The sequence below is a fragment of the Rhinoderma darwinii genome, chromosome 1, assembly GCF_050947455.1.
Source record: "Rhinoderma darwinii isolate aRhiDar2 chromosome 1, aRhiDar2.hap1, whole genome shotgun sequence".
NCBI classification, from domain to species: Eukaryota; Metazoa; Chordata; class Amphibia; order Anura; family Rhinodermatidae; genus Rhinoderma; species Rhinoderma darwinii.
Genome location: NC_134687.1, coordinates 488945052 through 489089230, shown reverse-complemented (window position 1 = coordinate 489089230; position 144179 = coordinate 488945052). Strand labels below are relative to the sequence as shown.

At 43.2% G+C, this 144179-nt stretch overlaps 1 protein-coding gene across 1 annotated transcript; it reads left to right on the top strand.

Moving 5' to 3' along the window:
* The first annotated feature begins 61273 nt into the window (after positions 1-61273).
* TESC (tescalcin) lies at positions 61274-143897 on the top strand. Its single transcript, XM_075835222.1, has 8 exons — positions 61274-62591; positions 110172-110241; positions 113637-113717; positions 114639-114778; positions 126442-126503; positions 126597-126704; positions 138691-138738; positions 141898-143897. The coding sequence occupies exons 1-8, from the start codon at positions 62534-62536 to the stop codon at positions 141973-141975; spliced, it is 645 nt and encodes a 214-aa protein (XP_075691337.1). The 5' UTR covers positions 61274-62533; the 3' UTR covers positions 141976-143897.
* The last annotated feature ends 282 nt before the right edge of the window (positions 143898-144179 follow it).

The window sequence follows — 144179 nt, the reverse complement described above, 5'->3', positions numbered from 1 at the left end:
TTTTACTGTTTTAATGCAATTTTATCATGATTTTTGTGTTTGTCGCAAAATCACAGTGCATGAACACGGTCTATTACGTCCTGCAGCCTGATTCATTAACACATAAATACTTAAAGGGGTTGTCTAGTTTCATCAAATCAAGGTTATTTTTTTTGTATAATTAAAAGTAATAAAATTTTCCAATATACTTTCTGTATTGATGCCTCATGGTTTTCATGATCTCTGCTTGCTGTTTTTCCATAGGAACATTTATTGTTTACTTCCAGTGGATAAAATTGTATCCATGGTCATGTGATATGCACACAGGTGCACGGCTTGTTACAGTATGTGTGTCAGAGCTGTGTCTTCTAACGATCCCTGCACCGGACCCCAACCGATCAGCTACTGATGGCCTATCCTAAGGATAGGCCATCAATTTTTACTTGCTGGAAAACTCCTTTAACCCCTTCCCGACATTTGCCGTACATGTACGTCATGGAAAGTACTGACTTCCCGCATCTTGCCGTACATGTACGCCAAATGTTTGGGACCGGCTCAGAAGCTGAGCCGGTCCCATCATCACCGGATCTCAGCTGTATCTTACAGCTGACATCCGGCTGTAACGGCGGGGACCGAAATTAGCTTCGATCCCCGCCATTAACCCCTTAAGTGCAGCGCTCAAACGCGATCGCTGCACTTAAGGTGTTTGCAGCTCATCGGAACCTCAGTAATGAAATTGCCGGGGTTCCGGTGGCTGCAATGGCAACCGGAGGCCTAATACTGGTCTCCCGGTCTGCCTAGCACCGAAGCCGGTCAAGATCCGCCCGGCGGCGGAGCCTGATCGGCTTCCGTAGCTGTCGGCAAGATGGCGCCGGGTCAGGAGCTGATCCGGCGTCATCAGCGGTGGAAGTCAGCTGTACTGTACAGCTGACATCCACCTGTAACGGCAGGAACCGGAGCTAGCTCCGATCCCTGCCATTAACCCCTTCGATGCAGCAATCGAAAGTGATTGCTGCATCGTAGCGGTTACTAGCAGATCGCCAGCCCTGACAGGCAATCGGGACTGGCGACTGCTGTTATGGCAACAGGAGACACAATGGTCTCCTGCTCTGCCATTACGGAAGCCGATTTAGGCCCCGCCGGGAGGCAAAGCCTAATCGGCTTGCTGTCAGTGAATGACTGACAGATCTAATACATTGCACTACATAGGTAGTGCAATGTATTAGAAAAAAAAAAATCTGACCGTTGGAACTTCAAGTCCCCTAGTGGGACTTGAGAAAAAGTGTAAAAAAAGTATAAAAAAGTGTAAAAAAAAGTGCACAAAATAAAAGTTTGAAAACAGTAAAAGTTTCAAGTAATCAAATAAAACACAATCCCCCTTTTACTCTTATCAAGTCCTTTATTATTGAAAAATAATAATAAACCATATGTATTTGGTATCGCCACGACCGTAACGACCGGAGGTATCAAAATATTATATTATTTATTGCACGCGGTGAACAGCGTAAAAAACGTTACCAGAGTTTCTGTTTTTTGGTCACTTTGCCCTACAAATATTAGAATAAAAAGTGATCAAAAAGTCGCACGTATCCAAAAATGGTACCTATAAAAACTATAGCTCGTCCCGCAAAAAACAAGCCCTCATACAACTCCGTCGACAAAAAAATTAAAAAGTTATGGTTCTCACAACTTGGCGACAGAAAAAATACATTCTTTTTACAAAAGTAATTTTATTGTGCAAAAAGTTGTAAAACATGAAAAAGTTCTATAAATTCGGTATCGCCGGAATCGTACTGACCCGCAGAATAAAGTTAACATGTAGTTTATAACGCATGGTGAACGCTGTATAAAAAAAAAACGAAAAAAGCTGTGCCAGAATTGCGTTTTTTTGTTTACCTGGCATCCCAAAAAATAGGATAAAAGGTGATCAAAAAGTCGCATGTACCCCAAAATGGTACCAATAATAACTACAGCTCGTCCCGCAACAAACCAGCCCTCATACCGCTACGTCTATGAAAAATAAAATTAGTTATGGCTCCAATAAGTCAGGAAATAAAAAAATATGCAGTTGTGCCCGAGGGGAACATTTCTTCTGTTTGAAGAGGCGATTTTTCAAGGACCTAAAATTAGGGAACCAGGAAAGGGAGGGCCCAAACATATCCGCTGGAAGCGACGGTGCCCGTATTATACCAGGACAACACTTTCCCAGCAAAATTCCCTAAACTACAAAGGCGCGGAGTGTGGACCAAAAGGGGGATAAGAAATGACACCATTTATCAGTGCGACACCGGCCTGTGCGGAAAGGATTGCCTCACAGCGTAACACACATCTATGGATTATTTTATTGGTTTTTTTTACCCCGTTATTATACCACCTGACTATGCCCCTTATATACTCCGCCCGGCTTACATATGCCCTACATTATAAACGGAAACACCAGTAAGACTCCAAACAAAACTACAACCAAGCAAAATCCACGCTCCAAAAGCCAAATGGCATTTCCTCCCATCTGAACCCTACAGCGTGCCCAAACAGCAGTTTCCTTCCACATATATGGCATCGTCATACCCAGGAGAACCCTTTTAGCAATTTTTGGGGTGTGTGTCTCCAGTGGCATAAGCTGGGCACGACATATTTGCCACTGAATGGCATATCTAGGGAAAAATAAATTTTTTTAATTTGCACCATCCACAGCGCATTCATTTATGGAAAAGATCTGTGGGGTGAAAATGCTCACTACACCCCTTAATAAATGCCTTGAGGGGTGCAGTTTCCATAGTGGGGTCACTTCCCAGGGGTTTATTTTTATTATTTCACATCTGAGCCTCTGCAGTTGTGAACCAATACTTTGTAAATCGCCAAATTAGGCCTCAATTTTACATGGTACCCTTTCACTCCTGAGCCTGGTCGACTGTCCAGGCAAGAGATTAGGGCCACATGTAGGGTGTTTCTAAAACCAGGAAACCCAGCATAATAATTAGAGAGCTGTCTCGTTATGGTGGCACAAGCTGGGCACCACATATTGTCCACATATCTGTGGAAAAAATCCCATTTTCACTCTGCAACATCGAGTTCACACTAATTTCTACAAAACACCTGCAGGGTTAACATGCTCACTACACCCGTAGGTAAAAGCATTGAGGGGTGTAGTTTCCAAAATGGGGTCACTTCTGGGGGGTTTCCACTGTTTTGGGCCCACAGGCGCCCAGAAACCAATCCAGAAACATCTGCACTCCAAATGGCGGTCCTTCCCTTCTGAGCCCTGCCGTGTGCCCAAACAGCAGTTTATGACCACATATGGGGTATTGCCGTACTCGGTAGAAATTGCTTTACAAATGTTGGGTTCTTTTTTTCCTTTATTTGTTGCGAAAATGAAAAAATTTGCGCTAAAGCTACGTCTTATTGAAGAAAAAGGATTGTTTTTATTTTCACTGCCCAATTCTAATAAATTCTATGAAACATCTGTGGGGTCAAAATGCTCACTACGCCCCTAGATGAATTCCTCAAGAGGTGTAGTTTCCTAAATGGTGTCACTTTTTGGGCGTTTTCATTGTTTTTTCCCCTCAGGGGCTTTGCAAATGTGACATGGCCGCCGCAAACCATTCCTGCTCAATGTGATCTCCAAAAGCCAAATAGCGCTCTTTCCCTTCTAAGCCAAGCCGTGTCTCCAAACAGCCGTTTATTACCACATGTGGGGCATTGTTTTACTCGGGAGAAATTGCTTTACAAATTTTGTGGTGCTTTTTCTCCTTCAGTCCTTGTGGAAATGAGTAAAAATAAGCTAAACCTACATTTTCTTTGAAAAAATGTTGATTTTTATTTTCAGGGCCTACTTCCAATAATTTCTGCAAAAAACCTGTTGGGTCAAAACGCTCACTATACCCCTAGATAATTTCCTCAATGGGCGTAGTTTCCGAAATGGGGTCACTTGTGGGGGGTTTCCACTGTTTTGTCCCCTCAGGGGCTTTGTAAATGTGACATGGCCTCCACAAACCATTCCTGCTAAACTTGAGCTCCAAAAGCCAAATAGCGCTCTTTCCCTTCTCAGCCTCGCCATGTCTCCAAACAACCGGTTATTACCACATGTGGGGTATTGTTTTACTCGGGAGAAATTGCTTTACAAATTTTACGGTGCTTTTTCTCCTTTAGTCTTTGTGAAAATGAGAAAAAAAATCGCTAAACCTACATTTTCTTTGAAGAAATGTTGATTTTAATTTTCACGGCCTACTTCTAATAATTTCTGTAAAAAAGCTGTGCGGTCAAAATGCTCACTGTACCCCTAGATAATTTCCTTGAGGTGTGTAGTTTCCCAGATGGGGTCACTTTTGGGGGATTTTGACTGTTTTGGCACCGCAAGAGCCCTTCAAACCTGACATGGTGCCTAAAATTTATTCTAACAAAAATAAGGCCCCAAAATCCACCAGGTGCTCCTTTGCTTCTGAGGCCGGTGCTTCATTCCAGTAGCACGCTACGGCCACATGTGGGATATTTCCTAAAACTGCAGAAACTGTGCAACAAATATTGAGTTGCATTTCTCTGGTAAAACCTTCTGTGTTATAAAAAAAATTGTACTAAAAATTTATTTCTGCAAAAAAATATGAAATTTGTAAAATTCACCTCTACATTGCTTTAATTCCTGTGACATGTGTAAAGGGTTAAGACATTTTCTAAATGCTGTTTTGAATACTTTGAGGGGTGAAGTTTTTAAAATGGGGTGACTTTTTGGGGGTTTCTAATATATAAGGCCCTCAAAGCCACTTCACAACTGAACTGGCCCCTGTAAAAATGGCCTTTTGAAATTTTCTTGAAAATGTGAGAAATTGCTGCTAAAGTTCTAAGCCTTGTGAGGTCATAGAAAAATAAAAGGATGTTCAAAAAACGATGCCAATCTAAAGTAGACATATGGGTGATGTTAATTAGAAACAATTTTGGGTGGTATAACTGCCTGTCTTACAAGCAGATACATTTAAATTGAGAAAAATGCTAATTTTTGCAATTTTTCGCTAAATTTTGGTGTTTTTCACAATTAAATACTGAACATATCGAGCAAATTTTGCCAGTAACATAAAGTCCAATGTGTCACGAGAAAACAATCTCAGAATCGCCCGGATAGGTGAAAGCATTCCGGAGTTATTACCACATAAAGTGACACATGTCAGATTTGAAAAATGAGGCTCGGTCAGGAAGGTCAAAAGTGGCTAAAGAGGGAAGGGGTTAATAAGCTGCATTCTAATGTTTATTCACACAAACCATGATTAGAATAAAAATAAAGATCTGACATCAGCAGCTACTTTACTTGTTGATGGTTTCCAAGTAGTACAACTGATTAGTAAGGCTCTGTTCACATCTGCGTTGGGATCCCATTTCTGACGTCAGATGTGAACAGAGCCTAAATATTAATTGAATACCGAAAAAGGACGATGAATGTGTAGAAAGATGCTACGTTTGATGAAAAAATGTTAATCAATGGTAATTCCAATATATGGATTTCATGGGATTACATGTGCCACTAATAATATAAAACCAAAATGATAATAATAATAATAATAATAAACATAAACAAATAAAGACACAGGAGATCATTTGGAATAAATAAGGCCACAGTATTTATTAAGAGTTACAGATTAACAAACATAAATAGCAAATAATTAAACTCATAAAGTACCAAAGGGCTTAGGCCCCATGCACACGACTGTAAAAAATCTCCGTAATTGCGCACCGTAATACGGATCCACTCGGTTCTATTGGCCTCGGACACCTTTCTGTATCACTACGGATAGAAGTCTGTGCCGTAGAACCGTGCCAGGAATTATGGAGCATGTCCTACTTTTCGTTTTTTTATGGGCCGTGCTCCCATACTTTGTATGGGAGCCTGGCCCGAAAATGCGGCCCGCGTCCGTGATTATGGGCACGACCATGTGCATGAGGCCTAAGTCAGAAAACTAAAGCCAAATAGTCCAATTCAAAATGTATTTTTAGTATTAATAGATCCCACCCACCCATATTTAAATGGATGACAACCACTAAAAAATACTGCGACTTGTTGTAAGAGATGGACGGTGGGGCGCTGCTCCGGCTCCTCTTGTAGTCAGACTGACACCTCTTTAGCCGAAGCTCATTTTTATATAGAAGAAACCTTCCCACCGAAACTGCTGCTGGCTAATCAAGGTGATCCACAGCTTGCCTCGCACTGATTCCAGAAGAATCCAGCGTTCTTCCCTGGTAACAACCTAGGCCAATAAACTCAGAGAAAAGGTAAGTACAAAAAAAACAACAAAGCAGGGGAGGGGTAGAGAAGGAAACACAGGAGCATACCACTTAAATAACAAGGGCGCATTGATCCAATGTGGCCCCTAGGCTTGAGGCCCCGTTGCCTTACATTTTATGTGCACTCTTCATTTTATTTTCACTCTATGTGCACCCACAGAATAAAAAGATCTCACTGATTCAGTCACCTCTTGTCACGGTTTCTCTCAGCAGATTCTATCCTTGAGTGAGCCATATGGCTGAAACTGCGATTAGAACATGCATGCACACTGGTGGTTAACTAAATGTAAGAAGCGGAGCAGCACCGTAATATATAACCGGGTGCAAAGTCACGAGGAACCCGAATCCAAGGTTACCATCCAATGCAGGCCAAACCAGAAGAAAGGAAGGCAGCACTCTAATAAATTAATGATAGTTAGTACGGCTGAAAAAAGACACATGTCCATCAAGTTCAACCAAGGGAAGGGAAAAGGGAAGGAAAAATTTCTACACATAGGAGCTAATATTTTTTTGTTCTAGGAAATTATCTAACCCTTTTTTAAAGCCATCTACTGTCCCTGCTGTGACCAGCTCCTGCGGTAGGCTATTCCATAAATTCACCGTTCTTACTGTAAAGAAGCCTTGTCGCCTCTGCAGCTTGAACCTTTTTTTCTCCAGACGGAGGGAGTGCCCCCTTGTTTTTTGAGGGGGTTTTACATGGAACAGGATTTCACCATATTTTTTGTATGTGCCATTAATATATTTATATAAGTTAATCATGTCCCCCCTTAGTCGTCTTTTTTCAAGGCTAAATAGGTTTAATTCTTTCAATCTTTCCTCATAACTTAAATTCTCCATGCCCCTTATTAGCTTCGTTGCTCTTCTTTGTATTTTTTCCAACTCCAGGGCATCCTTTCTATGAACTGGAGCCCAGAACTGAACTGCATATTCTAGATGAGGCCTCACTAATGCTTTGTAAAGTGGTAATATTACATCCCTGTCCCGCGAGTCCATGCCTCTTTTAATACACGACAATATCCTGCTGGCCTTTGAAGCAGCTGATTGACACTGCATGCTGTTATTGAGTTTATGATTTACAAGTACACCCAGATCCTTCTCAACAAGTGAATCCGCCAGTGTAGCGCCCCCTAGGACATATGATGCATGCAGGTTGTTGGTACCCAGATGCATAACTTTACATTTATCTACATTAAACTTCATTTGCCAAGTGGACGCCCAAACACTTAGTTTGTTTAAATCTGCCTGCAATTCACAAACATCTTCCATAGTCTGAACTATATTACATAGCTTGGTGTCATCTGCAAAACTAGAAATAGTGCTATTAATCCCTTCCTCTATATCATTAATAAATAAGTTGAATAATAGTGGTCCCAGCACTGAACCCTGGGGTACACCACTTATAACCGGTGACCATTCAGAGAAGGAATCATTGACCACAACTCTCTGGATACGGTCCTTGAGCCAATTCTCAATCCAATTACAAACTATATTTTCTAAACCTATAGTCCTTAATTTACCCATTAGGCGTCTATGGGGGACAGTGTCAAATGCCTTTGCAAAGTCCAAAAACACTAAATCCACAGCGGCCCCTCTGTCTAGACTTCTGCTCACCTCTTCATAAAAACAGATTAGGTTAGTTTGACAACTTCTGTCCTTAGTAAAACCGTGCTGGCTGTCACTTATAATGCTATTTATTGTCACATAATCCTGTATATAGTCCCTCAATAGCCCCTCAAACATTTTCCCCACGATGGATGTTAAGCTTACTGGGCTATAATTACCCGGGGAAGACCTAGAGCCCTTTTTGAAAATAGGCACCACATTTGCCCTGCGCCAGTCCCTTGGCACTATACCAGTCACTAGAGATTCTCTGAATATTATGAAAAGGGGGACAGAAATAACTGAACTAAGCTCTTTAAGAATTCTAGGGTGTAACCCATCTGGTCCCGGGGCCTTGTGCACATTTATTTTATTTTATTTAGCTTGGACCATCTCTACATTCATCCAATTCAGTATATCAACTGATATATTAACAGCACTGGCACCGGCTACATCAGCTGCTCTTTCTTCAGTTGTATATACAGAGCTAAAGAACCCATTTAGTAACTCTGCCTTCTCTTGATCCCCTGTGATCAACTCCCCATTACCATTATCTAGGGGTCCTACATGTTCAGACCTTGGCTTTTTTGCATTTATATGCTTGAAGAATTTTTTAGGATTTGTTTTACTATCCTTGGCCACCTGCCTTTCATTTTGTATTTTTGCTAATTTTATTACATTTTTACAGATTTTATTAAGCTCTTTATATTTTACAAAGGCTACAGCTGTACCCTCAGATTTGTATTTTTTAAATGCCCTTTTTTTGTCATGTATTGCCCCTTTCACAGAAGGTGTAAGCCATGTGGGGTTTAATTTGAGTCGTTTATACTTATTACCTGTAGGAATAAATTTTGCACTATAATAACTCAAAGTAGATTTGAAAATCTCCCATTTATCATTTGTTCCATTATTTGACATTAGTTCTTCCCAGTCTATATCCTGAATTGCAGCCCTCATCCTGGGGAAATTGGCTTTCTTAAAATTAAATGTTTTTGCCCTCCCAGCCTGCGTTTGTTTTTTACAGTATAGGTAAAATGTAACTATATTGTGATCACTGTTACCGAGGTTTTCACGAACATTGACATTCCCAACAAGATCTGCATTATTAGAAATGACCAGATCCAACAGAGCTTCACCTCTAGTTGGGTCTTCCACAAACTGGCCCATAAAATTTTCCTGCAACAGGTTGAGGAAATGTCTCCCCTTTGCAGTTGAAGCCGAACCATGACACCAATTAATATCCCGGAAATTAAAATCTCCCATTATCACTACAGTACCCGCCTGTGCAGCCCGCTCCATCTGTTTATATAGCTGAACTTCCATCTCCTCAGTTATATTGGGGGGTCTATAGATTACACCAAAAGTAATTTTTTCAGTGTTTACCTCCCTTTCTAGTTCCACCCACAAGGTTTCAACCTCCTCACAGTCTTCACCCACTATTGTCTCTTTCACACTCGCCTTCATATCACTTCTCACATACAGACATACACCACCACCTTTCCTATTTGTCCTGTCTTTACGAAAAAGTGTAAAACCCTGTAGATTTACAGCCCAGTCATGTGAAGAGTCCAGCCATGTTTCAGCAACACCAACTATATCTATATTTTCTTCCAGTATCAAGGCCTCCAGCTCCCCCATTTTGCTTGCTAGACTTCTGGCATTTGTGAACATACACTTTAACTTGCCTGTCAGTTTTTCACTTTTATTATCAGAAATGTGATTTGACATTAATCGGTCCTTTTTATTTACACTGATGTTTTGTAACGAAAGGATCTCCTTATCCTGTTGTCTAGTCCTCTCCCCACATTCTGTTTCTCCCCCCACCAATATAGTCTGACCCCTCTCTAACCTGGCTACCCCTTTTTTTTCTACATTGACCTCCCTCCTCAGCCCTAGTTTAAATACTCTGCCACCCCAGCTAGAATTCTCTCCCCCAGCACAGCGGACCCCCTTCCATTTAGGTGCAAATCATCTGCAGAATACAGTTTGTACCCCAATGAAAAGTCAGCCCAGTGCTCTAGGAACCCAAATCCTTCTCCTCTACACCAAGACTTCAGCCATGCATTTAACTCCCTAAGCTCCCGCTGTCTTTCCTGTGATGCGCATGGCACAGGCAGTATTCCTGAGAATACAACCTTGGAGGTCCTTCCCTTCAGCTTGTAGCCTAGTTCTTTAAAATTATTCTTAAGGCTCCTCCACCTACCATTTATTCTGTCGTTGGTACCGACATGGACCACGACAGCTGGATCATCACCAGCCCCTCCCAGCAATTTGTCCACCCGTTCCACCACATGCCGAACCCTGGCACCAGGGAGACAGCAAACCATTCGGTTGAGGTGGTCTTGGCGACAAATAATTCTATCCGTCTTCCTGATTATAGAATCCCCTACGACTATCAATTGTCTTGGCTTACCTGCATTACCATCCCGCCGACTACTAGCTGGGCTGTTCTCCCGGCTGTTAGGGAGATCAGTATCCACTAGGGCTGCCATTTCTGAGACTGACACCCTCACATCATCACCCAACTTGGCAATTTTGCCTGGAATGTCAGAAACCGGATCGGCCTTCCTTGTCTTTGACCCCTTTCTACTGCCCCTAACTACATTAACCCAGCTACTTACCTGATCCTGCTCACCCATGTCTTCACCCTCCAGTTGTAACCCACTAACTGCATGCTCTGTGAGCAGCAAGCTCCGTTCAAAATTGTCTATCCTCCTCAGTGTTGCATTCTGCTCCTCCAGATCTCTAATACGAGCTTCCAGGTGAACAATATGCTCACATCTGCCACAGAGATATTCACCCTGGAACTCCGGCTCCAGTCGTGCATACATATGGCAAACTGTGCACTGAAGAAAACCTCCAATCTTGCTGTCCATTATCCCAGTTACAAAAAACAGCGAACAGGTGTTAACCAAAAAGATGAAGTAGAAGAGCACTTACTGGGGCTTTAACTCCTCTTTTCAACTCCGGTTTTTGGAACTCCACTTGATATACAAACCACTTGTTTTTCAAGCCACAGAGCAGGCTCTACAGAGTAGTGAGGCCTGATTTATAGCACCTGGTAGCAGCTAACCCCTCCCCCTTACTCAGCTACTCAGCAGGAAGGAAACTGCAAGGGAAAAAAAAATGGTTTTAAATAATGTCACTTTTGCAAACTTTGTAGCAAGCAAGCAATCAATACATATATCACATACAATGGCCCCCCACTTTGTCACACACAACACAGTAAATCAATCCGGTTTTTGGAACTCCACTTGATATACAAACCACTTGTTTTTTTTCAAGCCACAGATGATGAAACGTCATTTATTCACCCATATCCCCAATGAAAGAATTGACATTGGCGACATGATGGTTACGTAACTTGGAGGATTGTTCTTATACACAGTAGTCAATCTGAAAGCTAAAGGAGCAAAGCTGAATACTAGCCAGGCACTGAGGGCCGGGAAATAGCGGAACAGGACTACTCCTAGTGCACATCATTTCCAGCCCCTATTGTTTGTGAATGTAGTCATATAGTAGAAAATAGATCGTACGTCCATCAATGTAACTCAGTGACTGGAATTTATGGCGTGATGTAACATAATCTATTTCTGTAAAAACTGTATATGGATTTCCTAACTGTCATCTCAACGGTAAAAATCAAGTGCTGGAAATAACATTTCTACTTAAAAATATTGAAGAAATCAAGTATCTTTTTAATAGTATCTGGCTTTCTTGAAGGTAATGATGGTTTCTAAAATACATTTTTGACCAAATAATTATTTATAGTTTAATCACTATATGGGCAAAAGTTTGTGGACATCGCTCCAAATGATTAAGTTCAGGTGTTTCAGTTATAAGGTAAAAGGGTCAGTTCACACGTTGCGTAAAAATACTGCGGATTTTCCACAATGGAATTCGTTGCGGATAATCCGCAGCAAATATAGTAGCAGCAAAGTGGATGAGATAAAACAAATCTCATCCACGCTGCGTAAATACTGAGCAGAAAAAAAGCTCAGAAATTGACCTGTGTTGTGGAGTTTTATTCCGCAGCATGTCAATTGTATTTACGTAAACGCTGCTTATTTATTGCGGGTTTTCTCCATTGAATTAGATGGAGATGTAAATCATGCATCAAAAAGCAGTTATTGCGTTTTTTGCGGAGGGTTCGAAGCGATCCCGCCGCAAAAAACGCAACTCAGGAAACAAAAAATATATTTGACTTACCTAGGAGTCTGTGTTTCATACTCCTGGGATGACGCTGCATCCCATGTGACCGCCGCTGCAGCCAATCACAGTCTGTAGCAGTGGTCACATTGATAAAACGTCATCCCAGGAGACCGGCCTGGATTATGTCAGAGGGCCGGCCTCCTGGGATGGTGCTTCATCCCATGTGACCGCCGCTGCAGCCAATCACAGGCTGCAGCGGTCTCCTGGGATGAGATGTCATCCCAGGAGGCCGGTCTGCTAAGTGCTGCAGTTTTTCGCTTCGGACACTACGGGCGAGAAACTGCACCAGAGTTTGGTGCGGTTTTTCGCTGCGGCGCACAGGACAGATACGCTGCGTGCTTTTATGCAGCCATCCCGTGTGAACTTAGCCATACCATGCTTGACTTTATGCACCTGTTTGCAATGGATATAAGTTATACCCATAACTTATACCCATTACAAACAGGTGCATATAGTCAAGCACACAGTCATGCAATCTCCATAGAAAAACATTGTTAGTAGTATGGGTTGTACTGAAGAGCTCTGTGACTTTACACATGGCACATAGGATTTGAACATTTAACTTACATAAATTGACCCTGCAGTGCGCTTTTTTAAATCCACAGTATGTTTATGCTGCAGAATCACTGGTTTTCTGTTGCTGGATTTCCTCATTGAATTTAATGGGGAGGTAAAACCCGCAACAAATCGCAGATGTTGCGACTTTTTTGGTGGAAAAGTTGCGATTACGCCGCAAAAATCGCAACGCAGAAGAAACCCCACAATACTAACCCAGATTTCTCTGTGTCCAGCCCGGCCTCCAGGGATGACATTTCATCCCTGGTGCCTGCTGCAGCCAATCACAGGCTGCAGCGGTAACATAGGATGAATCGTCATCCCCGGAGGCTGGGCTGCAGGACGCCAGAGGGACGCTTCGCAGTGGCGGATTAATTAGACCATAGGCCCTGGGCTGTTCCACAAACTTGGGCCCCCCTTCCCCACCGCCGCTCTGCCGTGTCTATAGTGAACACCACCTTTCTGTGCGAGCATTGACAAATGGGTGCTACGATTCTCCTTGTCAAAGGGCTGTGTCCCTACATACTGATCGTCTCCAACCATCGCTGACCGTATCACACTGTCTAAGGACACATCCTCTTGACAATGGGAATGGTAACACGCATTTGTCTATTAGTCCTGGTTATCCAAAGACTTTATGTGGAATACAAGGATTTCCTACAACAGACATGTCAGGAGAGGGGACAGATCCTCTATAGATCCAGTGACTCACAAGTGATGTCTTCTATGATGGGAATCGTTCTCTTTTCTTTTCCATCTGACACAGACCGTTATGGCGACTTCTCCTGATGAGACATATTTGCCCCTCGCTTCTGCAGCCATTTCCAAACTAAACGCAAAAATTCAGACACCAAGGCCCAAGCCCATACATTAACCCCTTCAGGACCCAGCCTGTTTTGGCCTTCAGGATACAGCCGATTTTTTTGAAATCTGACGTGTTACTTTATGTGGTAATAACTTTGGAATGCTTTTACCTATCCAAGCGATTCTGAGATTGTTTTTTTGAAACATATTGTACTTTATGTTAGTGAAAATATTTGGTCGATAAATTCAGTATTTATTTGTGAAAAACACCAAAATTTAGATAAAATTTGCAAAAATTAGCATTTTTCTACATTTTAACAAATCTGCTTGTAAAACAGATAGTAATACCACACAAAATAGTTACTAGTGAACATTTACCATATGTCTACTTTATGTTTACATCGTTTTTTGAACATACTTTTATTTTTCTAGGATGTTACAAGGCTTAGGACTTTAGCAGCAATTTCTCATATTTTAAAGAAAATTTCAAAAGGTTCAGTTCTAAAGTGGCTTTGAGGGCCTTATATATTAGAAAGTTCCCATAAATCACCCATTTTAAAAACTGCACCCCTCAAAGTATTCGAATCATAAAGCATTCATAAAGTGTTTTAACCCTTTAGGCGTTTCAGAGGAATTAAAGCAAAGTAGAGGGGAAATTTACACATTTCTTTTTTTTGTCGGAAAATCAATTTGAATCCATTTTTTTCTGTAACACAAAAGGTTTTACCAGAGAAACAGTGAAATTTATAATAATTTTTTTTTACAAAATTAATTTGTACCACAGAAGGTTTTACCCGAGAAATGCAACTCAATATTTTATTGCTCAGATTCTGCAGTTTTTAGAAATATCTCACATGTGGCCCTAGTGTGCTGAAGCACCGGCCTCAGAAGCAAAGGAGCACCTAGTGGATTTTGGGCCTCTTTTTTTTTGTCATTGGTCATTGGTATTAGGCAGTGAAAATAAACTTTTTTTCTGAAAAAACGTAGACATTTTAAATTTTTACAAGGAATAAAGGAAAAAAAGAACCACAACATTTGTAAAGCAATTTCTCCGGATTACAGCAATACCCCATATGTGGTAATAAACTGCTGATTGGACCCATGGCAGCGCTCAGATGGGAAGGAGCGCCATTTGGATTTTGGAGCACGGATTTTGCTGGAATGGTTTTCGGTGCCATGTCGCGTTTGCAACACCCTGGAGGGAGCAAAACAGTGGAAACCCACCAAAAGTGACCCCATTTTGGAAACAACACCCCTCGAGGAATCTATCTAGGGGCATAGTGAGCATTTAGACCGCACAGGTCTTTTGCAGAATTTATTAGAATTAGGGCGCGAAAATGAATATCAATTTTTTTTCCACTAAAATGTTGGATTTTCTCATTTTCACAAGGTATAAAGGAGAAAAAACATTTGTAAAGCAATTTTTCCCAAGTGCGGAAATACCCCACATGTGGTCATACATTTTTTTCATTAGAAATGAATTAACCCTTTCAGGACTGATCCATTTTTTGCTTTCTTATTTTCATTTTTCACTCCCAGCATTCGAAGAGTCATACCTTTTTTCTTTCTCCGTCAATAGAGTGTTGTGAGGGCTTATTTCTTGCCGGAGGAGTTGTAGCTTGTATTGACACCATTTAAAGTACCATATAATGTACTGGGAAACTGGGGAAAAAAAATGTTGTTGGCTGAAATTGGAAAAAACTGTGATTCCTCCTATTTTTTGGGGTTTCATTTTTACGGCTTTCACCGTGCGGTAAAAACAAAAACGTTACTTTATTCTGCGACTCAATACAATTACGGTGATACCAAATTGATATCGTTTTTATTTAGATTTTACTACTTTTACAAAGAAAAATATATTTGTTAACCCCTTCCCGACATTTGCCGTACATGTACGTCATGGAAAGCATTGACTTCCCGCATCTTGCCGTACATGTACGCCAAATGCAGAAGGGGTTACCGTATCAAAAATAAAAGTTTTAAAGTAAAGATGGCTGCTGTTCATAACAGCAGGACATCTGTACACGATGCCCAGGGGGGTGTCGCCTCCCCCCCGCATCGGCGATCGCCGCCATTGGCCGTTCAATTCAGACCGGCCAATTGCGGCTGTTTGCGGCTTTTGCCAATCACTGTGCCACAGGGCACAGTGATATGGTGGTGATTGGTGCTGTCTAGGACAGCACCAATGACTACCATGTTCCATATAAAAAATGGCGGTGATGCCAGCCTCCAGATCGCTATGGTTGGTCGGTCAGCACCGACCGACCAATCGCAGCCATGGCGGGTGTTTGAAACACCCTACACCAGCCCTGCCCACCTCATTCCGGTTAGGAACGGTGAGCAGAGCTGGTGTGACCGTCTGTGAAGCCAACTTACCGAATCTGAGGCCTTCTGTGCTGCGATCCTGCTGTGACGTCTTCATCCGACTGCTTCCTGCAGAAGAGTGAACCGTCATCATCATCAACTGTGCTGCTGCTGATTTTTTTTTTTTTTTAGCAGCAGCACTTGTTTTTTTTCCTAAACTTCTTATCCCTGTACCCTCCCCCCCCCATCCCACCCTCCCCCTCTTTCCCTTTTTACGTCCTGCGGCCGCCGAGTGCGGATCAGTGACCGCCATCACTGACCGCCAATTTTTGGCACAGGACTTCCTTTTTTTTTGTATTTTTGCACCTCCCTGTGTGCGCCCTGCGGCCACTGAGTGCTTATCAGTGACCGCCATCACTGATCAGCATCCGTGGTAATTTTTTTTATTTTTTGGCCTTTTTTATTACTGCACCTTTTTTTTGTGTGCGCCCTGCGGCTACTGAGTGCTGAGTCTAATAATCAGCCTCAGTGGTAATTTGTTTACGCAGGTTTTTTTTTGCCCTTTTTTTCTTCATTTTATAAAACTGTAAAAAAAAAAGACTAGCATTAGAGTAGCGGACGTTTACTGACGTCCGTTTTGTAAAAAAAGGTATATAGCAGAAGTTATAGCTATATATTTTTTTATACAGTTTGAATAAATTGACTTCTTATAGTTAGCGTCCATTTAGTGACGGACATTTAGTTCGTTCACTAAATTTTTGATAGCGTAGCGACAGTTTTAGTATAAATTTATAGCGTTATAGTCAGCGTCCGTTTAGTGACGGACATTCAGTTTTTTTTAACTGAAGTTCGTTCACTAAATTTTTGATAGCGTAGCGACAGTTAGTATAAATTTATAGCGTTATAGTCAGCGTCCGTTTAGTGACGGACATTCAGATTTTTTTAACTGAAGTTCGTTCACTAAATTTTTGATAGCGTAGCGACAGTTAGTATAAATTTATAGCGTTATAGTCAGCGTCCGTTTAGTGACGGACATTCAGTTTTTTTTAACTGAAGTTCGTTCACTAAATTTTTGATAGCGTAGCGACAGTTTTAGTATAAATTTATAGCGTTATAGTCGGCGTCCGTTTAGTGACGGACATTCAGTTTTTTTTAACTGAAGTTCGTTCACTAAATTTTTGATAGCGTAGCGACAGTTTTAGTATAAATTTACATCTTATAGTCAGCGTCCGTTTAGTGACGGACATTCAGTTTTTTTTAACTGAAGTTCGTTCACTAAATTTTTGATAGCGTAGCGACAGTTTTAGTATAAATTTACATCTTATAGTCAGCGTCCGTTTAGTGACGGACATTCAGATTTTTTTAACTGAAGTTCGTTCACTAAATTTTTGATAGCGTAGCGACAGTTAGTATAAATTTATAGCGTTATAGTCAGCGTCCGTTTAGTGACGGACATTCAGTTTTTTTTAACTGAAGTTCGTTCACTAAATTTTTGATAGCGTAGCGACAGTTTTAGTATAAATTTATAGCGTTATAGTCGGCGTCCGTTTAGTGACGGACATTCAGTTTTTTTTAACTGAAGTTCGTTCACTAAATTTTTGATAGCGTAGCGACAGTTTTAGTATAAATTTACATCTTATAGTCAGCGTCCGTTTAGTGACGGACATTCAGTTTTTTTTTAACTGAAGTTCGTTCACTAAATTTTTGATAGCGTAGCGACAGTTAGTATAAATTTATAGCGTTATAGTCAGCGTCCGTTTAGTGACGGACATTCAGTTTTTTTTAACTGAAGTTCGTTCACTAAATTTTTGATAGCGTAGCGACAGTTTTAGTATAAATTTATAGCGTTATAGTCAGCGTCCGTTTAGTGACATACATTCAGTTTTTTTTAACTGAAATTTGTTCACTAAATTTTTGATAGCGTAGCGACACAGTTGTAGCTCATTTTTTTTACAGTTCTATATTGAACGTTCAATAAATTTCTTTCTCCTAAATTTTTCTTATTCTTCTCTTCTTTTTCTTTTTTTTTTCCTATAAATTTCATATTACACGTGTAAAAGCACAACATACAAAACCACCTCTATAAAGAGTATTACACGTGTTGAAGCACTACATACCCCCCTAATAAAAATGGCCCAATCATCTCAAAGGCTCTACTCCGCTGAGGAGGCATACGCCATCCTGGCCTCTGACACTGAATCGGCCAGCGAGGGAGAAGAGGAAATTGCCCCATTCATCTTGACCTCATCATCCTCATCCAGTGATGAGGAACCCCCGCAAAGACGCCCCAGGACATCAGCTGAGGCAACCCCCCAAATGAGCGATACCCTGTGGAACCCACCCCCTGATAATTATGAGCCTCACATTCCAGATTTCACAGGGAGCTCAGGAATTCTATTTGAGACTGTAGGCCTCGCAGAAATTCACTATTTCAAGCTGTTTTTCACTGAGGATTTTGTTAATGTAATGGCGGCCCAAACAAATTTATATGCCCAACAATTTTTAGCCCAAAACCCCACGTCATCATTTGCTAGGTGGACCCCCATAGAGGCAGCGGAGATGATGAAATTTTGGGGCCTTGTCCTACATATGGGCCTAGTAAAAAAACAGAGATTAGGCAATACTGGAGTGCGGACATTTTATACAGCACCCCATTATACCGCATGGCAATGACCCGGGCACGATTTGAAATTATTCTGAAATTTTTGCATTATAATGATGATGCACAGTGCCCGCCCTGTGATGACCCCACATACGACCGCCTATTCAAAATCAGGCCAATAATTGATTATTTCTGCACCAAATTTCAGGAAGTGTACACCCCCGAAAAGAACATAGCAATAGACGAGTCCCTTGTACATTTTAAGGGGAGACTAAAATTCCGCCAATACCTGCCAAGCAAGAGGGCGAGGTATGGAATTAAAATGTACAAGCTGTGCGAGAGCAGCTCAGGGTACACCTACAGGTTTCGGGTTTATGAAGGGAAGGACACCAGGATAGAACCTCCAGAATGCCCCCCTGTCCTGGGAGTTAGTGGAAAAATAGTGTGGGACTTGATGCACCCACTGCTGGACCAGGGTTATCACCTTTACGTGGATAACTTCTATACCAGCATCCCACTATTTAAATGCCTCTCCACCAGAAGTACTGTAGCATGCGGCACCGTGCGCAAAAATCAGAGAGGCCTCTCTAAAAATCTGATTGGGCAACCCCTAAGAAAAGGAGAAAGCAGGGCACTACACAGCGATAACTTGTTGCTGGTCAAGTATAAGGACAAGAGGGACGTCCTTATGTTGACCACAATACACGGTAGTGGCATCACCCCTGTCCCTGTCCGAGGTAGCACCACAATGACCCCCAAGCCAGACTGCATCCTCGGCTACAATAAGTACATGGGAGGTGTTGATCTCTCTGATCAAGTACTGAAGCCGTACAGTGCCATGCGTAAAACAAAGGCGTGGTACAAAAAGCTAGCCGTGCACGTGGTACAGATGGCATTGTATAACGCTTACGTGCTATACCGATGTGCAGGCCGGACAGGGACATTCCTTCAGTTTCAAGAAGCGGTTATCAAGGCCCTTGTATTTGGGGACCAGGAAGGGGAGAGCCCCAGTACTTCTAGAAGCGATGGTCCACGTATTGTACCAGGGCAACACTTTCCTGGCGAAATCCTCCCCACTGGTAAAAAGGGAAGGAGCCAAAAAAGGTGTAAAGTGTGTTACAACAGAGGGAGAAGACGAGACACAACTTATCATTGTGAAACCTGTCCCGACAAACCTGGCCTGTGCATAAAAGAGTGCTTCAAAGTTTATCACACATCCATGGATTTTAATTGAAACATTTTTTTAAATGCTCACTATACCCCTAGATAATTTACTCAAGGGGTGTAGTTTCCAAAATGGGGTCACTTGTGGGGGGTTTCCACTGTTTTGACCCCTCAGGGGCTTTGCAAATGCGACATGGCCACCGCAAACCATTCCAGTTACATTTGAACTCCAAATGGTGTTCTTTCCCTTCTGAGCCCTGCCGTGTGTCCAAACAGCCGTTTATGACCACATGTGGGGTACTGTTTTACTCGGGATAAACTGCTCTACAAATGTTGTGGTGCTTTTTCTCCTTTAGTCCTTGTGGGAATGAAAAAAAAATTTGCTAAACCTACGTTTTGTTGGTTAAAATTTACATTTTCATTTTCACGGCCTACTTCCAATAAATTCTGCAAAAAACCTGTGGGGTCAAAATGCTCACTATACCCCTAGATAATTTCCTCAAGGGGTGTAGTTTCCAAAATGGGGTCACTTGTGGGGGATTTCCACTGTTTTGTGCCCTCAGGGGCTTTGCAAATGCGACATGGCATCCGCAAACCATTCCTGCTAAATTTGAGCTCCAAAAGCCAAATGGCGTTCCTTCCCTTCTAAGCCCTGCCGTGTGTCCAAACAGCAGTCTATGATCAAATGTGGGGTACTGTTTTACTCGGGACAAACTGCTCTACAAATGTTGTGGTGCTTTTTCTCTTTTAGTCCTTGTGGAAATGAAAAAAAATTAGCTAAACCTACGTTTTATTGGGAAAAATGTAGATTTTCATTTTCACATCCTACTTCCAATAATTTCTGCAAAAAACCTGTGGGGTCAAAATGCTCACTATACCCCTGGATAATTTCCTCAAGGGGTGTAGTTTCCAAAATGGGGTCACTTGTGGGGGGTTTCCACTGTTTTGTGCCCTCAGGGGCTTTGCAATTGCGACATGGCCTCCGCAAACCATTCCTGCTAAATTTGAGCTCCAAAAGCCAAATGGCGTTCCTTCCCTTCTAAGCCCTGCCGTGTGTCCAAACAGCAGTCTATGATCAAATGTGGGGTACTGTTTTACTCGGGACAAACTGCTCTACAAATGTTGTGGTGCTTTTTCTCTTTTAGTCCTTGTGGAAATGAAAAAAAATTAGCTAAACCTACGTTTTATTGGGAAAAATTTAGATTTTCATTTTCACATCCTACTTCCAATAATTTCTGCAAAAAACCTGTGGGGTCAAAATGCTCACTATACCCCTGGATAATTTCCTCAAGGGGTGTAGTTTCCAAAATGGGGTCACTTGTGGGGGGTTTCCACTGTTTTGTCCCCTCAGGGGCTTTGCAAATGCGACATGGCATCCGCAAAACATTCCTGCTAAATTTGAGCTCCAAAAGCCAAATGGGGTTCCTTCCCTTCTAAGCCCTGCCGTGTGTCCAAACAGCAGTCTATGATCAAATGTGGGGTACTGTTTTAGGCCTCATTTACACGAGCGTGTGCGTTTTGCGCGCGCAATAAACGCCGCGTTTTGCGCGCGTTTGTATTGCGTATGCACTGCGTATACGCAGCCTTGTTGCGTTTTAAACGCGCGCACGACTAGCGTTTGCATCGCGCGTAAAAAACGCAGAGGGGATTAGTGGGACGCCCGCCTACAAATAGGCCAGCTGGCCCAACCCCTGCTTGCTGGTAGAAATCTGTTTGCAAGCTTATTTCCGCCTCTGCAGAAACCACAGTGTTTGTTTTTCCCTTCAAATTGGAATCGCTTTGACACCCAACTATTATGGCTTCGCCAGCACTGGCGCGTGTGCTTCTTCTCTGGATGATCTCACGTCGGTTTGGCCAGCGCCGACACATGCTGCAGCACCACACGCCTGGAAGAAGTCGCATTTGGGTTCATCCACTTGTGGCCCAACGTACAATAAAAGGGCATTTCCATACCCTGTTTGAGGACTTACGCCGGCATCCCGACAAATTTCGATCCTTCTGCCGCATGTCTGTGGCCACATTTGACCTTCTGCTTGAGCAAACTCGCTCTGGTCTCACCTTCCAGAATACGAACATGAGACGCTGCATTTCGCCCGAGGAACGTCTGCTTGTGACCTTGAGGTATGTATGAAGCTGCTATAACTTAGTCCATGCCGCTGTCTGCTTCACCAGCCCCCCACTAACATGTGTTCATCCTTTCTTTTTCTTTCTCTTTATTTTCTAGATTTCTGGCCACAGGCAATAGTTATCATTCGTTGCATTTTGAATTTCTTTTGGGAGTGACCACCATTTCGTTCATTGTCACATCCACCTGTGTCGTGTTGTGGCAGAGTTTAAAGAGCACGGTCATGCCTCAGCCCACGACAGAACAGTGGCTAAGTATATCAGAGGGATTTCTTAGAGCTACTGAATTTCCAAATTGCATTGGTGCCCTTGACGGCAAACACATTCGTGTGAGAAAGCCCCCACGCAGTGGCTCGCAATACTATAACTACAAGCAGTATTTTTCGATGGTATTGTTAGCCTTGGCGGACACTAATTATTGTTTCACTATTGTTGACATTGGCTCGTATGGAAGCTCGGCAGATGCACGCATATTCCGTACATCAAGAATGGGGAAGCGACTCGTGAATAGGCGACTGGGGTTGCCGGAACCCTCCATCCTCCCAGGCTCCAGCGGGCCCCCAATCCCGTATGTAATCGTGGCAGATGAGGGGTTTGCACTCACAAGGCAAGTCATGCGTCCCTTTGCAAGAAGGGGCTTGGATGACCGTAGGCGCATGTTCAATCTCCGCCTGGGCAGAGCTCGGCGATGTGTGGAATGTGCCTTTGGCATTATGTCGAACAGGTGGCGTGTCTTTCTGTCAACAATGCAATTGTCCATGCATAATGTCACACGTGTTATCCAAGCGGGTGTAGTTCTGCATAACTTCTGCCGCATTAATGATGCAAACTTTGATGCTGACTATATCATAACACATGCAGACACCACTGACAATGTCCCGGTGATTCCTCTCGGGCGATCTGTCTCCTCCGGCCTTCGAGTTCGTGATACTTTGGCGGCATATTTTGAGTGCCCATCTGGACCAGCACCGTGGGGGGCTGATGACCTGTGAAGGGGTGAATGTTATTTTGACGCTTCACTACCCACCTGAGATGTGGGCATTTTTTGTTTTGGTTCTTTTGTGGGTTGGGGTTGGGGTAGGGACTCGCACAACATGAGGACCCTTGACGCGGGTTGCGAGCTTATATCTCTCGGGGTTTGAGCAGGACTTTACACAGTTGCCGACTTACTTTGCCCATATATCCTGTTGTGCGGACTCCAGTTAGGGAAGTCCAATTGCAAGTGTACTTATTTTGCTTCAGGGCCCATGGCAGGACCTAAACTTTGCAATCCCTTTCAAGCCATGTCAAACCCCGAGAGATTAACTCAAACCTCATATCACATGTCCATGCATTGGTCCAAAAGGCCAGAAGTGTGTGAGAGTGTAGGCTAAGGAAATGTGTGGCAAACCTTCTGTTGTGTGGTCTAAATGATTAATAAAACGAAATCAAACCATTAACCATATTTTTTTTTATTTAGGGATTCGGACCAATCCCAAATTTTGGGGACAAAAACTTAGACACCAACATGGTGTAACGAAATACAAAATAAAAACATGATCCCACAACATACGTGGCCAGGCCTGCACCACACACAACAGTGCCGTCCAAATATATTGGCACCAACACACTCAGAGGTGTTGGTATAGTTGGCCTGGGGAGGCATATGCCTGCATTTCAGCACCACTATGCTGGACCTGGAGCTGGGTAGGTTGTTCCTGGCCAGCATAGTGGTGCTGATGTGGTGGGTGGAATTTGGGCCCTGCGAAGTGGGGAGCCATAGGGCGCATGTATGGATGCGGACGGGCCATCTGGGGAACAGGGTGAAATTGGCCAGGCACCTGGGCCGTGGGTGGCGGCATGTAATTATTTCGCCACTGCTCTATTGCCGTGAAACACATATGGGGATTGCGTGGCGGTCTGCAAGCGTCGATCAATGTGACGATCGACGCCTGCAGACGGCCCATAAGGTCCATCGGCACCAGGCGTAGGAGGGGGACAATGCTGCGGCCGAAGGCATCATTGCCATCCTCCTCTGCGGCTCGCCTCAGATAGTCCAGTACCCGCGTATCCACCTGGGCAGATGTGGAGGGCTGTGGGGCACGAACACGCCGACTGCGGGCTCGCACGGGCCGCTCCTGGGCTGGAGAGCCAACCGGCCATTCTGACTGGCCTGGTGCGGGCTCCTGGGGTGTCGGCTCGGGGCTGGGTGGCAGGATATTGGGAGCAGGGGGTTCGGCCACAGACTCCCCCACGTCAGTCTCCTCTGCTGTGTCCTCCAAATTGTCGGTGGTTCTACAAGGAGCAAAAAAAGTATGAGTACAAAATCTAACATTGCCCACAACAACACGTTGGCAGACAGGACCTGGCCAAACACACATTACACTCATGCAACGACATAAATGCTTACGTGCGCATATCCATGATGTCCTTCAGGAACATCAGCTGCTTAGTATAAATGTAGGGCCGTTTGCGAGATGCCCCATCTCCGCTGCGTCCCTTGTCACCCATCTCTCGCCTGAATTGATCACGGCAGCTCCGCCACCGTGTCTTGATATCTTGGACTGGTGTATGTAACAAAAACATAACACGCCATCAGAACTATCACCTCTCACTACAAAATGAAGGGCCCTGCAATGGCAATGCGGTGGGACGTGGGGAAGCACCTGCTCCACCAAAGTTTCTCGTGCTCATGAGCGCAATACACATACAGGGCCCAGGTTTTCGATAGGCATGACAGGCATTGACAGAAAATGCCAGGTACTCACCCAACCGAGTGCGGTCACGGGTTCGGCCTGTCTCCCACTCTTGGCCAAAGAGGTTTTTGGCCACCAACTCCCATGCGTCCTCCTTCACCGTCCTGTTGTGATACTCCTCACATCTGTTATCCCATATCGCTGGATGCTCCTGGACAAAAAGTATGAGGCGCTCCACATCCATCCCGCGCGGCATGGCTGTAGTATATGGCTGTGAAACACTCCAAACTATCCGCACACAACTCTCCTGGCACTGGCTAGACTTGCCCCCTCGCACTTGAAAGGCAGGCACTTCCTGGTTTGGAGTAGCTTTGTGTAGCTTTATAGACTAATTAGAATGGACATAACAGCTCTTGCGTGTTTTTCGCGCATGCAACGCAGGACCGTCCGTGTGGCATGCGTTGTTTTCACGCACCCATTGAAGTCAATGGGTGCGTGTTGCGTGAAAAACGCAAGGATATAGAACATGTCGTGAGTTTTACGCAACGCACTCACGCAGCGCAAAATACACGCATCGTCTAAACAGCCCCATAGACTATTATAGGTGCGTACGACACGCGTGAAAAGCACGCGCGTCGCACGCGCGTATAATACGCTCGTGTAAATGAGGCCTTACTCGGGACAAACTGCTCTACAAATGTTGTGGTGCTTTTTCTCTTTTAGTCCTTGTGGAAATGAAAAAAAATGAGCTAAACCTACGTTTTATTGGGAAAAATGTAGATTTTCATTTTCACATCCTACTTCCAATAATTTCTGCAAAAAACCTGTGGGGTCAAAATGCTCACTATACCCCTAGATAATTTCCTCAAGGGGTGTAGTTTCCAAAATGGGGTCACTTGTGGGCGGTTTCCACTGTTTTGGCACCGCAAGAGTCCTTCAAACCGGATATGGTGCCTAAAATATATTGTAATAAAAACAAGGCCCCAAAATCCTCTAGGTGCTCCTTTGCTTCGGAGGCCTGTGTTTCAGTCCATAAGCACGCTAGGGCGACATGTGGGATATTTCTAAAAACTGCAGAATCTGGGCAATAAATATTGAGTTGCATTTTTCTGGTGAAACTTTCTGTGTTACACAAAAAATGGATTCAAAATGAATTTCTGCAAAAAAAAACGAAATTTGTAAATTTCCCCTTTATATTGCTTTCATTCCTGTGAAACGTCTAAAGGGTTAAAACACTTTCTGAATGCTGTTTTGAATACTTTGAGGGGTGCAGTTTTTAAAATGGGGTGACTTTTTGGGGGTTTCTAATATATAAGGCCCTCAAAGCCACTTCAGAACTGAACTGGCCCCTGTAAAAATAGCCTTTTGAAATTTTCTTGAAAATGTGAGAAATTGCTGCTAAAGTTCTAAGCCTTGTAACGTCCTAGAAAAATAAAAGGATGTTCAAAAAAACGATGCCAAACTAAAGTAGACACATGGGGGATGTTAATTAGCAACAATTTTGTGTGTTATAACTGCCTGTCTTACAAGCAGATACATTTAAATTGATAAAAATGCTATTTTTTGCAATTTTTCACTATATTTTGGTGTTTTTCACAATTAAATACTGAATGTATCGACCAAATTTTACCACTATCTTATAGTCCAATGTGTCACGAGAAAACAATCTCAGAATCGCTTGGATAGGTACAAGCATTCCGACGTTATTACCACATAAAGTGAAACATGTCAGATTTGAAAAATGAGGCTCGGTCAGGAAGGTCAAAAGTAGCTAAAGAGGGAAGGGGTTAAAATAAAAAATTGTTTTGTTTCGCTACATTCTGAGAGCCGTAACTTTTTTATTTTTCGGTCGATTGAGCGGTGGCAGGTCTTATTTTTTGCGGGACGAGCCGTAGTTTTTATTGGTAGCATTTTTTGCTACATAAAAAGTGATCAAAAAGTTGTATTACATTTTATTTGAGAGCTAAGGTGACCAAATCACAGCGATTTTGGCGGTTTAAATTATTTATTTAATTTTTTACGGTGTTTACCGTGCGAGTTAAATAATGGTATATTGTAAAAGTTCAGACATTTAAGGACGTAGCGATACCAATTTTGTTTATTATTTTGTCATTACTTTAGAAGAAAAATGGGAAAAGTTTTTTGTTTTTTTTAACTTTTAATTATTTTTTTTCCCACTACAAATAACGTTAATTCTTTTACACATTTTATTAGTCCCCTTAGGGGACTTGAACCAGCGATCATTGGATCGCTGATACAATACACTGCAATACTAATGTATTGCAGAATATTGTTAATTTTCCAGGCTTCTATAACAGCACGATCGCTGTTCCTGTCGGTTAGCCCTGGGTGTCAGCTGTTTTACACAGCTGACACCTGCAGCGTATGGAGAAGGCTCAGTATGTGAGCCTGCTCCATACATCAACCTACGCACCATAACGTGCTATTAAGTCATACTGTGCAAAGGAGTTAATGCACAGCGGATGGTTCAAAGTGAAAATTGCAATTTTCCACTGATATGCCATTTTAGTGCATAATATCTTGTGCCCAGTTTGTGCCACTGAAGACAAATACCTCATAAAACGTTAAGCGGGTTCTCCCGGGTATGGCGATGCCATACATGTAGGCGTAAACTGCTGTTTGGGCACGCTGCAGGGCTCAGAAGGGAGGGACGCCATTTTGCTTTTGGAGCGCAGATTTTGCTTGGTAATAGTTCTGTTTGGCGTTTTGCTGGTATTTCAGCTTATAATGTGGGGGCATATGTAAGCTGTGCGGAGTACATCAAGGTATATGTAATCTGTGCGGAGAACATCAGGGTATAATAAGAGTGTATAATAATGGGGTAAATAAATAATTCATAGATATGTGGCCGGTGTCGCACTGATAAATGGCGCCCGATCTTATCCGCTTTTGGAACACTCTGCACAACGTGCATCGCCAGAACTTTTTTTTTTCCACCGGAGCTGAATGAGGGCCTATTTGTTGCCGGACAATCTGTAGTTTTTACTGGTACCATTTTGGGGGTACATGCGATTTTTTTTTATCACTTTTTATTCAATTTTTTTGCCAGCCAGGTGACCAAAAATTAGCAATTCTAACAATGTTCTTTAGTTTATTATTTATTTAGCCTAAATACAGATCCCAGACCTGACCCTAATAATGACCCCAGACCTGACACCCTAAAGTAATACAGAACCCAGATCAGACCCCCTAAACTAATACAGACACCAGACCCCTAAATACAAACCCCTAAACTAATACAGACCCCAGACCAGACCCCTAAATACAGACCCCCTAAACTAATACAGACCCCAGACCAGACCCCTAAATATAGACCCCTTAAACTAATACAGACCTCAGACCAGACCCCTAAATATACAGACCCCAGGCCCCTTAAACTGATACAGACCCCAGACCAGAGTCCCTAAATACAGACCCCTTAAACTAATAGACACCAGACCCCCTAAATACAGACCCCAGAACAGACCCTCTAAATTCAGAACCCAGACTAGACCCCCTAAATCCAGACCCCTTAAACAAATCCATCCCCTTATATTTACCTAGCAGCTCACCTCAGTCTTCTCTCTGGAGTCTTGCTGCTGTTCAAAGACCTGCAGTTATGTGACCAGCAGGTCTCTAAACCGTAACAAGAATTGCAGAGATAAGGTCATGTGACCTTATGTGTTAAGGTTCTTTTGCAGGACATACACAATGCAGTTTTGTCGCGGTTTTTGCTAGGATTTGCGGCAAAAACACGACAAAACTGCACTGTACTTTGGGTGGCCACCCAAAACTCCCTAATAATGATCCACCATTGCGGTTAAGTATAAACTTTTTTTTTCTTTCTTTTTTTTCCCACAGTGAACACAATTTGTTACGGTTTTTGGGCCGGAAGTCCCTGCTGGGACCAGGGCGGATACGCTGTGTGCTTTTACGCAGGGTATCCACCCTGCGTGAAGATACCCTTACTCAGCCTCTACATGTTGTTAGACAGTAGGAGGAGGAAGAGGACGGACCGTGACTAATGGCACTGACTGCCAGGTTGGACAGAGAGCAATATTGATAGCAGTGGGGCCCCGAACAGATTTTTTACCCAGGGGCCTCCACGAACCTAATCCGGCGCTGCATGTTAAACCCTCTTAATTCTAATGGTCAGGTGTCCACATATTTTTAGCAATTTATTGTATTCTCTATAATTCAGAATGTATCCAATTATACTTACAAAGACTGAATGACTTAGAGTGAGGTGGTTGTCTTCATTTCCTCTTCAGTGGAAGCTAAAATTCAGAGGTGTAGCTTGAAGCTGCAGGGTCCCAATGTAAAATCTATAAAAGTGCACCCCACGGACTATGTGCCATTAATAATACTTAGCTATTTGCACCCCTTATAATTATGTGCCTGCCCAAATTGTATCTGCAACAAGAGGGAGTTGTCAATATAAACATTAGTCCTCATGCACATGGCTCTATTATATCTCCGTTTGTATGAAGCCATAAAAGGGCACCCATAGAGGTGCAAGGGGCCATACTACAACTTTGTAAGGTGGCATATAGAGGTTTTTTTTCTGTTGGAATGTCTCGGAGTCTGCTATATACACAGAGATTTTCTCCCCTAGTACCATTGTTTCTAGGGGAGAATAGCATACTTGCCAATACTCCTTATTTATTATTACTATGTGTCAACATATTCTGAAGCACTGTATACAGATTCCGATCACTCAAGATTGTAGAGGCCCCATGCAAAATATTATGGGATGACTTCAGGACCTTGTATGTGCCGGGGTCTGATGTTGCAGCCTGAGGGGATCTGGGGTGGGCCCCCTTCACCTACATGCACTTTTGCACCCCCTGCGACCGAGATTGTAACCCCACTGTATAAGTGACTAGACCTATATTCAGCCTGTACCTGCAGATGGCAGAACATTACATATCAACTTCAGGCTATGATCCAAATGATTCCAACTAGATTACTGCAAAACATTTGGATAGTTTAGAAGATCTCCTTGATGCATTATAATGCACCCAATATGGCATCTGAATATCATAGCACCTTCCACATTCTATGATTTGTTCGTAGACCCTATAGTATCAGAGATCTTTAATACAGTATGGTACTCTTGCATGACACATAATAATTGTATTTTATGTTTAATTCCAGGCAGGGGCGTAACTAGGAAAGACTGGGCCCCATAGCAAACTTTTGACTGGGGCCCCCCCTCCCCTGGGTGTCACACAACCCCCCCCCCTTGTAGATAGTGCCATTTTTACAGCCCCCGCTGTAGATGACGCCATACAGCCCCCCTGTAGGGAACACCATACAGCCCCCCCTGCAGGGAACGCCATACAGCCACCCCCCCCCTGTAGGGAACGCCATACAGCCACCCCCCCTGTAGGGAACGCCATACAGCCACCCCCCCTGTAGGGAACGCCATACAGCCACCCCCCCCCCCCCCCGTAGGGAACGCCATACAGCGTCCCCCCTCCCAACAAAAATGTGACCTACAGTGTGTCCTACAAAATACATGTATCCCCTCTCCACAGGATCTCCACAGGACAGGGGATACATGAGTGATCGCTGTCAGCGATAGGGAGAACGGGGGACTGAAAGTCCCCTGAACTTCTCCATGACTAACCTCTGACTTCCGGCGTCTGCGCAGCTCAATAAAAATGAAAGGAGCGCTGGTCACGCATGCGCACAAGCACGACCGGCGCTCCATTCATTTCTACGGAGCTGCCGACACAGACCCCGGAAGTCCGAGGTTTGTGATGGAGAACTTCAGGGGACTTTCAGTCCCCCGTTCTCCCTATCCCTGCCAGCGATCCCACATGTATCCCCTGTCCTGTGGATGTCCTGTGGAGAGGGGATACATGTCCTGTGGAGATCCTGTGGAGAGGGGATACATGTCCTGTGGAGAGGGGATACATGTCCTGTGGAGAGGGGGGGGGGGATACATGTCCTGTGGAGAGGGGGGGGGATACATGTCTTTTGCTCTATTTTGCGCCTTCAGGACCAAACACCGTTTAGCCATTTTTAGCACGTTAGTTAAATGGCTATAACGTTTTTATTTGTTGGGCTAACGACGTGATTTTTACGACGTTTTTTTCCGTAGACAATGCAGGTTTCTTTTTTTATCGTTTTTATACACACCTTTTTTGCTATTTTAGAATTTTTATTCATAAAGTTTCAAAATAATAGTAAAAAAATAAGCTTTTTTACGTTTGAGCTATTTGTTTTTGGTAATAACATAGTTTTACCCTAAAATAGACCTTTTATTTGTGATCGTCATTGTCTACCGTAAATTTTTATATATTACATGTCTATATTAGCGTAATTGGGTCAGTGCTAGCGTTACAACAATGATTGGCGGGGGGAAAGTTTTTTTTGGGGTGGGTATTTTATGTGTATTTATTATTTACATTTTTTTTGCACTTTATTATTTTTTTATTACTATGGTCTGTTCCTCAAAGGTCAAAAAAGACCTTTGGGGAACTTTATATATTTTTTTTTCTTTCTTTTACACCATGTTTTTCCACTGTAACTGGAGCTGCACAGCAGCCCCAGTTACAGGTGAAATCAGCCCTCTCATAGTGACGATTGTCACTAATAGGGCTGTGCTGGGTCTAGTAAGACCCAGCAGCAGTCTGCCACTAACGGTACCCGGTGATCATGTGACCAGTCACATGATCACCGGGAGGAATAGAGACAGCGCCGCTGCTGCTGTCTATATTCCTGTACACAGCGCGCATTCAGCGCTGTGTACAAGTCATCAGAGAAGACAGAAGCAGCGAAAGCTGCTTCTATCCTCTCCTCAGGGTCCCCGGCAGTCACTGACAGCCGGAGACCCGACATTCAGCTGCCCGATCGCGCGGGCAGCAAGTTAAAACCCGAGCCGTAGAAAGTCTATGGCTCGGGTTTTAAGGACCCGTCCCTGACCGCTGGCCGTAAAAATACAGCCAGCGGTCGGGAACCAGTTAGTGGCAGAGCGGGGAGATACCTCCCCGCTCTGCCGTAGTGATCAGTGGCGTCCCGCTGTAGCAGCCATAGCGGCTGCTAGCGGAGCCTCCGGCCATGGTGGGGGCCCGTGCTGGCGGGCGACACGGGCCCCCTCATGCCGCGGGCCCCGTAGCAGCCGCTACTGCTGCTACGGCGGTAGTTACGCCACTGATTCCAGGAAAAATGTACTATTGTGTCCTGTACTGACATCAGCGAGACAAAGTAGCAGATTGTGAAACTGCAGTTGCTGCAAGAAGTGATTTGTAATTGAGAAATGACAGCATGTAATAGAAAAGAGGATAAGAGATAAAAAGATGTTATGTATAAACGTTAGGATTAATGATTGCACTAACAAGCGGAGCAATAGGGCAGAATGTGACATTTCTAATATTTCACATATTGCGTTGTCTTTAGCATGATGCCCAAAGCAATTTTTTTTGCATTTTGACCGCACATATCCCTGATCAGGGAGTCTCATCCGTTATATTGTCATTATTATATATATTGTCATTATATTATTATCTCCACCACTGGTCTCTGGAGGCGGTCCGAGCCTTCGAGCTCCTTAAGGGGTGTTTTTTCTCAGCCCCGGTACTAATCCAACCGGATCAAACTCAACCCTTTATTGTGGAGGTGGATGGTTCCGAGGTGGGTGTGGGAGCAGTATTATCTCAGGGTCCTACTTCTCACACTCCCCTCCGACCCTGTGCCTTCTTTTCCCGTAAGTTCTCTCCCACTGAGCAAAATTATGATGTGGGTAATCGGGAACTGCTGGCCATCAAATGGGCTTTGGAGGAATGGCGCCATTTTCCCGAAGGGGCACGGTCCTCACTGACCATAAAAATTTGGTCTTTCTAGAATCAGCCAAGAGACTCAACCCTAGACAGGCTAGATGGGCTCTATTTTTTACCAGGTTCAATTTTGTTGTTACCCACAGGCCTGGTTCAAAGAATATTAAAGCGGATGCTCTGTCCCGTAGTTTTCTGGCCACCTCTCTGCCTGAGACCAAACCCGAAGGAGTATTGCTTCCTGGTGTGGTAGTGGCAACCGAAGATCCTGACCTGACCACAGAGATCACGGCCAGCAAGGACTCTGCCCCTGAAGCCCTTCCAGAGGGCATATTGTTTGTACCCCTACACCTCCGACTGAGGCTCCTCCAGGAGTGTCCTGTCAGGTCATCCAGGCATTTCTGGTACCAGGGACCTTGTCACCCATGGTTTCTGGTGGCCAGGGCTGCTACGGGATGTCCGAGCCTACGTGGTCTCATGTGAGACCTGCGCCCGGTCTAAAACTCCCAGATCCCGACCTGCAGGCTTGCTTTGTCCTTTGCCGGTGCCCCAAGGACCCTGGAACCATCTAGCCATGGATTTTATCACCGATCTCCCTTTGTCCCAGGGCAGGTCGGTGATCTGGGTAGTGGTAGACCAGTTTAGTAAAATGGCCCACTTCATTCCCCTGAAGAAATTGCCCAATGCTAAAGAGCTAGTTAACCTCTTTATTAAACATATTTTACGTTTGCACATGGTACCTGTTAAGAACGTCTCTGACAGGGGGGTCCAATTTGTATAGTTGTTTTGGAGGGCGTTCTGCAAGCAGTTAGGACTAGACTTGTCCTTTTCATCGGCTTTCCATCCAGAAACTAATGGCCAGACTGAGAGGACCAATCAGTCTCTGGAATAGTATCTCAGATTTTTCATGGACGACGCTCAGGATAAATGGTTTGGGTTTTTGGCGCTTGCGGAATTTGCCCTCAATAATCACATCAGCACATTGTCAGGAGTTTTTCCATTCTTTGCTAATTATGCTTTTAATCCCCGGTTTTCTTCATTTTCCCCATGTGTATCAGATAACCCTAAAGTGGAGCTTCTCACTGGGAATTTGAGGGTCATCTGGGACCAGGTCCAGAGTAATCTCAGAGCGGCCCAGAACCACCAGCGGCTTCAAGACAATAAAAGGCGTTTGGCTAATCCTGATTTCTCGGTGGGAGATCGGGTTTGGTTATCTTTCAAGAACCTCCGCCTGAGGATACCCTCCAGAAAGTTCGCCCCCAGGTACATTGAAGTCAAGGAGAGGATCAACCCGGTCTCCTTCCACTTAAAATTACCCCCCTCCTTCCGCATCCATAATGTGTTTCATTCCTCCCTTCTGAAGAGATTTGTTCCCCCTATCCTTCCCATTGGGAAACCTCCCGTCCCAGTATTGACACCCGAGGGACAGGAGTTCGAGGTAGCCAGGTTGCTGGACAGTAGTTCAGGGGTCTATCCAGTACTGGTCCATTGGCAATGCTATGGTCCTGAGGAGAGTACTTATGTCCCAGTCCGAGATATCCACGCTCGGACCCTTATAAAGAAAACTTTCATAAAAAGTTTCTGAATAAACCTGGTTCGGGGGTTGAGTGTCCAGTGGCCCCTCATAAAAGGGGGGGTACTGTCACGTACTCTCTGCCTGCGGCTCCCTCGGTCTCCAGGACATCGAGAGTTACTCACTCGGGCATCGCCCAGCCTGGCAGACTGAGGCAGTCTGCAGCCAATAGGAGCTCAGAAGCGTCAGACCAATCAAAGCCTGGAGCTCCTGCCCTCTTCTTATTTAGTTCAGCCTGGGATAGTTGGCCTTTGTCTGTAATTAGAGTTTCCTTTCCTGGTGCTTTCCCTTGTTTCAGACTCCCCTGAGCGACTTGCTTTTTGACTTCTTGTGACCTGACCTCGGCTGGACTCCTGACTTTTCTTTGCCTTCTGACTTTTGTTTTTTCCGCACTCTCCCATTTGACCCTGCCGGCCTGACTCCGCCTTTTGAGCCCGGACTTGTCTGCGGCGCAATTGCCATGCCTCTCCCTCTGTATACTTCCCAGGTGACCCTTTGTTATTTCGTACTATCTCTGTCTTATCTGTTTGTCAGTTTCACTTGTATAGGGAACGCCGCCCAGTTGTGCGTCGTCGTTTAGGTTGGGTTGTACAAGTAGGTAGGGACAGAGGTTTGGGAAAAACAGGGACCTCACTGTTTACTGTGTATTTGTTCGACACAAGCCCTTCTGTCTTGGGTGACAAAACATGGCATCATAAAGAGGGACCCATTTTGATCTTAGTTATGGGACCCTCTCTCTTGCAAGTATGCATGTGCCTATTGAAGTGGATGTTGATGAGTATCCTTACAATGTATCTATGCTAACAGTGAACCGTCACAGCACAGAACAGGAATTTAGCCTGTATTTTTACATCCTAATAACACAGAAAAGCTGCAAACTATTGCATTCAACTATTGAATGGGGATGAGTTGCAATACCAGACATAACAAATAGACAAGAGTGGCACTGTTTCTATAAAAAAAAAAAACAATCCTTTTTTCTTATTCTGGGTAACTCCTTTAACTGTGTTGAGAGCTCTTCTTTTTCAATCATCCAGTTTTGCTCCTGATCTCATCTTCACGTAGCTGGGACCAAGACACAACATGAAAACTGCAACATAATGTATAATGGTTACTCGAATATAAGTATAGAGCAGTGTAGCAGCAGGACCTCCGCCTCAAATTACTACGTAAGAGAAAGGTACAACTGTAACACATAGGGATGTATTGGTGAATAAAAAGAATAATTATTACTTCTGGATATTTTGAGTGCTGGAAGAAGTTATTAAAGCAGCCACTTTCTTTCTATTCATTGTCAGTAAGATAAACAGCACTTTGTTAGAGGAGAGCGGGAATCACACAATGTTTTAGTGCATTTACACAATATATTTTACACTTTTATTAAATGTATAAATGTTCGTGTCCCGAGTGTGCTTTAGAGGATTTACGTGTCCTTCAAGTTAGCTCCAAGAAAAGGATTTGTATCCCCCTCTGTAACCTTTTTAGATATACACAGTATGTCAGAAAGACAGATTTGTTTAACGTATGTGTGGGAACTGTGTTTATAAACCATGATGTATCTCAGCCGAGTTTTCTTCTAAGTACCTCAGCTGTTTCATGTTCTTAAAAAAAGTGTTCTTAGGCTGGGTTCACACGAGCACATTAACGTCCGTAATGGACGGACGTATTTCGGCTGCAAGTCCCGGACCGAACTCAGTGCAGGGAGCCGGGCTCCTAGCATCATAGTTATGTACGATGCTAGGAGTCCCTGCCTCTCTGCAGGACAACTGTCCCGTACTGTAATCATGTTTTCAGTACGGGACAGTAGTTCCACGGAGAGGCAGGGACTCCTAGCGTCGTACATAACTACGACACTAGGAGCCCGGCTCCCTGCACTGAGTTCGGTCCGGGACTTCCGGCCGAAATACGTCCGTCCATTACGGACGTTAATGTACTCGTGTGAACCCAGCCTAATAGTATCTAGATCTTTGTCTCAGGGCTCGGTGATTGATAGAGAGCAACTAAACTTAAATATGCAAGATAGAAAAAAAAACACAATACTAATACTACACATTAGGGCGTGGCAAGTAAAGCGCAACGGTTCTTCTAGCGGTCCAGATCTCTGTATGATTAATGGATTAATATTATTTCAGCTGTAGTTTAGGGATATTAGAATTGTGGCCGAGGACTATGTAGGGTACATAATCCATTGTTCTTGTGCGAGCCTATGCAGGTCATTTGCTTTGCATTTAAGTTCAGACGTCACAGATTTGTTTCAGATTTTCCAAGTGGATTTTGCCCTTTGCAATGCAACAAATCTGCGACATGTGAACTAAGCCTTACAGGCTTTCCATTCCATCTCATAGAATGGGGTCTTGAGTGGGGGATCACCCCTATGGTATTCAAATACCCCAATATGGCATACTGACAGGCGTCCATTTAAATAGTTTTCCTAAGGCCCCATGCACACGACCGTAAAAAACGGAGCCATTCACTTTCATTGAACACTGACACCTTTCCGTAGCACTACGGAAGGGTGTCCGTGTCGTGGAAATGTTCCGGGAATTATGGAACATGTCCGTTCTTTTGCATTTTGCGGGCCGTGCTCCCATACTTTGTATGGGAGCACGGCCCGAAAATGCGTCTGTCAGTCGACGGCCGGCTATGCCCGCAATCGCGGGCCGTGATTGCGGGCACGGTCGTGTGCATGGGGCCTAACATTAATACACTGAACCTTGTCTGCCTTGTCCCTATTTAGAAAACACCCTTAAAATTGATAGGGATAGAGAGTGTAAAGGTATGTTCAACACGGGCTATTTTCAGCCGTTTTTTGGGCTGTAAACGTCCCGAAAAACGGCTGAAAAATCAGAAACAGAACGCTACAATTATCTGCCCATTGATTTCAATGGGAAATACGGCGTTCTGTTCCCACAGGCGTTTTTTATGCCTCTTTTTTTTAAAAACGCAGCGTGAAAAGTGCATGTCACTGCTTGAGCCGTTTTTGGAGCAGTTTTTCCATTGACTCAATAGAAAGACCGCTCCAAAAACGTCCGTAAAAAAACGCAGCGAAAAACGCTAGTGTGATTAAAAAACGGCTTGAAAACAGCTTCATATTTTTAGAAGTTTTTTGTTAACCATGTGAACATACCCTAAGGGTATGTGCACACACAATATAAAAAAAACTTCTCAAAATACGCGTTTTTCGCAGCGTTTTTAACGTCCGTTTTTGGAGCTGGTTTTCTACAGAGTCTATGAAAAATGGCTCCAAAAATGGCTGAAGAAGTGACATGCACTTCTTTTTCGTGGCCGTTTTGAAAAATGGCAGAGTAAAAAACGCCCCATCGGAACAGAACGCCGTTTTTCCCATTGAAATTAATGGGCTGTTGTTTGGAGGCGTTCTGCTTCCGATTTTCAGCCGTTTTTCGGGACGGCAATTATGGAACCAGGAATTCATGCATCACACACGCTTTTTATTCATTATAATGTCAAGACTATTGTTATAATATGTGCCGTTCTTCTCATCCCATATATTTTAATATAATTTAAATCTCTGCCCCCAAAATATGATCTTTCATTATGTAGAAACCAAAAATCTCTCAACTCAGTCCCTATTAATTCTGATGTTACAAGTTTAACCGGTTCAGGACCGCGCTATTTTGATCCTTCAGGACCAGACACCGTTTAGCACTTTTTAGCACCTGTTCGTTAAACATCTATAACTTTTTTATTTGTTGGGCTAGCAACGTGATTTTTGAGATGTTTTTTTCCGTAGACAATGCAGGTTTCTTTTTTTTTATAATTTTTATACACATCCTTTTTGATATTTTAGAATTTTTAGTCTTAAAATTTGAAAATAATAGTAAAAAAATAAGCTTTTCTACTTTTTAGCTTTTTTTTTCCCTGGTAATAACATAGTTTTACCCTAAAATAGACCTTTCATTTGAGATTGTCATTGTCTACCATAAATTTTTATATATTACATGTCTATTTTAGGGTAATTGGCTCAGGGCTAGCGTTACGACAATGATTGGCGGGGGGGAACGTTTTTTTGACTTTTGGGGGACTTTATTTATTTTTTTCTTCTTTTACACCATGTTTTTCCACTGTAACTGGGGCTGCACAGCAGCCCCAGTTACAGGAGAAATCAGCCCTCTACTATTGTCACTAAAAGGGCTGTGCTGGGTCTAAAAAGACCCAGCAGCAGTCTGCCATTAACGGTATCCCGGCGATCATGTGACCAGTCTTCGCTGCCTCTATTCATATACACAGCGCTGTGTAGAAGAAATCAGAAGCAGCTTTCGCTTCTCCTGTCTTCTCTATCTTCTTCTCAGGGCCCCCGGCAGTCACTGACTGCCGGAGACCCGACATTCAGCTACTCGATCACTCTGGCAGCAAGCTAAAACCGGTTTTATGGACCCTGACCGCCGGCCATAAATACACAGCCAGCAGTCGGGAAGCGGTTAAAATGAGTTGGATAAAATATACTCTTAAAAACTAGGTATTTGTGCCAGCGGTTACTCCCAAAATATCAATAAATTTCTTGTGTAACCTAAAAGAACCAACCAATACATTGCGAAATTGTAGAAGGATACAATGGCCACAAGCATTAAAGCTGTTTTCCGAGTTAAAAGTTTTATGTGTCAGTGCTTTTAATCTGAAAATGTGCTTACATTTGTAATGCACTTACAGTTTCAAAATTGGCCCCGTTTCCCGATGCTGCCGTGGGGCATATGACTGGGGACGTCACTCTCTTTGCACGCTGTGTTTACGTGGTCAAACTGTTCAAAGTTTCTTCCTGGTATACGTCACGTCACTAGCGAAGTGCCGTGTATGGGCTGTTTTAACCCCTTCCCGTTATTGGTCGTTTGGATACGTAATGGAAAGCTAGTGCTTCCCGCAGTTTTTTACGCAAGCGCTTTTAAAAACATGTTGCATAAAAAAGAAACATTGGATCAGTTCTTTAGTGCATAAAATGCGACAAATGTTCCCAGAGTCTTGGGGACTCCTAACTACTCGCCCAAAAACTTGCAAAAAGCGCACACAAAAACCACAAAAAAAACCTTGCAAAACAAAAACGGAAGTGTGCATGGCCCCATAGAAATTTATGGGTCAGTGTGCTATCCGTTAAAAAAAAACGGATAGCACACTGAAGCATTTCACTGAAGTGTGCTTGAGGCCTAACTTTATTTTTTTTGCAGGTTCCGCTGGACCTATTGGACTACGTCGTAGATTTGGTGGACTACTGCGATGATCTACGGTTTGTTTTAAATAAAATGGTTAACGAGGATTGTGTGGGGGAGTTTTTATTTTAATAAAAATATTTTCTAATGTCTGTGTTTTTTTAATACTTTATTAGCGCCTTAGTAATGGCAGTTGTCTGACGACGTCCATTACTAAGGAGGGGCATAGTGTTAGCAAAAAAGGCTAGCACCAACTAACTTACTAAAGGTTAGTAAAAAAGCTAGCACTAACCCCCCATTATTACCCCTTTACCCACCGTCCCCAGGAGTATCGGGACGAGCAGGGTACGTTCCAGTGTCCGACCATCTGTAGTGGGAAGGGCCACGGCTTTTGGCCCTTCACAACCTCGTAATACCAGCCTACGACTGCCCCATTACCCGTCCATCACAACAGATGGTCGGGTACTGGATCGTACCCTACTCTTCCCAGCCCCCTGGTGGCGGTGGGTACCGGGGTAATAATGAGGTGTTCGTTGCAGCCTTATTACATGGCACAGGATGTAACAAATGTCTCCCGTTCGTTATGTCCTATGCCCTGTAGCTGCCATATTCCATCTGTATATGTGTCGTTAAGAGACACATACACAGATGAAAGAAAACATGGCAGCCACAGTAGTGTAAAAAAGTGTTAATAAAAAAACCAAAAACATTTTATGTGAAAAATAAAGTAAATATAATATTTTATTTTATTAAAACACATAAATTAATTTTTTTTAAAAGTCATGACACCTTTCCTTTAACAGCGGTACTGTGTAAAATATTTTTTTTAGTGTGTCTTGTGTATGGGGTTAAATTACAGTCATTCCATTGGTCTGAAGAAAAGGGGGAGTTCTGTGAGCAGGAAGGCTGCCTGGCTGGTGACAGTGTGAGGGAGTGGGTCTTATCTCTACACGTGTGCTGTTCTGTACTTAGTACGCAGGGTGAGTAAAATTACAAAATATGGACTTTATATTCATGTGTTATGAGATGATTTGACGTTGTAATGTTTTGAGGTTATTTCACATGAATTAAAATACAGATATTGAGAAAATCCTGACCCATCCTATAAAGTATTCTGCCATTTTGAAAATGTATGTTGGTTTCAAAAGTATGCAGCTGTGAGGTATCTAAAAGGTAAAATGCTGTTTTGTCCAGGGAAAGTCATTTTTGTTCTATTCTATTGCGTGTTACAGGGGGCCAAACTAGTGCCCCCCAGACAAAGTGCCCAACCTCACTATGTTGAGATATGTAGTTTTGAACCCTGCTACATTACTTCCGCAGAGTCTACAAAGGAGGGAGTAGCGATACGTCTCCGTAAAACAACACACAAATTTGTTTTGCATTTGTTTGAATAAACTAACTTAGAGCTAGGTCTACAAAATGTTTGAGTGTAACCCTGATTTTTGAGTTTTTCTGTGTAGATGGTTTCAAATTCTATCAGAACTGCAAATATGGCACTGGGTATGCTGTGCTGTAGTCACCACTCAACATGTGGTATTGTGTAACAGTTCACTTCCCTCCAGCAAATCTGCACAGGTGGCCGAGGTGACGTCACTCACAGATGAGTCTTTACAGAATTAGATGGGAAGGAGGTGTAAATTGCCTGAACATTGTTAGTTTAATGCCAGATTTTAGTAAAAAAAAAAAAAATGTTGTGGTGTTGATCAGGTACCTATAGGACCTTATGGGGTGGGATTCTCAAGTGTTCTGGATTATAAGATGAGTGTGGAGTAGTGTACAACATTTATTTTTTCTATTTTTGAGAGTAAATAAGAGTCCACCCTTTTGAAATAAGTTTATCTATATGCAACATGGGTTTCCAATGTAAATTTGTAATGAAGAAATACTTCATCATATACAGTATGTACAAGACAGGAAACGATGCATGAGGTAAATCATCCAGAAACCACTCTCACCTTCTTGTTCATCTCAAGGAGCAGAGCTGGATGTGCTCGCTGAGGCTTGTAACCTGGCAAAAGGTAAGAAGGCCAACTTTTACACTGACTCTAGGTATGCTTTTGGCATCGCCCACGATTATGGGCCCATTGGTTGCAGAACTTTCTTGGATGATCGGGTAAGTCAATTTAGAACGTAAGAGATGACAGACCTGACAATAAGAGTATGTGCAGCCAGGTAACAGAAAATTGGCTTGTCTCTGGATTTAATAATGCTTGTTTTTAGTAGCCTGCACAATATGCCCACGGCATGACATAGGTAAAACAGTAAAGGTACCTATGAAAAGTGCACCCAGGCCAGATTACCCGTCCCAGCAACTGCAGAACATACAACTACCCAAGGTAGGTGTGTATGTAAATGTGTTCGTATGTGTAGACCTGTTCTCAGGGTGGCCTGAAGCCTGGCCAGTATCTTCCCCACTGCAAAGAATACGGCCAAGTAAATTTTCAGCGAAGTTGTGTGTAAGTGACAGGGGAATCGTTTTTATCCCAAGTATTGAACTGGTGTTTGTACAATGATTAAGATATCAGTAGCCCTCTAAATGTTATCCCAAATATAGTTTGCATGATAACGGTATTCAAGAAGTGTTGTGGGAATATGAAATACTGAGGTTAAGTTTTATGTAAAGTTCTGGATCAGCGTGCCTTAGAATTGGACTATTGGAGGCATGTGTATTGATCGTGTAAATGATAACTTCTAAGTGGAAGTAAATTCTCATTTGAAAACGTTTTTTGTTGTAAAAGGAATATTTTAGAGCAGAAAATTCTGTGCAGTATAAATAAAAAGAAGAATCAGTTTGTATGTATCACTTTTAGTTACTGCCCAATGTGAATGTTTAACGTAAAGATGTCATTGTTAATGTTTTTCTACAACTGAATTACCTGATTAAGATCAATAAATAATTATGTGGCAAAAAGATTGTTCTCCACTGTGTCCAACTGGGAGTGGAAGGCGTGAAAACCAGATTCTAATGGAATGTGGACGGATAAAGAAAGGTAAATTGGTAGCACCCAAGGCACTCTTGCATTGATGGCATGTGGCCTCACATATGCGTGCAAGGATCGTTTTGGTAAGATCTAATTGGTATCTCCCAGGTTTTACAGCAGTTGCTGCTAAATTCTGTTATTGCTGTTTAATTTTCCTACAGAACAGTCCTGGCAGTCCGGTGCCAACCTTATAATTATACCCGCCTCCCACGGAGAGACCCAGGTAATACAAATCAGAGTAAGAAAAAATTGGTTTGAGACACTTGTCAGATAAACATATGGAATCTGTAAATATTTATGTGGGTAAGAGCTGTTACAGGTAATCAGCCCAGAACAAAGTACAAATCCTGCTGAAAAGTGTAACACCAAGTGCAAATAAAATGTACCCAGTAACTACACATTTTCTAGGTGCCCCGTCCATTGGAACAGAGAAGTTTTTCTTAGGCCGGATTCACACGAGCGTGTTCGGTCCACGATATACGGTCCATATGTCGGCAGTATTTCCCGGACCGAACACACTGCAGGGAGCTGGGCTCTTATCGTCATAGTTATGTATGATGCTAGGAGTTGCTGCCTCGCTGCGGGAAAACTTTCTTGTACTGTAATCATGTTTTCAGTACGGGACAGTTTTCCCGCAGCGAGGCAGGGACTCCTAGCGTCATAGATAACTGTGATGATAAGAGCCCAGCTCCCTGCAGTGTGTTCCGTCCGGGAAATACTGCCGACTGAACACGCTCGTGTGAATCCGGCCTTCTATAAAGGTGTTTGTTTGATTTAGTATAAGGGCCTGACATTGCTATTGTATGTATTCAGAATAACTTTTATATTATGTAGATGTGATCACCCGATGAGCATTTATTTTAACAATTGATAAGGGTTGGGTCCGCAGCAAGTCCCAGTAAACATGAACTAAAAGATTTAAACATGATGAACTCCATCACTGAGATGCGGCAGGTGCAGCCTGAGCCAATCCAATGTGCTTGTCATGAACTGATGGCAGTGTCACAATTCTAAGCAGCCGTGTAGACAAGCAACTTGCCGAAGGAAGAGGACAGATGAGAAGGACCAAACGAAGTCCTGCTGACATCAGCAATTGCCAAAGTAAAGAAGAGGCTGGACGCAGCACGAAGGGCTTCAGAGGGAAGCCTCCATGACAGACATAGGAGGGAAAGGGTTAAGAGGGTTGAGAGAAGGAGGGAGTAGAAGGGGGAGTTGGAAGAGGGGAAGGGAGGAGTTAGGGGACGTTACCAGTCTTCCCGCTGTTTTCGGCATTGAAGGCAAGGAAGAGCAAGCAAATATACAAGCTCCCTCTGCTACCGTGCTTGCCTGCACCTTACCTGCGCCATGTCTGAGGTCTGCATGTTGGAGCAGCTGCGGGCGGCAGCTGCATTCCACGGTCCCGGGTAGTTGGAGGAGACCGTGGCAGCACTGTCCAGAATGCCGGAGGCTGGCTCGTCTCCACGCCAGGCCCGGCGCTCAGGGTCAGTGGATCTGAGGGACAGGCTCCCCTCCCCCGGCCCCCTCCCTAGTGCTAGTACTGTGGCGGCGGGGGGGAGTTGGCACCCAGTGCTCCTGCTCGTATGAAGCAGAGAGCGTCGTCGGGGGCGGCGGTGGCTCAGGCCGGGTCTCCCCGTCGCTCCCGGCGGTCTCGCCCACCAGAACGCCTCAGTCCAGAGGTGGTCCCGCGGACACCGGCGTCGCAAGGGGAGCCCTTCAAAGGACGCTGCAGGCCAGGCAGCTGGGAAGGCCGCCTCTTCCCAGGCCCTGCGTCCTGGCAGGAATCCCCAGCCGCGACGAGGTCCGGTGGTCCACAGGGGGTCGCAGGCCGGGCTCCCTGTCACCCCACCTCCATCTGACGCTGTATGCAGAGATCAGCCCACGGCCGCCCCGCATGGTGATGTTCCGGCCAGGGGGCAGGCTTCCTCGAGACCGTCAGGGAGGATGCCTAGATCATCAGCGGCCACGAGGCAACAGGTCCGGTCGGAAGTCTGGGTCCCTGCGGTCGGGCGGCATGTTGCCGGCCCATCTGTCAGCATGTCGTTTTCCCCTTGTAGGAGATGTCGGTGGGATGGCCAGTCGTCGGCAAGAGAGGACCTGGAGGATGGCGAATTGGACGATTTTCAGCGAGGTCAGGATTTTCCGGCTGGCGGGAACACAGCGCCTGGGCAGCCCGGTGAGTGCGTAACTCCTTCTTTGCCGTATCCAGCGATTTTTATGTCGGGTGTCGGGGGTGGGGCAGCGAGCGCGGCATCGGCTGCAGGTAGCGGCGTCGCCGGGCGTGACGGCGTTGGCTTATCGGATTTAGTGGGTTGCTTGCGGGAGTTGGTCGGGCGCTTAGATAGGGCTGCGGCGCCTGTAGTTCCGGCGGGTAACCCGGCGGTAGTTTGGGAAGGTCCTCGTGAGGTTGGTGTGTTACAGTCGCGTCCCGTGGTTGGGGAAGTGTTGGCGGCTAGGGAAGCGGTCGCGGTGTCAGTTCAGACCGAGGTGCAAAAAGATGGAGATCGAATCCGGCTTGATGATCGTGCTCGTGGCGAGGTTTATGTATGCTTCGAGGGTCCTTTAGGGGCACACCTAAAACAGGAGGTCCGCGAGCGGATCTGGAAGGATGAGTACGTGGAGATCTTTTCTCTTCTGCCGCTTGCAAAATTCAATTGAGAGTAAGAAGGAGGAAGAGGAACGTCGGCGGTATAGGCTTATCCCGCAGACGTTCGTCAATTGGTCGCAAGCGTTTTCCATTTTAGCCAGCGTGATCGGAGAGAAGGCGCCTGAAAATTGCTCGGCGTTATTTTGCTATTTCGATGCCATCGGAGAGGCTCATAGGGCATACGGGGGTCAGGCGTGGTTGCGGTACGATGACCAATTTCGCCAGTGAAAGGCGGTTCGGCCGGCGATTCGGTGGGACCAGAAGGATATTGCGCTTTGGTTGAGGGTGACGGCTCCGGTGAAGCAGTCCTTTCCCGGGAGCGTTGGCCAAGGAGGTCAGTCTAGCCAGGCCGGGCAAGGTTAAGGGGCAAAACTTGGGTTCTGCTGGCAATTTAATGACGGCCAGTGTAAGTTCGGGGCCACATGTAAGTTCAAGCACGTGTGTTCAGAATGTAATGGATCATCACACGGGGCTGCCAAGTGTATGCGGAAGAAGCGGTCAGGGAACCAGTCCTCCTCAGCTGGTCAAGGGGTTGTCGCTGGTGAGGGTGGAAAGGATGGCCCCGTATCTAAATGAATATCCAGATAGGGTTGCGGCCAAGTTAATTTATGAAGGGTTCCGTGTTGGTTTCGTTATTCCTCCGCCTCCTTATGAGGTTCCGGTTACTCGGCGCAATCTTAAGTCGGCTTACTTGCATTCCGAGATCGTGTCGGAAAAACTGTTGAAGGAAGTTTCATTGGGGCGCATGGCGGGGCTGTTTGTTGATCCGCCAATAAATAATTTAGTGGTGTCCCCATTGGGTATTGTGCCGAAGCGGGAGCCCCGAAAATTTCGTTTAATTCAGCATTTATCTTTTCCCAAGGGCTCGTCGGTGAATGATGGGATTGATCATGAGTTCTGCTCGGTAGTGTACACATCCTTTGACAAGGCGGTGGGATTAGTTCGCGCAGCGGGGCCCTGCGCGTTGTTAGCAAAAACCGACATTGAGGCGGCTTTTCGGTTGTTGCCAGTTCATCCAGAGAGCCAGCGGCTGTTGGGTTGTTTTTGGAATGGGGCTTTTAATGTGGATAGGTGTCTTCCTATGCGGTGTTCCCTGTCTTGCGCATATTTCGAGGCATTTAGTATCTTCGTGGAATGGGTGACGAAGGGCGTAGCCGGGGTTGATTCTTTGATACATTATCTGGATGATTTTTTGTGCATCGGCCCGGGGGGTTCGCCTATTTGCGGTAATTTGTTGCATTCCTTGCAGAAAGTTGCGAAGGACTTTGGGATTCCCTTGGCGCCGTGAAAGACTGAGGGCCCGGTCTCCACCATTTGTTTTTTAGGGATTGAAATTGATTCGGTGGCAATGGAGTGTCGACTTCCGGTGGATAAATTAGGGTCATTGAGTCAGGAGGTACGGCGGGCTTGTAGGTTGAAGAAGATGACGTTGCGCGATCTCCAGTCTCTGCTGGGGAAGTTGAATTTTGCTTATCGGATTATGCAGATGGGGAGAGTTTTTAGTAGACGTTTGGCGGCAGCGACGGTGGGGGTTCGGGCGCCACATCATTTTGTGCGGTTCAGGGAGGAGCATCGGGCTGGTCTTCAGGTTTGGGATGATTTTCTTGGTCAGTATAATGGTCGCTCGCTATGGATGGCTCCAGCACAGGATACGAGTGATTTACAAATTTTTACGGATGCGGCTGGGGCAGGTGGTTTGGCGCGTACGGGGGTGGTCCATGGTGTGCAGGTAACTGGCCGGCTAGCTGGGTGGCCAGCGGACTCACGCGGAATCTGGCCCTGCTCAAGCTGTTCCCTATCGTGGTTGCGGTGACCATTTGGGGGGACAGGCTAAGGGAAAAGAAGGTCCATTTCTACTGCGACAACATGGGGGTGGTGCTGGCCATTAATAACATCTCCGCATCCTCTCCTCCGGTAGTTCAGTTGTTGCGACATTTAGTCTTGGTGTGCTTGTCTTTGAACGCGTGGGTGGTTGCGGTGCATGTGCCGGGGGTGCGGAATTGTATCGCTGATGCTCTTTCTCACTCACAGTGGGATCGACTTCGTCAATTGGCACCGGGAGCGGAGCGGTTCGGTTTGTCCGGAACATCTCTGGGATCTGGTTTCGGTCCCGTAGAACGATTGGTGGAAAGGTCATTGGCACGTATGACGTGGAGTGCTTATTCTGCTTGTTGGAAGCAGTGGGAGGAGTGGATAAGAGATTTGGGTAACGTCAGCACGGATCAAGACAGGTTGGTGGCACTTTTGTATTGGTTGGGGGACGCTTGGGAGGCGGGGTTTTCCCTGGCTAAGGTCAATCATTTCGTCTCTGCATTGGCTTTTGGTTTTAAGTTGCGGGGCTTTCGAGATGTGTCTAAGGAATTTTTAGTAGGACAAGCTTTAAAGGGTCTGCGTCGAGGTAGGGTCGAAGCAGATCGTAGACGGCCCGTGTCTTTTGCTCTCCTCGGTTCTTTTGGTTTATCGCTAGTGTCTGTCTGTCGCTCTCCTTCTGAGGTTGAGTTATTTCAGTTAGCATTTTCCTTAGCGTTTTTTGGTGCACTTCGAATTGGCGAGTTGGTTTCACCTAGTACCAAGCGGGCAGGGGGGTTGAGACTGGAGGAGGTGGGTCTATATGGGGATAGACTCGAGTTGTTGTTGTGGCGGTCAAAAACTGACCAAATGGGCAAAGGAAAGCGCATAGTTTTGTTTGCCCTCCCGGGATCGGCGATGTGTCCGGTCGCTTATATGCTTGCTTTTAAACCACGGGTGGGGTCGCCCGAGTTGCCGTTGCTACGTCACGAGAATGGGTCATTTTTGTCCAGATATCAATTTGGCGCAGTATTTAAGAAATGCTTGGCGGCGGTCGGAGTCGCTGCGGGCCCTTACTCCTCACTCCTTTAGGATTGGCGCAGCAACTGAGGTGGGGCGCTGGGGGTTGGACGACGAGGGGGTGCGGCGCATTGGCCGTTGGGAGTCCAACAGGTTTAGGTCATACGTGCGCCCTCATTTGTTATGAGTCATGTTGTTATTTGTTGTTAAAAGCGTGTGTGCTTGTCCTTTTTCGTTTCAGATCAGCTCCCTTGCCTTGTGTGGTTGTTAGGACACTCTTACGTGCATTGGGGGGCCTTGAGGGCGGATGTCCGCCCTGACGGCCGTCAGCTGCGCAATCCGCGGCAGGATGCGGTTTTGCATTGGCTGGGATTCAGAGGTATGTTGTGGAGCCGGGTTTTAGGAGAGTTTCAGACATACTCTCGGCTGGATAGGGTTCCGGAAGTCCTGGTATTGCACGTGGGGGGCAATGATTTCGGGGTTCGCCCTTTTCGGGAGTTGGTGCGGGATATCAAACACGATATGTTGTGTTTATGGGCATCTTATTCCGGCCTAGTGATAGTTTGGTCCGACATAGTTCCAAGGACGCATTGGCGGCTGGCTCGGTCTGTGGAAAGGGTTAATAAGGCTCGCATTAAAGTGTATCGGGCGGTGTCCCGTTTTGTGGACAAGAATGGGGGCATTTGTGTGCGGCACAGGGATTTGGAGTCAGGAGAAGGGAATTACTGGAGGAGTGATGGGGTGCATCTGACCGAGGTTGGGATTGATTTGTGGAGCCTGGCACTAGCAGAAGGAATTGAAAGGGCGGTGGTAGTGTGGCGGAACTCACAGGCTTAAGGTGGTCAAGGCCTGTTTCGCTGTGGCGGGGGGAGTCCTTGAGGTTGGTCAGTACGAAATGGTGGGGGGGTCGCATCGGGGGTATGCGTCCCCCAAAAAAGGTACATTGTTTGAAGACTTCATAGGGTGTTATCCCTTTGAAGTGGTCTTCTGGTGGTTGGAGCCATCTGCAGAGGTGAGCGGTGCCTCCGAGCTGGTTTACGGCTGGAGGTAAATTGTTGGTGGTGGTTGCAGATGGCTAACTCGAGGTAAAAAACATATCTAAAATGGCTTCATGGACTTCCCCTGCTCTGATTAGTGTTAATGTTAATTGTTATTTATGATTCTGACCCATGTTGGGTCATGTGAATTATAATAGGAATTCTCTGGTTGGATTCCTAATTAGTTATCCGAATGTTTCGGATCAAAATTGCATTTTATAAACAATGTAAATTAATAAACGGCTGCTGTGGCCATTTCACATCCAACCTCGGTTGTCACGTGTCTTTTTCTTAGATGAAGGGGTGATAAAAGAAAGGATAAGTAAAATGTTCAATAACACACGACTCTACTTAGGCAAGTCAAGAAGAGGCTGGACGCAGCACAAAGGGCTTCAGAGGGAAGCCTCCATGACAGACATAGGAGGGAAAGGGTTAAGAGGGTTGAGAGAACGAGGGAGTAGAAGGGCGAGTTGGAAGAGGGGAAGGGAGGAGTTAGGGGACGTTACCAGTCTTCCCGCTGTTTTCGGCATTGAGCCGGAAGCAGCGGGAGGAAGAGCAAGCAAATATACAAGCTCCCACCCTCCCGCCCTTTATTTGGGTTGTGTCCCTTGTTTTGTTCTATGTGTGTGTTTGTCTATGATTGTTTCTGTTTTGTTGTATGCTCATGTAACTTGTTGTTTTTTCATTTTTGTGCAGGTCAAGGTGTCATAGCGTCTGGCGGGGGGAGTCCTTGAGGTTGGTCAGTACGAAATGGTGGGGGGGTCGCATCGGGGGTATGCGTTCCCCAAAAAAGGTACATTGTTTGAAGACTTCATAGGGTGTTATCCCTTTGAAGTGGTCTTCTGGTGGTTGGAGCCATCTGCAGAGGTGAGCGGTGCCTCCGAGCTGGTTTACGGCTGGAGGTAAATTGTTGGTGGTGGTTGCAGATGGCTAACTCGAGGTAAAAAACATATCTAAAATGGCTTCAAGGACTTCCCCTGCTCTGATTAGTGTTAATGTTAATTGTTATTTATGATTCTGACCCATGTTGGGTCATGTGAATTATAGGAGGAATTCTCTGGTTGGATTCCTAATTAGTTATCCGAATGTTTCGGATCAAAATTGCATTTTATAAACAATATAAATTAATAAACGGCTGCTGTGGCCATTTCACATCCAACCTCGTTGTCACGTGTCTTTTTCTTAGATGAAGGGGTGATAAAAGAAAGGATAAGTAAAATGTTCAATAACACACGACTCTACTTAGGCAAGTCATGTAAAGGCCAAAGACCTGAGTGAACCTGTCAGCAGCATCCAAGTGTTTCACAGTGGAAGATAAGTGACCAGGAGGTGGGTAATAATAAATCCCCCCAATGGACACCACCGTACAGTCTGACTCCACAATTGTGTGGGTTACTCTAAGGGTGACAGTCAATGAAAAGCAGAAGACCGAAGAAGAGGATGATGATGTAGAGGACTTGACGATGGGACCCAAACCTATGGGAAGATAGCATGAGATTGGTGACAGCATTATATTATTAGTTGAGGCCCTATTGTTTATATTGTCTGAGGTTTATAATTATAATGTATGTAAATATGCCACGGTACTGCAAATTACAATATAAGGTGTTTTATTATGTGGAGTTATGAGGCGAAGGTCACAGGTTGTTGTCACTCATAATTAAGAAGTACATGGCAGCAATGAGAACCCGGAGGTTATGTTACCTGGGTGTCTTTAGGTTTGAGGAAGATGCTTGCGATAACCTGTTATATCTGCAGTGGTAAAAGTCCCATTAGGACAGTAAGTGACAGTGCAACACAATTATGACCAATACAAGTGCTGTGGCAGGACAAGTTTGGATTATTGCCAACATTAGTTAGTGGGTTTAGCAGTACCGGATGCTCATAACATAGAAAAAGTGTCTTACAGAATTGACAATGTTGCAGATTATGTGTTTGATGTTTTGAATGCTGCCCAAGGGGGGCATGTGTATGTGCCAAGTAAGTGTGTACCCTATGAGTGAAATGAGTATGGGAAGGAATTTTGTTGACATGCCCGGGGGATGGGGTGAAAAGGATAGGTAAGCCCGCAAAGGGGGGGAGGATAAGCCCTCTTTTAAGTGCCTGGCTTGGTTACAAAATGTCCTCAAATAAACAAAAGGTGGGAAATGTGAAAGTGGTTAGAATATGTTCAAAATATGACATTTTGCGTGGAGTCCATCTTGTATGGTTGGCGTCCATTTTGGATCGTTGGAATCCATCTTGTGGCCTGAAGGAGCAATTTTGAGATTAAGAAGTCATGGTTGCTTTAAAGCTAATATCTGTGAGCATTGTCTGAAACAATTCTATGTTATTTGTTCTTGATTTTAATGTTTTTTTTAATTTAGTATAGCGAATACATATGAATATTTATTTTGTGTGATAAGGAGCCACTTAACCTTGAAGCCTATGGAGAAAGATCATGTTTACTATAAGGGAGGGGGGTCAGTCTGACTCTTAGGCTTGAAGAAGAGTTTCGTACAACAACGACGTAACAGGTATACGGCTGATAAACACAGCAGGCAAAGAGAGCGACGTCACCAGTCATGTGCCCCATGACAGCATCGGGTAAAGGGGCCAATTTTGAAACTGTAAGTACATTACAAATGTAAGCACAATCCCAGGTTAAAAGCACTAACACATAAAAGTTTTAAATCGGAAAACCCCTTGAAGAAGCTATAGGATTTATGTCTACACACAAGTATGTATGACAATCCTATAAATCTCCAACCAAGCTACTCAACTGGAATGCTTCTGTGAGTTTTAATGGATATACACTCCCTAGATTTTGTGAAGCTGAAATCCATTTCCTTCGAAAACACTACTTGTCCATTTCACTATTTGTATCACTTCTAGTTAATCTATATCTACCTCGGTTTACAGTTGACTTATCAGATCTGCTGCCAAATGTTACATTACTACTTGTAAGAAGCAAAATAAATTGTGAAATAGGGTTTAAAAACAACTGTGTGTGCAGCATGATGCATCAATTTCTCTCCCAAGGCCCGTGTTCTCTTCTCATCAGGCTTTTCCACTTCAATGCAGTAACCAAGGAGAACTATGAGTTTCACAAAATGTTAGAATGGACTGACAAACCACTCAATGTCATTACAATGTGTTGTAGCTTTTCTTCTAAAACATCTTAATATTCTTTATTTATATAGTGCCACATATTCCACAGCACTTTACAATTCAGAGGGTGTAGTGTCAACAAAATCCGACATTACAGAGTGACAAGCAGTTGATAAACAAGATGAGTGGGGTGGCTGCTCGCAGGAGCTTACAATCTATGAGGAAATAGAGGTCACACAAGAGGTAGAAGTGATGGATTTGTACAACTGTCTAACCATCTTTTGTACAAAATTGTGAAAAACAAATAAGCCAGTCACCCAGCCAGTATCTGAAATTATGTGCATTCGGGTAACAATAAGAGATATTGTTGAAATAAAAGATATGATTCTGTGGAATAATATAGAAGGAAAGGAGTCGTCAGATTAGGGAATGTGATAGGTGTAGCGTCCACGGCCACGGACCATCGGGATTACTCACCCCTGACGGCCACAGCCATGGATCTGTGAGCGCTGGCCCGCATCTCCTCCCCAGGAGACGCCAGCGCTCACTTCCGCTCTGTTCTGCTGTGTCCCGTAGCATCAATTAACCCATGATCGCCCTGGACTATAAAAAGGGCTCTGCCCCTTCACTCATTGCCTGAGCGTTGTTGTGTTTACCCATGTTAGTCTTAGCAAATGCCCTTAGTGTTATCCTGTTCCCGTTGTTCCTGTGCCCTGTTACCTGTATCCCGTGCTATATTGGTTCCTGTGCCTTAACCTGTTGGAGTCGTGTTTTGCCACCGGTCATGCCTTTTGATATACACCACGTCTGGTGTCTACAAGTTCATCTGTGCCGGGCCTCCATTACTGTCTGGACTATTAAAGGTACTATTGTACTAGGACTGTTGTTTGGCCAGCTGCTACTCTGCTAGGGGGGTGTGGCCTAGTAGGCCCACATACCCACGGATCATAACAATATGACTGCCTAAAAAGATGTGTTTTCAGGGCACTATTAAAACTGTGGATGTTGGGAATTAATTTGATTGTCTGGGGTAGCGCATTCCAGAGGACGGGTGCAAAAGTATAAGCATAACACAAAAGAGGGCTAGGTAGAAGCTGATATCTTCCAGGCAGAGCTCCACATAGAGAAAAATGGCCACATATCAAAGATTTAAAGGGGTCCCTCTTCTGATGCTGGTTGATACCACCACGTCTTGCCACTTGAGTCAGGGGGACTTGATGCTTGTTTGCCACCCATCTCTTTTTAATAATCCATTCTTACTTTGAAGGGCCTGTGGAGAGGGGTTCCCTGCACAGTATCTCACCAAACATAAAAATAAGGGTTTAGGCCGGCTTGGACCCCCTCTCTTCAGGGACCCCCTAACAGCACTCCCTTGGTACCAAGCAAAAAAGGTTTGGTTCCCAAGGTGTATTGGGTCCCAGCTATATAATATATTGAGTTTACTATAATTGATCAGAATTTAGATAAACTAACCAGTAATTGATATGTATACATAGGGCCTGTGTCAGCACCAGGTAAAAAAAAAAAAACCTGGGCAGATGCCACAGCCCACTATGCTTGCGGGGGCCCAAGGTAATCAATGAAAATATTTTCTATGTTTATAGAGCATAATGGGTGGCCTAAATACAATTGTTACCAGCCCTGCAAATTTATACAGACATAAATATGTTGTGCTAGTTAGTGCAGCCTCTTATAAATTATATACACAGTCGAGTCACCTTATTATGACCACCTCCTACTTTAGATGTCAGCAACGCGTAGCCCATGAAGCAAATGATGTGTAGTGGACTGGCTTGGTGGGTATACAAGGTATACTATAGGCTGTCTGAACACATATCAGTTGTTGTTGCCGCCATGTGTATAAGGGGTGATTTATAAGAGTTGTAAAAAGGGATGATTATTGGCTTTCGGGCCAAGGGTGGCAGTATTTCTCAAACAGCGCAGTTTGTGAACTGTTGTGAGTAGACAAATGACACCATTAGGAATAACCGATGTGGAAACTGCGGAGCACCACGTGCCATTGATGTGAGAGGTGAACGTCGGCTAAGAAGGTGCGTGAGGACGGAACGACACGCTACAGTGAAGCAGCTCACCATGGAAATCAATTAGGGGGCTACCAGAGGTGTGTCTAAAACAACAGTTCAGTGAACCCTACAGTGTATGGGGTTTTCGATGCAGATGGATTGTCACTGCTCCTATGCTAACAAAGATGCATAGGGAAAAAAATGCTTCAATTTGCACGGCAGTATTGGATTTGGACCGCTGATGATTGGCAAAGTTGTGCCTTCCCCGATGAGTCACGTTTTCTGCTTCATTGAACAGATGGACGTTGGCGTTTTAGACAAGAAACATAAGAGAACAAACACCCTGCAACCATTGCTGGAAGAACACAAGCTGGTGGTGGCAGTGTTATGGTCCCACTCATCCATGTGGAAGGCACTCTGAACTGATTTGGGTATTAATCCATCATTGCAGATCATGTCTCCCATACATGCCGTTTGCCTTCCCTGGAGCAGATGGAATCTTCCAGCAAGACGATGCGACATGTCACACGACTAGAAATCTCTGACAGTGGTTGGAAGAGCACGACCAAGACTTCCAAGTACTTCCTCTGCCCCCTAATTCGCCAGACTTGAACACAATTGAGCATCTGTGGGACCACCTCGATCGTCTTCTTCGCTCTATGGATCCTCCCCCATGCACCCTCTAGCAAATGTGGGATGCAGTGCAGTCAGCATGGCTCCAGATACCGGAGACAACCTACCAACACCTTATTGAGTCACTCCCAGCCCGTCTAGCTGCTGTCCGTGCTGCACACGGCGTTTGCTCTGGATATTAGCTGGTTGTCATAATAAAGTGACTCGACTGTGTATGTATATATGTATATGATTCATACTTGTAACATAAAGTAAAATTATTGGTGTCAACATCTGCTTCAAAATAATACACTTAAAAGGTAACTAAACTTTCAAAACCTTCGGACATGTCATAGTGACACGTCAGTAGTTTTGATCGCTGGGGGTCCGAGCACCAAGACCCCCACTAATCGCTAAAATGAAGCAAAAGAGAAGCTCTCAGGTAAGCGCTCAACTGCTTAGTTTCTGATCGGCTTTTTTAGGAAAGCCGAGCAGTTGATGTACGGACTCTTAGACTTTTTATTGAGCCCGTGCATCAATTGCTTGGCTTTGGGCTTCTGCAGCTTCATTTAGCAATCGGTGAGAGTCTCAGTGCTCGGACCCCCACTGATCAAAACTTCTGACATGCCACTATGACATGTCAGAAGTTTTTAAAAAGTTTAGTTACCCTTTAAATCACAAATATGGTGTCGATTCTTTTGCAGATTTGCACCCAGGGTATGCACAGCATTAGTGTTTCTGTATATTGCTCTTCTATTTGGGGCCACAAGAACAGAAGACAATGAGAAGATATCCTGCTCTCTTCGCTATGCATTTCAGCTCTGCTCTGTCATAGTCAAATAAAAAGAATCCCTGTCCGCTAAAATAACACCTCATAAATTAAATCTTTATCATACGTACCCTTATACTTATACCTGTAATGCTGGCGTCATGACGTCAAAATGGAAACCATGATGCTGTGCTGGAACCCCTGATGGAGGCGCAGAACGCCAGTGTAAACAGAGCCTTACAGACAGCTTAGATCTATAAAGTGTAACCAAATTTTGTTTTTAAACATTGGTATTGTAAACATTTTTTAATGATAAGTTATAGTTAAATGATAGTCTTGTCTTATTTAGATAACTACCATAAGTAACTGAAATAATAATAAATAATGGAAGGTCCTTTCCTTGGCCTCATTAGTCATCAGAATAAGATTCCCTCACGCTCCTTGCACCGTACTGCATTTCATGTCCGTCGTACACGGATACTGGCTGGTGATCGGCTCATGCAGATTTATGTTATAAAAAATGTCTGGACCATTGTACTGAAAAAACACTTTTACACATTGTGTGTCCCTTATTTCCTCATAGATTGTAAGCTCTTGCGAGCAGGGTCCTCAATCCTCCTGTCTGAACTGTAAATGATCTTTGTCACTATGTAATGTCTGATATTGTTTGTTTATGTTCCCTCTAAATTGTAAAGTGCTGCGTAATAGGTTGGCGCTATATAAATAAAGATTATTATTATTAATATAGGCCATTAATATCTGATCTGTCTAAGGCCTCATGCACACGACCGTAGTGTTTTTCTGGTCCGCAAATTCCAGGACCGTGTTCCGTGAAATGTCATCCGCAGTTCATCCGTATGTCCTCCGCAGTTCATCCGTATGTAATCCGCAAAATGCGGATGAAAAATAAAAAGCCTAGGTAAAACATGATGACGACAGAACTCATTCCCGGTCGTCGCCTAGCAACACTTCCGCAAATCCGCAAAACTGCGGATGACACACGGCGGTGTATCCGCAATTTCCACGGGCCCATTGACTTCTATTGGCATGTCCGCACCGCATTTGCGGCCCATAATAGGACATGTCCGTAGTTTCTGCGGCACGGATGTGCGGACATGCGGAGAGCCGTGAAAACACGGATAGTGTGTATGGGCCCATAGAAATGAATGGGTCCGCAATTTACCCGTGGATTTGCGGTTGAATTGCGGACGCAAAAACACGGTCGTGTGCATGAGGCCTAAGTCCTCTGAAACCACCACAAATACTCAAAGAGAAGGGTCTGCAGTACTCAGTAATGTCAGGGGTACTGATGGCATAACCTACTGATTTGCTATCAATGTTACTTATCGGAATTCCCTATTAATGCCCAGTAAGAGAAAGCTGTGCTTCAGCTATGGATCCTGCATGATATCAATGGTTTTCTATATAGGGTTAGTTCTCGCTTGCTATTATGTGATGAAGGATAATTCCATGTAAATTGGAGGCATCTGTTTTACAAGACTTATGAATATATAGTCCTTGAACATTCTTAGACCAGTCCTGGCCATTAAAGCTCCACATTTTTAGTAGGAAAAGAGTACAGTATTAACCCATATAATACATGTACTCTAATGTCTGATAGCAGCAAGGAGCTAAACTGCCATCTGCCTGCAAGAAGAATCAGTAGAATTTTGAAAGTCGCTACATGTATAAAATAAATAAAAACAATAAAGAATTAACTTAAAATCAATAAAAAGACTGTAAAGCAAAGAATTTAGGTATTCTATGAATGCCTCGAAGCTTAGAAGCTCAAATTCCACAACAATCAACCTAACTATTGAACACTATGGGTTAGAGTACACTGAATGTTTGTCTGGCATGGAACCCGTTCCTCCTCTTACATTCCTCTGCTGGGTCAGATTATCAGCAACTTTTTCCTGCAGGGAAAGAACAAAGAATGTATTTCCTCCCAATAAGTAAGTTAGATAACATCTGGCATGGCAATGCTATCAGTCGTGGGCATGATTTCTCCCCCACCTCCTTCAGACTGGCACCTTTTCATCTAAAGTGATGTTCTATTTCTTCCTGGCACTCAAAAAGCCCAGTGCTGTAGATGTTATAACTGTCAATGTTGTTCACCCAAAGCACATAACTCACTGTAAAATATAAGATGGTTACTATGATTCTGCAAGTGAGTGGATCCTGGGGCCAGCTTCTACCTCCCTTTCTTGACTGTTTCCATCTGCTGGTTCTAATTCTGTATTGCTAGGAGGCTCCCGTAGAAGAGATGACTGCAGAAAATGGGATTGTTGCCTGCAAGTAAAAAGCTTAATAATTGGGAATTATTGAAAATCATATAAAAACAGCTAGCTCAGGAAGAGCTTCACTTATGGCACTGGCCCACATATTCCAATGATTGATGTAATAGATCAGTTATTACCGGGGGGAAAAGACGCCCTGGCACAGAAACTATTCATCCCATGAACTGTATAACATACTCAGAGACATGATTTAGATGTGGAGAAAAGTGAGAACGGCTTCTTAACAGTAGTCACAATTTGGAATGTCCACAAGAAGAAGTAATAGAAAAAACAATACCAGAATAAAAAGGATTAGACCTTTATCTCGTGACTAATGGTATTCAAAGTTATAATTGTTACAATGATGTTGAATTGATACAGGGAAATTATCTGTCTGTCCTTGTGGGGTGAGAGAGGAATTTTTTTTGCCACCCATAAAGCAAAACTGTCAACAATTGCCAAGGCGGTTATTATTTGCTTTCCACTAAATCAAATAGTCTTTTGAAAGTTGGTCTTGAACTGGAGCGGCATCTGGCAGCAGTTAGTAAAGCTAGTCATTTTTTTAATGACAAGCTTTAACCCCTTAATGACCGCTCGTAAGCATTTTGCGGCACTCATTAAGGGTGCTTATGACACCGCGCTGAAACAGCGGCCGTCCCACGCACCTATGTAATTCAATGTGGCCGTTCACAAAGCCGTTGTTTCAAATAGGGAAAATAGGACATGTCCTATCTTTTCACGCATCCCTCCATAGACTCTCAACTATGGGGGATGCGTGACATTGCGTCCCGCAGCGCTGAGCACGGATGCACCTCGGACGTGAAAAACTGCAGTTTTTCACGTCCAAGATGCACAGCGCTCGTGTGAATCAGGCCTAACTACCGAGATCGGAGATAATTTTGAAAAGTTGCCATGGGAGATGGGGGGGCCTAAAAAAGGCATGGCCTAATGGATTGCCTTTCATTTTGTTACTGACAGGCAACAATCCTTTAGTATAGTAAGTAAACCAAAGTATTATAGAAGCGATCAAACGTATCGTATTGTGAAGTCTCATACTAAGACTAAAAATAATTCAAGTTAATAAAGTTTTTGTTCTTTTAAAAATGCGCACAGTAAATAAAACAAACCTTTTTTCCATACGTTTTTATTTTGTTGGTGTTAAAAACACACACACACACACACACACACACACACACATACACACACACTATAGTGTCGTAGCAATTGTAACGACATGTATTATACAGTTAATACACATTATTTAAACCACATGGTGAACAAAAATGAAAAAACAAGCTCACATACGGCTACATTAACATAAAGCGTTATAGCTCTTGGATTGCGGAAAAATAAAAACTAAAAACTTTTTCCATGAAAAGTGGTATTATTGTGTAAAAGTAGAGAAAACTTCAAAAAGATATATATTTGGTATCACCGTAATTGTACCAATATGTTTTTTATGTCACATATTGCACGGTGCAAAATGTAAAGGTCAAAAAAACTATGGCGAGATTGCTGTTTTTTTCCATTTCCCGACAGAAAGAGTTAATAAAAGTTAAATAATAAGTTAAATGTACCCCAAAATGATGCAATTGAAAAATACAACTCATCCCTCATACAGCTAAGTAGTTAGGGCATTTGGGAGGTGAATGAGGAGGCGGGTGATCACCCCTTCTTGTGCATTCCTATGTGTGTCTGTATACATTTAGGTTGGGTTCCCACAATGCAGATTTGCTGCAGATTTTGAATGCGTTTTTGTAGCCAAAACCAGGAACGGAACCTAAACAGAAGAAATTGATAAAGAAAGGCCTTCTAGGTCTGCTCTCCTGGATCCAATTCTGGTTTTGGCTAAAAAAACAACAACCTGTGTGGGCGTATCTGTATCGGCACTGGTGTGTATGTTAGGGTACGTTCAGTCAAAAAACCTAAGGCCCCATGCACATGACCGTAAAAACGGCGGTAATCACGGGCCGTAATTACGGCCCCATAGACTTCTATTGGCCACGGGTACCTCCCCGTATTCTTACGGGAAGGTGCCCATGCCGTTGAAAAATATAGAACATCTCCTATTTTAGGCCGTAATTACGGCACGGGCAGGCCCATAGAAGTCTATGGGGCTCCCGTAATTACGGGTGACTACGTGTGTGCACCCGTAATTACGGGAGCGTTGCTAGGCGACGTCAGGGGATAGTCACTGTCCAGGGTGCTAAAAGAGTTAAACGATCGGCAGTAACTCTTTCAGCACCCTGGACAGTGACTTCCGATCAGAATATAGATAAAGCTGTAAAAAAAAAAGACGTTCATACTTACCCAGAACTCCCTGCTTCTTCCTCCAGTCCGGCCTCCTGAAATGACGTTACAGCCCATGTGACCGCTGCAGCCAATCACAGGCCAGTCACTGGCTGCAGCGGTCACATGGACTGCGCGTCATCCAGGGAGGTCGGACTGGATGTCAAGAGAGGGACGCGTCACCAAGACAACTGCCGGTAAGTATGAATTTCTTTTACTGCGGAAAGGGCTGTCCCTTCTCTCTATCCTGCACTGATAGAGAGAAGGGCTGCCGATTACTGCAGTGTAATTTTGCAGCGAAAACGTGCCCGTAAATACGGGTGGAATACTGGTGACACCGGACCCGTATTTATGGGCACGGGTCCGTAAATACTGGTGCAAGACGGGTCGAATACGTGTGACCAAGGACCCGTATTTACGCCAGTATTTACGGGTGGACAAAAATACGGTTGTGTGCATGGGGCCTTAAACGTCTGTAAAATACGGAGCTGTTTTCTAGGGAAAACAGCCTCTGATTTTCAGCCGTTTTTTATGCATCAAGCGTTTATTTATTCGTTTCTTACGGACGTTTTTGGAGCTGTTTTTCTATTGACACAATGAAAAACGGCTCCAAAAATGCCTCAAGATGTGACATGCACTTCTTTTTTACTGGGCGTTTTTTTACGCGGCCGTTTTTACAAATGGTCGTGTAAAAAAACGCCCTGTGGGAACAAAACACGTTTTTTTCATTAAAATCAATGGGCAGATGTTTAGAGGCGTTCAGCCTCTGTATTTTTAGCCATTTTTAGAGGGGGGGAGAGGTTACGGCCTGAAAAGTGGCTGAAAAAAGGCCGTGTGAACATACCCTAAGGCTGGGTTCACACAACCTATTTTCAGACGTAATGGAGGCGTTTTACGCCTGAAAAAAACGTCTCCAATACGTCGGCAAACATCTGCCCATTACTTTCAATGGGCTTTACGATGTTCTGTGCTGACGACCTGTCATTTTACGCGTCGCTGTCAAAAGATGGCGCGTAAAATTACGGCCTCGTCAAAAGAAGTGCAGGACACTTCTTGGGACGTAATTGGAGCCGTTTTTCATTGACTCCAATGAAGAACAGCTCCAAATTACATCCGTAAAAGACACCGTGAAAAACGCGAGTACGTGCAATTACGTCTGAAATTCAGGAGCTGTTTTCTCCTGAAAACAGCTCCATAATTTCAGGCGTATTGGATGCTGTCGTGTGAACATACCCTTAGTGTGCGTGCCATGAACCATCTTCAGCCCCGCTGTACACCCCTGACATAAGCCCTGTAAACACAGACTATAATGTTTTTATTTGTATAAATTTAATTTTTGAGACACTGAAAAGATTTTTGAGGTTTATAATTTTGTACAGAAGAACTTCTTTTGTGATAATGTGTGTTTATTGTGGATTTTTTTAGTTTTTTTCATAATCTTGGGGTAAACTCCCCAATCAATACCATGCTATACTGAATGCAAACATTTTTATTTTAAGAGAATTGTTCTTAAATATTTGATTGTGTAACAAGATGACTTTTCTTACTGGATACATTTGTTTCTTAAAGGGATATATACCCCCTATATGCACGGAGCATTTTACTGTGCATTTCTTAATGGCAATAGTTTGGTTAACATGTATGTCATGACGGGAATATGCTGAATTATACAGACAATCCACTGACACAGAGTGATACTGACAGCTTCTTCTGCTATAATCGCTGCATTTAGTCCCTGATTAGATGGTGGTGACCCAGGTAGTGCAGGCATGTACAGGCAGGATGATATATCTCTGGTCTCTGGATGACACCTCCTCCCTGTCCCTAGACTATTAGAATGCGCTCTCCCCGGGTGAATTTAGGCAGGCAGGTGGGCTGGAGAAGAACAGATTAAACACGGCAGGCACTGGGACCCAGGGGATGTGTTATCTGTCTGCTCTAATTAGTACAGCGAGCTTCCCGGACACAGAAACCTATAGAATAACACAGAGAGGAACTGCAGCGGTTCTGCTCCGAGCTGCCGGATAGTATCACACAGGGACGACTTCTCTACTGGATGTAGTAACACAGGGGCTGCACCAGGGACTACTTCTCTACTGGATATAGTAACACAGGGGCTGCACCAGGGACTACTTCTCTACTGGATATAGTAACACAGGGGCTGCACCAGGGACTACTTCTCTACTGGATATAGTGCACAGGGGCTGCACCAGGGACGACTTCTCTACTGGATATAGTAACACAGGGGCTGCACCAGGGACGACTTCTCTACTGGATGTAGTAACACAGGGGCTGCACCAGGGACTACTTCTCTACTGGATATAGTAACACAGGGGCTGCACCAGGGACTACTTCTCTACTGGATATAGTGCACAGGGACTGCACCAGGGACGACTTCTCTACTGGATATAGTAACACAGGGGCTGCACCAGGGACGACTTCTCTACTGGATGTAGTAACACAGGGGCTGCACCAGGGACTACTTCTCTACTGGATATAGTGCACAGGGGCTGCACCAGGGACGACTTCTCTACTGGATATAGTAACACAGGGGCTGCACCAGGGACAACTTCTCTACTGGATATAGTAACACAGGGGCTGCACCAGGGACAACTTTTCTACTGGATATAGTAACACAGGGGCTGCACCAGGGACTACTTCTCTACTGGATATAGTAACACAGGGGCTGCACCAGGGACTACTTCTCTACTGGATATAGTAACACAGGGGCTGCACCAGGGACTACTTTTCTACTGGATATAGTAACACAGGGGCTGCACCAGGGACTACTTCTCTACTGGATATAGTAACACAGGGGCTGCACCAGGGACTACTTCTATACTGGATATAGTAACACAGGGGCTGCACCAGGGACTACTTCTCTACTGGATATAGTAACACAGGGGCTGCACCTGCAGCATCTCCCTCTGGAAATGGTAATACGGGAGCTGGGGACTTTTCTCTACTGGACATAGTAACACTGGACTGCACCAGACATTTCTTTTCCTTTGGATAGTAACTCAAGGAACTTCTGCTGTTGTGTTACAGATTAAAGACCCAGTGCCAAGCTGAGAGAATAGGATAGATGAGCGCCTGTCTTGTAGGGACCCTGTACTGAGCTACCCCCCGCAAGCACTTAGCACTCTACCTGACCATTCCTGCAGGAGATCCTGAGCCCAGGGCTCTCCTCGTTGGATATACTATGGGACTGTCACAATCCCGATCACAGGTGACTCGGGAGCTCATGGAGAAGACCGGCTGTAAGTAGAACACATGGTTCTGTTACTAAGACACAGATAACCGGCTGGCATATGCCAACACTACCTTTTCACCACACACAAATTCTAGGGCAGCCTTACCCTCCGCTCTCCAGCAGTCTATGTGGGCAGATTCTCCTTGATTATTGACTGGTATGATCCCCATTATAATATATGAGTAAAGTATAGCGGAGTTATAAAGTACATATATCATAGAATGGATTACATTACACAAAATAAAAAAAGTGGAAACAAAATCTGTTTATTATGTTACTGGCAAACTCCAGAAAAGTCTAAGGTTTAACCCCTGAATGCCGCAGACATTTTTAGTTTTTAAATTTTTGTTCTTTCCTCCCCATCTCAAAAAGTCTTAACTTTTTATTTTTCTGTTGATATGCTGTAGCCATATGAGGGCTTGTTTTTTTTTGTGAGACAAGTTGTAGTTTTTTATCGCACCATATAATGTACTGGGAAACTGGAAAAAAATAAATCTTTGTGAGTTGGAATGGAAGAGAAACAGTGATCCCACCATTGTTTTTGGGATTCATTTTTATAGCATTTGCCCTGCAGTAAAAACATGTTAACTTTATTCTGAGTCAATAAGATTACGGTGATACCAAGTTTATATATTTTATTTTATGTTTTACTACTTTTACAAAGAAAAAACTAATTGTTAAAAAAAAAATAGTTTGGTGTCACCGCATTCTGTGACCTGTAACCATTTTATTTTTTTGTCGATTGAGTGGCGTGCGGGCTTGTTTTTATGGGGCAAGTTGTAATTTGTATTGGTACCGTTTGGGGGTACATATGACTTTTTATTCCATTTTTTGTGGTAGACAAGGTGATTAAAAACAGCAATTCTGGCCATTTTTTAATATATATATATATATATATATATATATATATACTGTTCACCATGCGGGTTAATAATGTTATATTGTAATAGTTTGAACTTTTACGGACAATGCGATACTAATTATGTTTATTTATTTTTTGTTACAATGCTTATGGGGAAAAATAGGAAGAGAGTTTTTTTTTTAACTTTAAATTTATTTTTGTTTATAAAACAAAACCCTTTATTTGACTGTTTTTTTACTTATTTTTTTAGTCCCTCTAGGGGGCTTACCATGGCATCTAAGTGGTTAAACGGCCTGGATCAAAATGATCGCCGATCCTGGCTGTTGCAGTGACGTGTCGGTTGTAACATACAGCCAATACTCACTGAATATGGAGCGGACTCAGCGCATGAGCCTGCTCCATGCTTCCTCTTTCCGGCTATGACATAACCCTATGCCAAATGTTGGCAAGGGGTTATAGTATGTTCACACATGGAAGATTTGTTGCATTCATCTAAATAGGCTTGTTTCTGCAGCATGTGCATTGATTTCCGCACGTTCTATTCAGATGTATGGAACAGTCACAGAAATTTCTGTAACAAATCTACCGCATGTGAATACACATATAGGCCAGGTTCCCACAGGTCGGACGCGCTGCGTAGAAATCACGAAGCGTGACCGACCTTTAACCCGCAAGACATTCCGTCTGAAAAAAATCACTCCACATTGTGGTGCGTTTTTTTGAATGGAATTTCCACTGCGGACGAAAGTGGTTCATACTTACCCCCTCCGTCTTCTCTGCTTGTAGTCCGGCCTCCTACGATAACGTTGCAGGCCATGTGATGCTGCAACCTGTGATTACCTGCAGCGGTCACATGGGATGAAACGTCATCCGAGGAGGTCGGAGTGCAGGAAGAAGGAGGGCCTTCTGGGTAAGTATGATTTATTTTTTATTTTTTTCCGGAGTTGCGATTTTTGCAGCGTAATCGCTACGATTACTCAGGAAAAGTCGCAACACTTGGCTTTCTGTTGCGTGTTTTGCATCCCCATTGAAGTTCATGGTTCAAAACTCACAACAGAAAATCAATGAAAATGCAGCATAAATTGACATGCTGCGGAATAAAATTCCTCACCTTAGGTCAATTTATTAACGTTTACGCTGCAGGTTTTTTCTGCAGCATGTGGATGAGATTTTCTAAATCTCATCGACTTTGCTGCTACTGTAAATGCTGCAGGATTTTGTTGCAGAAATTCTGCGGCGTTTACGCTACGTGGGAACCTGGCCTTAGGGTATGTTTACACGGCATATGTTTAAAGCAGAAAAATACGAGGTTCATTTCAAGATAAAACAGCCTCAGAATCCAGGCGTTTTTGGGGCTGAATTTCAAAGTGTTTTTGAAGCGCGGCTTGGGGGTTTTTCAAGCGTATCTTGAGGCATATTTTCTAAGCTTTTGCGTTTGTAGTTTCAATGGAAAGTCAACTTGTAAAACACTGTAAGGCGTATTTTTATGAGGCTTTTTTTTTTATTCAGCTGCGTACCACACAGTGTATTTCCTATTGAAATCAACAGGCGTATTTCAAGTGTATTTAGGAGCGTAATATGAGCGTTTTACGTTCTGAAATACGCCTAAAAATAATCTGTGTGAACATACCCTTATTGTGCAGTGGGCATTCTGGCACAACACTGCACAGATTATGCCATATAAGGCCTGGATACTTATAACTAGCTGTTGGCATATTAAAACAAGTGGTCAAAGGGAAATTTCCAAAATTTGCTCATGTCAATTAGCATTTTAATAAAAGAGTTTTACGTATAAAAGGTAATTAAAGACATACATTGCACTATGAAAAAAATATATGTATAATGTTCACCACTTCTTGTATTCCATATAGTATTAGTATTGAGCCCTTAAATGATCGGAGTGCAGGGATACCTTGCTGGCTTCCAAGGTCGACAAATACAGATACTAATAAGAAAGTTAATCCAGCACTTCCTTGAAGTAAAAATATCTTTCTTTATTAAAGATTCCTTAAAACCTACTGCAGTGGAGTGTCCATAATTACAGACGCTTACGCGTTTTGAAAACACCTGCTCTTGGCCAAGACTAAGAACAGGTGTGTTCAAAACACGTTGGCACCTGTAATCACGAACTGTCCACTGCAACATGCATGTTTTAATGAATCTTCAATAAGGAAAGATATTTTTACTACAAGGAAGTCATTTTCAAAATCTTGAAGCTTGAAAGCAAAATATAAGTTATCAAGTTCCTTAAAGGGGTTGTCCTAAAACTGGCATTTATCACCTATCCACAGGATAGGTAAAAAATGTCTGATCTCTGGGTGCCCCACTGCTGATACCCCTTCCAACCACTAGAACACGTGTCCCGAACCCCCTGTTCCCCCTCACTGCACCCCTCGCAGTGAGGAGCAGCTTGAAAGGAGCGACGATCGAGCATGCGCCCTGCTGCTCTACCCAATGTCTATGGGGCAGATGGACACATCTGAGCGCTGTACTCTGTTGTCATCGTCAGTCCCATAGACTTTAAATTGACCGGAAGTTCGCATGCTCGATTCACGCTCCATACAAAGTTCTCCTCACTGTTGTCGCTGTGGGGGCTCAGGACACTCTTGTGCACTCGTTTTCATAATGGAGGCTAAAATATATACCCTGTACTCTTTACCCCCTAAAAGGTTTTTCCAGGCATATATAAGTAAAGGTAGACTTCATATAATGAAAAGTTACGCAACGTCCCCATATACTTTGTTTTTAAATGCCTTAACATTTTCAAGATCTCTGCTTGCTGTCAGTGAACTGTAACATTCTTCATTCATGTAAAGGCTGAAAATCCATACAGACTGAAAACCCATACAGCTGGAAATTTCTCATGTGTTTGTCACATTGCATCTAGTTTATACAATCATCTGTGAGTTAAACAGCCTAAACTCCAGGCTTATACATTTTACCTGCACGGGACACAGTGCAAAAAGGTGATAGATGGGTGCTACTGATGTGTTTGACTCATGGGAGATTGTCTAGACAGGGTACATTGTATCAAACTATGTTGTGGTAAAGTTTTCAGCCTCTGGATGCAAACAAGAATATTTTCATTCAATAACAACAAGCAGAAATATTAAAATAGTGAGGAATTGTATTCCAGAATATATTGTATGACTTTTTATTACACAATGATTAAGCCACAGGAAGTTGTCCACATTGGGCAGTTTATATAATCTAGAACAGGGGTCTCAAACTCGGCCGGGTATATTACTATAATAATAATAATACTATAATAATACCGCTAGGTTTAAAATTTGAGAGAATTCTCCACGTGCTTATTTCAACAATCCAGTTTTCCAGTCCGGCGACTCAGTTAGCAGTGTTTGGCAGACACACATATCAAGATTGGGCAGCCCCTTTTTGGATAGTGCCAGAGAGCCCTCTGGGGATGCTGCCACAGTGCCCTCTAGGAATGCTGCCACAGTGCCCTCTGGGGATGCTGCCACAGTGCCCTCTGGGGATGCTGCCACAGTGCCCTCTGTAGATGCTGCCACAGAGTCCTCTGTAGATAATGCCACAGTGCCCTCTGTAGATAATGCCACAGTGCCCTCTGTAGATAATGCCACAGTGCCCTCTGTAGATAATGCCACAGTGCCCTCTGTAGATAATGCCACAGTGCCCTCTGTAGATAATTCAACACACCCCTAGATAATGCCACAGTGCCTTCTGTACATACTGCCACAGTACCCTCTGTAGATGCTGCCACAGTGCCCTCTGTAAATGCTGCCACAGTACCCTCTGTAGATGCTGCCACAGTGCCCTCCGCAGATGCTGCCACAGTGCCCTCCGCAGATGCTGCCGCAGTGACCTCCGCAGATGCTGCCACAGTGCCCTCCGCAGATGCTGCCACAGTGCCCTCCATAGATGCTGCCACAGTGCCCTCCATAGATGCTGCCACAGTGCCCTCCGCAGATGCTGCCACAGTGCCCTCCGCAGATGCTGCCGCAGTGACCTCCGCAGATGCTGCCACAGTGGCCTCCGCAGATGCAGATAATGCCACACACACCCCAAGTAGATAGCTCGATTGGGGCTCCCTCTAGGAGTGGAATCCCCAGCCAGAGCGTTGCCGACGCTTTGGCTAGGGATTCCTCTACTGTTGGAGCCCCTGACATCACTGTCCATACACAGTGACGTCAGGGGATCCTCCTGGACTGGAATGTGATAGGGGCAACCCCAGAGCCGGAGTCCCGGAGCTGAGCACTAGTATAGGCTCTGTGCCGGAACCCTGGGGAAGCCATTAACATCAGTGTCAATATATGGACAGTGATGTCAGGGGCTTGCCCAGAGCTGGAGTCCCTGAGCAGAGCCGCTTGTAGCACTCTGCCTGGGATTCCAGCTCTGCTTACTGACATCACTGTCAATATATGGACATGGATGTCAGGGGCAACCCCAGAGCTGGAGTCCCGATGTCCGAGGCTTCCCCAGTGTCCCAACTCTGGGGAAGCCCCAGACATCGCTGTCCATATGTGGACAGCGATGTCAGAAGATTCCACAGAGTCCCTGAGCAGAGCCTATACTAGCGCTCTGCCTGGGACTCCACTCTGGGGAAGACCCTGACAACACTGTCCATATGTGGACAGCGATGTCAGGGGATTCCACAGAGTCCCGGAGCAGAGCCGATACTAGCGCTCTGCCTGGGACTCCGCTCTGGGGAAGACCCCACACACTGTCCATATATGGACAGCGATGTCAGGGAATTCCACAGAGTCCCGGAGCAGAGCCTATACTAGCACTCTGCACGGGACTCCGGCTCTGGGGTAGCCCCAGACATCGCTGTCCATATATGGACAGCGATGTCAGGGGATTCCACAGAGTCCCGGAGAAGAGTAGATACTAGCGCTCTGCCCGGAACTCCGCTCTGGGGAAGACCCTGACTCACTGTCCATATGTATACAGCGATGTCAGGGAATTCCATAGTCCCAGAGCAGAGTCTGTACTAGCGGCTCTGTGTCCCGCGGGCCACAGATAACAGCCCCAGGGCCGCATGCTTGGAACCCCTGATCTAGAAGGTACTTCCAATTATAAGCTGATCACAGGGCGATCAGCTGTAAACTGCAGGGGAACCCTACAGCAAGTGTTTAAATCCCTTGTAGCGCCCTCAAAGGAGGAATGAAGCATTCCAAATTTTCCATTAATGGGGATCCCCTTCGATTAACTCAAAATTCCATAATAGTTTACTTGGAAATGGGTTTTCTAAACTAGACAACCCATTTAACCCATATTAGACTGTACAACCCTTCAAATGCCAGCGGTATTTTTGGCCCTAAGAATGTTTCTATAAAAAATAAAAAAACGCCCGTACAATGTCATGCCACTTTTTGTCTCATGTCCACATCACAGGCTTCAATGACATTCCATACATAGTAACATGACATACCACAGCAATCCATGTTATATAAGTCTCAATCATCCTATTCGGTTGCGTTGTTAAAAATGCTAGTCATTCGTTTCTTAGATATCGGTCTTGTTATGCAGCGATACAGGGAAAAGGTATGTGCCACGGTACATTACTGCGAAACTTGACAGGAGAGGACAAATCAAGTAAGTGCTAGTGATTTATTTTCATTACTTTTTAGGTGAAAATGGTGCTTTCCTATAAAATCCAAACACCCAAGTGAAAATAGACAGATTTGTCATTCAGGGTTCTGGTAAAGCCTTCTCTTTAAAGGAGTATTTCCACCAGAGTAAAGGTGGCTTTACACTGGCAGATATCGCCCATGTATACCACTTTTAAAACAAGATACAGATTGTCGATCGGCGCACGTTGCTCCCTTTAAACGGTGTCATGATCGCTTAATTTGGGGAACGAACGACTGTTACTACAATCGCTAACCCAATGCATTTCTATCATGTCTGGAGCACATTTCCCTTTGTACACAGGGAGATGCGCTGCCGACAGCGATAATATTTTGTGCTGCATAAAAGATGCGATCAGCCGATGAACGAGGGTTTCCCCACACGGGCTGATCATTTAATTGTTTACACAGGACAATAATTGGGAGCCAGCGTTCATATGAACACTAGTTTGCCCGATTATTGGCTGGTGTATAAGGGCTTAAGTGATGCCAAACTTCTGGGATATGCTAGCAATTACTAATTGGTTGGTGTCCGGCTGTTGGAGCCCTGACTCATCCCTAGAATGAAGGGGCCATGCCCCCTTAAACTTTTTCTGTCCAGAGTGCTGCTCCTTACCAGGTTTAGAAATACAACAAAGCCCTATATAAGTGAATTGGGCTGAATTGCAGTTTATCTCACATCTTCAGGTTAAAAATTGGCAGTGTGCAGAGTAAAAAAATCTGTTCTAGGGGTCAGTCATGGCCACAAAGATTGGACTCCACCAATCAGTAATCCTAGGAAAATGCCATTATATACTGTGGTACTGTGATGTCCATGCCTTATGTCTAAAGGTCCTTTTGCAGGACATATACAATGCTGTTTCGTAGTGTTTTTTGCCACAATTCGCAACTAAGGTATGTGGGTGCATGGTTTTAAAAGGTTTACCCAACACTGGTATTTGGTATGCAAAAATTACCTGACCGATTCCTTTTAAACTAGTGTTTTTAATGGCGTTTTTGCTATCCGCCCAAATTTCTGGGTTGACACAATTTTTTGTTGAATATTTTTAATTTAAGCACCATATGACATGCCCCTCAGGTATATGACAATGGACGTTTTCATTATTCATGTGGAAGAGTTGGGAGCTTGTGTGAGGATTAGAAGGTGTCATATGTACAGTTTTAGATAACATTTGCCTCAAGTAATGCTACTTACCAGTGTATGTCAATAATTTAAAGAGTAAGCAATGGAGTAGAAAGAGTCGCTGCATGTTGAGGCGGATCACATTCAAATGCTGCTAAGAAAAGAATGCAGGGAAACCCGTTTTTAGACATTTAGTACGTATATTTTGCCTTTTTTATCTCCTTTCTGATAATTATCAGTGATGACCTGTTACAGATTTTGCATTGTGGCCCCTGAAGCTTCAAGTTAAACCTCTGGAGTCAATAAATACATCTGTGGCGCCCAGTTGTTAATGGAAGCAATAGACCGTTTTACTGACTCCAGATCTTTTTTTTTTTTTGGTCAAATCTGTTTTTAATAAATGTTTTCCAACAGACAAGAATTAAGTAGCAAACAATGACAATCAGGTAGGTAGACACCACACAAGATATCAATCACAGTGCATGCGAAGCATGCCATCAAAACAGATCACTAAATATACAGAAAATAAAAAGATAAACAGAAAAATAAAAATGAGAAGTGACATCAGGTCTATACATTAAGCAGTATAATGTGCAACTATATCGGATATAAATATAGTTTAAAATAGCAAGGATAAGCATACCAAGACAAAATCTAGATCTGGCGAGAACGAGCTGGGCGCAAAATTTCCATAGAATCCACAAAGCGAGCCAAAAGGAGGGTTGGGGAAGAGGATTTTGTAGTTAATCCAGTCAACCCATGTTGTAAGAAATATTTGCTTTGCGCCAGACTACAAACTATAAAGTTCCTAAAATCCAAACAGTTGGCAAACTTTTTCTTACCATTGATGTATTGTAGGTGGTTCAGTATCCGTTTTATGTTGTAGCTCCTGGACCGCAATGCAAAATCTGTAACCGGGCTCCCTCAAATCGTGTGCTATCTACAATACTAGTTTCCTATGTTACTAGTGGCGGATTAAGTAGACCATAGGCCCTGGGCTGTTCCACAAACTTGGGCTCCCCTTCCCCACCGCCGCTCTGCCGTGTCTATAGTGAACACCACCTTTCTGTGCGAGCATTGACAAATGGTTGTTACGATTCCCCTTGTCAAAGGGCTGTGTCCCTACATACTGACAATCTCCAACCATCGCTGACAGTATCACACTGTGTAGGGACACTTCCTCTTGACAATGGGAATGGTAACACATATTTGTTTATTCATACTGGGTACACAAAGATATGTAGAATACAAGGATTTCCTACAATAGACATGTCAGGAGAGGGGACAGATCCCCTATAGATCCAGTGACTCACAAGTGATGTCTTCTCTGATGGGAGTCGTTTTCTTTTCTTCTCCATCTGACGCAGACCGTTATGGCGACTTCTCCTGATGAAACATCTTTGCCCATCACATTTCCAGCCTCTATAGAAACACACAAATTTAGACACCAAGGCCCAGGACCATACATTAAAGGGGTTGTCCGGGCACAGACCGTTTTTATACTGATGACCTATCGATGTGCCTGGACAACCCCTTTTACTCAGACTAATAAATTTGGACCCCAGACTAGATCATAGAATACATACATACCCCAGACCTTCTAAACTATTGCAGTCCCCTAAATAAAGACCCCTAAACTAATACAGACCCAGACCTTCTAAACTATTGCAGTCCCCAGACCATAAACCCTAAACAAATACAGACCCCAGAACAAGCACCCTAAATAAATACAGACCTCAGACCAGACCCCTAAATACAGACCCCAGACCTGACCCCCACACTAATAATGACCCCAGACCTGACTCCCTTAATACAGACCACCTAAACTAATACAGACCCCTAAATAAAGACCCCTAAACAAATAGATCCTAGACCAGGCCCCCTAAATACAGACCCCATAAACTAATACAGACCCCAGACGCCTAAATACAGACCCCAGACCTGACCCCCCTACAGTAATAAAGACCCCAGACCTGACTCCCTTAATACAGACCCCAGACCAGACCCCCTAATCTAATACAGACCCCCTAAATAAAGACCCCTAAGCTAATACAGGCCCTCTAAATAAAGACCCCAGTCCCCTTAAACTAACACAGACCCCTAAATATACAGACCCTAAACCCCTTAAACTGATACAGACCTCAGAACCCCTAAATACAGACCCCTTAAACTAAAAAAAGACCCAAACCTCCTAAATACAGACCCCTTAAACAAATCCATCCCCTTATACTTACATAGCAGCTCACCTCAGTCTTCTCTGTGGAGTCTTGCTGCTGCTCATGGACCTGCGGTCATGTGACCAGCAGGTCTCTAAACAGTAGTAAGAACTTCAGAGATGAGGTCATGTGACCTTATGTCTAAAGGTCCTTTTGCAGGACATATACAATGCTGTTTCATAGCGGTTTTTGCCGCAATTCGCAGCTACTACATTGTACTTTGGGCAGCCATGGCCCCCAGGGGGCCTCCGGCCCCGGGCGACCGCCCAAAACGCCCTATGATGATCCGCCATTGTATGTTGCACAGGGGCCTTTTGACCCCCATAGGCACATGGGCACGAGTACAACTGCTACCTCTACGCCCACTATTGCTATGCCCATTTTTGACTGCATCATAGGGCCATTGTGCACACTGACAAACCTTTCCTCGCAGCAAAAAGAAGTACCCCTCTTAGCTATTGAGCATTCCTGCCCAATTATTTATCCAGGGGAGGAAGTTGCATCTTATCTAGACACAAACAGGCTTCTTGTGGCCCATGATATGGTACCACTACTCTAGAAAAGAGCATTATATGCTACTACTCAGTGTTGCAAGTGAAAACACCATAGATGTAAAAATCTATCAAACATTGGTTGTCAATCACATATAAATCTATAACTGATAAGTAATTTAGAAGCAATTGCAATTGGCTCTTTTTTGTAAAGTTTCCTCCTAAATGTCCAATTTTACATCATGCTTTTGACCAGCATCATGCTTTAATCTTAGCTGTGAAGATAATTACATTCATACACCAATGTGATATGCAGAGTAGATAGAATCACAACCTTATTTCTCTGTCAATCAGATCTTATTTATAAACCAAAACATTGAGGAACAGTCACTTCCTAGCATCTTACAATCAATACAAAAACCTTGACCAAAGCCGTCATGTCCTTCCACATTGCAAGTAAACAGGCATATCTGTTTCCCTAGACACCAATCTGCTTGAAATATCCCAGACGGGCTGTTACATTGATTTTTTTTTTTTTTTTGATTTTTTTTAAATTCTCATTAAATGTTTTTCGTTTCCTTCCCACTTAGTCAGTCATTTACATGTATTAGATAGACCTAGAAACTTGTCATATTGGGTAAATCCTGGATTAATGCCAGCATCTCTGTCGTGTGAAGCAAAAAGTGAAGTGGCATCCACCAGGGGCATAACTAGGAAAGACTGGGCCCCATAGCAAACTTTTGACTGGGCCCCCCTACCCCGCAACCAACAAGCAGCCCTCCCGACAATGAACATTTATCAGTTCTGTGTGCAACATAAAAATACAGCTAGGCTGCCAAGTATACTCTTATTAACCTTTTGTTACAGGGTTATGAAAATTGTAACAAACAGTTAAGCACTGATATTTTAACATTTGTTATCACTTAATTATGTTATCTCATTAACATAATAGTTATTAAAATAACTGACTCGAAACTTAAAGAGGCTCTGTCACCAGATTATAAGTGCCCTATCTCCTACATAATGTGATCGGCGCTGTATTGTAGATAACAGTGTTTTTTATTTTAAAAAACTATTAGATTTATGCTAATTCATTTTTTTAATGCCCAAGTGGGCGTTTTATTACTTTTCACCAAGTGGGCATTGCAAAGAGAAGTGTATGACGCTGACCAATCAGCGTCATACACTTCTCTCCATTCATGTCCATTTGTACTCAGTACAGCGAGATCTCGCGAGATCACGCTGTGCTGTCACATACACCCATATTAACTTTACTGAAGTGTCTTGAGAGTGAATAGACATTGCCTCCAGCCAGGACGCGATGTCTATTCACACTCCCGACACTTCGGTAAAGTTTTTGTGGGACTTACTCACACAGCACAGCGTGCTCTTGCCAGATCACGCTGAGCTGTCAATCACAGCATGATCTCGCCAGATCACGCTGTGCTGTGATTAAGTCCCACACAAACTTTACCGAAGTGTCGGGAGTGTGAATAGACATCGCGTCCTGGCTGGAGGCAATGTCTATTTACTCTCAAGACACTTCAGTAAAGTTAATGTGGGTGTATGTGACAGCACAGCGTGATCTTGCAAGATCTCGCTGTACTGAGTACAAATGGACATGAATGGAGAGAAGTGTATGACGCTGATTGGTCACAAATTGGTCAGCGTCATACACTTCTCTTTACAACGCCCACTTGGTCAAAAGTAAAAAAAACGCCCAGTTGGGCATTAAGAAACGAATTAGCATAAATCTAAAATTGCTCATAACATTCTAAAAAATTATAGTTTTTCAAAATAAAAACCACTGTTATCTACATTACAGCGCCGATCAGATTATGTAGGAGATAGGGCACTTATAATCTGGTGACAGAGCCTCTTTAAAGAACCGGGACACACCCCTGTAGATAGTCCCACATACCCCCCTTGTAGATAGTGCCACATATCCTCCTTTGTAGATAGTGCCACATACCCCACCTATGTAGATAGTGGCACACAGCCCGTAAGCCCCCCCTTGTAGATAGTGCCATCGCAAACAAATAAAAAACCTTATTCTCACCTAGCCCCATTCCCGCGACTAACGGAGCTGCTCTACAGTCTCCTCAGCAGCCTGAGATGGGACCCTTGCAATGCAAAGCCGCAATGATCAGCTGCTCCGGTGGCCTGTTGGCATCGCATGTTATTGCACATTATGCAATGTACAGAGCTGGAAGCAGTGTGCTCTGTACATTGCATAGCAACCGTGCTGCCGAACTGCAGCTCTGCTCCTATTCACTTGAATAGGAGCAGAGCTGCAGTACTGCAGCTCGGCCGCTATTCCATGACCGGAGCTATCTGCTTCCGGCATGGACTTCCGATGCCCGGAGCCAGCCGGAGCAGGTTAGCGGTGCAGAGTCTTGGTGTCAGACCCCCACAGATGATGTACTGGTGACCTATCCGGTGGATAGGTCATCATTTGTCTGGTAGTGGACAAACCCTTTAATAAGATCACCTATAAGGCATCTTTTTTCGAAGCTAAACAAAAATTCAAGACAAACCTGAAAATTCAAAAAGGAAAATTCCACTCCCACTAGAGTCTAGGAAGCCTAAATCATGTCAGCTTTTCTGTTGAGATTCAGAATTGGGAGATGTCCCTGTACATGCAGAACTGATATGTACTAAGACATAGACTCAGCTAAGCAGTCTGTTTAAAATAGAATCTCAGGGAACAGCTTCACTGTTACTAAATCTCCATAATGTAGGGAACTGCCTGACTGCCGATCCGGGCTTTATGCATCAAGAAGTAGGGTAAACCAGGGTGCCTGGTAGCGCATATATTAGACCAAAGTCCTGGTGCCAATAGAGTACTTAAAGGAGTTCTCCTGGATTATAAAAACATGGCTGCTTTCTTCCAAAATCAGTGCCACAAGGACAGGTGTGGCGCTATTTTTGGAAGAAAGCAGTCAATGTTTTTATCATTTTGTACAAGCCCTTAACAGAAGTCATGGAAAAAGAGGTTACTACAGATGAATTGTGCAATGGGGTTGGGCTTCTTCTCTGGCTATCTCTGTGACAGAGAGCATTACACACAAGAAAAATTTGCTTTAAAGTATGGAGATTCCAGACAATGCTCCCTGGGGGAAAATATGCAAATCTTTCCCCACCCAAAGGAAGAAAACCTTTGTCAATCTTGTATATCAGTATCTCGCTGTTTGAGAACATGACTCATATCTCACCAGAGGCTCATATATAGAAACAGACCTGTTTCAGATTTTTGGCCCTCGTCAGCACTGAGCTGGGATTTGCGAAGTCATATTTACAGACTATTTTTTCTAGAAGACATCCAATGGCATGTTTTTTTAAGGAGCATTATTAGGAGGCTCCCTATCTTCCAGCTGAATTACACCTGAGGAGAGTCCGTTTACCAAGTGAAGATATTCAATGAGATCTTGACTACAGATTGGAATATCTTGTTTTGCTATTAATTATGTGGATTTCTTTAGTCTTGGGTAGAGCAGGAAAAGCAGAAAAACTTTTAGTATTCAATCATTTTGATCTTCTTAGTTGCCCAATAACCAGAAAATGAAGGCCATCAAATGCTACAGCTTGTGGCCGCACGGGATTTGCTACTTTGTTATAGATTTATTATGTGTATTGTGCAAAAAAAAACATCAACCTTCGTCTTTCCCTTTAAATATAAAGTATTAAAGCCTCATTGACACAACATAAAGCAGCTATATTTAGTGTGTGGCTGTATTCTGTGAATGTCTGCAGATTGTTTGGTACCTGCAGTAGATGCTTGCTTCAGCTATAAAAACAACATCTATTTAGAGTTATTTTTAGTTTTTTGCAACAGAAAACATATTTTTCATAGCTTCCAGTATCTGTTATTTATATTTTTAGAAATAATCAAGTGCTATCAAAGAGAAGCCGCAAGAAAAAATCTGTGTTTGATAAACAGCAAGCTTCTTTTATAGTTTTACATGGTTATAGGGGCAAAATAACAAGTGTTAAGATGAAACTGCTGAAACTAATTTTACACATAAAAAATTATAAATAAAGTTGCATTAAAGGGGGTGTCTCATCATGACAACCCTTTTTTATATATCTAATTATATGTGGATATTAAAGGGTGAGGTCCCCCGCTTTGGACCCCCCCTCTGAGCAAGAGCGGCTCTTGCTCTGGAGGACCCGGCCAATCCATGTACTGTATTACATGGATGGCCATTTATTTGAATGGCTGGTATGTAAAACTACATTTCCCCTGCAGTGAACTCTGTTTTTTTTTTCGTGTCTTTTTAAATCCTGACCTGTGCCGTGTTTAGGGTGGGGGCACACACTACTGCGTAACTACTGCGGATTTTCTGCAACTACAGTAACAGCAGAGTAGATGAGATTTGAACACATCCACGCACTGCAGAAAAAATTAGCCGAGAAACCGTTCATAAAATGACCTGCAGTGCGTTTTTTGTTTTTTTTTAATTCTTTATTTAAAGTTTTGGATGAAGGAACAAATGGTTGGAAAGGAGGGCGTTTTTTTTAATCTGCAGCATGTAAATTTATGCCTAGGAATCGCTGCTCTTCTGTTACGGGTTCTCCCCTTTGAATTCAATGGGAGGTAAAACCTGCAACAAAGGTTGCGATCCTGCTGCATAAATCGCAAATCCGAAAAAGAACTTACCCCCGGGCGTGGTCATGAGTGTAGCCCGGCCTACTGGGATGAAGTTTTTTCTTATATGACTGCGTCAGCAGTCACATGGGCTAATGCGTCATCCCAGGAGGCCGGGCTTTACTCAGAGCAGAGGGACGCGTCGCTATAACAACGGAGAACGGGGTAAGTATTAACTTTTTTCTAGCAGAGTTTCCGCAGCAGAGATTCTGCCTGAAAAATTGTACCGCAATTTGGTGAGTTTTTTGGGCAGAATCCCCTGCAGCATCCAGGACAGATACACTGTGTACTTTTATGCCGCATATCTGCCCTGTATGCACTTACCCTTAATCTAATCTTTAATGTTAAAATCAGCAGTAAGACAAGCTATTTTGGCATTCAAGGTCCAAAGTTATCAAAATAAGCCCCCTCTTACAGTACTGTCAGCCACATTGCCCCCATAACAGTGACAGCCACAGTACTTCCATAATATTGACTACCATGCCAAACTCTGTACAACGGTGATCTCCAGCCACAATGCACCTATTAGTGCCAGCCATCTTATCCCCAACTAACACCAGCCACAGTTCCCCTATAAGTACAAACCACAATCACCATCAGTGCCAGCCACAATGCTCCCTATAGAATGTAGTACTAGTAATCACGTGAAAGCCATGCAACAGAATACTCACCGGCACATGGCTCCCATGATGTTCAGCCAGAGAAATGCAGGAAGTTACATGTAAGCATGAACCAAGTGGCACTCACGTAATCTTCTGCTCCTGCACTGATCTCTATGATTAGTGCCGGAAAGAGAACAAGCTTTCTTCGGGTGCCGGCACTCCATTTTCTGCATCAAGAGTAAGCGTCTTTCTTTGACAGTCATGTCATGATCTGCAGTAGTGTTGTGTGAGTTTTTTGCTGATTTAATTGGGGGGCAGTCTGGTGTTCCCCCTTCCGTAAGCAGTGAAGGCACATGCGCCCTTGGCTTCCTACCCCTTGTCCCTGTCCTGGTCTAAAAAGCATTTTGGAAAGCAGAATAAGTATTGAATAAAGACAATCCTGCGAAGAACAGATGCTCCAGAATTGTTATTTCATGGGGAATACAAGTATTTACAAAAACAATCATGGAGAGATGGCAGGTCCAGGTGAATGGGGCTGATCTGCAATACCATGGACAAGAGTTGCGCTGTTTCTGGAAGAAGGCAGCCGTGTTTTTCTAATCCCATACAACCCCTTTTTACCAAACACAAAAGAACAGATCACCACCTCCCATTACTTCTGCAGACTTGTACTGTGGAACTTTGGCTACGTTTTGCACTATTTTGTCTCTTTCAAAACTTGGTTCTTCGGAAAATAAATCGGATGAAAAAAATAATAAGTAGATAAAACTAGACATCAGTATTTCAGAGATAAATCAACTGTATAAAAACATGTTCTTTCCCAGTCCAGGAGAAATGTTTCGGCTATCAGACATGGTCTATTGTTCGCTCCTTCCCTAAAAACAGTTCACTTCCTTTCATGATGCTTTTCTTAAAGGGACAGTATGATTAGAATACGACTTTCTTCGTGTACAGCATTCCTGCATGTATTTTAGAGAAGTTTGTATTTGCACCCCACCCCACTATTTATTGTACAGTGCTGCATACGTTATTGCCACTTTATAAATTGAGAGGAGAATAACAACAACAACAACAACAAAAACAACATAAACTTGTGATAAATGGAACATTATATTCTTTGATATTCAGAGAAAATTGGTGGTTTCAAAACGGCATTGTTAGATGCTGAATGCAAACTGTAGTCAGTGATAATAGTAATTCTATAATACGGTGCTTTCTGGCTGGTTTGATATTGTAGCAGAATGAAAAAACCTTCTCTTACAGTTGTGCTAAGGGTTTTCATCGTTTGATTATTACAGTAATCGATGTCCACTTAAATTAAATGACCCATTCCGCAATTTTATGTTGTAGGATTTACAAAACCAAAAACCTTGTCAGAAAATAAGTGGAAAAATATAGAAAATATATTATTGAGCTTTATAATATAATCCGTAAAATATGCATTAGAGACATGAAAATCTGGGATTCAGTTTTTTTTTGTTTTTTTTTTGTTAAAGTGAGGGAATTGTTGAACATGTTGGCTCCATTAAAAAAAAAAAGTCATATTGAGTTACTAAAATAATTTACACAAGATTCACCATGGCCAAAGTCCTCATGGACATAATTGATAACCATCCATAGTTGAGGCAACCAATAGATAACTGCGTGTCCATTACAGCTGTGTGAGTTATATTTATTTTTTTAATTATTGGAGTAAGGCCCTGTTCACACTTTGTTTGTCCATTCCATTCAGCCTATACTGTACATACGGGGGGAAAACATATATTCCAGACTTATGCAATGGTATGCCTATACAGTTGCATATGTCTACCATTGACTCCCATTATCCAAAAAATGTGTACCTTTCTTTTTGTGGCATGCTGTTGTACTGGAAATCATAAGCAACTATGCTTTTCGGTAAAGTTACAAAAAAGATGTTAAGCCGCCAAACATATACCTAAAGGACGCTCTTTGGGCATTGGTCTGGCTCATAGAAGTCTGCATACCTGCTAGAAGATGTAATAGGGACATTTAAGAAATGTCTACAGGAAAAAGGGGTGATAGCCATATTGTACTATCTATCTATCTATTCTATCTATCTATCTATCTATCTATCTATCTATCTATCTATCTATCTATCTATCTATCTATCTATCTATCTATCTATCTATCTATCTATCTATCTATCTATCTGTAATCTGATTAACAAAAGCTACAAGTTTAGAAGCCTCCTTATATTTTCAGTTTTGGCGTAAACATCAGTGTTCATGGAACATTGGTTCTGTGTTTTGTGAGAAAAGGCTTTGTCCTGTAAGAAATGAAAAGGTCAAAAGTTGGATCATTTTTCTGGAAAGTGATTGTGGGAAATTCAATTTTCCCTGGAGATATCCATGAAAAGATTAAAAAAACAGCAGACTTGTATTTATAAAGTATGTATCTCTGTACGGTGCAAGCCAATGAAAAATACAGTACTAAAAAATGATTACAGAATTACCCAAATCCTTCTGTAATGGAAATGTAATTTGTATAAATGTAAAGTTATGCTCTGTGGATGTAATAACAATGGTCCTCAAAGGCTTCATTCACATCTGCGTCGAAGACTCAGTTAGGGATCTCCGTCGCAGATCCGGCATGGATTACAGGAGATAGCATGCTGCGCTATTGTGTCCGGTAAAATCACGGACAGAACAACGGAATGACACAACACAGATGTGAACCCAGCCTTATGTGGACACAAATTGGACATATCTGATATGGAAAAAGGCTTAGGGGTGTTAATGAATAATAACAGTGCCAGGCAGCTGCAGTCAAGGTAAACAAGATCATAGAATGCATAGTTTTCCTTTTATATAAATGACTAGTCAGCCCACAGTTTTGACGTCCAGTATTTAAGAAAGCAAAATTGGGTCAAGCGTTACGCAACCAAAGTAATTTAGATTCTGATAAGAATATTTTAAAGGGATTGAACTTCAGTTCATTTGATTAATCTCCCAACCATGTGGTGATCATGGTTGTCCTGTCATGGGGATCACTGATGGGAAAATGAAGCATTACGTGGCACCCAGGGGCGTAACTAGGAAAGACTGGGCCCCATAGCAAACTTTTGACTAGGGCCCCCCCTCTGCTGGGTATCACGCAACCCCCCCCCCCTTTGTAGATAGTGCCTCCCTATAGATTCCACCACACAGCGCCCCCCTATAGATAGCACCATACACAGCCCCCTGCAGATAACGCCATACAGCCCCCCTGTAGATAACGCCATACAGACCCCCTCTGTAGATAACGCCATACAGCCCCCCTGTAGATAACGCCATACAGTCCCCCCTGTAGAGAATGCCATACAGCCCCCCCTGTAGATAATGCCATACAGAACCCCTCTGTAGATAACGCAATGTACCCCCCCCCCAAAAAAAAACGGCCTATAGTTTGTCCTACAAAAGACATGCATCCCCTATCCACAGGATAGGGGATACATGTGTGATCGCTGGCAGCGATAAGGAGAATGGGGGACCGAAAGTCCCCCGAAGTTCTCCATGACTAACCTCGGACTTCCGGCGTCTGCGCAGTTCAATAAAAATGAAAGGAGCGCTAGTCACGCATGCGCACAAGCGCGACCGGCGCTCCATTCATTTCTACGGAGCTGCCGACACAGACCCCGGAAGTCCGAGGTTTGTCATGGAGAACTTAGGGGGGACTTTCGGTCCCCCGTTCTGCTCATCGCTGCCAGCGATCACACATGTATCCCCTATCCTGTGATTAGGGGATACATGTCTTATGTAGGAACAACCCCTTCAGTGGCGTCGTGCTGTAGCAGCCATAGCGGCTGCTAGCGGAGCCTGCTGCCATGGGAGGGGGCCGTGCCGGCGGGTGGCACGGGCCCCCTCATGCTGCAGGCCCTGTAGAAGTCGCTACGGCTGCTATAGCGGTAGTTACGCCACTGCGTATAGGTTTGTACGGCGTAAAACTACAGCTCCCTGCATGGCCTGAACAATGATAAGGATATGCTGGGAGATGCGGTTTCACAAAAAAAATCCTATCACCATCATCTCGCTGCAGATCATACAGTGACTACATTACTGATTAGAGGCAGAATAAACATTTACATTAAGTGACTCACCGGTGACGTCTCAGATTCTAGTTCTTTTCTTCTCCCTCCGGTTCAGACATCTATGATGGATTTCTCCCGGCCATGACCCATTTCTGCAGTTTTCCGTTCAGATGTCTTCAGCTTCTCACTTTTAAAACATTTCTGCACCTGTAAACAAAGTTAAAATTCTCAACACATCTAAATATAACTGTCACAAACACACAACGTGCCCCCTGTAGATAGTGCCCCCTGTAGATAGTGCCCCCTGTAGATAGTGCCCCCTGTAGATAGTGACCTACATAGAAGCCCCTGTAGATAGTGCCCACATATGGACTCCAGAGCTGCAAGGCAATAGTGCTAACCACTGAGCCACCGTGCTGCCCTACATATAGCTTCCCCTATAGTTCTTGCTCCACGTATAGCCCACCTCTGTACATAGTGTCTCACATATAGCTCCCCCTGTATATAGTGTTCCACATATAGCCCACCCCTGTAGACTGTGCACTACATATAGCCACCCTGTTGCTAGTGCCCCACAGGTAACCCACCCCTGTATATAGTGGCCCACATATAGACCCCACTGTATATAGTGGCCTACATATAGACCCCCCTGTATATAGTGGCCCACATATAGAGCCCCCTGTATATAATGGCTCACATATAGAGCCCCCTGTATATAGTGGCCAACATATAGACCCCCCCCTGTATATAGTGGCCCACATATAGAGCCCCCTGTATATAATGGCCCACATATAGAGCCCCCTGTATATAATGGCCCACATATAGAGCCCCCTGTATATAATGGCCCACATATAGAGCCCCCTGTATATAATGGCTCACATATAGAGCCCCCTGTATATAATGGCTCACATATAGAGCCCCCTGTATATAGTGGCCAACATATAGACCCCCCCTGTATATAGTGGCCCACATATAGAGCCCCCTGTATATAATGGCCCACATATAGAGCCCCCTGTATATAGTGGCCCACACCCCCACATATAGACCCCCCCTCTAGCTACTGCCCCACATATAGACCCCCCTGTAGCTACTGCCCCACATATAGAACCCTATATATAATAGCCCACATAAAGATGACCCCCCCCCCCACTATCGATAATGCCATTCACATTTTTATGAGGGGAAAAAAACAAAAACTTGACATACTCACATTCTCCGGTTCCCACGCTGTTCACTGGCGATGCAGACATCCTCTCTTCTGAGCATGTCTGCAGGAGCTGAACTAGCGTCCTCCAATGACGCTGATTGGCGGGGCAGAATGACTTGCCCCGCCAATCAGCACCTTCTAAGCATGGAAGCGGCGCGATGATGTCATCGCGCCGCTAGCCAATCAGTGTCATTGTAAGGCACTGGATGGTCAGGCACGGAACATGCCCGGCCATTCAGTGCTAATACATGTATTTGGCTGCCGCTAGCACTGGGGCCCCCTCCGGTGCTAGCGACACCTACAGGCATGAGAGGGCCTGTGTAAGGCTCGGCGTCGCGGGCCCCACAGTAGCGACGCTACCGCTGTAGTAGCCATAACGGCTGCTAGCGGCGCCACCGGGCCCCCTCAAGCCCCGGGCCCCGTAGCAGCCGCTACTGCTGCTACCGCGGTAGTTACGCCACTGGTGGCACCCATTAAAAACAATAAACTGTCCATGTAATGCAAGGGGTATAATGGGTCCTCTATTCTGGCTAATAGAGAGGGATCTTGAGGGGGGACCTGCTTTATTGTATACGTATAATCTAAAAGGACATATGTAAAGGGATTTTCTAAAGCAGGCAAGCCCTTTAATTTTAGCATATGTAGGAGTTAGGTGATAGTAGATTTACTAATACTGTCTAAGTTATAGACTGTGTAAACTTAGACCAGGCAGTCAGAAGTTGCGTCAAATTTATCACAATGGTACATGCTGTATGATAAATTTGGTGCATCTAGCTAGACATGTTAGACACTTTTGTCTTCCTTATACCACCTCTTGGTTGCCTTCGTTTAGGATTTTGGTGCACGACTTTGCATTTTATCGCGGTGCCAAAAGTCTCTAAAACAGTTGATAAATGTGGCACACCGCATGTACACAATTTTGGTGCATTTTAAATAGTAAATCTGTCCCAATGTCTGGAATGTATCATCATAAAACCATGTGAAAGTTGATATATATGTATTGTTGTCCGTTCATGATGGCTGTAAGAACACGGAATCTGATAACTGTGGTGGAAAACATTATGAAAACGAAGTAAATAACAGTTAAAAACCAGTAATACTGCCCTTAGCAAGAAGCATGTTTCCAGACATGTAATTAATGATATATGTACATGCAGTATAAATTATACAGGATCGGTTGGGTTTATCCCTTATGTAATGTTGATTTAATAAGCAGCTAGAGCCATTTAATTTGCATGTGTCTATGATTAAAGGGATGTGTTGGCAACTTTGGCAAGATCCCAGAAGCTTAGTTTTCCTAATTGATAAGTCAGGATGAATTATATTATGACTGAGTACATGGAGTGATAACTTAATCTCTTATTGCCAATACCTGCTTGAATCTTTACCTTGGGTACAGTGCTCATCCCTGTATGCTCTCTAAATTTGGAGATATTAAGGAGGCTCTGTCACCACATTATAAGTGGCCTATCTAGTACATGATGTGATCGGCGCTGTAATGTAGATAACAGCAGTGTTTGTTATTTAGAAAAACGATCATTTTTGACGGAGTTATGACCTATATTAGCTTTATGCTAATGACTTTCTTAATGAACAACTGGGCGTGTTTTACTTTTTGGCCAAGTGGGCGTTGTGGAGAGAAGTGTATGATGCTGACCAATCAGTGACCAATCAGCGTCATACACTTCTCCCCATTCATTTACACAGCACATAGCGATATCGCTATGTGCAGCCACATAAACACACTATAACATTACTGCAGCGTCCTGCCAATGAATAGACATTACCTCCAGCCAGGACGTGATGTGTATTAACAATTCTGACACTTCGCTAACATAATCCCTTCACTACAGCACAGGAAGCGTAATCTCGCGAGATTACGCTGTAAACAGTAATTTCAAACGAGATTACGCTTGCTGTGCTGTAGTGTCAGGATTCTAAATACACATCACGTCCTGGCTGGAGGTAATGTATATTCATTGTCAGGACACTGCAGTAACGTTATAGTGTGTTTATGTGACTGCGCTTCGCGATATAGCTATATCGCTATCTACTGTGTAAATGAATGGGGAGAAGTGTATGACGCTGATTGATCACTCCCCTGTACAACGCCCACTTGGCCAAAAAGTAAAACACGCACAGTTGTTCATTAAGAAACTCATTAGCATAAAGCTAAAATAGGTCATAACTCCGTCAAAAATGATCGTTTTTCTAAATAAAACACACTGCTGTAATCTACATTACAGCGCCGATCACATCATGTACAATATAATGTGGTGACAGAGCCTCTTTAAGATCTTGCCCACTTTCATGTAGTAAATGTTGACAACAAGACCAAAATGTGGCTCAATGCAAGATACCATAAATAGGAACGTATATGCCTTATAGATTTAGAGCGTAAAATATGTAAAGATAAATAAATAAAGGGATACAAAAAACTATAGCAAATGTATTTTCTGTTTTACTAAGGACAGAAGTTGTCAAACTAACCTGATTTGTTTTTATGAAGAGGTGAGCAGAAGCCTAGACAGAGGGGCCGCTGTGGATATAGTGTTTTTGGACTTTGCAAAGGCATTTGACACTATCCCTCATAGACATCTAATGGGTAAATTAAGGACTATAGGTTTAGAAAGTATAGTTTGTAATTGGATTGAGAATTGGCTCAAGGACCGTATCCAGAGAGTTGTGGTCAATGATTCCTACTCTGAATGGTCCCCAGTTATAAGTGGTGTACCCCCGGGTTCAGTGCTGGGACCACTATTATTCAACTTATTTATGAATGATATAGGGGATGGGATTAATAGCACTATTTCTATTTTTGTAGATTACACCAAGCTATGTAATATAGTTCAGACTATGGAAGATGTTCGTGAATTGCAAGCGGATTTAAACAAACAGTGTTTGGGCGTCCACTTGGCAAATTAAGTTTAACCCCTTAATGACCAGGCCATTTTGCATGTTAATGACCAAGGATTATTTTTTGTTTTCTCAGTCGCATTCCAAGAGTCTTAACTTTTTTTTTATTCCGTGGACATAGCCGTATAAGGGCTTGTTTTTTGCGGGACGAGTTGTATTTTGTAATTGTACCATTTTTAGATGCTTATAATATATTGATTAACTTTATTTTAGGAGAGAATTGAAAATAAGCAGCTATTCCAGCATTGATTTTCACGTTATAAATTTACGCCGTTTACTATGCAGCGTAAATAACATGATAACTTTATTCTATGGGTCGGCACGATTACGGAGATACCAAATATGTAAAGGTTTTATATGTTTTCCTACGTTTGCACAATAAAAAGCCTTTTAGAAAAAAATTACTTGTTTTTGCATCGCCGCATTCCAAGAGCCGTAACGTTTTTATTTTTCCGTCAACGTGGCCGTTGCGGGCCAATGTGTAGTTTTTTGATTAGTACTATTTTGGGGTACATAGGACATATAGATTAATTTTTATTTCATTTTTTATGGTGGGAATGGGAGAAAAGAGAGAATTTTGCCGTTGTTTTTTGCGGTTTTTTTGGACGCCGTTCACCCGGTGGTTTAATTATTGTGTTCATTTTATTGTTCAAGTTGTTACGATCGCGGGGATACCATATATGTGTATGTGTGATTTGTTTTTACACTTTTACTAAATAAAACCACTTTTTGGGCAAAAAAAGTAGTTTTATTTGATTTTCACTGTAATTTTTTTATTTATTATTTTACAAACTTTATTTAACTGATTTACATTTTTTTTTCAGTCCCACCAGGGGACTTCACTATGCGATCTAATGATCGCATATATAATGTTTGGTATACTTAGTATACCAAAGCATTATTGCCTGTCAGTGTAAAACTGACAGGCAATCTGTTAGGCGATGCCAGAGGTCTTTGTTAGACCCCTGGCTGTCATGGAAACCCGACGGCGACCCGCGATTTCTTTGCGGGGGCGCCGATGGGGTGACAGAGGGAGCTCCCTCCCTCTGTCAAACACATTAAATGCCGCTGTCACTATTGACAGCGGCATTTAATGGGTTAAACTGCCGGAATCGGAGCGCGCTTTGATTCCGGCAGTTGCAGCAGGAGCCAGGCTGTGTATAACAGCCGTGCTCCTGCCGCTGATCGGGTGGGTACAGTGGCAGTACCCGCGCCATCACAGGACGGATATATCCGTCCTCCTGCGCGAACTAGCAGCTGCTGAGGACGGATATATCCGTCCTTCGGCGTTAAGGGGTTAATGTAGATAAATGTAAAGCTATGCATCTGGATACCAACAACCTGCATGCATCATATGTCCTAGGGGGAGCTACACTGGGGGAGTCACTTGTTGAGAAGGATCTGGGTCTACTTGTAAATCATAAACTAAATAGCAGCATGCAATGTCAATCAGCTGCTTCAAAGGCCAGCAGGATATTGTCGTGTATTAAAAGAGGCATGGACTCGCGGGACAGGGATAGAATATTACCACTTTACAAAGCATTAGTGAGGCCTCATCTAGAATATGCAGTTCCGTTCTGGGCCCCAGTTCATAGAAAGGATGCCCTGGAGTTGGAAAAAATACAAAGAAGCGCAACGAAGCTAATAAGGGGCATGGAGAATCTAAGTTATGAGGAAAGATTAAAAGAATTAAACCTATTTAGCCTAGAAAAAAGACGACTAAGGGGGGGACATGATTAATTTATATAAATATATGAATGGCACATACAAAAAATATGGTGAAATCCTGTTCCATGTAAAACTCCCTCAAAAAACAAGGGGGCACTCCCTCCGTCTGGAGAAAAAAAGGTTCAACCTGCGGAGGCGACAAGCCTTCTTTAGGGCAGATACAGACGGACGTTGCGTTTTTGCGCGCGCAAACAACGCAGCGTTTTGCGCGCGCAAAAACCATTTGACAGCTGCGTGTGTCATCCGTGTATGATGCGCGGCTGCGTGATTTTCGCGCAGCTGCCATCATAGAGATGAGGCTAGTCGACGCCCGTCACTGTCCAAGGTGCTGAAAGAGCTAACTGATCGGCAGTAACTCTTTCAGCACCCTCGACAGTGAATCCGAACACAATATACAGCAACCTGTTAAAAAAAAAGAAAAAGTTCGTACTTACCGAGAACTTCCCGGCCGTTGCCTTGGGGACGCGTCCTTGGTGACGCGTCCTTGGTGACGCGCCTCTCTTGACATCGGGCCCCACCTCCCTGGATGATGCGGCAGTCCATGTGACCGCTGCAGCCTGTGCTTGGCCTGTGATTGGAGCTGTCACTTGGACTGAATTGTCATCCAGGGAGGTCAGACTGGAGGAAGAAGCCGGGAGTTCTCGGTAAGTCAGAACTTCGTTTTTTTTCACAGGTTCATGTTTATTGGGATCGGTAGTCACTGTCCATGGTGCTGAAACAGTTTAACTCTTTCAGCACCCTGGACAGTGACTATCTCCGGACGTCGCGTATCGGGAATTTTTTTGCCGGTTTCGGCCAAAACGAGTTCGGCCGAACCCGGTGAAGTTCGGTTCGATTGTCTGGGTTCGCTCATCTCAAAGACACTCCATTTGGATGTTTGGAAACAGAAAAGCACGTGGTGCTTTTCTGGTTACATTCATCCTTTTGACAGCTGGTGCGCTGTTTCAGTCGGTTCGCACGGAAGTGCTTCCGTGCGACCTGCGTGGTTTTCACGCACCCATTGACTTCAATGGGTGCGTGATGCGCGAAATACGCGGAGATATTGAAGCTGTCGCGCTTTTTGCGCAGCTGACAAACGCTGCGCAAAAAGCACGGACTGTCTGTACTGCCCCATAGACTTGTATTGGTGTGCGTGGCGCGTGAAAACCACGCGGCCCACACGGACCGAATACACGCTCGTGTGAATCCCCCCTTACTGTGAGAACTGTGAATCTATGGAATAGTCTACCGCAGGAGCTGGTCACAGCAGGGACAGTAGATGGCTTTAAAAAAGGGTTGGATAATTTCCTAGAACAAAAAAATATTAGCTCCTATGTGTAGAAATTTTTCCTTCCCTTTTCCCTTCCCTTGGTTGAACTTGATGGACATGTGTCTTTTTTCAGCCGTACTAAATATGTAACTATGTATTGTAAACCATGTAACACACTGTGTTTTTATTTTTCAAATCACTGGAAATGCACTTAACCCCTTCAGGACCAAGCTCATTTTGGCCTTCAGGACCAGGCCCATTTTTTCAAATCTGACATGTGTCACTTTATGTGGTAATAACTCCGGAATGCTTTTACCCATCCAAGCGATTCTGAGATTGTTTTATCGTGACATATTGTACTTTATGTTAGTGAAAAAATTTGGGCCATAAATGTAATATTTAGTTGTGAAAAACACCAAAATTTGGAGAAAATTTTCAAAAATTTGCATTTTTCTCAATTTAAATGTATCTGCTTATAAAACAGATAGTAATACCACACAAAATAGCTACTATTTCACATATCCCATATGTCTACTTTATGTTTGCATCATTTTTTGAACGTTCTTTTATTTTTCTAGGACGTTACAAGACATAGAACTTTTGCAGCAATTTCCCACATTTTCCAGAAAATGTCAAAAGGCTATTTTTTCAAGGACCACTTCAGTTCTAAAGTGGCTTTGAGGGCCTTAAATATTAGAAAGTCCCCATAAATCACCCCATTCTGAAAACCGCACCCCTCAAAGTATTCAAAACAGCATTCAGAAAGTGCTTTAACCGTTTAGGTGTTTCACAGGAATTAAAGCAAATTAGAGGTGAAATTTACAAATTTCATATTTTTTGCCAAAATTAATTTGTAATACATTTTTTTCTGTAACACAGAAGTATTTACCCAAGAATCGCAACTCAATATTTATTGCCCAGATTCTACATTTTTTAAAAATATCCCACATGTGGCCCTAGTTCACTACTGGACTGAAGTACAGGCCTCAGAAGCAAAGGAGCACCTAGAGGATTTTGGGGCCTCCTTTTTTTATAATATATTTTAGGCACCACGTCAGGTTTGAAGAGGTCTTGTGGTGCCAAAACAGTGGAAACCCCCCAAAAGTTATCCCATTTTGAAAACTACACCCCTCAAGGAATTTTTCTAGGGCTATAGTTAGCATTTTGACCCAACAGTTTTTTTGCTAAATTTATTGGAATTAGTCTGTGAAGATGCAAATCTACTTTTTTTCTGAAAAAACCTAGAATTTTCAAATTTTTACAAGGAATAAAGGAGAAAAAGCACCCCAACATTTGTAAAGCAATTTCTCCCGATTACGGCAATACCCCATATGTGGTGATAAACTGCTGTTTAGACCCACGCCAGAGCTCAGAAGTGAAGGAGCACCATTTGGATTTTGGAGCGCAGATTTTGCTTGAACGGTTTTCAGTGCCATGTCGTGTTTGCATCGCACTGGAGGGACCTAAACAGTGGAAACCCCCCAAAAGTTATCCCATTTTGGAAACTACACCCCTCAAGGAATTTTTCTAGGGGTATAGTTAGCATTTTGACCCAACAGTTTTTTTGCTAAATTTATTGGAATTAGTCTGTGAAGATGAAAATCTACTTTTTTTCTGAAAAAACATAGAATTTTCAAATTTCTACAAGGAATATAGGAGAAAAAGCACCCCAATATTTGTAAAGCAATTTCTCCCGATTACGGCAATACCCCATATGTGGTGATAAACTGCTGTTTAGACCCACGCCAGAGCTCAGAAGTGAAGGAGCACCATTTGGATTTTGGAGCGCAGATTTTGCTGGAACGGTTTTCAGTGCCATGTCGTGTTTGCATCGCACTGGAGGGACCTAAACAGTGGAAACCCCCCAAAAGTTATCCCATTTTGGAAACTACACCCCTCAAGGAATTTTTCTAGGGGTATAGTTAGCATTTTGACGCAACTGTTTTTTTGCAAAATTTATTGGAATTAGTCTGTGAAGATGAAAATCTACTTTTTTTCTGAAAAAACATAGAATTTTCACATTTTTACAAGGAATAAAGGAGAAAAAGCACCCCAACATTTGTAAAGCTATTTCTCCCGATTACGGCAATACCCCATATGTGGTGATAAACTGCTGTTTAGACCCACGCCAGAGCTCAGAAGTGAAGGAGCACCATTTGGATTTTGGAGCGCAGATTTTGCTGGAACGGTTTTCAGTGCCATGTCGTGTTTGCATCGCACTGGAGGGACCTAAACAGTGGAAACCCCCCAAAAGTTATCCCATTTTGGAAACTACACCCCTCAAGGAATTTTTCTAGGGGTATAGTTAGCATTTTGACCCAACAGTTTTTTTGCTAAATTTATTGGAATTAGTCTGTGAAGATGAAAATCTACTTTTTTTCTGAAAAAACATAGAATTTTCAAATTTTTACAAGGAATAAAGGAGAAAAAGCACCCCAACATTTGTAAAGCAATTTCTCCCGATTACGGCAATACCCCATATGTGGTAATAAACTGCTGTTTAGACCCACGCCAGAGCGTGCAGGAGCACCATTTGGATTTTGGAGCGCAGATTTTACTGGAATGATTTTTGGTGCCATGTCGAGTTTGCAATGTACTGGACAGTGGAAACCACCCAAAAGTGACCCCATTTTGGAAACTACACCCCTATGGTATTTATCTAGGGGTATTTTGAGCATGTTGATCGCAAAGTTTTAGGTGTTATTTAGGTTATTTGTCTTTTTTGTCCCAAACCATTGCATTTGCCAGTACAAATAACTATTTCGTGCTAAAAAAGCATATGACCAACAAAAAAAAGTTAGATTGGGAAAATTTAAAAAAATATATGAAACTGCCTTGGAAAGGCAATATATTTGAAAAGTGGAGGAAACAAATACTGAGAATGTTCACATAATAAAAGGACAGCCATGGGGCTATATAATTGTTTTTGTTTTTTTTTTGAAAGGACTGGTTGTCTCATTAGCACAATCAATCCCTACATGAGGGACAAATGTGCCAAGTGACGCTGGCACTCCATAACAGCAGTGTCCAACACCGTATGTATAGATACAGTAAAGGATCACTAATCCACAAATTATTGTCAGCTTTACCAGCAGTATTATCGGGTAGAACAAGTTGCACAAAACCGTAAAACAAGCCCAAACTGCACTGATCAGGAACAGCTCGTATACCCTCCAAATAAAAAGAGCTATGCCCGTATCACCAAAAAGTAAAAAAGTACTAAGAATGAAAATAACTGCTTTTTATGGCAGGACATAATCATAACAGGCAGAACAAAAAAATCGAACATTTAAAAACTACAACCCCCAATGTATTCATCTAGGGGTATAGTGAGAATTTTGCGTGACCAATTGTAAGGCGACACCACCCTAGGTATTCATCTAGGGGTATAGTGAGAATTTTTTGTTTTGTTTTGGGGTTATTCAAATTTTTAGTCAGTGGGCAGAAAATGGGAAATAAATGAAATTACTTTATAATGGCCAATATGAAGAAAGAGGGGACTGATGAATAAAACATAATTTAAAACTCTAATGAGGTGTGATAAATTCTGAAGCATTCTTTTATGCATAGGCCGGGTTTTGTGGGGCAGGTATCACATTGGTAGGTGGTGTCTCTTCTGATCCCTCTTCTTGTACACACCCTACATTTTTTTTGGGGTCTTCTTTTTTTCTCGGTAGGGGGTGTTTCTGTTGGAAAATGCTGGCCTGGAATAATGCGATTCACATTACTTGCAGTACCCTCCCCTTCTGGGTTTCCAAATATTAGAGCCTTTATGACCTTCTCCTGGAATTGCAGGAAGGTTTCACGATTGCCTGCATACCTGGACACCACAAACGCATTATAAAATGCAATTTGGGTGAGGTGGACGACCAGCTTTTTGTACCATGTTTTGCTCTTACGCATGGCACTATATGGTTTGATCACTTGATCCGATAGGTCCACCCCACCCATGAAGCGATTGTAGTCCAGGATGCAGGTAGGCTTGGTGGTTGGGGTGCTGGATCCACGTACTAGAACAGGTCTGCTGCTAGCATTATGAATGGTGGACAATATGTGTACATCCCTTTTGTCCTTAAATTTAAGAAAGAGCAGATTATTGCTGCAGACGGCACTACTTTCCCCTTTCTGCAACGTCTGCCCCAGCAGGGATTTGGGAAGGCCCTTCTGATTCTTCCGGATGGTGCCACAGGCCACGGTGGATCTGGACGAAAGGGACTTTAGGAGGGGAATACTATTATAATAATTGTCCACGTATAGGTGATATCCCTGACCAAGTAAAGGGTGTATCAGGTGCCAAACTATTTTGCCGCTGATACCAAGAATGGAGGGGCAGTCTGGGGGTTCAATTTTTGAATCTTTCCCCTCATAAATTTTAAAACGGTGTGTGTACCCGGTGGCGCTCTCACACACCTTGTATAATTTTATGCCATACCGGGCCCTTTTGTTTGGGAGGTATTGCCTGAAGTGCAGCCTCCCTTTGAAACTTACAAGGGATTCATCGACCGCTATATTTTTTTCAGGGGTGTAACTTTCTGAAAATTTTGTATTATAGTGGTCGATGACAGGCCTAATCTTATATAGCCTGTCATAATGGGGGTCCTGGGGTGGTGGGCAACGGGAATTATCATTATAATGTAAGAACTTGAGCAGGGCCTCAAAACGTGTTCTGCTCATCACCGTACTGTAGAGGGGTGTATTGTACAGTACGTCAGAGGACCAGTAGTCCCGGATACGTGGTTTTTTTATGAGGCCCATATTTAACAATAGGCCCCAAAATTTTCGGAGTTCCACTGGGTCTGTGGGGGTCCAGCTTTGAACTCTGGCATTATATGAGGTGGGATTGCTGGCCATAAACTGCTCTGCGTACAAATTGGTCTGCTGGACCATCGCAGAAACAAATTCCTCAGAAAAGAACAAATTAAAAAAATCTAATTCCCTGAACCCTGCAGTCTCTACTTGGATCCCTGAGGAGGCAGTAAAGTTGGGAACCTGAGGGGTATAATTTACAGCGGGTACCCACATCGCCTCATTTGAATCCGGCTGCGCAGGACCAACTGCTCTTCTGCGCTGTGCGGGGGGCTCATCAGACTCGCTAGATGATGATGAAGATGAAATAACAAATTCCATCTCATCTTCACTTGCAGAGTCGGTGTCGGAGCATAACATGGCATATGCCTCCTCTGGACTATAAAATCTCTGGGCCATATTGGTATGGTACAGTGTATAATAATTAATAAAACTCCCTAAAAACAATATAACTAAAAAGTGATCCCCAAAAATACAGAAGCGGGACGGAGCGCACTGTATAGGTCACAGGTGGTGACAAGACACAGAGGTCAGGTAATGAGCCTATATAAAGTAGCGCTACCCCTAACAAGACTCCCTTCAATTGCTAAATAACTGTTAATTTTTTTTTAAAATGTTTTAATTTTTTTTTCTTTTTTTTTCTTTTTTTAACAAGAAAACTAAACTCCCTAAAAATTCAGGAGAGGACGGAGTAGGTAGGGACAGAAGACCGCAAGTAAACGGTCAGCAGGTGACGGACGTCAGCAGCTTAGCAGGATTACCAGGTGACAGACACTGGGGCTAGGGGTCAGTATAGGGTAAAATTGGGGAACTTTTTAAACAAAATTGACAGGGACACTGACAGGGACCACAGATCTGACAGGGACCACAGATCTGACAGGGACCACAGATCTGACAGGGACCACAAATCTGACAGGGTCCTTCAAACTAGGCAGGGATCAGCTGAAGGGCATGGAGGGTGAGTATAGAGGAGTTATTTTTCTATTTTTAACAGTTTTTTCTGTCAGAAACACTCTGACACGAACAGCACAGTACACTGATGACCGGCTCTGAGAAGATCTGACACTCAATGAGCTTCTCAGAGCCGGGAAAAAGCACTGTGTCGTCATTGACAGCTGTGATTGGTCTGTCACATTTGACTGACCAACCACAGCGATCGCCGACACGGGGCAGCTATGATAGGTCCCGTGCCGGGTAACTATGATTGTTAGCTGTCACGGACAGCAACAATCATTGTGATGTCACCATGTCAAGTGACATGGTGACAGTTTGAATGCAGGGCGTTACTGTACGCCCTTTTGCGGGAAGGCACCGCTAAAAAGGACGTTCAGGAACGCCGATTTGCGGGAAGGGGTTAACTGAGTTATCCATGTCCTTCAACGGTCATTGTATTTCAGTATTTTAATGGAGCTGGACAATAATGGGAATGGCTGATATTAAATATGCTATCGTTTTAATGCATAAAAAAACTCACTAGAAAAACAAAAATGAATCACGCATTACTCTGAGGTCTATGTTAGAAAAGAAAAGAGCAGAATGTACTGGAACTACTACAATTTAATGACTATGCCTGGCGGTAAATGTGGATCGTGTTCTACAAAGGGTGTACAGTATAGGAATAACATTTTTTGCTACTTTCTCTTGGAATGTGACTCTGCCATTATACGTATAATACATGTTCTTCACTTAGAATCCATGCATTTTATGTTAAAATACTTAGCTAGAAGCATGCGGTATTGGGTAATTATTTGCATTTACCATCAGCGTCCCATTGTTATGTATGAGTCCTCATAGCATGTGATCTCTAACAACTTGGCTATTTATAAGGCTATAATCGTACTTTCTGTAGATGGCAATCCTGTCATGCATCCTAAAGAACTGTATAATGTAGTTCAGACCTTAAATGAGCAGTAAAAGAGACAGATCCCTAACACAGTAAGTGATCCCTAGAGACATTTCTGTATAAACCCATGTCTAAGCATAACCATGGGGGTAATGATAAGATGCTCTCAATGCTTTGTAATGTTTGATTATGACCCTGGCATAAGAAACTAGTTACCACTGACAATACATAAAATTGCAGCACATCTTTGTAATATTGGACAATCTGCACCTACTGGTGTTGTGAATGTTTGAGCTGTGAAGGAAACCTACCATGAGAAATCTATAAAAAGCTTTTTCATGTATTTTAAAGGGGTTTTCCTATCTCGGAAAGTAATTGCATATTCCTAGGATTTGCCATCACTTTCTGATTGGTGGGGGTCTGAGCTAAGGTAGTCAGACCCCAATTATAAAGTAATGGCATATTTTATATATCTGTGATGGGAATATCCCTTTTAAAGTTATTATTAATAATAATAATAATAATAATAATAATAATATCATATGTACATTAGTTTTATCATATCTTATAGGTTACAGGCTCAAATCCATATGACAGAATATCCTGTTCTCATCCGGTTCTGTTGGGTGTCATGGAGATCTGGAATGCATTCATTCAAAATCTACGCCAATATTTACATGCTGTCTGGCTTCAATGGTTCCAAATTTGCATGACTTTTAGTTTTTGAACTATTGTACAAAGCAGTCACTATGAACCAGATTGTATTCTTTCTGCAATCTTTTATATTGTACCATCCTATACATATATAATATCTTGCCCCAAACATATCTGGGGTCATAATACTTGACAATGTAAGAGCAGAGGATCAGTGACTGCGGTTACTTCAAGTAGAATTGTAGCCTTCCGGTATGAATGGCTTGACTTCTTGTTGCTATTATTCTAGTGTAACACACACCTGAGCTGGGGCCCATCTTTATTCATGAGTTTTAGTGCTACCTGTTTCAGATTATCCAGCACGTCAAAATACCCTGCACCAGATGTGCGTGGATAGTTACCTCAATAATTCATATAACCATATCAGCAAAAGTAGCTACTTAAAAATTTACTTGTAATCATTACTATTAAAAAGGTATAAATAGACTAACAGGACAGACAGATAACAGAAATGTAGGTTGTCGAACGTTGTAACAACCTATATAAAGATCAATCCTACCCATTGACAAAATATCTGCATGGTCAGATTTGGGTAAGTATACTCTCCTATTTTAAATAATATTGACTCCAAATGTCTTCTGAAATTATTGTTGATACCAACTCTTTTTCAAAAATGTAATTTTAATATTTTTTTTTAATAATGTTGACCCTTGCTTCTGATTTTGTCTAAAATGCAGAAATCAATCTGTTTTGTTTTTTTAAAAATCAATTTTTTTTCCCCAAAAAATATATTCTAAATATATATTTTGTAAGTCCTCTGATGACTCCCAAGGGGGAAGAAACGAGTTGGGATGATAGGACTATATATATATATATATATATATATATATATATAGGGTCTGCGTAGTGAAGGGACAGGGCCTTTAGGGCCCTTTTCCTTTTTTAGGGTCACTAACAGGACTGGATATCTGGCCTGTTGTTCTCCTAGCAGTAGGGTGAGTTTTAAAATAGTTTCTACTGTCTCTCTGTTCCAGAGCTGGTGTGATAAAGCATTTGTATCTTCTATCATTAATCACAGTGAAAGCTGCGCGCTGAATCCACGTACAAGTCTGTTACATCCACCCATTTTCTTTCTATTTATGTTGTTTGATTTTCTTTTGCTGCAATCATTGAGGTCCATTGAGCTGGTGGTCACTGAATAGACCCCTTTGCCTTTTACATAATTTCTGCGATATTTTGTCAGTGGGTAGGATTGACCTTTATATAGGTTGTTGCAACGTTAGACAACCTACATTTCTGTTATCTGTCTGTCCTGTTAGTCTATTTATACCTTTTTTTAATGGTGCTACCTGTTTCATTCATCTACACAAAAAAAGTCAATTTTCTGTATCGCCACTTAGATAACTGCTCTGTCTTGACTTGAGCGTTTAAATTTAACACAGGCAGATTTAGATTTATTTTATAATTTACACTTGAGCATCATAATATAATCTAGATGGACAAAAGTATTGGGACACACCTTTTAAACATTGAATTCAGGTGTATCATTCAGTTCCATTGCCACAGGTGTATAAAATCCAGCATCTAGCCATGCAGTCTGCCATTACAAACATTTATGAAAGAATGGGTCGTTCTAAAGAGCTCACTGAATTCCAGCGTGGTAGTGTAATGGGATGCCGCCATTGCAACAAGTTAGTTTGTCAAATTTCTCTTCTAGACATTCCACGATCAAGCGTGAGTGGTTTTATTGCAAAGTGAAAGCGTTTAGGTACCACAGCAACTTAGCCACAAAGTGGCAGACCATGTAAAGTTACAGAGGCGCATATTGCATAAAAGTCGCCAACGCTCTTTTGACTCAAAAACTGCAGAGTTATAAACCTTCTCTGGCATTAAAATCTGCACAAAAACCGTGTGCTAGGAGCTTGATGAAATGGGTTTCCATGGCTGAGCAGCTGCATGTAAGCCTAACATCACGAAGCACAATACAAAGCGTCAGATGGAGTGGTATAAAGCGCGCCGCCACTGGACTCTGGAGCAGTGGAAACATGTTCTGTGGGTGGACAAATCACGCTTCTCTATCTCGCAGTCTGATGGACGAGCCTGGGTTTGATGAATGCCAGTAGAACGTTACTTGCCTGACTGCATTATGCCCACTGTAAAGTTTGGTGGAAGAGGGATAATACTAGGGAGTAGTTTTTCGGGGGTTGGCCTAGGTCCCTTAGTTCGAGTGAATATGAAATCTTAATGATTCAGCACACCAAGACATTTTGGACAATTGTATTCTTCCAACTTTGTGGGAACAGTTTGGGGAAGGCCTTTTTCTGTTCCAGCATGACTGTGCCCCGTGCACAAAGCAAAGTTCATAAAGGCATGGTTGGGTGAGTTTGGTGTGGAAGAATTTGATTGGCCCGCACAGAGTTCTGACCTCAACAGCATGGAACAAATTTTGGGATGAACTAGAACGTAGATTGCGAACCAGGTGCTCTCATCCATCATCAGTGTCTGACCTCACAAATGCTCTTCTGGATGAAGAGGCAAAAATTCCCAAAGACTCACTCCAAAATCTTGTAGAAAGCGTTCCCAAAGGATTGGAAGCTGTTATAGCTGAAAAGGGTGAACCAACTCCATATTAATTCCTATGGATTTAGAATGGGATTTAATAAAAGCTCCTGTAGGTGGAATGTGTAGGTGTCCCAGTACTTTTGTCCATATAGTGTATCACATGTCATATGTAGCAAATTAGCAGTAAATAGCATGTACGTACACCAGTTCAGCTGGCTTGGTGGGATTTTCAAGAAGAGACCGTATTGCAGACAAAAAATAGAATAAGGGGAGGCCTCCATGATTAAAATAGATGGGAGGGGTAACGAGTTGGTTTGGCCTATGGGAATTTGGGATAAGGCTAGTAGGAGGGCTAGTAGGGAAAGGGATGGGGGGAGTAGGGGGAAGTACCTTTTCCTTGTGCTTTCTCTCCCTCTATTCGCCAGGACGCTGAATCAGGAACATGTCCCTGCCCGCCCGCCCTAGTTTGTATTGGAGTATCTCGGCAAGGTTGCTGGATGGTGTGGTTTTTTGCTGGCTGGTGTGATGGTGTTTTACTGGTGGTTGGATTCAAGATGGTGTGAAGGTGTTTGAAGTGTTCGTGATGGTTTGTCATTGCAGCTGCGGGGGGGGGGGCGGAGTCCTTGAAGTAGGTCGAAAAAAGTGGTGGGGGGGGAATGCATCACGGGATGCACCCCCCAATTAGTTGGAGATCGGCTTCTTAGGCCTCATTCACACGACAGTGAAAAAAAATGTCCATTTAAAACTGATCAACTGTCAGTTTTTCATGGCCATTTTGCATCAGTTTGTCTCTAAATTTTCATCCATTTCAAGTCCATCTGTCCGTTTTTAATGGCCGTTTGACATCCATTTTGCATCAGTTTTTCATGGCCGTTACAAAAACTGATGAATTTCATTGGTCAGGCTTTTTTTGTCCCAACCCCCTGAAAACAACCAAAGGAAGGTCACATGTTCACCTAGACACTATTTACAGCCTCCCTGTAGATGATGCCACACGCCCCCTGTAGATGATGCCACACGCCCCCTGTAGATGATGCCACACGCCTCCCTGTAGATGATGCCACACGCCTCCCTGTAGATGATGCCACAAGCCTCCCTGTAGATGCCACACGCCTCCCTGTAGATGCCACACGCCTCCCTGTAGATGATGCCACACGCCTCCCTGTAGATGATGCCACACGCCTCCCTGTAGATAATGCCACACGCCTCCCTGTAGATGCCACACACCTCCCTGTATATGCCACACACCTCCCTGTAGATGATGCCACACCAGCCTCCCTGTAGATCGTGCCACACCAGCCTCCCTGTACATCGTGCCACACCAGCCTCCCTGTAGATGCCACACCAGCCTCCCTGTAGATGCCACACCAGCCTCCCTGTAGATGCCACACCAGCCTCCCTGTAGATGCCACACCAGCCTGCCTGTAGATGCCACACCAGCCTGCCTGTAGATGCCACACCAGCCTCCCTGTAGATACCACACCAGCCTCCCTGTAGATGCCACACCAGCCTCCCTGTAGATGCCACACCAGCCTGCCTGTAGATGCCACACCAGCCTGCCTGTAGATGCCACACCAGCCTCCCTGTAGATGCCACACCAGCCTCCCTGTAGATGCCACACCAGCCTCCCTGTAGATGCCACACCAACCTGCCTGTAGATGCCACACCAGCCTGCCTGTAGATGCCACACCAGCCTCCCTGTAGATGCCACACCAGCCTCCCTGTAGATGCCACACCAACCTGCCTGTAGATGCCACACCAGCCTGCCTGTAGATGCCACACCAGCCCTCCTGTAGATGCCACACCAGCCTCCCTGTAGATGCCACACCAGCCTCCCTGTAGATGCCACACCAGCCTCCCTGTAGATGCCACACCAGCCTCCCTGTAGATGCCACACCAGCCTGCCTGTAGATGCCACACCAGCCTGCCTGTAGATGCCACACCAGCCTGCCTGTAGATGCCACACCAGCCTCCCTGTAGATGCCACACCAGCCTCCCTGTAGATGCTACACCAGCCTCCCTGTAGATGCCACACCAGCCTCCCTGTAGATGCCACACCAGCCTGCCTATAGATCATGCAACATACTCACGAGAGCAGCGCCGTCTCTCCTCTTCTTCACTTGTGGTCACTCATCTGCACGGGATCTGGCAAGGCAGCGCGACGAGGCGATGACGTCATCGAGGCGCCTTCAAACCCGAGTGACCACAGACGAGTGACCACACCTGAAGAAGCGTCGCAAACGTGAGTATGCCAACGATAGCCAGAAAGGGAACTAGTAGTTCCCTTGCCAATCCCCATGTAACAGATCCGTTTTTAACGGTTGTTACATGTATTGACAGCCGTTAAAAACGGATCCATTGACTTCTATGGGGGACGTCAGGCCGTTAAAACGGCCAAAAATAGGACATGTCCTATTTTTTGACGGCCATTATTCACGGGCCGTTAAAAAAACGGCCGTGTGAATGCACCCATAGAATATCATTGTTCTGAAAACGGCCATGTGAAAGCCGTTAAAAGGACGGCCATCACATGGCCGTTTTTCACTGTCGTGTGAAAGAGGCCTTAGGGTGTTACCCCTTTTGAAGGCTGTGGCATATATGGTGGAGGTCATCTGCAAAAGGTAATCGGTGCCCCCGAGCCGGGTTACGCCTGGGGGTAAGGTATTGGTGGGCCGGTGACCAGTAAATAAAATATTGGTGGCTTCAAGGACTTGCCCCTGTCATTCTTTTTGTTTTTTATGACCCTGATAGGGTCACAGGGTGTTATTTATGTTATGATGAATTCCTCGGTGGGAATTCAAAAGTTATTGGTTATTTAAGATAATAAACGGCTGCTGTGGCCATTAAAATCCAACTCTGTTCAGTGTCTGCTTTATTAAAAGGTAAGGGACATATGAGGGTAAACGATTGGACATATTTGAGTCATGTGTTTTGCAGTTAATAATATACATTTTCTGTTATACAGTTAGGATCGCTCCACTTATTACAACTTTTCACAGTTCAGATATAAAATACTGGATAACTTCACAAATACTTTTACTTTTTAGTTTTGGGCTGAATTTTATTGCTTTTTTACTATTCATATTCAAAGCAGTTTTCAAAATTCTGGGGATTGCTTTTGGAAACAGACTGAGATGTATCTACACATTGTTATGAGACAACTTAGGGTATGTTCACACGGCAGCGCCGGAACGGCTGAAATTACGGTGCTGTTTTCAGGAGAAAACAGCTCCGTAATTTCAGCCGTAATGGCATGTTGAGGCACTTTTTGCTGCGTCCATTACGGACGTTAAAGGGAGCTGGTTTTCCATGGAGTCCATGGAAAATGGCTCCATTTACGTCTGAAGAAGTGACAGGCACTTCTTTGACGCGGGCGTCTTTTTTACGCCCCGCCTTTTGACAGCGGGCGTAAAAAAAATGACCGTCTGCACAGAACATCGTAAGACCCATTCAAATGAATGGGCAGATGTTTGCCGACGCTATTGAGCTGCTATTTCGGACGTAATTTGGGGCAAAGACACCCGAATTACGTCCGTAATTAGTGTGTGTGAACATACCCTTAGTCTTAAATTCGGCCACAAACAACAGATAAAAATTTGATGTTTACTGGTTGAGCCAATGGTGGGATATTTGCTGGAGTGTCTATCGGTCATGGGTTTGATTTTTCAGGCTGTTCTTGGTCTGCAATCTTGTATATTTTTGCCAGTTGAGAAGATGATTATTCAGGTTTTTTATTTTCAAATTTGGTTGTCATCTGGCATAACCTTGGCAAGATTTGTCATACAAATGATCTTTTGTATGAGTCATCAACCAGTTGCCATAGTTTGCTATCTAAAGTATATGGATAACTTCTGATCTCACAAAACACTCTCTTTGGTATTAGGAACCCAGAAGATGTTTTATTTAGCTCTAGCTATAAATAGTGTAAAAAAAAAAAAAGCTCATTTTTAAATAGATTTCCATAACTGTGGAATATTTTTTAAAGTAGCAGTGCACTTAAAGGGACTCTGTCACCAGTTTATCAATTCCCTATCTCCTAACTAATCTAATAGGCGCTTTGCTGCTGATCACTACATTGTGATTTGTTTTAAAAAAACGAAACGTTTATTATTTGGAAAGTTATGAGCATTTTTTTTAAATACATAAATGTGGCTCTAATAGCCAAATGGGAGGTGACTATTGTTTCACTCTGGGCGTGTAATATTTTCTGTATGACGCTGTCCAATCAGCATACAGCTTCTCCCCCTTCCCTGCCCAGCAACACAGCCTGATCTTATAGTATACAGCTTCCATTCCTGAATGTGTATTCAACTGGTGATATCTCCGGTTGCGTCACAGCTAGCACTGCAATCCTGGTGTCATATGAAAGATTAGAATCTCCTCTTTCATATACATTACTAAACTAGTGACAAAGCCTCTTTAACTTAAAGGAGTTGTCCAGGCATGGACCAATTTTTTCATACTGCTGACCTATCCATAGGATAGGTCATCAGTATATGATCGGTGGGGGTCCGACACCTGGACCGATCAGCTGTTCCGGCTGCCTCCGGACACTGGATATCCGTGCCGGAAGCAGATGGCTCCGGTCACAGTATAGCGGCCAAGCTGAAGTACTGCAGCTCTGCGCCTATTCAAAGAAGAGTTCTGCAGCACGGCCGCTATGCAGTGTACAAAGCCATCAGCATCCTGCACTTTACACTGCATAACATCCGGTGCCCGGAGGGACCCGGAACAGTTGATCTGTGCGGGATTCGGGTATCGGACCCCCACGATCATATACTGGTCAGGTCATCAGTATGAAAAAACAGTCTGCAGGATAGGTCATCAGTATGAAAAACCGGTCCGTGCCAGGTGTCTCCTCGTGTTAGATTCTAGATTATAAATGCTAGAGCATAAAAATTGGTGAACTGTCTATAAGAAACTTAACTGGCAGCGTTTCAGCATCTGCATAAAGGCAAGTCAGGGTGCTGGGAAGTGCATATACACAGTATGTGCCCTCACCCAGTCCAACTACAATTTATGTCATTAAATATACAGGTCACTTCCTGGCATCTATTTTATGCCAGATATAGTGGTTAATCCTTACTTCTTGCAATTTCCTCCCTAGGCCCGAGCAGATGCTAGATTAAAGGAATCTTACGCCAATATATATTATTTGTTTGGGTCACTTGTTAGCATTTCAGACTAGATCTGCAGTTGTTGGACTCCTCTTCCTCCCCAAATCAGATGTTAGGTTAGTCTTATTAGTAAATAAATTACCAAAGGTTCAATATTTATACAAATATTATTATTTGATATTATTGAAAAATATATATTAATATTATTTCCTTCATAAAACAGTCTATCTAAGGGCCTCACCATTGGCTGTAGTCCATGCCAAATTTAAAAAAAAAAACACCTTTTAAAATTTCCTGAAGCCTGTAGTACATTAAACTAATCACAAAAAAAATTGGAGTTACTGGTAAATAAGAAAACAGTTCAACCAGAGAAGGGTCTGTGCAGCATATGATGACTTCTGTCAAAACTGCCTTCCCAGCTGCGCCTTACCAAATACTAGGGTGTACCTCACACTTTGCGAAGCGCTAGTCTTACTTATTGACTTGTACTTTTTAATAAATGTAATAATTCCTGAAAGACTATATTTGTTTAAACACATGTATACTGAATGTGACCCTCCGGTTTTAACGAACGTCTGCATTTCATAGAAACATGCCAGAAGTTTGCAGTGGTGAGGGCCATGAGCTGGGACCCCCACCAAACACTAGAATGTACATGAATATTAAAGTTCCATTCAAGCCTGTGAACTGCCCATCTACATTTGCTCAAAGATCCAGAATAGCTCTGAGGGTCCCTTTGTTTTATCAGTTGATGGAGCTTCTAGTTTATTAACCCCCTCAGATGAAAACTTCTGACGTGTCTATGACAAGTCGGAAGTTTGTTAAAACCAGTGGGTCACTTTAAAGACCATTGGTAAATGCATTTCAGAGCTCAGACTTAAAATAGAAATTGCATGGCCTTGCATTGTTATGACCTTTTCAATATGCCTTGCGGGATTAAAATATTTTAGCATGTTTCCCTTGTGTCTCAAAATACTGTGTCCTGCCCAGATAATTCCACATGCCACTGATCTTTCCATAGTGTCCTGACACGCCCAAAAAACATAGAACATAGATTGCCTTGTTAGATGATTTAGCTTTTAGCAACTCAAGTGTTCATAAAGAGCCAAATAAATCAACATCTCTATTTTCTGTCTTCTGTCCTCTCCTTGGGCTTAACGGGTAACTAGACGTTCAACAAACTTCTGACATGTTATAGCGACATGTCAGAAGTTTTGATTGGTGGGGGTCTGAGCACTGAGAACCCCACCAATCGCAAAAAGCAAGTGGCAGAAGTGCTTGTATGAGCGCTCAGCCGCTTCGTTTCTGTTCGGCTTTTTACGAAAATCAATGTAGCGGTGTACGGGCCCAATAGAATGCCTATCTATGACATGTCAAAAGTTTGTTGAACGTTTAGTTACCCTTTAAAATTCCACAGACCACTACCATTGGTAGGGCCTCTGCAATTCTATATAACCTCTGTAAACCTGCTTTACAGTAATGCCTGTGAGACATTACTAGCTTTACCAGTTGCAGATACTTTATTAACAGCTAAAGAACTAGAAGGAGTTTAGTGGTAGCTGCTTTGTGTTGGGGGGCCTTTGTCACTGCCCCCCTCCCCCCCCAACACATGGGCAACACTATGAAGGCATTTAACGGACAGTGTTTGGCCCAATTTGGTTCAAATTCTCACTATGTGGGCTCTTTTTTGGCTCTGTTAAAGAAAAATGTGGCACTATGTGGTCACTGTTCGGTACATCTGTGTGGGCACTGTATATTGCTTTATATAGGCAAAGTTTAGTACTCTCTGGTAAACCGCAATTGGCAGTAACGTGGGAAAGTAGACCACAAGCAGGGAGCTCAATAGTTTTGCAAGGAGGTTCTGCAAGGTCCAGGCTTTTATAGGACCACAATGGTGAGACCAATTAGGCAATCAATGTAATGTAATCTAAAACGGCAGGAATCAAAGAGAAGCTAGCCACTAAATCCAGCACTGGAGCTGTCCAACAGTACCAGTAGCTCAATGAAAAGAACTAGTGCCTGGGACTCATACGTTTCTGGTTTTGAATCCTGACACAGGGGGTTGTGTATTAATGCAACAATCTATGTATTTTTTCATTTGCGTCTGGAAAATATCGTTTGGCCTTCCAGGATGATTAATGAAAATTTTTTTTGCAACTTTTCTACAGAAAAAATATCAGGTACTGTATGCCTTTGCTATGTAGCATAGATTGTAGACCCAGCAGCCTATTGTGGAATACAGTGCAGGGTAGTGTTTTAGTCTTCATACATGTGCCCCATAGTGAATGGAGTAATGGGCTGGGATAGACCATCGATTGCTGTTCCTTTTCAATTGACTTTAATAAAAAAAATTTTTACTATAACCTGTATACATAGAAGCTATATCTTGCCGTCAAAGCCGATTCCGTCAGGTCAGATGGACTGACATCTCAGCTAAAAACTGGTCCCGCGTGTCTCTGACACAGCTAATAATGATCACATCTAAGTGCATGAAATTTTAAGCTGAAAGGGTTACAAAGCCTTTAATGAAAACACTTCAGCCGTCATATTATTGGCTGGGCTGCTAACAAAAGGTCTCCTATAGTGATCTTAGGCAAGTACCCAGAAATCCTCCTGAGTTATACTCTGTTAACATAAAAATAAAAGTTAGGCTAGATTCACACGAACGTGTCCGTTTTGTGTCCGCAAAAAACTCAGCGTTTTTCCTGTGTTGCAGTTCCGTGTGGCATCAGTGTGTGTTCCGTATGGCATCCGTTTTTTATGTCAGTGTTAGTGCACGTTTTTTTATTTATTTATGTTTTCTCTGCATTTCTTTAGCAACTGGTGCGTGAATCACGGACAGCACACGGAACACGTCCGTGATTTTCACGCACCCATGGACTTCAATGGGTGCGTGATCTGCAAAAACACACCAATATAGGACATACAGTGAGTTTCACTCAACGGAAAACTCACGCATGTCTGAATAGCCCCATTGAGTTGCATAGGTCCGTCTGCTGTCCGTTGTTTTCACGCACAGCACACGGACGTATACAACGTACGTGTGAATCAGGCCTTAGGGACAGGTTTTCTCAGGAAATGATGTCACAAAGATCGCTTAGAAAAACAAGGTGATTATAATCTTATGAAATCATATTTGAGATATATTTATACAGGGTTAAATATTTCAACTTGCAGCTACATCAATAATATGCCAGAGTGGAAATATACAGTATAAAAATCGAAATCATAAAAGTGTTGGTGCAATACAAATTGTATTGCGGTTTGCGATTACAACACGCTATCATGCAAGGCCCTCCTCACATCATCTTTATGAACTACGTTTATCATGTAGGTCAGAAAAGCTCCTGACGTAGATGATAAACATGTCCATAGGGCTCCATTAGCCTGACGGAGGCCATAAGAGTGTCTTTTTGTCCTCCATAGGGCTGGTATTTGTTTTTTTTGAAGGATGGAATAGCGTAGTAGACTTTGCGATTCCATACTGAGGAACCCCGCAAAAAATGTCTACTTTTTTTTTTTTTTTTACATAGGAGCCTATTGGCGACATATGCCACTGTTAGGCATCCGTCACAGGCTACATCGGGAAGCACCAGCAACAGAACTGTCCATATATATATATATATATATAACCCCTTTAAAGTCTCACTATATCTAATGTGCACTTGTTTTTGTGTGCGTTTCATGACTGCACTGATACAAATCTACAACCATACAGTATGATATAGGTGGCTTCTCTTTATCACTGCTTCCAACCTGCGACTGTGCAAGATCCCATGTCTATTCTGTACATCGCTCGATTGATGTTTTCCTGAAGCTGCGTTGCTTGTACACTGTATTTAACATCATCTCTCCATAACTGGAGTCTAACTGCGCTGTATAGCTCTAATATTTTACATGGTGTGAGCATCTGAAAATGGTGACCTCAATATGCCAGCAGTATCTGGGCACTTTTGTTCCTGCTTTTGCTGTGATCTTTTTTTATATGAAGTTGAATAAGTGTCAGAATGCGGATAGAATACAGAATAAAAAATTGCAGAGATTTATACAGAATAAGTGACCTATATATCTTAAATGTTTTATTACCCTTGAAAAATCACCAATAATTATAAGTCCTTGAGTTGTTCTCTATAGTCAGGTTGTTAAAAATTTTATTGAGCATTTGTAAAGTATATAGTATATATTTCTGGAAAAGCTTGTCGACAACTATTATGTTCACCAGTATATCTTAAAGGGGTTGTACGAGATAAGAAAAGCATAGGTTCATTCTTTCAGAAACCGCGCCACACTTGTCCATGGGCTATGTCTGCTATTTCTGGATGAAATTAGCAAGGCTTTTCTAATCTCATAAAACCCCATAAAGGTAAAACTGCCAAGTTATTGATCAGTTCTGGGACTGGGAATTATCGCACAAAGCTAGGAAGATTTGATATTTAAGAGTCTGGAAAAGCTGGGTAAGGACCCCTTTGGTAACTGGCAGTAATATATTGATATTTTGTTTTTTTATTGTAGGCAACTCCATCAGATGGCCAAATATCATGTTCAGCCAGGACAGGAGATAAGCGTAACCTCGCATACAGAGCTTATTTATGGGGCCTTATTTCCATCTAAGTATATACAGAGAGACCACAAACCATAAATACAGCCATCTATGTGTGGATTTGTGTATCTTTGCCCTGGCCGACTACAAGTAGTGCTACTATGGTTTCTCCATAACAGTGCAGACCACAGTGCCCCTCATAAGTGTCAGCCACAACTCGTTGAATGGAGGCAGAATAGCGTCACCCTGTGTTACATCTTAGCTCTGGTGCAGGAAAGAAAACAGAGGAGCTGTTAAGAAATAGCATCTCTCTACTCTATGATCAAACAAAGCGTTTAGCACATAGCAGTGCTCCTGCCAAATCATTTTCCTGGGAAGACACCGCACCCTATTCAGGTGCCTGGGTCGTCTGTTGGACATCGGCCTCGTTCACACAAGATACGGCCGAGTTTACCCCAAGTAAAATAACGGACACCCCGACGGAAAGCCATGTCAGAACATATTAAAGTCAATGCATTCCGTCGGCCACTGGTGGTGTCTGTCGTGCAACGGAACCGTTGCTTCCGTTATTCACTTGTTCTGCTCCTCTGATGGAGCAGAACAATGGAATAGCCCGACGTAGGTGTGAACATAGCCTAACATTTCATGGTGTTTTTAGATAATCTCTATGTAAATAACTATCTTTTCATTAGTGGTATATACAATAGCTGAGCTGAATTCATTAACATTGTTCTTAATTCTCTCCCTACTAATACACAAACACAGGCTTTCTAATAGATTCAGATACTTGAGGTCTGTTCTAGGGACTTCCTTTGGGAACTTGCCAAGATATGTGAGGCAGTTCTATTAAACACAGGCAGTTTGCCAGCATTATCATTACTGATTTAATTCCCTGCTGAGAATCTCCAAGAGCTGATATTGAAAATTCTAAAATTGGGACAAACTGGTTCTGCACTGCCAAGGAAACTGATGACACAACACAACGTGGAGAATTTATGAAGCCCTCAATACCAGTTTTTTGGCATTAAAAAGTCGCAAATTGCACAAAATGTTGTAACTTTTCTATTTTTCCGCGGCCTCCACCACTTTTCAAAATAGTGGGTGGGGCTTGGCAGGAGGGAGCGGGGCCACCGCAGCCAGTAAACAGCCATAAAATGTAAATAATAGACCAAATTAGATTTTCTTGCGCACAGAAAATCTGAGATGCGCCTAATTTATTTCGGGGCATAAATCAGATGCATTTTACTCCTACTTTTTTTTAGATTAAGACTGGCATATGACACATCAGCCTTAATAAATTGACCCCTATATCTTTTCTCCTGTAGAAAAAGCCTGACTGACCGTGGTGAATTTAACCTTTAACCTTCTGCTTTTGTCTCTTCAGTCTCCGCAGAGCAAATTGAACATCTACACAAGCGCTTCATCTTCCTAACAGAGAACAAGCCGGTTCTCAGGTATACATCCAGGGCCTTACCGAGAGACTGAATTACAGTATTGTACATTCTCCGTCTGGGAAATAATGTCATTGCATTTATAGAGTTTTTCCATTTATTTACTAAGTGTCTAAAGTTATGTAGAGTATTCATAACCTTTTATACATTAGAAGCCACTTACTAATAGGAATTACTTTTTTAATTTTTTCAGTGAGAACAATCTCTCTAAAGAACATCTAAATTGTAAAATAATTATTCATTTAAAAGCTTAACTTAACAATTTCAATCTTTTTAAAAAGTTGAGAAACGTTACAAATATAAAAAAAAATAGAACACAAATTCATAATACGGCGCTCATAGAAATCTATAGGCCCACACTATTCCTCTGCATGCCTCAGATTTCATACATAGGGAATACATAGTTTTTTTTTTCATGGATACACTATATGGTGACACACACTACTTATGGCTCCATAATATGGAACGGAGTTTGTGTGTCATTCTACATGTCTGTGTATGTAGCTCTGCTGTAATGAATGGAAATATGTGGATATTTATGTTTGAATTGCTCCGAGTCCTCAGCATGTAGCATCCTCATCTGTAATCGTGATCTGTTCTGCGTGACAAAAAAGATAGAAAGAGTGTTGGACTTTTCTTCAGTGATTCATCAGTAATTCTTGCTAGTGCAGGAGTTTTCCAGGCCACAGATAGCGGCCGACATTCAGCTGATATGAGCGTGAACGGCATTTGTGATGTCTGACCAATTTGTGCAGGTGTTCATCAAGTTTTACCTGCAAAAACCACGTGCCCAAAATGAACATTGCAAAATGATGGCAATTCATGATGTTGAGGTTTTTGCTCGCATCGCGGCAGAACATTGGTCGCTACTTGTATCCTCACCCAAAGGCCTGATTCACACGAACGTGTTAAACGTCCGTGGAATGGCCGTTGAAACAGCAACCGTCCCACGGACCTATGTTATTCAATGTGGCCGTTCACACAGCCGTTGTTTTTAACGGACCGTGTGAAGGGTCCGTGGGAAAATAGGACATGTCCGTTCTTTTCACGCATCACTCCTTAGACTCAACTATGGGGGATGCGTGACATCGCATCCCGCAGCACACGGATGCACCTCGGACGTGAAAAATGGCAGTTTGTGTGAATCAGGCCTTATACACCAGGACTCTCTATTTTGTCCTGGGCATTTTATCTACAATTATAATCATGTTTAACAGATTAGATCTCATTAAGAAAAATTGGACTGATGTTCATTAGATTGTTAATTACTTCAATCACGTTCCCTGTTCCCTTGGTGCGATAATTAGCAGAGTGTTCTGAGATCCAGCTAATACTGAGTCCAAACTGCATGTAGTAACCTATTCATTCCCATTAGGAAGCTTGCGGCTCTATTAAAAGGCTACCATCATTTTTTATTTAATAGCACTTATAGTAATCCCTAAATCAAGTTTAAACAAATGTTACTATTTTATTCAGGTATTAATTTTCCTTCAGTTGTTTTCTTCTCACATCACAAGTTGTAATTCAAATCGGAGGGATAGGACTATTGGTCAGTCTTTTCAGCAACATCCAGACAAAAGGTTTACATGATTACAGTACGGGACAGTTGTAACGCAGTGAGGCAGGGACTCCTAGCGTCGTACATAACTATGATGCTAGGAGCCCAGCTCCCTGCAGTGTGTTCGGTCCAGGACTTGCGGCCGAAATACGTTCCGTCATTTACGGACCGAACATACTCGTGTGAATCCAGCCTTAAGCTACAGCTTCAGTCCAAATGATTACATGGAGTTGCATGTCATCTTGTGGACTGCAGCAGTCAAAAGAGTTAAAATCAATCAGTAGTAGTAAAAAAAAGTCTAGGTGTAGCCATGGCATTACTCTGTCTATTGCCATCACATTGATTACTGCCTTTTGTATTTTGAAAGTGGGTACGTACAGATGCCAATCCTTTAAGAAGATTTGTTTTTGCTCTTCTAGGAATCGTTTAAAAGTAGGTGGTGAAGGTGGAAGAATAAACCTATGATGCTAGTGTGAGCTAAGATTCAACTATGGATGTGTAGAGGAAAAAAAGCATCACTCACCCAAAAAGTCACCTCCAAAAAGTGTAGCTTTAATTGTGATCCCACCCGGGCATCACAGCGGGAAAATGTCGGTTCTGCCCACAAGGTGATGGCCGTTTCACGTAGAGCAGACTTTGTCTGGCCTGGCCAGACGAAGCTTGCGCCATGCAAAACATCCGTTAACTTGTGTGCAGTCCATCATTCTTCCGCTGTGATCACAATTAAAGCTATACTCATTGGAGATGACTTTTTGGGGGAGTGCCGCTTTCTTTCTCTACATATCCATTGTTTTTGAGTAGAGCACCACCCATGTCGCTACATTTGTGAGAATCTTTTCCCATCATTCAGTTTTGGTGCGTCAGTCGTGAGAGAGTAGTGTCATCTACTGTCTCCACCGGTCTCTAAGCTTTAACTATAGTGCAGTTGATTTTCATGGCGGACTATAGCCTTTATTAGGCATTTCACTTTTTATTTTTAAATCTTTCTGTAACCAATGTCTTAAAGGGGAAATCTAATCACAATGTTCTTCAGATAAGTCATAAATACATGTACGAATATTACATTGATGTTTATGATCTCAGACCACCACTGATTTGCTAAATATTGTCCCAATGCATCTATACTTAAAAAAATGAAGCAACTTTGTAAATAGTCTTGATTCAAAATGTCTTATATTTTTTTTCTCCATAGCTTCTATGCAGCCCTATATGTCTCCATGATAACAGACTACAGGTAAATCATGTGTAGTCTGATCCTGCAGTCATACTCCCTTCTGTCTGTCCCTGCTTGCTTACCTACTGAGCGTATATTTGCAAGAAGTAGGGGACAGTTGGCTATGACAGCAGGATCAGACTACACAGGAGTTGTAGTCTGTAAATGAGGAGACACATAGGTCTGCATTGAAGCTGTACATACAAAACGGTAGGCCATTTTTAATTTGATTGGATCATTTTCGGTACCTATGTAATGTCACCCCACATTTACACACAATGGGGCAGGATTATCAATGTATTTATGCCAGTTTTCCAGTGTAAATACATTTGAAAAATATGACGTTTGGGACAAATGCCATATTTATAAAGCTTCTGCGCCACTTTTTCCGACACACAAGACTCTGTTAGAAAAAGTGGGTGGGGCTTTAGATTTATGAACTGATGTTTAATATAATGGGGTGCAGCCTGTTGATGAAGCTGTTGCACTTTGTCCTAAGGGAGAGATTGGCGCACTGTTCACAGTGTGTTACTAATAATAAATCTCCCCAATGCTCTTTTTATTAGTATTATTACATTATATAATGGATATAATAGCTTAACCATTCATTTTCTACCTTTTTTCTAGTATACGAGATTTTGATAAAGTGTCAGATTTGGAGCTGAATCCTATTAAAGGCAAAATAAAAAAAGCATTTTTTGACAGAAGGTAAGCTTAAGAGGTATGCAAATTTAACTATTCTCTGGTCATTAAATAGATGTTCTTCTCGCCTACGTCAAAAGCTTTATCCATGGCCAATCCTATGCATCCATTATGTACAACACATGATAGTTATAGACACCTGTTTATGCTCTTAGTATAATTATCAGAGGGTACAAGGTGACTATCTTCAGACAGCATAACTGTGTATTCACATGTACCGTACATGTATGAGCGGTAGACTAACAGTACGTACCGGTACGAGTGAATGCACCATATGAATATTGGTGAGTTATAAGTGAGATAGGAGAATTCTGGGGGCACGATTTCCTGAACAAACAGAAGAATTTACCAAATTGAAATGTACAGAAGTCAGAGGATGTTGGGGTAGGAATTTTATCATTTAACACATTATCCACCCCGTTAACCCATTGTAGTATGATAGATATTCCTAAACTGATTACTCGCCTCTAATATGCTGCTGTCATCTCGGATAAGATTTTGGATCCTTCTGCAAGCGTTCTGTCGGGCTACACGGAGATCGATAGATGTAACTGTGTAGCTTATGTATTTCATATACTGTATGTCAAAGATCATAACAATATTAAATCTAGATAAATAACCCAGTTGACGTCACTTTCATGTCCCAATACAGTCAAAAGAAACCATTTAGAGTCATTTTTATCAGATTTTGCTCCATTTAGAGATGATCTGTGGCTTTGACCCAAATTAATAATTAACCAGAGTTCTTATGTTGCAATTTAGCTAGAACAGGCCTAGTTCCAGAGGCCTTGGACTAAAAGACAGCATGTTCCAAATGTATGTGCCCTAATTAAGTGCTATTCTTCATTGTCCTACTGTGCCTTATTGTGGTACATTGCGGTATGCTTATAATCATGGGTTGTCCTATTCTTTTTATTTTTTTTGCAGGAATCTACAGACAGGATCCAATGGATATGAAAATGAAATTAACTTTGAACAATTTCTCACCATTATGTCCTACTTCCGCCCCATGCGTGGACATATGGATGAGGAGAACATTAGTTTATGTCGTAAGGACAAGCTGAGATGTGAGTATCTTTTTTAGGAACCATTGAAGGGCATGCATAAATGTTTGGATGTGTAAAAAAACAATGTATAATAAATGCATGTATCACTTGTAGGCTTGTATTATCTGGTTATTGTTATTTTTAAAGCTCTTTTGCATTGGTAATTGCACTTATTTTTATGTTCTTATCCCTATCTTGTACCATATTGTACACTTCTATAAAAGATAATCGAGTAAGACTCTGCCTACATCTGCATTAGGTGCCGCTATTGTGGTTACGTTTGCCATTCCGGTATTTTTTAAGGCAAAAATATTACAGTCTACAGTACCATTCTTGCAGTCAAAAATACCAAAATCCTGATCGACCCCTTTAAGGCAGTTGTCTAGTTTAGGAAACCCATTTTCATGTACCATATTAGGGAATTCTCAGTTAGGGGTCCCCTGTACAAGATCCTCATCTTTTGGCCAGAGTGGAGTGCGTTTACAAGAGTCCACATCCATTGAGATCCGGGCAAGTATTCAGATCACATGATGGTTTTTAGTGTGGCATCGTAGGTTTCTGAAATTTTTTGGTGATTTAAACCCCAATATCATTGCTATTGACCTTCATGAGAAAAGGATAGAACACTGATGGATGTACTGCCAAATTTTTTTATACATTAATACATTTTAAACACAGTGATATATTAGAGACAACTTATGCAAATGCTAAGATATTTTAAAGGCTTATGGACACCTTTGCATGTTTTTGTGTGCATTGTATGTATTATGTAGAATCAAATATTCATGCAATTGGTTTTAATAAAAAAAAATTAACATTTTTCCGTTTACATATATTACAAGACACTGCAAGCTGCTCGAATCCATTCAGTATCAAATCATATCAAATCAGGTTTGAGCTTAGATACGTATTTACGAGAAGCTAAGAGAGACTGGAGAGTGAGCCGACAGGGACCTGTCTGTCGGAATTGAGACTGAACGGAATCAAAGAGCTTGCAGTGTATTAGAATTCATGCAACGGCAGAAGAAAAACATAATTTTATTAAAACCAATTGCAGAAATGTTTTATTCCACATAATACAAACAATGCACTAAAAAAATGCAAAGGTGTCCATAAACTTTAAATAACTTGTGATGAAAAAATAAAACGTGAGATAAAAGCAGCAATGTCCCTGTTCAGCATGAATGGGGTTATAATGAGACCTGATTTCATAATATAGGGCAGTCCTTATGCATTTTGCAAGTATGATGGCGTCATTGCTCTCCAGAACAATAGAGGGTATAGTTATATGGTGACTTAACGTAGATAAAAGACACAAGATCATCAAGTTCAACCTGTTTTTAATGATGTGTTGTTCAACACATGATACTACTTGTACTTAGAACAAATATTATTTCATAAGGTTTTATGGGATTAGATTAAAGTTCTGTTTTGTGTCTGGTATTACTGCTCACCACCATTGGGCTTAGCTGCAATACCAGACGGAGCCGTGGACAAAAATGGCGGTGTACAGTTTTTCTAATCTTATACAACCCCTTGTATGTTACTTTACTTCTTTTCAAATGAAGCATCTCAGTAGGCATCAGTGGATTGTCTTAGTTCTTTCAGTTCAGGCTCTGAAAGTGCTGGACCATTTTTAGACAGCATTGGGACAGTTTATGTCAAATGCTCGACTAACAGGAGCTCCAGGTCAATTACTTCACGTCAAAAGGGGTTTTGCTGTAATTACTGCACTTTATGAATTTCCCATCTTGGACATTTATGGCATATCCACAGGATATGCCATAAATGTCCAATTGATGCAGATCTCACCTCTGGGACACGCACGTCTGGAACCCGCACATATATCTGGAACAGAGCCCCATGATCTCCGTCCTACCTTCTCTTGCTCTCGCTGCTCTCCGTCCACCGATTGACAAGGTGTTTGGGAATACGGAAACAGCTGAGCTCGCTGAGCTATTCTGTTTTTGTAACTCCCCATAGAAGTGAATGGGAGATCCAGAATAAGGCTTCCTTTAGGACATATGAGGCAGATTTTGAACTGCCTGCTATTTTTTTTTCAAATGGAGGCAGAAAAACCTACGGCGCTCCCGTTTTTGAGCGTGTTACGCAGCGTTTTTTGCCCGCGCTTTTCGCAAACTAGTGCAAGGACCGTGGGCAAAAAACGCTGCATATGACTATCAAAAACGGGGCGCCGCAGGTTTTTCTGCCTCCATTTGACTTCAATGGGAGGTCAGAGGTGGAAACCGCGTCAAGAAAGGAAATGCCGGCAAAAGCCGCCCGGGAAAAAAAAATGCCCGGGAAAAAAAACCGCCTCTGCCATTGGAGTTACCATTCTCCACGGTTTCCACGTCAAAATCAGCGCCAAAAAACACTGAGAACTGACTCTAAAGGTAGCACAATAAGCTACGCTGTCCGTAGCTTCTGAGTTCCGTAAAACAGGGTAGCTCACTGCAATACCCTGTTTCTGAAATTCCCATTCACTACTATAAGAGTTACCGAAACAATGTAGCTCAGCGACCTTTTCATCAATCGGTTGCCGGAAAGCAGCGAGAGCAAGAGAATGTAGGATGGGTTCAGGGGGCCCCGTTCTAGAGAAAGGTGTGAGTCCAAGAGGTGGGACCTGCACCTATCGAACATTTATGGCATATCCTGTGGATATGTCCAAGATGGGAAAACTCCTTAATGACATCCAACGTATGGATACGTTGTTGTCGTTAGGTACTTAACACAATCCAACATATGGGTATGTTGGAGCGTTAAAGAGGCTCTGTCACCAGATTTTGCAACCCCTATCTGCTATTGCAGCAGATCGGCGCTGCAATGTAGATTACAGTAACGTTTTTATTTTTAAAAAACGAGCATTTTTGGCCAAGTTATGACCATTTTTGTATTTATGCAAATGAGGCTTGCAAAAGTCCAACTGGGCGTGTATTATGTGTGTAACATCGGGGCGTGTTTACTTCTTTTACTAGCTGGGCGTTCTGAGGAGAAGTATCATCCACTTCTCTTCAGAACGCCCAGCTTCTGGCAGTGCAGACACACAGCGTGTTCTCGAGAGATCACGCTGTGTCGTCACTCACTTCCTGCCCCAGGTCCTGCATCGTGTCGGACGAGCAAGGACACATCGGCACCAGAGGCTACAGTTGATTCTGCAGCAGCATCAGCGTTTGCAGGTAAGTAGCTACATCGACTTACCGGCAAACGCCGATGCTGCTGCAGAATCAACTGTAGCCTCTGGTGCCGATGTGGCCGACACGATGCAGGACCTGGGGCAGGAAGTGAGTGACGTCACAGCGTGATCTCTCGAGAACACACTGTGTGTCTGCACTGCCAGAAGCTGGGCGTTCTGAAGAGAAGTGGATGATACTTCCATACACAACGCCCAGCTAGTAAAAGAAGTAAAAACGCCCCGATGTTACACACATAATACACGCCCAGTTGGACTTTTACTGTAAACACGCCCAGTTGTACTTTTGCAAGCCTCATTTGCATAAATACAAAAATGGTCATAACTTGGCCATTGCTCGTTTTTTAAAAATAAAAACGTTACTGTAATCTCCATTGCAGCGCTGATCTGCTGCAATAGCAGATAGGGGTTGCAAAATCTGGTGACAGAGCCTCTTTAAGTGGTCACCGTGTCTAAAGACACGGTGACAGAGTAAAGATGGCTGCTGTCCCTGACAGCTGGCCATCTTTACACGTGGCCCAGGGGGGTGGCGCACCACCCTTGCATCGGCGATCGCTGCGATTGGTCGGTCAGCTCAGACCAGCCAATCGCAGCTTTTTGCGGCTATAACCTATCACTGTGCCGCAGGGAACAGTGATACGGTGGGGGTCTGCGACGGCACCAATCCCTGCCATGTACTTGTGATGTTGCCACCCCCAGATCACCATCATTGATCGGTCTGCATAGACCGACCAATCGTAGCCATGCCGGGCGTTTCGAACACCCTTCACCAGATCTGCCCACCTCATTCCGGTTAGGAATGGTGAGCAAGCAGAGCTGGTGTGATAGTCTGTGATCCGAATACTTACCCTTGCTGAGGCCTTCTGTGCTGCGATCGTCATCTTCTGTATCTTGCTGTGTGATCACTGATTGATCATCATAGACAAATGTGCTGCTGCTGATTTTTTTTGATTTTTTTTTAGCAGCAGCACTAGTGATTCCTATATTTCCCTTTCCCAGTCCCTGTTCCAGACCCCCAGCCTCCTCCCCCTCCTCTGTGTACGTCCTGCGGCCGCTGATCAGTGACCGCCATGGTAGCAGTAGTTCAGGTGTAGCTAGTACCTGCATAGGTAGGACGTTAGGGTATCGGTAGTTTAGGGGTAGCTAGTACCTGCATAGGTAGGGCGTTAGGGTAGTGGCAGTTTAGGTGTAGCTAGTACCTGCATAGGTGGGACATTAGGGTAGCGGTAGTTTAGGTGTAGCTAGTACCTGCATAGGTAGGATGTTAGGGTAGCGGTAGTTTAGGTGTAGCTAGTACCTGCATAGGTAGGACGTTAGGGTAGCGGTAGTTTAGGGGTAGCTAGTACCTGCATAGGTAGGGCGTTAGGGTAGCGGCAGTTTAGGTGTAGCTAGTACCTGCATAGGTAGGACGTTAGGGTAGCGGTAGTTTAGGTGTAGCTAGTACCTGCATAGGCAGGATGTTAGGGTAGCGGTAGTTTAGGTGTAGCTAGTACCTGCATAGGTAGGACGTTAGGGTAGCGGTAGTTTAGGTGTAGCTAGTACCTGCATAGGTAGGACGTTAGGGTAGCGGTAGTTTAGGGGTAGCTAGTACCTGCATAGGTAGGGTGTTAGGGTAGCGGATGTATAGGTTAGCGTCTGTTTTATAATCAAAAAAATGACATAGCATTTTAGGTAGTTTTAGCTATACAATTTTTCTAAAGTTAGTGTCAATTTACTGTAGAATATTTCTTATACTACAGTTTTTTTTCTAAAATATAGTGCTACATTTAGTGTCAGTGGTTACTGTAGCTTTATTGTTTTAGTCTAAATTTGCTGCAGTATAATCTTTATACTACAGTTTTTTTAGCACGAATATATAGCATTACAGATTTAGCATCAGTTAGTGACTGACATTCAGTTTTTTTTACTGAAGTTCGTTCACTAAATTTTACATAGTGTAGCTTTATAGTTTTAGCCTAAATTTACTGAAGTCGTTTTTATACTACATTTTTTTTTTAGCAGATTCAACTTCACAAAATTTTAGTTCGTGTTAGGTAGTCAGGAAATTCTTTAGTTTTATATTGCCATAATTTTTTGTTACTGAAGTTTGTTCAGTACATTTTTCATACTTTTTTTTCTAAACTTTTATTTTCTTTTTTTCTTCTTTTTTTTTTCCAGCAATTTTGAAATACATGTGTAAAAGCACAACACACACAACCCCCCGTGTAAAAATAAAGTCAGTGTTACACATGTTCAAGCACTAGACACCCCCCTAATAAAAATGTCCCAATCATCCCAAAGGGTCTATTCAGCAGAGGAGGCATATGCCATCCTGGCCTCTGACACGGATTCCGCCAGCGAGGGAGAAGAGGAATTTGCCTCATACATCTTGTCCTCCTCCTCATCCATCATCCGGTGATGAGGAACCCCCGCAAAGGCGACCCAGGACATGAGCTGAGGCAACCCCCCAGATAACTGATCCCGTGTGGAACCCACCCCCCGAGAATTATTAGCCTCAGATCCCTGAATTCATAGGCAGCTCAGGAACTAATTTTGAGACTGAAGGCCTCACAAAAATAGATATTTTTAAGGTTTTTTTCAGTGAGGATTTAGTGAATTTAATGTGGCCCAGACCAATTTATATGCCCAGCAATTTATTGCCCAGAACCCCAACGTCATCATATGCTAGACCCTTCAAGTGGACCCCTGTAGATGAAGCGGAGATGCTCAAATTTTGGGGCCTTGTGCTGCATATGGGGCTAGTAAAGAAGCCACAGATCAGGCAATACTGGAGTACAGATGTTTTGTACAACACCCCAATTTACCGCCTGCCAATGCCCCGGACTCGCTTTAAAGCTATTCTTAGATTTTTGCATTGTAATGATAATGCACAGTGCCCGCCAGGTGATGACCCCACATATGACCGCCTATTCAAAATCAGGCCAGTCATTGATCATTTCTGCACCAAATGTCAAGAAGCGTATACCCCCCAAAAGAACATTGTAATAGACGAGTCCCTTGTACATTTTAGGGGTAGGCTAAAATTCTGCCAATACTTGCCCAGTAAGAGGGCAAGGTATGGGATAAAAATTTACAAACTGTAGGATAGTAGCTCAGGGTACACCTACAGGTTTTCGGGTTTATGAAGGGAAGAACTCTAGGATTGAACCCCCAGAATGCCACCCCGTCCTGGGAGTTAGTGGGAAAATAGTGTGGGATTTGGTGCACCCACTGCTGGACCAGGGTTATCACCTTTACGTGGATAACTTCTACACAAGCATCCCACTATTTAAATTCCTCTCCACCAGAAATACTGCAGCAAGCAGGACAGTGCACAAAAACCAGAAAGGCCTCCCTAAAACACTGCTTGGCCAACGTGTCAGAAGGGGTGAGAGCATGGCATTATGCAGCGAGAACGTGTTGTTCGTCAAGTATAAGGACAAAGGGGATGTTCTCTTGACCACAATACATGGGAACGGCAGCGCCCCTGTACGAGGTACCACCACAGTGACCCAAAAGCCAGATTGCATCGTGGGCTATAACAAGTACATGGGAGGGGTTGATCTCTCAGATCAAGTGCTGAAGCCCTATAGTGCCATGAGAAAAACAAGGGTGTGGTACAAAAAGGTGGACGTGCACATGGTACAGATGGCATTGTATAACGCTTACATGCTATCCAGATGTGCAGTCCGGACAGGGTCATTCCTTAATTTTCAAGAGGAGATTATCAAGGTGCTTGTGTTTGAAAACCAGGCAGGGGAGGGCCCAAGCACATCTGCTGAAAGCGAGAGCGCCCGTATTGTACCAGGGCAACAGCTTACCAGCATCGTTCCCCAAACTGCAAAGAATGGAAGATCTCAAAAAAGGTGCAGAGTGTGTAGCATAGGAAGAAGGAACACTACTTATCAGTGCGACACCTGCCCCCAAAAACCTGGCCTATGCATAAAGGATTGCTTCAAAGCTTACCACACATCTATGAATTATTAATTTTTATTATTCATGTACCCTTTTATTGTACTCTGATTTGCTTTTCACAACATACACATTCCCCCACATTATATATTGAAATACCAGTAAATACGGCCTAATTCAAATTAATTCAGACAAAACACCTGTGGGGTCAAAATGATAATTATACCCTTAGATAAATTCCTTGAGGGGTGCAGTTTTCTAAATGCGGGTCACTTTTGGGGTGTTTCCACTGTTTTGGTCCCTCAGGGGCTTTGCAAATGCGACATGGCACCGTAAACCAATCCAGCAAAATCTGAATGCCAAATAGCACTCCTTCCCTTCTAAGCCCTGCCGTGTGTCCAAATAGCAGTTTATAACTACATATGGGGTATTGCTGTGCTCAGGAGAATTTTCTTTATAAATATTGGGGTGCCTTTTCCCCTTTAGTCCTTGTGGAAATTAAAAAAATTTAGGTTTAGCTAAATTTTATTGGAAAAAAAAATGTAGATTTTCATTTTCATGCCCTACTTCCAATAATTTCTGCAAAAAACCTGTGGGGTCAAAATGCTAACTATACCCTTAGATAAGTTCCTTGAGTGTGTAGTTTCCTAAATGGGATCACTTTTGGGGTGTTCCCATGGTTTTGGTCCCTTAGGGGCTTTGCAAAGGCGACATGGCCTCCACAAACCAATCCAGCAAAATCTGAATGCCAAATAGCACTTCTTCCCTTCCAAGCCCTGCCGTGTGTCCAAACAGCTGTTTATGACCACATATGGAGTGCTGTTTTACTCAGGAGAAACTGCTCTACAAATTTTGGCGTGCTTTTTCTCCTTTAGTTCTTGTGGAAATGAGAAAACAATTAGCTAAACCTACATTTCATTGAAAAAAAAGTTGATTTTCATTATCACGGCCTATTTTCAATAATTTCTGCAAAAAAAACTGTGGCGTCAAAATGCTCACTATACCCCTAGATTTCCTGAGGGGTGTAGTTTCCAAAATGGGGTCACTTTTGGGGGGTTTCCACTGTTTTGGCACCACAAGAGCCCTTGAAACTTGACATGGTGCCTAAAATATATTCTAATAAAAAGAAGGCCCCAAAATCCTCTAGGTGCTTCTTTGCTGCTGAGGCCGGTGCTTCAGTGCATTAGCACGCTAGAGCCACATGTGGCATATTTCTAAAAACTGCAGAACCTGGGCAATAAATATTGAGTTGTGTTTCTCTGGTAAAACCTTCTATGTTACAGAAAGAAAAATGGATTAAAACTGATTTTCTGCAAAAAAAAATTAATTTGTAAATTTCACCTCCACTTTCCTGTAATTCCTGAGAAGATCCTAAAGGGTTAATAAACTTTCTAAAAGCTGTTTTTAATACTTTGAGGGGTGCTGTTTTTAAAGTGGGGTGATTTATGGGGAGTTTCTAATAAGGCCCTCAAAGTCACTTATGAACTGAACTGGCCCCTGTAAAAATAGCCTTTTGAATTTCTCTTGAAAATGTGAGGAATTGCTGCTAAAGTTCTAAGCCTTGTAACGTCCTAGAAAAATAAAAGAATGTTCAAAAATCGATGCCAACATAAAGACATATGGAATATGTGAAGTAGTAACTATTTTGTGTGGTATTACTATCTGTCTTACAAGCAGATACATTTAAATTTAGAAAAATGCTAATTTTTAAACATTTTCTCAAAATTTTGGTGTTTTTCACAAATAAATACTGACTGTATCGACCAAATTTGACCACTAACTTAAAGTCTAATGTTTCACGAGAAAACAATCTCAGAATCGTTTGGATAGGTGAAAGCATTCAAAAGTTATTACCACATAAAGTGACACATCAGTTTTGAAAAAAATGGTCTGGTCCATAAGGTGAAAACAGGATGTGTCCTTAAGAGGTTAAACTGATACACTCCGAGTCTACGGTTTATTTATAAGCTGTAAATCAGTCTCTCTAGTGCAGTTGTCGGTCAATAGAAGCACTTAACATTGGTTTCTTATAGAACTGCTAAATCTAATAACAAAAGTATTGTAATTTAAATGGAAGCAGTCAGGGCCAGGCTTAGGATAGATGGCACCCCGTGCAAATTGATCTTTCGGCGCCCAACCCCCATCATTTTAAACAAAAAAAATGGCACCATAAAAAAATTATAATGCCCCTTTAGTGCCCCCATTCAGTATAATAATGAAATTTAATAATATACTATATTACAACCCCTTCAAGGACACAGTATTTTGTCCTCTAATTGTGCCCACATTATTATGCCACCTGTAGTACCCCTACACAGTATAATGTCCACTTAGTGGCCCCCACATAGTATAGTGCCCCCCTGTAGATTTTGCCATACAGCCTCCCTATAGACAGTGCCATAATCCCCCACCTCCTCCTTGTAGATCATGCCATACAGCCCCCCACACCTCCCCCTTGTAGACTGTGCAATACAGTCCCCCACCTCCCCCTTGTAGACAGTGCCCCCAAACAAAAACAAAAATTTTACTCACCTAGGCCCCATCCCCATGACAAACTGAGTTGCTCCACGACGGGATCCTTGCGTAGGCCGGCGCGATCCTGTAGCCTAGTACAGAGTTTCCCAACCTTTTCGGACTCGAGGCATCACTGGAAAAATAAAAATTCCTCAGGCCCCTACCAAAAATGGTTTACAGAAAGACAGAAAACGGCTAAAAAAAAAAAAGCACTACACTCGTAGGGTATGTTTACACACGTTTTTTCTAAGGCAAAAAAATCGACACCGTCGTTTGACCTTTTTTTTGTGTTTTTTCTTAAGCGGTTGAAGCGAATTCAAAAGACGCAGGCAAAAAAGCTCCACAACGGGTGCCGCAGGTATTTTCTTCCTGCTATTAATTTCAAATGGAGGTCAGAGGCGGAAACCACTTGAAGACCATCAGCCCGCCACTCACAGTAAAATGACCATCAGCCCCCCACTCACATTAAAATGACCATCAGCCCACCACTCACAAATTCCCCCTGTAGGGAGCGCCACACAGCCCCCTGGTAGGGAGCGCCACACAGCCCCCTGGAAGGGAGCGTCACACAGCCCCCTTGTTGGGAGCTCCACACAGCCCCCTGGTAGGGAGCGCCACACAGCTCCCTGGTCGGTAGCACCACACAGCCCCCTGGTCGGTAGCGCCACACAGCCCCCTGGTCGGTAGCGCCACACAGCCCCCTGGTTGGTAGCGCCACACAGCCCCCTGGTTGGTAGCGCCACACAGCCCCCTAGTTGGTAGCGCCACACAGCCCACAGCCCCCTGGTTGGTAGCGCCACACAGCCCCCTGGTTGTTAGTGCCACACAGCCCACAGCCCAATGGTTGGTAGTGCCACACAGCCCACAGCCTGATGGTTGGTAGTGCCACACAGCCCCATTGTTGGTAGTGCCACACAGCCCCATGGTTGGTAGTGCCACACAGCCCACAACCCCATGGTTGGTAGTGCCACACAGCCCACAGCCCAATGGTTGGTAGTGCCACACAGCCAACAGCCCCCTGGTAGGTAGTGCTACACAGCCCACAGCCCCCTGGTAAGTAGTGCCCCACAGCCCCCTTGTAGATAGCGCCACTGTAGCTTCCTGAAGGAGCGGAATCCACGTGTGGCTGGGGATTCCGCTGCTGGAGCGCTCCGCTTGAGGTCTCTGTCCATATATGGACAGTGACATCAGGGGAAACTCCTGAAGCGGAATCCCCGTCCACAGCATTGCCAACGCTGTGACCGGGGATTCCACTCCAGGAGAAGCTCCTGTCGCGTCTGTCCATTTATGGACAATGACGTCATTGGCTTCTCCTGGAGTGGAATCCCCGGTCACAGCGTCTGCAATGCTGTGGACGGGGATTCCGCTGCAGGAGTTTCCCCTGATCTCACTGTCTATATATAAACGGAGACATCAAGGAGCGCTCCAGGAGCGGAATCCCCTGCCACACGGGGATTCCACTTATTCAGGGAGCTACAGTGGCGCTAGTAGATAGCAGAGCAGGCAGATACCTCCCTGCTCTGCTATTGTGCCGTCGCTACCGCGCTAGCAGCCGCTATGGCTGCTACAGTGGTAGCGACGGCCCCTAAGTGAAGAAGTGCCCGGGCCCGGGCGCTTCTGAAACAAGCAGGGGAAGGGAGCCAGCGCAGTGCCCCTTCCACCTGCTGGAGTGATGCGCCCTGTATGAAGGCACAGGTCGCACACCCCTAAGGCTGGCCCTGGAAGCAGTCCATAGAGCAGTGCTGACCAACCAGGGATCCTTGGCACCTGGTATTGGCTTCCCCAGAAGATAGTAGCAGCAAGAGCTAACACTTGTGCCGTAGGGATGGACTTATTTCACCCTACTCAAAGATACTCAGCAAAGCAGTCAGCAAATCTGGGCCAAATTATAGCGATGGGTGAGAATTATAGAATGTATTACCGCATCTTATGCCGAGCTCATTTGAGGTAGGAATGGTAGGCGATCCCGAGAGTGAGAAAAAGTTTGAATCTTGAAAGTGATTTTTTTTCAAAGAGTTTTCATAGTTGAAGAATCATACATACAACAACAACTATGGTGAATTGTTAACTGTGAACTTCTGCCTTTCAGTTCTGTTCAACATGTATGACAGCGACAATGACAGCAAGATCACCCTGGATGAGTATAGAAATGTATGTAATTGGATAAGACATGCAATTCTACTGATGTAGCATTTTAATATTTGCTCTTAGTTAAAAATCAACCTTACTTTTTATGCTGTTCAGGTGGTAGAAGAGTTACTATCAGGGAATCTGAACTTGGAAAAAGAAACTGCAAGGTCTATTGCAGATGGCGCTATGATGGAAGCAGCCAGCATGTGCGTGGGGCAAATGGTAAAGTACTTATTAACTAAAAAGTCATCTACATTGTATTAAAGTCTCCTGACATGTCTGTTTTAGTAAATACTTGTAATCCCCATTAAATAACAATTCTGGAGCATTTTTGCTTAGAACTCCGTATTGTGCCGTTCCTCTGTTATTCCTCCTGGAAGTGTATGAATAAATTGACAACTGGGCGTTACCATTCTCCTTGTTAATAGTGTGTGTCCCTTCATAGTCTGACAAGGTCTATTCAGTGTTGATAATGCCAGAATATGTAGGGACACACCATATTAACAAGGAGAATGGTAATGCCCAGTTATCAATGTATTCATACCCATTTTTCTATTTAACATACATTTCTAGGAAGACTAACAGAGGAATGGCACAACACAGTGTTCTAAGAAATATGCTTCGGAATTGTTATTTTATGGAAAATACGTACAAGTATTTACTAAAATAGACATGTCAGCTAGAGGTGACAAGTCGTTTTTAAGCGAAGTCATTCTACTATCCCCAAAAAACATACCAATAGGGAGTTTAGATTGTGAGCCCTGGTTGAGACAGTAAAAGAGGACCTCTGTACAGCGCTGCAGAATATGTTGGCGCTATATAAGTAACAGAAATAAATACTATCTAAATTAAACATTTGTTCGCCATTCAAAACATTCTCTGTACTTGTTACAATGTTAAACAAGAGTTTGAGACATCATCACAATTGCCACCTTTACTATCAGAAGAGAACCAGAGAAAACCTAGTCAATATCCAAGTTTATTATGTTGTGGCACTCTGATATATCACAGCTAGCCATGACAAAGCGTACGTTCCTGTTACTATAATAATAATCATAATAATAATAATAATAATAGACTCTCACTGATCATGTGCGAAGTCACAAGTCCCACTTGAGAATACAGTGCCATCATTTACTTATTGCACCATCATATCTATACGTGTTCACTTTGGTTGCTTAGAACTGAAGCTAGCTTTTGAGAAATTGTGAGTTGTACCATCCTTCCTATAGCCAGTTGTAACTTTACTGGGCTTGGGTGCACATTTCTGATACTCCTTCTTTTCACTCTTTCAATGCCAGCAATACACTGTATCACCTGTCTCTCTCCTTTTGGTCATTGTCCCACTCCATCCATATTTCCTTACAGAACTCTGTGTTTCCCCTCTATTAGCCCTCACATTTTCTTCTTCTTCCCAACTAGTAACTCTTAGGGTCCATTCACACGAACGTGAATAACATCCGTGTGCTGCGCATGGAAATCACGCGCAGCACATGGACCCATTGATTTCAATGGGGCCGTTCACACATGCGTGAGTTTTCATGCAGCGAGAGTCCGCTGCATGAAACTCACTGCATGTCCTATATTGGTGTGTTTTCATGCACCTACGCACCCATTGAAGTCAATGGGTGCGTGAAAACCACGCACCGCACATGGATGCACATCTGTGTGCGGTGCGTGGTTTGCGCATCAACTCAATTGAAAATAATTTATTTTAAAAATGATGTGCTTTGCGAGTGCGTGAATAACGCCTGCCACTCACAAAGCACAGATGCAATAACGCAACACACACGTACCAGACTCACATGCGTTTTTCTCGCGCGTGAATCTGATACGCTCGTGTGAATGTAGCCTTAGGCCCCCTGCACACACTACAGATTTTGTTGCAGAATTTCCAACCTCTTTAAGATTAATGGAACAGCTTGTCAGTCGCAGAAATTTCTGCAACAAGATCTGCAGCGAGTGCAGGGGTCTTAAAGTGTAGCTAAGCGTTTGACAAACTTCTGACATGTCATAGTGATAATAAGAAATTTGTCTCTTGGTGAATTGCCAGCAAAGCAAATCTTGCGAATTTATTCATCCCTAGTCTCAAACAACCTTAAAGTGTAGCTAAATGTTTGAGAAACTTCCGACATGTCATAGTGACATGTCAGAAGTTTGGATTGGTGGGGGTCCGAGCACTGAGACCCCCACCAATCGCTAGAACGAAGCAGCTGAAGTGCTCGTGTGAGTGCTCAGCCGCTTGGTGTCTGTTCGGCATTTTCCGGAAATAAATGTATCGGTGTACGGACTCAATAGAAAGTCTATTAGGGCGTACTCCGATACATTGGCTTTCTGGAAAAAGCCAAACAGACACGAAGCGGCTGGGTGCTCACCCGAGCGCTTCGGCTGCTTCGTTCTAGCGATTGGTGGGGGTCTCAGTGCTCGGACCCCAACCAATCCAAACTACTGACATGTCACTATGATATGTCAGAAGTTTGTCAAACGTTTAGCTACACTTTAAGATGATCATACATAGATTATTTTCAGCTGTATCCATTAACAATCTAATTTGTATGTGGCCCTGCTAGACCTTGGGCATCACTCTTAGGGCAGATACAGACGAACGTTGCGTTTTTGCGCGCGCAAACAACGCGGCGTTTTGCGCGCGCAAAAACCATTTGACAGATGCGTGTGTCATCCGTGTCTGATGCGCGGCTGCGTGATTTTTGCGCAGCCGCCATCATAGAGATGAGGCTAGTCGACGGCCGTCACTGTCCAAGGTGCTGAAAGAGCTAACTCTTTCAGCACCCTCGACAGTGAATGCCGAATACAATATCGCAAAACCTGTAGAAAAAAAAAGAAAAAGTTCGTACTTACCGAGAACTTCCCGGCCGTTGCCTTGGTGACGCGTCCTTGGTGACGCGTCCTTGGTGACGCGCCTCTCTTGACATCGGGCCCCACCTCCCTGGATGACGCGCCAGTCCATGTGACCGCTGCAGCCTGTGCTTGGCCTGTGATTGGCTGGAGCTGTCACTTGGACTTAATTGTCATCCCGGGAGGTCAGACTAGAGGAAGAAGCCGGGAGTTAGCGCTAAGTCAGAACTTAGTTTTTTTTTCTACAGGTTCATGTATATTGGGACTTGTATTGGTCCATGCGTGCCGCGTGAAAACCACGTGGCCCGCACGGACCGAATACACGCTCGTGTGAATCCCCCCTTAGTAAAGAATATACATTTTCCATGACAGATCTTTAGATAGAAAATTCTCTTGCTTCCCTACTAAAGATAATTGGAGTCAAATTTGCCTGGCAGCCACTTTCCCTTCCCACTCTATAGAAATGAACACACATGTTTGGGGGGTGATAACTGGCATCTAAGACAACCTACAGGCATCAGACAATGTCCGGCATCTATCATTGGGGGGACTCCTTTGTGCAAATGCCAATCTATCAGAATTTATTTCCTTTTCTTATAAAACTATTTTCTTGAATATGTGAGGGACATATTTCACCTACTGGAAATTACACCGATTGTAAGTAAAATTACTACTTTGCTGTCTGAACACTAACAATCATATGTCAAGCCTAAAATTACACTTTTCCTACATCAAATTACTTCGACAATAGCCAACGCAATTCTGACAAGCATAAATATCTGTCATTGATATATTTTTCAGTCTTGAAGAAAATGAGACAATCAAGTGTAATAGGGTTTTGCTACTGAGACAACATACAGATGTAGTGATCTTCAATTTTACTTTTAACACGTTAAATACACAGTGGCAAGAAACTTTAACTTGCTTTTTTAATGGTTTTCAATGGCTTAAAGCAAACCTGTCATTACATTTGGAGCCACTAAACCAAAGCATGCCGTTATGCAGCTGGAATTTAGTGTTCCAAACATGTCTACCGCTAAAACGGACGATTAGTAAAGCAAGTTAGAACTTACCCTGACGAGACCAGGAGAAACATTGGGCGCATGAGCATTGCGCACATGGAGCCGACGACCGTATGCTGTGTATGTTACTGTCCTCGTCTACATGTGCGCAATGCTCATGCGCCCAATGCAGCATGCCATGGTTTACTGGCTCCAAACAGGTTAAGTGATAAGTTGTCACGCTGAAGCAAACTATTAGAGTTAAGATAAGGATTGCTACATCTGTACTACAAGTTATTACAGAGGTTTTGTATAAAATATGTTGGCAAACATCAGCAGGAACTATAACATGAGCACTGAAGAGATATATATATACATACAGGGTGGGCCATTTATATGGATACACCTAAATAAAATGGGAATGGTTGGTGATATTAACTTCCTGTTTGTGGCACATTAGTATATGGGAGGGGGGAAACTTTTTAAGCTGGGTGTTGACCATGGCGGACATTTTGAAATCGGCCATTTTGTATCCAACTTTAGTTTTTTCAATGGGAAGAGGGTCATGTGAAGCATCAAACTTATCGAGAATTTCACAAGAAAAACAATGGTGTGCTTGGTTTTAACGTTACTTTATTCTTTCATGAGTTATTTACAAGCTTCTTTGTTTACAGCCATTGACAAGTCGCAGAGGAGCGGATAGAAATTGTGTTGATGTCTGGTGAACGCAGTACCCGGGTCATTGCAGCAGATTTCAATGCAAGGCACCCTACGAGACCACCCATCTCCCATGCTACAGTTTGCAAACTGCTTGCCAAGTTTCGTGAAACTGGTTCAGTGTTGGATTTTCCCAAATGTGGACGCATGAAAACTGTCACTAATGAAGAAACATCAGTGGCTGTCCTAGCTTCATTCAGCAAGAGCCCACAGCGTAGCACTCGCCACATGTCACTGGAGAGTGGCATCAGTCGAACATCCCTTCGGCGGATATTAGCTACTCACAAATGCCACCCTTACAAACTCCAGCTGCTGCAGCATCTCAACGAAGATGACCCAGATCGGTGCACTGAATTTGCAGAATGGGCAAAACAAAAATTGGAACAGGACCCTCAGTTTACACAGAACATTTTGTTCAGTGATGAGGCAAACTTTTATGTGAATGGTGAAGTTAACAAACAAAACCACCGCTATTGGTCTGACACTAACCCACATTGGATAGATCCCTCCAAGACTGTTGGAACACAAAAATTGATGGTATGGTGTGGTATATGGTACAAAGATAGTGGGGCCATTCTTCATCAATGGAAACCTCAAGGCCACGGGATATCTGAAATTGCTACATGATGATGTGTTTCCCTCTTTATGCACTGAAGCTGGCACGTTCCCTGAGTTTTTCCAGCAAGATGGTGCACCACCACATTATGGGTGTCAGGTCCGAGCATTCCTAGAGAACAGTTTCCTGGGAAGTGGATTGGTCTCCCGATCTGACCACCTTAGACTTTTATCTTTGGGGTCATCTGAAGGCAATTGTCTATGCTGTGAAGATACGAGATGTGCAGCAACTGAAACTACGGATACTGGAAGCCTGTGCTAGCATTTCTTCTGCGGTGTTGCTATCAGTGTGTGAAGAGTGGGAGAAGAGGCTTGCATTGACAATCCAACACAATGGGCAGCACTTTGAACACATTTTATAAGTGGTCAGAAACTTGTAAATAACTCATGAAAGAATAAAGTAATGTTAAAACCAAGCACACCATTGTTTTTCTTGTGAAATTCTCGATAAGTTTGATGTGTCACATGACCCTCTTCCCATTGAAAAAACTAAAGTTGGATACAAAATGGCCGACTTCAAAATGGCCACCATGGTCAACACCCAGCTTGAAAAGTTTCCCCCCTCCCATATACTTGAGACCCCTGCTTTAGGGCCTTGTGATGCTTATAGGGCTAGTGAAGTCAAAGATTAGACAATACAAAGATTTTGTACAATACCCCAAAAACCTGGCCTGTGCATAAAGGATTGGTTCAAAGCGTACCACTCTAATCCATGGATTATTAATTTTATTATTCATTCACCCCATTATTACATCATCCTATTATACCCTGATGTACTCCGCACAGCTTACATATACCCTGATGTACTCCTCACAGCTTACATATACCCTGATGGACTCCGCGCAGCTTACATATACCCTGATGCACTCCGCGCAGCTTACATATACCCTGATGCACTCCGCGCAGCTTACATATACCCTGATGCACTCCGCGCAGCTTACATACACCCTGATGTACTCCGCGCAACTTACATACAACCTGATGTACTCCGCACAGCTTACATATACCCTGATGCACTTCGCACAGCTTACATATAACCTGATGCACTCCGCACAGCTTACATATACCCTGATGTACAGCTTACATATACCCTGATGTACTCCACTCAGCTTACATATACCCTGATGTACTCCACTCAGCTAACATATACCCTGATGTACTCTGCACAGCTTACATATACCCTGATGTACTCCACTCAGCTAACATATACCCTGATGTACTCCGCTTACCTAACATATACCCTGATGTACTCAGCACAGATTACATATGCCCCCACATTATAAACTGAAATAATTCTACTAAATTCGGCAAAAAAACTGTGGGGTCAAAATGCTCCATATACCCCTAGATAAATTCCTTACAGCAGAGCAATCATAATCTCACGAGATCACGCTGTGAATGACAGGTTACAGTGAGATTATGCTTTGCTCTGCTGTAAGTACCACAGATACATTAACGAAGTGCCGGGATTGTGAATAGACATCCCGTCCTGTCTGGAAGGAATGTGTAGTCACTGTCTAAACACTTCAGTAACGTTAATATGTCAGTATAAGACAGCACATAGTGAACAAAGCAGTGTCACTATGCGCTGACTAAATTAATGGGGAGAAATGCATGACGCTGATTAGTCAGCGTCATACACTCCCCTGTACAACGCCCACTTGGTCTAAAGTAAAAACACGTCCACTTGGGCATTAAGAAACTAAATTAGCATAAAGCTAAAATCGCTCCTAACGTGGTAAAAATTGATTGTTTTTCTAAATAAAAAGCACTGCTGTCACCTATATTATAGCGCCCATCTCCTTATGTAGGAGATAGGGCACTTATAATGTGGTGACAGAGCCTCTTTAAATACAGACCAGACCCCCTAAATACAGTCCGCAAACCAGGCCCCTTAAATACAGACTCCTTAAACAAATCCATCTCCTTATACTTACATAGCAGCTCACCTCAGTCTTCTCTGTGGAGTCTTGCTGCTGCTCATGGACCTGCGGTCATGTGACCAGCAGGTCTCTAAACAGTAGTAAGAACTTCAGAGATGAGGTAATGTAACCTTATGTCTAAAGGTCCTTTTGCAGGACATATACAATGCTGTTTCGTCATGGTTTTTGCCGCAAAAACGCCCTATGATGATCTGCCATTGGGTGTTTTTGTCCCTTATGCTTTGTAAAAATTTAAAATTTCTACGTTTCGTTGGAAAAAATTGCCACATTCCACTAAATTCAGCAAAAAACCTGTCTGGTCAAAATGCTCACTATACCCCTTGATAAATTCCTTGAGGTGTGTAGGACAGTCCCGGTTTCTCACCACTGTCCCGCCATCCCGGGCAGTCTGAAAAATGTCCCGCTGGGTTCTGCAGCTGTATCAAAACAGCTGATCGCTGCTAACAGGCGCCCTGCATGCCGGGCGACTGCAGCAGCGATTAGCGTCAGGAGGCAAGGAGTCTTGCAGCGGCGTTCTGACTGGTGTCGATGCTGGCCCGAGAGTGGACCAGTCCAGTCACCTGACCTGTCATCTGACTTCATCGGTCAGGTGACAGGTCAGGTGACTGGACTGGTCCACTTCCAGGCCGGCATCAACACCAGTCAGAACGCTGCTGCCAGACCTCCTGCCTTCTCCTAACGGTGAGTGATGTGAAGGCAGAGCGGAGAGTGGTAGCAGTAGACTACCTCTACCACTCTCTGCTCTGGCCGCATTATGGTGGCATAAAGCATAAGGGGAAGGCACTATGTGTGTGTGGCACTATGTATGTTGTGTGGCACTATGTATGTTGTGTGGCACTATGTACAAGGGGGGAGGGGAGTTGTGTGGCACAAAGTATAAGGGGGAGGGAGGTTGTGTGGCACTATGTACAAGGGGGAGGGGAGTTGTGTGGCACAAAGTATAAAGGGGAGGGGGGTTATGTGGCACTATGTACAAGTGGGGAGGGGAGTTATGTGGCACTATGTACAAGGGGGAGGGGAGTTGTGTGGCACTATGTACAAGGGGAGGGGGATTGTGTGGCACTATGTACAAGGGGAGGAGGGGGGTTGTGTGGCACTATGTACAATATGCTTAGCGAGGATTGTGTAGGAGAGTTCTTATTTCAATAAAAAAATATTTTCTTATGTCTCTGTGTTTTTTTTATTACTTTAATAGCACCTTGGTAATGACAGTTGTCTGACCGCGTCCGTTACTAACGTGGGGCTTAGGGTTAGCCAGTAAAAAGGCTGCAACTAACCCCCATTATTACCCCTGTACCCAGTGCCACCAGGGGTGCTGTGAGGAGCCGGGTATGATCCAGTACCTGACCATATGTAGTGATGGGCAGGCACTGGGGCAGCCGCAGGCTGGTATAATGAGGCTGGAAAGGGCCAAAAAACGTGGCCCCTACCACCCTGGTAATGCTATGCTAGGCTGCTGCCGGTATGTTGGATCTGGCTGGTTATGAAAAATGGGGGGGGGGGGGGGGGAATCACGTAGTTTTTTAAAGAAAAAAGAAAATGACATTGCGTCCCCCCCCATTTTCATAACCAGCCAGATACAACACAGCAGCAGCCCGGCATTACCAGGGTGGGAAGGGGCACTGTTTCTGGCCTCTCCCAGCCTAATAATAAGCCTGCGGCCACCCCAGTGCCCGCCCGTCACTACAGACAGTCGGGTACTGGATCATACCCGGCTCTTCTCAGCACCACTGGTGGCGCTGGGTACCAGGGTGATAATGGGGGTTAGTTGCAGCCTTTTTACTGGCTAACACTAAGCCCCACCTTAGTAATGGACACGGTCAGACAACTGTCATTACCAAGGCACTAATAAAGTATTAAAAAAAACACAGAGACATAAGAAAATATTTTTTATGGAAATAAGAACTCCCCCACACAACCCTCTTTCACTATTTTATTTAAACAAAAACCGTAGATCATCGCAGGAATCCAACGAATCTACAATGTAGTCCAAACAGTCCAGCGGAACCTGCAAAACAAAAAAAAATAAAGTTATCAATATGAAAAATAAAAGAAACTTCTCACCTCCAGCAACTTCTGTCTTCCCTGCGCTACAATAGAAACTAGACATCAATGAAAAATAATTTCCCTTCATGTAACTCTGCTACCTGTCAGCTGAAAAGTCATCCGCCACAGGGAAAAATGTTTCCCCATCCTGTCTGATTCCCAGGTGCTTCTTTGTGGTACTCCGCCATGGGGAAACATTTTTCCCTCTGCTAGCGGTCATGGGAAAAATCCCCATCATGTAACTCTGCTACTTGTCAATTGAAAAGTCATCCACCACAGGGTCTCCCTCTTGACTTTTTGTTCTCAGCCTTTTGGTTTGTCCTGCTGCTGCTGCTGCCGCCGTGATGAGCAAATGTTATACCAAAGTTAGGAAAAGTAACACAAAGACGACATAACCGGATCCATAACATCTGTGATATCCAGACAGTCTAGAGATCCGCAGCGAGAATGTGCGCGCGTTATTTGCAGAAGGATCTGGCCGTGATTTGATGCGTTTATGTGGAATATTGGGCGTGGTTAGGGGGCGTGGCTTAAAAATGTCCCACTTTTCTGAATTCAAAAGTTGGGAGGTATGAGTAAAGCTTGATTCCAGGATCTGACTACACACAGGATTTGTTGGCGCCATCATATCAGGCTTTACTGTGTGGGCCGTCTGACCATGTCCATTTCCATGGGTAAGCTTATGTTGATACCTGCCATTTAAGGCAGATCCTTACTTGATGTAACAGTACTATATATGCCGGGATATCTCTCCCTCTTTATACCTAACCTAGAACCTAAGCTGTTTCTCGGTTTGTGTCCCTTTTTAGCGTCTTCTCTAAATACTTTACACAATTGGTACTAGGACCCTCTTTTTGCTGTGTGTCCTCATACCTTTTCATCTTCATACTATGTTACACTTGATTATAAACGCTATAATGATGCAACATTGATATTGGCTTTTGGTCATTACTGAGGGCATATATGTTCATTTTTTGAATTTCTCAAACGTAGGATACTCGTGGTTAAATAATTTTTTCATAAATCAACCACACTGGTATTTTAGATCCTTATTTTTAATCTGTGTTATTTAATATTGTGTGTTCAAATATGAATAAAGTTGCAACCATTTTCATCACTTGTGGCGATATGGCTCCTTTTTTTTCTCAATTTGTTCTCATAATGTATTGGAGTTATGCTATATTGTAACTATACATTGGAGGTGCTTTGACACTGCGTTGTTGGCACCTAACCTGTGACTTGACCTGCTGAGTACATATTCATAAAATGCCCAATCTTTTTGTTTGTAAGGAGATAATCCGCTGCCAGAGAGGTCTGTCTTGCTCCCTTCTTCTATTAAGAACACATGCGCGCTCGGCCGAGCGTGACTGTGTATGAGGGGGGTCGGGAGGCATAGTGGTCGGATGAACGTCAATCAGCCGTCAGCTATCTAGAGTAAATTACCAGCTTTGTCCTTGTTGGAAAGGGAGTGTCAGTAAGCAACGAGAAGTGTCATAAATCCCAGATATCAATCTATATATCAATATTACAAAAAAAATTATCTAGACCTAAAATTTTGGAAATTAGTCTACTAATGATGATGCATCTGACAATGGAAAACAACATCTTCAACAGCCATGCCCTAGCCAGCCCGGCTACATATACTGTATCTATAATGCCAACAAAACTGGAATGGATTGATGTTGCCCATCACTACACATGCAGGAGCTTACTAAAAAGCTACGAAGTTCTTCAAAATAAAGACAGGGTAACAAATTCTTAACCCTGACGAAGGTTAAAGGGATTTTCCAACCATAGAAAGAGATGGCATATCGCTAGTTTGATGGGGTTGACTGCCAGTATTTCCCTCTGCAGTAATGTTCCAGTCACTTGCTTTGCTGGAGACTACAACGCAGCCCCATTTACTAGAATTGATCTGTGTTGCAGTTCCATCAGCAGTGATTGGTTTGGAAAACGCCTGTGCCAGAGGACTGGGGGAAGGATCTCAGTACCTTTTGTTTAAGGTATTGGTAGGGGTCTCGGAGGTTGGACCCCCACCAATCAGAATGTTATGGCCTGTTTATATGTGAATACCCCTTTAAACCTGGATGATTTTATTCAATAACTGTTTTTTCAGGATGACCGCAAATCCACTAATCTGCTTCTCCTACAGCGAAGTCTTAGCTAAATATTTGTAAGCAATTATGACTTTTTGGTACAATTAAAGTCTATGTTCACCTTTGCAACCAATTTTTGTATGGTTCTAATGCATTGAACACAATTTTTTTTTTAAATTTTGTCTACCTCTCTCATACAGGTCTATATCTTTCCATGGTAAACGGCAACAAACAAACAAACCATGTGTAGTCTGATTTTGCAGTCATAATTTCTACTGTCTGTTCCCCTAATTCTTACTAACGTACATTTCATATGTAGGCAGGAAGTTGGGGACATGGGCTCCCCCAAATGGTTTTCCCGAATATAGAAAATCCAGTCCTCTGACAACATGCTAATCTTGTGGGTACAGACAGATTACTGTATCTTTTTTCAAAGTTTGTTGTGAGAATTATTTATTACCTAGGTTCTCAACCTCTGGTACATGTACCCCAGGAGATACGTGCCATGTTTCTAGAGGGTATTCCCAAAGTGCTTATGCTGTGCTTTTAATAGGCAGAACAGTGTCTGATCATAGCTTTGATGGTACTTTTATGTGATTTGAGTAGGGGGCTACATAACTTTAAGAAACACTGATCTATTGATTATGATTTGGTAAAAAAAAACAAAAAACATAAGGAAATAATTAAACCTCAATTCATACAACAGCTAAGTGTTCATAATGTGTAAATAATATATGTCTACATTTTTGCAAATACTTGATGCTCTACATTCAGCTCTGTGGGCCTGCCATTAATATGAGCTTTGACCTAAAGTTAAATTCTTATAAAAAAGGATCACAGCCCGGCTACGAAATCACAGCAAAGGCCACATTCCAGTAATAAATGTGGTCTATAACCGTTAAGAACTTGACTCATTTTCATTTATGTCTTTAAGGAACCAGATCAAATATATGAAGGAATCACCTTTGAAGACTTTTTGAAGGTAATAATTTGTCAGTAGATTATTTGACAAAGGCTGAAAGCCAGTGGACGTATTTTATTTCTGTGAAGTAAAGATGAGCAAATCAATTTTAAATAAATCTAATTCTGTCCGAATTTTCCAAACGTTTTGTCTGGTTGCCATTTTTCAATGTATCAGTGCTTATATAGTGGGGTATGTTGCCAGAGTGCTCACCACCCCACTCAGCCTGCCTGTAGAGGCAACGGACAGGCTGTGTAGAGTTGATGCTGATGCTCTGCCCTGGGACTCCAGCCCTGGGGAAGCTCCTGACGTAACTGTCCATATATGGACAGTTATGTCAGAAGTTTCCATACTGCTGGGTACTCCTGATTCTCTGCCCGGGGACTCCGGCCCAGGGGAAGTTCCTGATGTTACGTCAGGAGTTTCCCCAGGTCCAGAGTCCTCAGGCAGAGCATCAAGATTCAGAGAGGGAGAGCTCTTTGAATCCCTGCCGTTGCCCCTAGCAACATGTTTAAAACTGGTTGTGCACATTCTGCTTGGGGCAGCGGGCGAGCTGTGTATGCCTATACAGTGGGATATGTTGCAGTCTTCCGTTAGAGGTATACATCAGGAGTCCTTCTGACAAATACCTCAAATGGAAGGTAAGTTTACAGGTCAATGGGGGCAACTTGATTCGCAGCTAATTTATATGGAACAAATCGAATCGGATGCCTATTCGATCGAATGGACATAAATAGAATTACAGGAATTTTGCTCATCTCTACTGTCAACACATTCAAAAACTGGGCTTCTGAAAAGCTGGCATTATTAGTTTACATTATATTCATGTCATCACTAATGGAGGGCAGCTTAAAAGACTTGCCTTATAGATTTGCCATGTTTTATTTTCACAGCCGATCCAATCTTTTCCTCACATCACGACATTAGTGTCTGGCAGATACGGCTTGTCTCTCCTATATGTCTTCTGTGCCTAGTCAAGTATATACCCTACTCACCAAATCTTTAAAATTGCATGTTCAAACACTAAAAGCTGTAAAAATCAAACATGGCAAATCTAATTTCCCCCTGAGAGTGGAAGCTCAAGGCGTGTATGGCAGTGCCCATAAGTAGGATCTGTGCACATAATTTACCTCATCTGTCATAATGTGGCAAGAAACTTCAACTTGAGTTTTTCAATGGCTTTTCAATGGCTTCCTTTGTGTTATGTGATAAGTTAATACACTGCAGAAAGTTATCAGGGTCAAATAAAGATTGCTACATCTGTAATTGCTTAGCGTGTAGTTGGCTACATCAGAGGAAATTATGAATATGAATGTATAAAACCTCCTGTATGATTAAGGGGTTAAATAGTATTCATTCATCAACTCTGCTAACACACACAGTAATGGAATTGTATCATACATTTGGTGATACTGCTATCAAGCCACAGTTATTGTCACCACTATCTAAACATGAACAGGTTGGACGTATGTATTAAGGGCTGGTCTGCTCACACATACACAACTCCCATCCAAAGGTAAATCGTGAAATATTTACACTGGAATAGATATATTGAAATTAGACTGACTGTTTAGCAAAAAAATAAAAGACAATTGAATGGAAAGAGCAAAAATGTGAGACAACTTTCATGACTCCTTTTACTACTCAAAATGTAAACAAACAAATTGTCTTCTTAGAGGGGTGGTCCTCTCAAAGATGAGGGCCAATATACATAGGATATACAGTAAGAGAATAGAAAATCCGTCACATAGAAATCTGATTTCTATCAATTGTGGTCTTTTTAAAGAGGCCCTTTTGGTGAGGTTTCACTGCATTCCCAAAAAAATAAAAAGAAGAATACCTCTAGCCAAAGATGAAAACTTGGCAGTGCTCCTGAATCTAAGTGCAGTAACTGTGGTGTCTTTTTATTGCCAACTCACCTATTTGTATTCCAGATGTAGCTTCCTTAGTCAACCATTTTAGCTCTCATTGGGCTGGTTTTTGCTTCAACCAGTCACACAGAGGATCCATCTCGGTTAGGTCTACTTAGGTCTAAGAGAACCGTCTACCCCAACCAGACCAATGTGCAGCTACATGCCTGTAGATTGTTAAACACGATCTCGTATCAATAGCCAGATATTTATTTGTTTGTCATGGATGCGTCAGACTAGACAGACCCAATCCTTGGCCTTAAAGGAAACCTGACACATTGATCATGCAGTCCCATCTGCAGCCAGCATGATATAGAGTAGGAGGAGCTGAACAGATTAATATATAGTTTTGTGGGAAAAAATAAGGGTTTAACCTATAATTTAGTTAAATCCCTGCTCCCTGTTGGCTCCAGAATCCAGTAGGCGGTCTTAGACATTGATTGACAGCCTTCTCTGTATGAGTGTGAATACAGAAATCGCTGCCAATCACCAAGTAAGACCGCCCACTGGATGCTTAAAGGAGTTTTCCCAGAATCGACAATTATCACCTGTCCACAGGATAGGTGATAATTGTCTGGTCGCTAGAGGCCCTACCGCTGGAACCCCCACTAATTGTGACAACTGTGGTCCTAACCCTCCATTCCTCCTCACTGCACCCCCTGCAGGGAGGAGTAGCTTGAATGGATCGGCGGTCAAGCTTGCGCCTGGTCCTCCATTCAATGTCTATGGGACTGACATAAAAAGCCGAGTGCCGTACACAGTTGTTTCTGTCATTCCCATAGACTCTGAATGGAGTGGCAGCGCACATGCTCCACCGTCGCTCCATTCAAAGTTCTCTCAAACTGTGGGAGGTTCCATCGGTGGGACCCCCAGTGATCAATTATCACATGTAAATAGTTGATAATTGTCGATTCTGGGACAACTCCTTAAAGCCCAGATTTAGCAGAGAGTTCAATCAATAAATTACAGGTTATCCTGAATCTTTTTGTACAAAAACTATATTTTAGTCTGCTTAGCTCCTCTTGTTCTTTAACATGCTGGCTGCAGATCGGACTACATATCAGACGGGACAGGTTCGGTTTAATTTATAGCCTTGAAGATTTAAAAAAAGTAGTAGCTGTTTTTGCCAGGTTCCCTTACCATTTAACTTGTTGACTGTACCACTGAAGATAATATTGGTTAACTGTTATAACTATAATATACAACTCGTTGTTCTTGTATGTGTGGCAGTTAATACCTGGATTTACGGAGCTTCCTCTTTCCATTCTAGATTTGGGATGGAATTGATATTGAAACCAAAATGCTCGTCAGATTCCTGAACATGGACACTATACCCTCCTGCCACTGATACTCAACTGATGCTAGTGAACATTAGTTAACTTTAGAAAATGTTGACCGTGTGCTGGATGTTCATAATAAAAAAAAAAAAAAGAGAGTATATTTAAAAGGTGTACAAGGAATTGATCAATGTATATAAATACTGTATAAACAAAATTAATATTGATGAATGTATTGTACATTTATATTAACCCCCCTCACTCCTATGACAATCTCAACTGATCCAGGAGTTGTCACTGTGTGTGAAGTAATTTAATATTCAGACATTTCTAATTTAAATCTTTTTCTGGCAAAGCAGGGTGACAACCACTAAGGCAGACATTATAGGTCCCACAAACTTTTCCAGATGCCGAATGTGAAACTCAACTTTAAAAAGGGGCTGTCCAGTTTAGAAAAGTCATTTACATATACCCTATAAGGGAACTCTGAGGTATTAGAGGGGGTCCTCTTTTCGGGATCCTGATCTTTTGTAAAAGTGGAGAGCGGTTAAAAAGAGAGTTTATTGCTCTGGAGGACCTGTCCTGTCCTGGATTACACACACAGTCCATTGAATGGGCCCTGTGTAATGCTTATTGGCGCCTGTGGTAGCGCTGTAGGGAAATTTCCCACAGATTACATCTAATTGCTCTGGTTCCCAGCAGGGGGACACTGTGTGATCAGCTTATTGTCAAGGGAATCTTCTAAGGCCCTGTTCACATCACGTTTCATCTTTACGTTCACCTGTTCCATCAGAGGAACTGATGAACAGAAAAAGCCCCCAGAAACTAGCGTTTTCATTTGCAATACCATTGATCGCAATGATATATTTTTTTCATTCAGTCTGTAATGACGTGGAAGGGAGACAGACAGGTGAGCCCTAATCTACCCGCCACTCAGTCCCTGCCTACTTGCAACGGCGTACAACTGGGCGACGGTCCCTACGCTCAATAAGTGCACGACAGACAACAGACAAGGGTACACAGAAGCTAAGGGAAATGGGACAGTTGCCCACGGCAACACCGTGAGCAACAAGAGTAGTGAACGAGCCGAGTCAAACCAGGAGTGTACGAGGTACCAAACGCAGAGCAGGAGAGTAGTGAACGAGCCGAGTCAAACCAGGAGTGTACGAGGTACCAAACGCAGAGCAGGAGAGTAGTCAGTAAGCCAGGGTCAATATGAAGCAGGGTAAATAGTTCAAGCAGCAGCAGCAGAGCCAGGAAACAGGAGATTCACAGGCAAAGGAGGAGCAGGAAATTAAGGTATAAATATACAGAGGGCGGGAGCTAGCTCCGTCTGGCCAGGCTGTGATAGGCTCTCCCACTCCTCAGCCTCCCAGCCTGATTGGTAGAAGGAGGGGTCACTCGATCAGACTTAGGAGCAGGTGCAGACTGACTAACCACGGGCGTCGACACAGAAGCTGTGTCTGGCAGATCCTTTACACAGTCAGTCTCAGTTGGCATCGGTTCCGCTAGGTTTCCGGTTTTCTGACGGGAACAATAGCGCAGTACACTACACTATTGCTACAGTCAGAAAAATGGAAACCTAGTGCAACAGAAGCCAACTGAGACTGACTGAATGAAAAAAAATATCATTGCAATCAATGGTATTACAAACGGTTAAAGTAGTGCCTGTAGGAGCTGTAGTGGTGGCCAGAAAAAGGATATAATTAAGAAATAAATGAACATTAAAATAATTTACACAAAATGTTTATTTTATTTTTAGGGGAATGTTTTTTAAACTGTAATTTTGTCAGACTAGATGTACTGTAGATTGGCCAGTTATCTAGGAGAGGTGTGGAATATACAGGGTAGTGGTTCTTTCTTGAACTGAGAGCGCAATATCCTTCTATGCAAGTCTGTGCTTAAAAAGATTCTATGGAATATTGTATGTTGAGCATTTACTGAAGCATTTAGCCGGTTGAAAGTAATAAAGGAAGTAGTTGCGTGTTCTGTAGTATCTAGATTGTATCTTATGTGAGATAAAATCAACTCTTAGAAAGTCTAGAGGGTCATATGATTCTGAATGTAGAGGAGCTACAAAAAAATCACGGTAGATGAAGAAAGAAGTATCCTAAAATCCTCAATTTACTAATAAATTCCCTGTAGCAAACTGTAACAGGGCTTATCTTTATTCCACAGACTTGACTGCAGCGAATCCGTCGCAAAATCTTTTACATGTGTATTCTGATGATAATTTTGATTCCGATTTGCTGCGGATTTCACCCTTTGCAACTGT

Excerpts from the sequence above, each read along its gene's own strand:
- TESC (XM_075835222.1), top strand. The coding sequence starts at position 62,534 with ATGGGACTGTCACAATCCCGATCACAGGTGACTCGGGAGCTCATGGAG. Across the intron at positions 113,718-114,638 it reads AAAGCATTTTTTGACAGAAG|GAATCTACAGACAGGATCCA; the intron begins GTAAGCTTAAGA and ends TTTTTTTTGCAG. Across the intron at positions 126,705-138,690 it reads GCATGTGCGTGGGGCAAATG|GAACCAGATCAAATATATGA; the intron begins GTAAAGTACTTA and ends TATGTCTTTAAG.